At 38.0% G+C, this 144,179-nt stretch overlaps 2 protein-coding genes across 5 annotated transcripts; one reads left to right on the plus strand and one right to left on the minus strand.

Moving 5' to 3' along the window:
- The first annotated feature begins 10,088 nt into the window (after positions 1–10,088).
- Positions 10,089–28,896, plus strand: RNF146 (ring finger protein 146). 3 transcript variants are annotated; one of them, XM_044002647.1, is made up of 4 exons: positions 10,089–10,218; positions 13,686–13,773; positions 19,315–19,463; positions 27,044–28,896. In XM_044002647.1, exons 3-4 carry the CDS (start codon positions 19,453–19,455, stop codon positions 28,101–28,103), a joined length of 1,071 nt encoding a protein of 356 aa, XP_043858582.1. In that variant the 5' UTR covers positions 10,089–10,218; positions 13,686–13,773; positions 19,315–19,452; the 3' UTR covers positions 28,104–28,896. The 3 variants fall into 3 exon arrangements, with proteins under 3 accessions (XP_043858582.1, XP_043858585.1, XP_043858583.1); XM_044002650.1 differs by having other exon boundaries at positions 10,127–10,218; positions 13,707–13,773; XM_044002648.1 differs by lacking the exon at positions 10,089–10,218 and adding an exon at positions 11,231–11,401.
- Positions 28,897–32,080: 3,184 nt separating this feature from the next.
- On the minus strand, positions 32,081–91,582 carry ECHDC1 (ethylmalonyl-CoA decarboxylase 1). 2 transcript variants are annotated; one of them, XM_044002450.1, is made up of 6 exons: positions 91,349–91,582; positions 73,910–74,131; positions 71,255–71,397; positions 64,992–65,044; positions 63,556–63,636; positions 32,081–33,461 (listed from the first exon to the last, which is right to left on the minus strand). In XM_044002450.1, the coding sequence occupies exons 2-6, from the start codon at positions 74,127–74,129 to the stop codon at positions 33,053–33,055; spliced, it is 906 nt and encodes a 301-aa protein (XP_043858385.1). In that variant the 5' UTR covers positions 74,130–74,131; positions 91,349–91,582; the 3' UTR covers positions 32,081–33,052. The 2 variants fall into 2 exon arrangements, with proteins under 2 accessions (XP_043858385.1, XP_043858384.1); XM_044002449.1 differs by lacking the exon at positions 91,349–91,582 and adding an exon at positions 90,966–91,324.
- Between the last annotated feature and the right edge of the window lie 52,597 nt (positions 91,583–144,179).

Consider the following 144,179-nt stretch of genomic DNA (forward strand, 5'->3'; position numbering starts at 1 on the left):
ACAAGTAGTCTCAGAGGGAAGACACTAATATTCAGGAGGTCTGGTATCCTAAAGGGAAGTCATCTAACACTAATACACTATTAAAGAAGTTTTGAATTGGTCCAACTATTCTCAAAAACAATTTGGAATTATGTAAGAAAAGTTACTTAACTGCTCATTGTCTTTGACCCAACAATCCCTTTATATAGTAACTGGTCACTGACAGAGAGAAAAGTCCCTAATGTAACAAACTATTCATAGCATCACTGTGGGAGCAGAAAACTGGAACTAGGATGGGTAGATATTTCCTGGGAAATGGATGACAAAACAGAATCATATGAATCAAACAGACTATTATGACATAAAAAAACTATGAGTATGAGAAATTCAGATAAACATGGGGAAATTTCTATGATGAAGTGATATAAAGAAAAGAAAACGGGGCAGCTAGGTGGCATAGTGGATAAAGCACTGGCCCTGGATTCAGGAGGATCTGAGTTCAAATCCAGCCTCAGACACTTGACACTAGCTGTGTGAACCTGGGCAAGTCACTTAACCTTCATTCCCCGCAAAAGAAAGAAAGAAAGAAAGAAAGAAAGAAAGAAAGAAAGAAAGAAAGAAAGAAAGAAAGAAAGAAAGAAAGAGAAAGAGAGAAAGAGAGAAAGAAAGGAAGGAAGGAAGGAAGGAAGGAAGGAAGGAAGGAAGGAAGGAAGGAAGGAAGGAAGGAAGGAAGAAAGAAAGAAAAAAGGAACAATATGCATAATGACTACAAAAAAAGGAAATGAAAACGACTAAAAGGCAACTGAATTCAGATTACTTGCAATGAACAAATGATGAAACATTTCTCCTCTTAGTAGAGAGATAGTGGGGGACTATGGCTGTGGAATGTCATACACACTGTCAAATGAGGTTGTTTTTGTCAATTGGTTTTACTTAGTTTCTTTATCACAAGCTCAAAGGGAGATTGGAACATCAGTTGGGGGGAGGGTTGCATACCAAGAAATGATTGTTATTTTAAAAATAAAAGGTACCAATAAAACAAGCAATTACTTACCTCTATATTTAACTTAAGAAAATAAAAAGAGACAGCTTCCAACCTCTCTCTCTCTCTCTCTCTCTCTCTCTCTCTCTCTCTCTCTCGCTCTCGCTCTCGCTCTCGCTCTCGCTCTCTCTCCAATTACTCAGTTCCAATGACAGCACCCTGGAGAACTCAAGCCAAAGGGTCTGTCCACCCCCACCCCCTGGGACCAAACTCTGGTGGAAAAGGCTATTGTTTACATAATACAGGGCACATGTACTAGCCTTGTTGGGTCTTTGCCAATCTATGTTTTTGTTTTTGCTTTGTATCCTCCCTTGAACATAGGTGGGCAATACTGACTTCTAATGGCAGACTTGTGAATCCCAGACATCAAGAGCTTTTGAGTCTTCTCTCTGTTGGGAGCTGACATCAAGAGAAATTTTCTGTATCAAAAAGAATGACAACTGACAGGAAAAGACACCCGAGCTCTGGGGTTGTTCCCAGGGGCAATGATTCCCTGACCTGTGGCACCAGCAGTGTGTAGTATCGCTCAGGAAAAGTAGGGCAGCACAAAGCCCAGTAGAGGGGATTATCTCTAGGCTTTTGCATGGGGGATGAGAAGAAAACCCTGCATTGGAAATGCTGTATCAATGCTCATGCCCCTAAATTGGGGAGATTAATATTCATAGGGCAGCAGTTAGGCCCATAGCAACACTCCACACACCATGCTGAAGGGAATAATTTCAGGCCTCCACATAGTAGGAGATGGAGTGAAGCCTGGGGAGGGAGGGAGGAGATAACAAGGAGCCCAGCACGGAGGGGTAGAGTGAGGCCCCTGTATTGGCAATACTCAGCACAGGATGGGGCAGTGGCAGTACCTGAAATAACACTTAGGCTCAGGCACAGGGGGGACACAACACAACACAGCATTGTTAACACAGTCAACAATGATAAGAAGTATTTATTAAGCACTTACTATGTGCTGGGCACTGTGCAGGCCTCAGTGGTAGTAGCAGTGGGCAGTGGCTTAAGCCCCAGTGGAAATGGTATGGTTAGAAATACATTCTTCTAGTACATTGTGGGCTCTGGTACAAACAGTGACAAATGAAGGCCCTTTTGCTTACTGTAATCTAGAATGATTGCCTTTTGAACATTGCTACCAATATATATCTAGTAGTTACTGGACAATTTCTTCCCCAAAGAGGTTGGAGGACCAAGCAGTGGCTGTGTTGGGAGGTAGCTTGCTTTCTGGTGGCAGGGGAGAGGTAAGGCAGTCTTCTCAGCCCCTCACAGAGGAGGGACAGTAAAGAAGAGGTCTCTAATGGGACAAGACTCTAGTGTGACTCTTCCATGAGGTATCAGAGAAGCTGAGTTCTTAGCTGGTAGGCCACCAAGCAGATGATAGAACAAGGTGATTCTTCATGTTACCTCGGCACCAGGACAGGCTACAAGCAAGAGGATCTTTTAGCTACCTGACTCATATGATGAGGATAGATGACAACAGCAAGTGTCATCATTTGCTCTGTTACCCTGATATTCCTGCTGTTGATCCTACTCAGTCACCTCTTTTCAAAAGGAGTCTGATTGTAAACTACAAATATATGGCATCACCTCACCCAACACATGGATCATATCATTTAGACCTATCATTTGATCCTTTCCAAAGTGAGAGGTAAGGCCTGGGATTTTCAGTCTTTTTTTCTCCCATATTCAATCTTTTATTTAAGGAACCATTGCATTTTTTAAAATCATGTTTTGTGTCTTTAGTCTTTCTGCTTTTGCTTTTTCTTTAACTCTTTCAGTGCTGCTTACATTAGCAGATGCTTCAAATGTCAGGATTGTTTTGTAACATCCCTAAAGTCATTCAAGTGATGGAAAGTCTGCTAGAAGGCCATTAAAATCTTAGCACCAAGGGGTAAGATGTGGTAGGAGCAATACCCCAAGACCTTTAACCCTCTCCTCACTTTCTACTACCCTCCCATCATGCAGGTCAGGCTAGGTTTTGTATCTAAAGGCATTGACACTTTGAGACTTTAAGTCTTGGACAACTGGTTCTTGTCACCTTGATCTAAAACATCCAGGATGCCATGGACTGAGGCTACTCCCTCAGGTCTCTGACTATAGAACAGCAAGATAACCTGCTCTCTGAAAAATTAGACCTCTTTTGTTAGCTTTTAGATAGACTATAAGTATCTGATTTAATTATAGTTTCAGACCTAAAACCAAGATGCTCACCTGAATAAGGCCTTCTCCAGGATGCCCTGTTTATAGGCCAAGAAAAATCAGGCTAGTTTGGTCTGAGCAGGCTAGGAGAATTCCTCAGATTTACAGTCCAAGAGAGGAGCTCCAGCTTCTCATTTTTGGGTTGTTGTTGTTTTTAAAGTCAGGTGACCAAGAAGTTATACCAATAACCTGAGCCCTAATGCTCTGCACCAATTAAATCCTAAGGACAGCCTCAATGACTTTAAGGAAAACACTGATTTCTGAACAATTAATGAGGGGGTAGGCTTTCAAATAAGGAGGTGGGCTAAAAGCCTTCAGCTCTTCCTGCTGGGATTGTGGCTTCATCATGAGACTCAGCTGCCTCTAGCAATCTGGACAAAGGTATTCATCTCTACCCAGACTACTCAGGTTAGTTTTCTCTTTCATGAGCTGGGTTACCCTAAACTTCAATGGAGGGATGCAAGGATATGGGCTTAGTGCTTTTGGGCTGAAATTCATCTACATTAGATTCTGTTTACACTCTAAAGAAAAGTAAGGTCTTCTAGTTGGGTGGGGTCCTGCCCAAGATCCAGGAGCCTGTTCACAAAGGATCTGGGCAATATCATCTATTAGCAATGTCTTTCAGAGACTGATTGACTGACTCATAGTCCCTGAATGAGGGGGAAAAGAGAAAAAGCCTTAAATCTTAATGTAATTATTAGTTATTAATATAATAGAAAAACAATCACTTCTCTTATGGACTGTTTCTGGACAACCTTGACATCAAGGATGCAAGTACCCTGATTTAGGAGGCTGAAGGTGGGGAAAACCAAACCCAATAAGCTATCAAAAACAAAACATGAAAAAAAATTGTAATAGCCCCCTGAAGGAATGATTGAATTGGTGAAAACAAAGACTACTTACTTTCTACTTTCAAAAGGACAGAATAATAGATCTAAATGATACCATAGGTATGATTGGTAATGCCAACTAATTCCAGTTCACTAAAAAGGTTACTATGAGTAGGATCTACACCAAGTACATTAGGGTCATCTGTAACAAAATGACTAAAAGATCTTTTCCTTCCTACATGTAGCCTATTTAGTTGGTATTGGGAATCATCCTGTATCGACTAGGCCTTTCTACTTCCTTCCCAGGAACCTAGGGGTGGAGTGGATGGTTGGATACCAGATTTTAGCCCTATTAGATGCCACTTATAAAAGTCTTCCTCTTTTCTTCCAGTGGGGAGGAGCTGGGCAGTCTTTTTCACTTTCCCCATCACAAGAAGGCAAGGTGCTACCCTCTTGGAACTCTAAACTCTATGCAGAGGAGCTGTCCAAAAAATAGTGGCTACTGTACTGGTAGAGAAATGAAGGGGCTCTTTCAGTTCTAGATTACAATAAAATAAAAGGGAGAGGAATTACACTAGTATCCACTGTGAAGGCACTGACTCAAGTCAGGTTTTTCTAACAATATCCCCAAGGTATACCAGTTCTTCACTGTCATGAAATTCCATTTGATGAGCAGAATAGGAGGTCCAAGAAATGCCAGTTAATCAGTAACAAGCATTAATGTTAATCTTCTGTTTTATGTACTATGCTAGGTACTAAGGACAAAAAGACAAAATCTTAATCATTCCTACTCTCAAAGAGCTAAGTCTATAGAAAAAACAGTATATATATGTCTAAGTAACAGAAAGGGGTATGGATCCTAGGGGAGTTGCCTTGGAAAATAATTGTTTTATGTGGGAGGAGTCACTTAAACTGAGTTTTGGATTGAGGTAGGGATTCTAAGAGGGCAGGCAAAGAGGGAGTACTTTCCATGCATGAGGGACAGCATTGAAAAGATGGAAAATAGAATGTTGGATGTGGAAAGTGTCAAATAGGCCAGTTTGGCTAAAATGTAGAATTTGAGAAGGGGTTTTTAATGACCCTAGAAAGCCTGATTGTAAAAGGTTTTCAATGTTAAACAGCTTTTATTTTATCTTAGAGGAATTAGAAAAACAGCAAAACTTTCTGAGGAGTGGAGTGACACGATCTGTCAGATGATTCAGGAATATCACTTTGGTAGCTGTGTGGAAGATGGATTAGAGTGGAGAGAGACTGGGTGCAGGGATTCCAAATAGGAAGCTATTGTAGGCTGCTTGTCTCAATGAGCTGGTCTGGTGCTTCAAGCCTGAAATTGGAACAAAATGAGATACCCATAAGGTATCTAACAGTTAACAAAAGCAAGTTTACTTAGCTGTAGCATGAAAAGGATTCTCAGCTAGGCTATAGCTCTGAGTCAGGTAAATTTAGGCCTTTCTCATCTCCAAATGGAAACACCTCTGGTCAGTAAGGTATGTTGTATGTGGTAAATCTCATGACAGTGTCTAAAGGGCACTGACTACTCATGGACTGGTCTTTTTTATGCTTTTATGTGACCAGAAACTCATATTGACCACTGGAATTTTAGGCCCCTGGACTAATCAAGTTTCAAGGGTAGCTTCTATTTCTTTTAGGGGAAAAAATCCTAACAATTCACATGGCAGATACTAATCCTACCAAATAGGCTAGCTTAATGGTACAGACTAGGTAATGAAAACCTGAACTAGGATGATTGCAGTATGGATGGAGAGAAGGGAAGGAATGGATTGAGAAAAGCTGTGAAGGTAGAATCAGCAAGTCTTGACAACAGATTGGATGTGGGAGGCGGTAAGGGAGAGTGAAAAATTGATGACTGAGGAGAAGGGATGGTTGTATCTGCAGTAGAAACAATGAAGTTCATAAGAGGGGTGAATTAGAGGATAAAGAGAATGAGTTCTGTTTTGGACATGTTAAGTTTTAGGTGACTATTGGTCATCCAGGGGAAATGTCCAATAGGCAATTGTTAATACAGTATAGGAGTTCAGGAGAGAAGTCTAGCTGTATATCCTTGGATCTAAGTCATTTGCAAAAAAAAGACAGTAGTCAGAGCTTAAATACATTTTCACCCCTACTCACCCTCCTCCCACCCCAAGCAACTGGTTCATTTTTGTGCTGGTGTTAGAAAAAGTATTGGACTATATGAAGTAAGAGACTACTAGTGCTCCAGGCATATATAAGGAGGTACAGTGAAAAGACCATTGACTTGGGAGACAAACAACCTGGGTTTAAATCTTACCTCTGATGCTTACTGTTTGACCTTAAGCAAGTCATTTAACCTCCTTAGATAGACCAGTTTTCGTAACTGTAAAACAAGAAGTTTGGATTAGATGCCTTTCTTTCAGCTCTAGATCTCTGACTTTTTTATCCTCTATTTATTTATTTACAAAAAAAGAGTAGAACAGATGATTTCTGAGATCCCTTAAAGTTCTAACATCGTGATACAATTCTAGTCATAATGATGTAGTATGCACTTGGACAGAAGGCTAAAAAAATGGATCATAATAGTCTTCTCTATTCTCTTTGCAAACCAGGAAATGGTTAAAATCCATCCTTGGCAACATTTCCTTTTAAAAGAAATGTTGGCATATCCAATTCGTTGAAAAAGCTTATTTTTTTTATCTTCAGGAATAGGAGCTTCACTTTCCATAGTTGCCATTACTTAGAGTCACCCTGTCCCCTTCCACTGCTGTAAGAATTACAGACCCATCTCCCCCCTTGCCAAATCCTTGTTGGTAGTGCTTTGTTCCTTATGTTGTCTTAGAAGAGAGCTACTCCATTATCACAGACTCCATGCTAGTAGCCTACTTCTTACCTTCCTTATGGGTTAGAAGGAACTTGGGACTCAGAACTCAAAGCTACAATTAGTACTGTTTCAGCTGCATTATGAGTAAAAAGTTTTGTGGGTGGGCTTGGACTCTGAACAATGCTTTTATAAAATTGTTTCTATGGGAAAATCAAAGTTCAAATAACTGACTTGAAAACTGTATTTAATATCCATAAATAAAAGTTTTCTATCCACAATTTGGCTGTGTCAAAGTGGATTTGGGGGCTGGAATGTCTATATTGGCTATCTACACTTATCAAAAATGCATGCTTGCCATATTAAAAACCATCCAGATTTCTCAACTCACCTCTCCTTATGCTACAGACTATTCTACAGAATTTATTATTTAGGACCACCATTTATTACTGGAGTTTTGTTAAAAATAAAAACAGCTAGGGGCAGCTAGGTGGCACAGTGGATAAAGCACCGGCCCTGGATTCGGGAGTACCTAAGTTCAAATCCAAACTCAGACATTTGACACTTACTAGCTATGTGACCCTGGGCAAGTCACTTAACCCCCATTGCCTTACGGGGGAAAAAAAAAAAAGCTAAAAGGCAACATTATATTATGAATGCAATTATTTTAACAAGATGCACCACACAGGATATTTGGAAAATATTTAGAAACAAAATTTTTAAAAATCAAATGTAAAGGAAAATAAAAGTTTGGGAAATATATCTGGGGAAAATAAATTAAATGCAAAAGCAGAAATATTGCAAAGTTATCAAAGCTCAACCATATGATGTGCTTTATTTAATTTTTAAATTAAAAAAATTTTTTTCAATGCAACAAACATTTATTTTATTTTTTCCAGCTACATGTAAGGGTAGTTTTCAACATTCATTTTAATAAGATTTAGAGTTCCAAATTTTCCCCCCTCCCTTCTTTTCCTCCCCCCTCCACAAGACAGCAACCAGTCTGATATAGATATATATGTACAATCTACAAGTGCTCTTTTTATCACTTCTTTCTATGGGAGTGGATACTATGCTTCATCATTAATCCCTTGGGATAGTCTTGGATCATTGTATTGCTGAGAGTAGTTAAGTCATTCACAATTGCTCATCAAACAATATTGCTGTCACTATGCACAACGTCCTCCCAGTTCTGCTCACTTCGCTATACATCAGTTTATATGAGTCTTTCCAGCTTTGTTCTGGGATCATCCTGTTTGTCATTTCCTATAGCACAATACCATTCCACTACAATCATATACCACAACTTCTTCAGTCATTCCTCAGTTGATGGACATTCCCTTGATTCCCAATTCTTAGCCCCACAAAGAGTTGCTATAAATATTTTTTGTACAAATTTTCCACCTTTTTTCTTTTTCACAATTACTATTGTTTCCCTCCATCCTATTCCCTTCCCCATGATATTTACTCTATTATCTATCTTCTTTCACCCTTTCCCTCTTCAAAAGGGATTTGCTTCTGTCTGTCCCCTCCCTCAATCTGCCCTCCCTTGTTTTGATGTACTTTATTTCAAAGGCAATGCATATTCACCCAACTTTGAGAAATTATTTGAGAGCCAAATGAGAGTAAGGTTTCAAAATATTTGTTAAATTACCTTAAATCCGAATTACTGAATACCCTGATATAAAATTTCATATTTTTGAATGTCAGTAATTAGATGATCAGTTACTAAAGATGAGGATACATTAGTCCTTAAGTTGTATATGAGTGTATTTAAACGAATTTAACTTTTTTTTGGTAAATCTAACTTTGTGTAGTTAACTAGAATCAATAGGATTTTTTGAAAAAAAAAATAAAGGAACATTTCCAGAAGTTACTAAAGCAATGTGTCTAAATGCTAGCATTTTTAAAAATAGAAGTTTTGATTAAAAAAATTATTTGCCTTCAATAAAGCTTAAATATACTAACATTTTTATGAGGCAGAATGAGAAAAATTAGGTATGCCATCTGAAAATAGGGGAAACTTTTATGAGTATACAACTAGCATTTAAGACACAGGAAACTAAAAATATCCTATAGAATCGGTATCTTTACATATTTATTTGTAGTAAGAAACTGTGAATTTTGCCACTGATTAATTTAAAGAATTCAGGGTGGGAAAATAGAACCACTAACACAATCACAGTAAGCTTCAAAAGATTATTTATATAGTGATTAAACTTTCTCAAATGAGATAACTTGTGTAAGTGCTTTGCAAACCTTAAAAATGTAAATAAAAATGTTAGCTAGAAATGTAAGCGAATCACAGCCTGGGGGAAAATTGGCTTCAAAGACAGCCGATGAAATAATTGTATTAATGATATAATTGGGAAGAATCATTGAACGAAAATGTCAACAAAACCTTAAAATGAAAATAGCATTAACTGGAAATAAGCTGTTCTTGAATGGTGTATCGTTTTTGGTTTTGTTTTTTGTAGTGATTTGCTATTCTAAGACTCTGCTTCGAAGATACTAACCCAATTTCCCTCCCCTCCCCCTTTTTTAATATAAGGACTGCATATTTAAATTCAGTTAAAAAATTTTAAATGTCTACTAAAATGAGTGAAAAATAATGGAATGCCTTGGGTATTAAATAATTCTCTTTGGCGGATTTGCTTTTTGTCAGCAGCTTTGATACAAATGACAATTTTGTTCAGAAAATAAATGTTTTCTGTTATCGATAATCATTGCCAGGCCACGTTAATACGAAGGGGAACCAGCCACCCGGTCCCCCCTTTCCCGGGCCTGGTGTTTAACCACAAGACTCCAGGGCTACCCTGGAGCCGGGACCGGTTCTCTAGGCCTCGAGCCCCCTTGGTCCTCTAGGAGACGCAAGATGGCCTAGGGGGTGAACGTCTGGACGCCACACCATCGCTCTCGGCCTGTTGGAATGTAGGAGCTAAACATTCAAACATGGGGTTAGAAAAATTCAGGCAGCGAAACGATCGTCTGGCGGGGGTGGGGTGGGAGCGAGTTTCTTGGACTCGACACAGAACGAGAAAGTCACGCGGGGGCGGCGAAGCTGCAGGCCAACCGGCCCGCAGTCCGTTCCGGCCCAGCCGAAGTGTGGAATTAGAAAAACAAGAGAGGGAGAACCGAGACAGGGAGGTGAGGCAACCGGCGCGGGAGGCACGCGGGACTGCGCAACCGTCCCCCGGCTCTCGCGAGGTACCGCCTCCGACACGCCCTCTATCCCCTCCCCCCTCCACCTCTGCCCGGGCGCGCCGGCGCGCCGTGCCGTCACGTGACGTCTCCGCGCGTCCACGGGCTCCGCGCTGCGGGGTTGTTGGCCGGAGAGAAAAGACTGCGAAGTGGCCGCCGTGGTAGCCCAGAAGGTGGGGGCCGGGGAAAAGTCGGGGTGGCTCGCAGCGGGCGGGCGGTGGCGCGAGGGGTCGTCTAAGGAGTGTGGGAGGGAACTCTCAAGTGTCACCTCTTCCTTCCTTTCTCCCCCCCCACCCCCCCCTTTCCGCACCCTTCCTTGTCCCGTTCGCCTCCGTGACGTGCCGGGATTCGGGCGCTCGAGGCCGGAGGGGGTCGGGTGGCTGGGGGCAAGGGGTGCGGGTGCGTAAGCCCGACGTCCCTGCTGTGTCGGGGGCTTTGGACGGCCGACCGGCCGTGGGGAGGACGGGAATGGGGCTGGGCCATCCCCGATCCCCGGCTTCTTTTTTTCTTTCCTGTCTTAATCGGTTCCGAGGGCCAGAAGCTGGCGGCGACCGTGGCCGTGGCCTCTGTCTCGCCCATAGCCGCCTCTTTAGACGTGGGGAAGACGCCGGCAGTGGCTGTCCCCGGTGCGAGAGGCGGAGCAGCGGCCATACTGCCCCGCGGGGGGCACTGCAGCCGGGGCGGTGTCGGGCCTCGGCCTGGGAGGACTTCTTGGAGGGGGGTGGGAGGGGTACACTAACTCACCCCGTCCCTGGGCTACGGGTAGCCTTGGGGTTGGGGTAGGCGCGGTCCGAGTCTTTGGACAGATCACCCCCCTTCCCCCGGCTCCAGGCTCGTTTTAGTCCCGGCTGTGGGGGGGGGGGTCTGTGGTATTGTGACCCAGGCCCCTAATATGGTTCCATCCGCGATCTTGTTATTGGTTTGGAAAAACTAGTTCTAATTATCCCCGCCCCACTCTCTCCTAGCCCCTAGTCGTTAATGCCTCTGGTGCCTCCTTGCTCTGCATCCACCCCACGGGGGAGGACTGCTCACCCGCCCACTTCCCCTTCCCGGTGAAATCTGGCCTTGCGGACTTGCAGACCTTTGTTTTGGTGGGAGTTGTAGCAAGCCCCTGATCCATCTTGGAGAAAACTGCCCAAATTCAGAATTGATACGGTGTTTTTGAAGCATTGGCGTTCGCTAGGTGCTTTGGTTTGCCGGGTACCGAGTTCTCTCTCTGCACGTTTTTTACAAGAGTGTTTTTCTTCCATTGTTGTAGCTTATTTTGTTTTCTGAAGGCTTCTGGAGAAAGGCAGATGAGAGATTTAGAGGGTGCGGGGAATTGAAACAGTCTTCATGGGTAAAATCTGAAGATGTGTAAGTTTTTTCACGTACTGACAGAATTTGCAGACTAACGAAATGGATTTCGCTTTCACTCAATTTTGTGTGATGGTGCTTTTTTTCCCCACCAGGAGTCCTCTGGCTTTGTTAAAGTGGCCCATAAGTCTTCTATTTTATAAGTGCATACATGGTACTTTTTCTAGATCCTCACTTAAGCAGTATATAGAACATTGAGGTAAAAAGGAACTGAGTCAAAACGCTCCACAATCAATGCTTGAACAATGCTATTTTCCATATAGGATTGTTATTTCATGGGTCAGGCATTTTTCTTCTGCATTTGTGTATATCCTTCCCGTTAAAAAGAGAGCACTGAAATTGTTAGGAATTGGCCTCTATTTGGTCACTGAAATTAGCAGGCTTATGAAGATTGTTTTTAAATGGAATTGTTTTAGTAACAGCAGATAAATAATATTTGCATTTTTCTTTTCCAAGTGGTACAGGAAAAACTCGGAAAATAGCTGCTGTTGGGGCTTTAAAAATAGGTCAAGTAAATCATTTAAAAAATTAAAATTTGATGTCGATGCTACTTTTCAAAATTGAGTTTTAATTTGTCAATGCAAATATTCATTTTGTTCGTGTTGCTAGATCTAGTACATATTTTACTAGAGAATTTGGAATTGGCCAAAGTTAAATTGTAGACAAAATAAGAATACATGGAATTTAAAATAATTGAATTTTATCTCTTTATGGTTTTTATGTCTTTTGTTACCTCCAAGATACATGTTGGATGTTAATCATCTTAATAGGATTGTAGTGGTAATTCTTCTATATGTTGAACTCTGAGGTAAAAGGGAGAATAGGAATTTTTCCTTTTTTCCCGTTATGTGGGTCAACTAGTAGAATATAAAATTTTCCATTGAAGTCATCAGTTATAATTTTTTCTATGCACTCCAAAGTAATTACTTGAAATGATGGAAAAATAGTAGAATTTAGGGGGTTTTATTTTTGCAATTAATATAAATTCTACAGCTACAATATCTCTGTTTTCTTTGATATACCACGATGAAACTCCTCACCAATTCTAATAGGGAATTATGGTTTGAGTTTTTTTTTTTTCCCCAGTAATATTAAGAGATTTTGCTGAACTGTATTTCTCTTGCTTGTTCCTGTTTATGACCCTGATCACATTTTCCCAAAACAGCTGGTGGGTGAGTTAATAGTAGACACCAGCTCATTAACATAGCTCTAGCCAACTTAGCATATTTATCATAGAGTCATAGGCCAATTTAGATCTGGAAGGGACTTTAGATGTTATTTAATTCATCCCCATCATTTACAGAGGAGGAAACTGAGGCCCCAGGAGATTGAATCTATTTGGTTAATTCAAAGAAAAACTGTTAAATGTCTGTTCAATCTGGGCACTTAGAATTGTATAGCTGGTTTGGAGCTTAAAGACTGTCTTGTCAAGTTTCATCTGTTCTGAACCATTCATTTTATATTATGTGATTTATAGTTGTTCCTCATCTTAAAGGTGACAGGTCTTTAGAGGTTAATCAACTTGCCCAAGGTTGAACAGCTACTTTTTGGCAGAGCCTCTCATATTTATAAAAATACTTGCAGATCATCAAATTGATTTTTTGTTTGATTAAAATGAGGAATGTGAGGAGAGCTTAATATTTATGAAACAGGATATATCATTGACATTTTAAATAGAATGTAAACCCTTACTGTCCCCCTCATCAGAAAGATTAAAGTTATAGCATGTCAAAACTACAAAAGAAAAGTTTTTCTACTTGTTAAATAAAGTTGTGGCCTGTGGCCAGGAAGAGGTAAATGGTTTTAACTTCAAGACCTTTGCTGTAAAGCATAATTTGCACTTTAGCAAATGTTAGTAAGCAAGTATTTTACTAGACGATGATAGAAACTAAAAAGGGAAACATTAGGCCATTTGTTTCCATCTAATGAACAGAATGAGAGAGAGAGAGAGAGAATATTTTTCAGGTTTATTTGCTAAGCTAACACCAATTTTCTCTTTGCTTTTGCTTCTCACCCCCTCTCTAAAAAAAATAATCGGAAGTTGAGAGGTTAAATTTTTTCACATAATGTGCTTCAGTTTTAAAAAATTTAAATTTGCAGGGGATGGAATATTTTTAAAATTTGAAAAAATATCTTTTCCATTAGAGAAGTAAGGGGAAGTCCTAACAAAATTATATTTGTTCATTTGGAATATTAGATAGTTTTTTTTGTTTTAATTACTTCATTAATTTTAAAGGATAAAAAGTAATTGTTTCTCATAAATACATTTAATTTTTTCTGACAGAAATACGTTGAATTTTTTTAGAGCGTTGATGGAAACGACAGCATTGTCATCTTTAAGTTAACTGGTGATATAAAGTCAATAATGCTAGGTAAGTAATAGTGTGTGTGTGTGTGTGTGTGTGTGTGTGTGTGTGTGTGTGTGTGTGTGTGTGTGTGTGTGTGTGTGTGTGAGAGAGAGAGAGAGAGAGAGAGAGAGATTGATTGATTGATTGATTGATTTCCATTAGGTGAACTGCTTGTTTTACTAAAGGCAGAGTCCCTATATTCATTGTCTTTTTTCCTTTTTCTTTCCTTTTTTTTTTTTTTGGTAAAGACTCCATGTCAAGGAACAAAAGGATCTAATTTTAGTTTTCTCTCCTGTCAGCTTTCCTAATGATTCTATCTTTATGTACATGCAAACAGGCACTGAAAGAACAGAAAAGAGTGGAGGTGGAGGACATCATATATAACCTGTAGATTTCTAATTAGTCCTTAATATTATTATAATTACTGCTTTTGTAATTAAATCCAATTGATCATTTTGATTTATGAAATAGCATTAATGCACGAATGCATCTAATATAGATGATCCTTCAAGTTCAAAAATCCATTTGTCTTCTAAGATCACTTGCAGTGTATAAGGTTGCTAAGTTAATATCCATCCTGTATTTCCATTTGAACTCTTAATAGGTTTACTTTATAGATGAATCTATATATCACCTTTTGGTCAAAAGTAAAAGGCAATCTCCCCACCCAATCAATAAGGGTGGGGCTTCTTTAATATTGTATCTGGTTGTTTTGGTTTTTGGGTTTTTTTGCGGGGCCATGGGGGCTAAGTGACTTGCCCGGGGTCACACAGCTATTAAGTGTCAAGTGTCTGAGGCCGGATTTGAACTCAGGTACTCCTGAATCCAGGGCCAGTGCTTTATCCACTTCACCACCTAGCTGCCCCCTATTGTATCTGTTTTTAATGATAATGGTTATGCTATGTAGACTTCATTCTTGGTTCTACTAATTACTAATTTGTGACGTTCAGCAAGTAGCTTGATTTCTCTAGATTTTAGTTTTCTCATCTGTAATATGTTGGTTGGGCTAGATATCTCATTGACTTCTTGATATAGATTGCTCCCTTGATGCATATTTAATTGACCAGTGTGGCAGTTGAAGTTAGGCATGGCTAAATAAATCATTCAGTGCTTGGCATGTTGAACCCATTTTATAAATCAGTTGATTTTTAAGGAGGGGATATTTTAAAGTGGCTTCAGCTTTCTATTTTGAATAGTTTGTGCTATTGCTTGTATTGTTGCATTATGAAAAAAAAATATTTTATATTTGACCTACAGAGGTCCTCTTTTCCACTTGCTCTGCTTCACTGGAATCTTTATCCTGTACTCTGAATTATAACCAGGGATATGGATGTTGGAAGAACCACTGTGACTCCCAAGATTTGGTAATATATGGGGAGATTGAAATATTCTTGATAACACAGATTGTGAGCTCTTTTAGTTTGAGGGATTTGGCAGGGTCTTCACTCATTCATGGTTTGTTTTTTTAGATGATTTTATCTATATGGGGAAATTCGGGTTGAGAAAACTTCTACCAATACAAATTGGTAGTTTTTCTGCAACTTAAAGTTTTAGGGAATTCCCTTGAGTTTAGGTGATTTATCCAGGGTCACTCATCCAGTTTATGCCACAGATAGGACTTGAATCCAAGTCTTCCTGACACTGTACCTTTACTTTTAAGTATAGTCTGCAGATTTCTACAAGGTATCTTCAGATTGTTGAAGTTTTTTTGGAACAAAATCGAATAAACTCAAGCTATGATGCCCCCAGAAAGTGCCTTTGGAAAGTTAAATTAGATAGGAAATAATTTCAAGGATGTGCCCAATTCTCTGTGACTGTTGTAATTAAGGTAGGTCCTAAGTGATACAGCCGTATGAAAGAAGAAAACAACAGAAACATGAGGATTTTGAAAATCAGTGCATAGAAGTTGTAACATAAGGATAGAAATTACCTTACTTTCCCCACTGAAAGTGATACTGGGCAAGTTACTTAATTAGTTTCAGCCTCAGTTTCCTTTTTGGTAAAATGAGGATGGTAGTACCTGTCTCATGGGTTGTTGTGAAGACTAAATGTGATAACAAAAATGCTTTGCAAATCTTATATAAATGTTAGCTGCTGTTTCTGCTTCATAGCTCTTTGTTTTATAGATCTCAAAAAGAGTCAAGCAAAAAGGGATGCTACCTATTGAAATCTGAATTTTAATCCTCATTCTCATGTGCTGGATTATACCCATTTGTATTTAGTATTCGAGACAAAATATTAATATGACCTTTTAAGAAATACTCCATGATCACAATTCTCTGAGCTAAATTAAGAGCCCAAATTTGTGGGCCTCTTAAAGGACCCTCTAAAGAATCTTTAGAAATGTAAGAAAGCTACTTAATCCAGGGAGAGTTTATCAGATTAGAAAATCTCATTAAGTACCAACCATGTACTTGGTTTCAATTCTTAAAGAGCTTGTCTTCAGAAATGGTTAATTAAATTAATAGATGATTCTTAGAAATAGAGCAATTGAGTTAAGACTGGAAATGTAGAAGGAAGGCAAATTTTGAAATAAACCCAGTCTTTGAATATATATGTCACAAATTGTTGCTTTTTTGTATGATCAAAAATAGTCTGTGGTGAAAATTAAATGTCAAAGTTTTATCAGTAAAAATGTACTTCTTTAGGAGGAAATTTTTAAACCATACCTAATAAAAATTCCTGGTGATGTGAATAATGATTTCAACTAGTAAAAATGTGTGGTTTTTTTAAAGGTCACTATCGTGCTCTTAAGGTTAGAGAAATAGGGTTATCATTAATAATGAAAGCAATACCTGAAATGTTATGGTATTAATCTGATATCATGCAAGAACTAAGAGTTCACCTCTTCAAACATTTTCCCTATTTGGTACATATTTCCTCTGAGTGACCCAATGACCTTTAGCCATTTTATTAGTATACTAAACATAATTTAGCTTTTAACAATGAGTTCATCTTTGTGGACATCAGATATTCTGCTGTTCTGTAATTCAATAATGACCTTGAGGGGCATATTGACAGATTTGATAGAGTTGTTTGTCCATGAATGGTTCTGTACTGTCATACTCTTTTCGTTCTTGTCCTTTTAAAAATAGTTTGTCTCTGCCGTCATTACTATTACACACACACACACACCCACACACACACACACACACACCCACACACACACACACACACACACACACACAACTTTGAAGGTACTGTTGACTTCTTGCCTGCTGAGGAACCAGATGATTGTACTTTAGAATTTTGTGTAAAATAAGAGTAAATAGTGAGATATGGTCTGGGTAAGCTCTACTCCAAGTAAAGAGAATGAGTTTAGTTTGCATTGTGAAAGCTCCAGCTTACATGTTAGGTCTTTTTTGCTTCCAAGTTCTGTTGAAAGATGTGTAGATAAGTAACCTTTGATTAATTAAGGCATTGCTGTATTTCCATAGTACTATATAACCTAAGTGGAAATAAAAGGATGATGATTGTATTTTACAGATTTTGATGAATATATTTCTTATTTGATCTACTAAGTTGCAAACGTCTTCAGGACAGGGCTTTTTTTTTTTAATGTATCTATATCTGTCACTTCTAATTCTTAGCATAGTGCCTTGCACACAATTAAATTTTTTTTTAATCTAAGCAGATAAGACTAATTCTTTGCAAGTTTTAGTCTCAGCCAGAAAATATAAACATTTGTGAGACTTTTAAAAATTACTTTTTTTTTTCCTAAGCAAAAAACAGCTTTCCCTCTTCGTGGTCCCCATTTCCCTAATGGGGGGTGGGGAACCCTGTTACAAACATGAATAGTCAAGCAAAACCATTCACATTGGCCATGTTGAAAAGAGAAAAATGCATATAAATATTTGTATGTCTGTGTGTCTGTGTATATACATATACATATACATACACATGTCTCATTCTGTAGTTTTCTTCTCAGGAAGTCTGGCTTATTTCATCATTAGTTGTCTAGAAGTCTTTCACAGCTGTTTGTCTTAATACTGTCATTGTATAAATTATTCTTTTGATTCTGTATATTCTGAATGTGTTCTTACAATTCTCACATTTCTCTAAAACCATCATCAAAATAATTTCTTACAGGACAGTAGTAACCTATCACATTAAATCTCATTTATAACTTGTTTAGCCGTTCCCTTCAGATTCTAGTTCTTTAACACCTCACAAAGAGCTATAAATATTTTTGTACCTCCTTGCAGTTGGTTTTGCTTAGGACTAATGCCATTCAGGAGACTTTAAAAATTTATGTTTTATTAATGCTTTTTAATATGTCATTATTCCCTCTTAGCTTTGTGAAAGTTCCCAACCCCCACTCCCCTGAATTGTATTTTGTAACAAAAATATTTAAGCAGAACCAACAAACACAATGAAATCCCACATTCTAGTGGATGTCCCACATTCTTCATCTGTAGTCCTCCATCTCCTGAGACACATGAATTTTGTTTCATCATTTTTCCTGGACTGAAATTGGTCATTCCATTCAGAATTTTATCTCCTTTAATGGGTTTTTGTCTGTTTATACTATTATGTTAATTGCTTATGTTCTGGTTCTGCTTGCTTTGTAATCATTTCATTGGCATCTTCCCTTGTTTTTCTTAGTTCCTTATTTATAGTTTTTTTAAGCTTTTAAGAAAAATTTTTTTTTAATTCATATGGCACAGTTTTTCTGGCCATTCCCTTTTTATGGATGCACATTATGTTTCTAGTTTTTGCTGTCAACAAAAGTACTGCGACGGATATTCTTTTTTCCTTCAGCATCCTCAAATATTATGTACTCAGTAGTCAGATCCCTATGTGAAAGGCTAGGAACACTTGAGTCATACTTCTTACTTAATTTCAATTTCTTTTCCAAACCAGTTACACCATTTCACATGTCCATTAACAGTATATCAGTATGTCTTATCTTCCCATGTCTTCCAGTGGCTATACCATCTTTTTTTCCTCTTTGTCCATTTGTTAGGTGTGAAATGAAACCTCAAGAGTTTTAATTTAATTTTTATTTCCAATTATTAGTGATTTGGAGTAAACTTTTATTTTGGTTGGTTTTGATAGCTAACAATATTCTTGAAAACTATTCATAGCCTTTGACCAACTGACAGAGAATAGGTTGGTCTTTTGTGTCAGTTTCATATATAACTGATTTTTATCAAAGATAATTGATGCCAAAAATTTTTTTTCTCACTTGACATATTTACTTACTCTACTTGTAACTATTTTAATCATGCAAGAGATTGTTAATTTAACATATTGGAAATTGTCTACTTTGTATTTTATGGCTCCCTTTTATCCCTTATTTGCCTAAGAATTTTCACTCTAAATAGGGTTGTCTTGACCTTTTATATTTAGGTTACTTAGCCATTCAAAGGTTAGTTTTTCAAATGTTAACAGAATATTTACAGCCGATTTCAGAAAGGAATTACATTGTTTTTGTTGCCATTGCCAGTTTTTTAAAAAATTATGATTCTTTTCCGAGGGTTTTGTTGTTCTTGGGCTATGCCAATGTATTTTGTAAATTATCTCCTGACACATTTTACTAATTTTAATCTATATTTCCTTTAGTTTACAGAGAAATTAATGCAAGTAGGCTCTCCCTTTGTAACACAAAGAATGACCCAGTAGTGAGGAAACCGTACTTTAACTTGACTAACTGCCTGTGAAGAGGATGTTTTATTCTTATAACAGACATCAGTGGGATCTATGATAGAAATGTAAGTATAACATCTCTTTTTAATCTGAAACTGTTATTATTGAACTTATACAAATAACTGTAATGTGACATATGAACTGGATTATTTAATTTATATACAATGAGAAACAATAGAATAATTAACTGGTGCTTTATTTTTTTCTTTTCTTTTCTTTTCTTTTTGCAGGGCAATGAGGGTTAAGTAACTTGCAGGGTCACACAGCTAGTAAGTGTCAAGTGTCTGAGGCTGGATTTGAACTCAGGTCCTCCTGAATCCAGGGCCAGTGCTCTATCCACTGCACCACCTAGCTGCCCCTACTGGTGCTTTATTTTTATGATTTTTGTAGAGAAGATTAGAGATTTAAATATTTTACTAACATTAAATCTTGGAAATAGCCTCCTATGTAAGTGGTAGGTGGTAGTTTTATCATCTATTTATATAGATGATTTATATATATGATTGGGACTTAGAATTTTCCCGAGACTCTAGAACCCCAGAAGTAAAAGTAATCTCAAAGTCATCTAATTTGGTTAATGCTCAAGGCAGTAACATTCATTCAAATAGGAATAGGTTCTACAATTTCTCTTAATAGATCTTATTTAAATTACTGGTTTGGTTGGGTGAAAGTTGGGGGAATGTATTTTTTTGAGGGGAAGGTATTCGTTATCAGCCAGTTTGAATAAATTCAGCTTCCTACAGTACTATAACAGATCTTTGGGATTTGCTAATTTGTATATTGCTAGCTTGCCATGGCTTTTGGATTTCTTTCTGAATTTGTGCTGTGCTGTCAGTGATTTTCTATCTTCTACTCAGTTTTGGGTCATAAGTGTTCCTTTTGCCATTTGGAGGAGATATGTCACTGAGAGGCTTTTAGTATTTGAGATAACTGTTGTGACTTATTTATCTATACTCTTGTAGAAATTAAGTGAATTTGAGTTTTGCACAGATTTGACTGTTTTGTTATTTTGATCATTTATTAAGGAAGAAGTAATAGAGAAGTCTCAGGGTAGATCTTTGGGATATAACCATAGTTGGGATAGGATGTAGATAATGATCCAGTAAAGGAGGCTTTGGAGTAGTCAGATATATTAAAGTAGACCCAAATTAAAGCAGTATCATGAAGACCCAGAGAGAAGAGGAAGGTCAAGAAGAATGAGAACTGACAAAATTATCATTCGACTTGTCAAATAAGAGATGATGAGAAACTGGAGAGAAAGCAGTGGTTTTGAGCGAAGAGATTGGGAAGTTAGAGAAGAGCATGTGGTGATCTTTTTCTCAGAGTTTAGGTGTCAAAGATTTAGAGCTGGAAGGAAGCTTGGAGGTCATGTAGTCCAGCTCCCTCATTTTACAGACGAGGAAGCACAGGTAAAGTGACTTGGCTGAAGTAAGAACGGAGCTTTTTTTTGAGCTCAGTATTCTGATTCCAAATTCAGCACTCTTTTCTACTGTACCATGAGGTATATAGGAAGCCTGAAGGATAAATGTGAAGAGCAAGTGAAAGATTCTGAGGATGGAGGGAAACCTACATATTATTTGTAGACATCAGGAAAAGAGGGACCATTTTTCACATTATAATCATAGGAAGTATAATATAAGTATATTTTGCTATGATGATATGATAAACCAGTCTACATTCAGATGTCAAAAATTGTAAATTACCAAGCCATGAAACGTTTTGTAGGAATAATTATTGATAATGGAGTTAGACACAGATTTATTTTGTATCTGTTAATCTGAGCTTTGTTGTAAACATAAAAATAAATTGATACTTGCTGTAGTGAAAAGAACTATTTTGGGGAGATAATTTTTATTTTATGCTACCATGAAGTTATCTTCTCCTTCCCTCACCTCTTCTTGCATTACCTATTTAATTAAGTCATGAGGGGCAGCTAGATGGTTCAGTGGTCCTGGAGTCAGGAGTACCTGAGGCCTCAGACACTTAACACTTACTAGCTGTGTGACCCTGGGCAAGTCACTTAACCCCAATTGCCTCACTTAAAAAAAAAAAAGTCATGAGAGATTTACTTTGAAAATAATCAGTTTTTGCTTGTCTTCTCATTGAGTGGAGAGGGAAGGGAAAGTATTTGAAACTCAAAGGTTTAAGAAGCAAATGTTAAAAAATTGTTTTTATGTGTAATTGGGGAAAAACACAATATTAAATGAAAAAAGAAAAAATAATCAGTCGTTTTTTAAAATTAAACCTTAAAAATTGTTGAAAATAAATGATTAGACTGACTAGCCATACTATTGAGGGGAGAGCAGTATGATGGGTTATTCAAAATGACTAGTAACAAAAATATTTGACTTTAAAATGGTTTTGTTCATTATATCTGAAGGATTTCCTTACTATGGGAATTTGACACCATCAACTTTTCGTTATCTTTGCCAGTGGAAGAGGCATAGATAATATGCCAGAGTTATTTATATTTGACTTAGTTGTTTATTGCATCATAGGTAATACCAAAGTTATTTATATTTGACTTACTCTTTTATTGTAGTAAGTAGCCTTAATTTTAATTTCTGGTTGACATTGAGTGTGATACATAATTTAAAATTTGCTGTGGGTGATGGTTGTTTGTAAATTGTCATCCTTTTTTACCTCTGCAATTTTCTTTAGGATCACTGCTTTTTTCCTGTCCGACGACTTTTGAAGTTTCCTTTCCTGAATCATTATCTGTATCCTCTCCCCTAATTGTAGATGTACTCCCAATCCTCAGTCCTAAGCTGTCTTTGTGTACTCTCTCACTGGATCACATCATATGCCCCCATGCATTTAATTATGATTATGTAGATAACTCCCAAATCCACATAGTCCCTATTCTTCTTAACCTCAATCCATTGTAACCAGCTGCCTGTTAGATATTTTAAACTGAATGTCCCTTAGGAATCTAAAAATCAGCACATACAACACAGAACTCACTTTCTCTTGTACTCACCCATTGTTCAAACTACACCATTCGCTCAAAGGCATTACAATCTTTTTATTCTTTCAGATTTTTGTAGCCTCTCTTGTCATATTCAACTCTTCTACTTTGTATCACATACTTAATCTATTGTTAAATGTTGTTGATTCTACCTCGAACATTTCTCATATCCTTTCTCATCTCCCCACTCACATAACTACAACCCTAATTCAAGTTTTCTACACCTCTAGATAGGACCTTTGAAATAGCCTCCTTAAAGTTTCCCTTCTTCTATACCCTATCCAATTTATACTCCACGTGGCTTCCAAAGTAAGTTTTTTGATAAAAACACAGGTCTGACTATGTCAGTACCAAGGGTAAACTCAAAATAGCTTGTTATTTCCTCTATTATCAAATACAGACTTCCCTGTTTAGCATTTAAAACCCTTCATAAGCTAGTTTGAGACTGATTTTCAGGGCTTATTATGCATCACTCTGCTTCCTGCACTCTACACTTAAGCCAAACTGTCCTTGCTGTTCCTCATACAAGACACTCCATCTGTTGCCTCTACACTTTTGCATAGGCTGCTCCCCATGTTTGGAATGCACACCCTCTTCATTTCTGCCTATTTAAAATGTGGTTGTTTTTTTTCCAAAGCTCAATTTAAGTGCCACTTTCTAAGAGAGAATTTTTCCTTATGTCCTAAGCTATTAGTGCCTTCCCTCTCAATACTGTTTTTCTCAATAAACCATGAAGTCCTTAAGCATGAGGATTATTAACTTTTTCTTTGTATCCCCAGTAAATTCTCACATATGTTGGGAGATTGATATGAGAAACAAGGGAAACTAGAATTGAGTCTTAATTCTTTTTTCGTTCCTCTCTTGCCCAAGTCAATTCATTTTCCTACTCCAAGCTAGAGATAGACAGCATTCTCTATCAGATAGGCTATCTAAACAGAACTATCCTTAACTCACAGAGCTGCTTGTTTTTCTGGCTAGATCCATTTCTTGAGGTGAAGGTACAGAAAAAGAAGAATTATTAGAAATTTGAGAGTGTTGTTGAGAAGCATGCGTGAAAATATGCGATAAGGAAGTATGAAGCAGTTAGGTGGTACAGTGGATAGTGTTGGGCCTGGAGTCAGAAAGACCTGAGTTCAAATCCTACCTTAGATACCTAGTGGCTGTTTGACTTTGAGCACTTCACTTTGCCTTTGTTTGCTTCCTCAGGTGGTTGTGAGCTTCCAATGAGACACATAGCAGGTGCTATATAAATGCTAGTTACTGTTGTCATTGTTATTATCATGATGAGCCTGGCAGGATTGCTGGTTCTCTTTCAACACTGTCATATCAACAACTCAAATTAAAAACTTTAGAACAAGTTTTAAAGCATCATTTTTTTTCTTTCCTTGATCCATTAATTCTTTGCCTCATCTTGTATTTTTTTTAATGTTTTTACTGTTACTAACTTAAAGTAATTATATAGTTGCTAGCTCTTCTATCACCCACTTGAAGTAATCCTTAAATCAGAGAGGGTGTGTGTGTGTGTGTGTGTGTGTGTGTGAGTGAGGGGGGGGGGGCCGAGGGGGAGAGATGGAGATGGAGATGGAGATGGATGGATGGACCTCTTTGACAGTCTGATGAACCCTGTGAACCTCTTCTCAGGATAAAGATTTTAGATCCATGAAATAAATATGTGATATTAAGAAGGAAGTCAATTATATTGAAATACATTATCAATATTTTCAAATTTAAAAAATGCATCCCGACAAGTTCTGCTTTAGGGCCACTGACAAAAAAAAAATCACCTTTCTTTCAGACACTACCTGTGGCAGGTTAGACAAAAATTAATGCTTCAAAGGCATTATCACTTGGTATATAGTCATTGAAAAGGGGGGGGGGGCAGTGTTGTATTGTGCATACATAGTTGTCCTTTCAAGACCAGATTTAAGGTTCTTCCTTTGAAGCATACTGGTATTGTGGTCTTAGGCAAGGTAGTTTACTTCTCAGTGCTCCAGAAAAATCTAGGAGTATAAATTTCAGAGCTGGATCTTGAAGAATGGGTAAGATATAAAGGGTATTAAAAGGAAAAAAGGAAGCAAGAAAAGTCATTTAGTGTGTGGAGATTGATGTGTACAAAGGCATGAAAAATGGGAAAGTATGTGATAAATTTAACTTTTCTTTGGCCAAAATAAACCCAAGATGCTTGAAAGGGAATAGTAAAAAATAATAATAATAATAAAATTTTAAAAAAGAAAGGGAATAGTAAAAGATTAAACTACAAAGAGATTGTGGGCATATTTTATAGGACCTTTGAATGTCAGACTGAGGAGTATGGACTTCATTTAGTAGACCATAGAGAGCCATCAATTTTTTTTTTGGAGAGGTAAAATAACACAGATCTACGTTAAAAAGATTAATCTGGCAACAGTGTATTCAGAATACTTAACTTTGCTGATGTAGTTTAAATAAAATAATGTAAACATTGGTTGGTTTTTGTATGATTGTTTTTTTATCATGGCAGAAGTATCCCCTAAGTATCCATAGTCCAATAAGAAGTGGATGGCTTCCATGTAACTTTACAATTAAATGGTTTATTTCTCTCTGGTTTGAAAGGAACAATTCATCCTATAATTTTCTTAAAGAGCCACAAAATTAATCTGGGGGTGGAGGGATCACAACTCTGAAATGTATTGCATATTTTCTAAAAATAAAATATATACCTCACTTCTTGTAGCATATCTGAGTTCTTTGTTTAATATCATATGGTCTGTGGCTGGAACTAAGGCTGTTTCAAATAGTATCTGATCTGGACTTGCAATTTTTTCAGATAAGTATTGGGAGCTCCCAGTGAGGAAACTCCTTCTACCAATGTATCTTACAGTCTTAGAAAGTTGGGCAATGAGAGGTTGTGACTTTCCCAGGATTACATAGACATTGTGTCAGAGCTTGTATTTGAATCCTGACTGAGGTGAGCCTTTTCTATCCACTATGCCATGCCTGCCTCAAATATTTACAATTTTTTTTCATGGAAAAAAAAATGGAAAAAACACTTTCTGATAAGTGATTTAAAATCTAATTGGTTAAACTTAAAAATACACCACTCTTAAAGGTTTCTTCAAAGTCTTTTTTCAAAGTGGTACCTTGCCATGTTTATTTCCTTTTAATTCCTCCATCTCTTTCAGACATAATTTTCTCTGTATTGCCTTTAATCCAAAAATATCCCATATTATTCAGCTTGAACACTCCATATAACGAGTCCTCAAAATGTGCTTTGATTGATTGGGGAAAGCAACTAATTTCCCCATAACCGAGTTTAAATAGTAATGTGGAAGTTAAGCCCCCAGAGTCAAATCTGTTCCTTAGCCTATTTCATTTGCTACCACCTCCTTCAGGCTAACTACTTTCCACCCTCACACCCAGCCCCAGGACCTGCAGGTTCATTGACAGGCTTTTTCTGTTAAGGAAACTCCACTTACTGCCCAGGCAGGTCACCTCTTCAATTCTAGCCTTAGAGTTGCCTGGAGCATGAGAAATTAAATGACTTCTCCTAGGTCAAACTGCAGGATTTACCAGATAGGAATTAAAGCATATCTGATTCACTTGGTTTTGCTACCACTCACTTCTGTATGGGGGATTATTAACTGTGTGTGTGTGTGTGTGTGTGTGTGTGTGTTCGCGCAAGCGCGCTTGAGAGAGGGGGGGAGAGGGAGAGGGAGGGATGGACGGACCCTTTGGCAATCTGATAAAACTCATGAACTCCTCCTTAGAATGTTTTTAATATTTAAATATGTTTGATGTTTTAAAATAAATACCTAGGATTAAGAAAGCAATGTTGAAATACAGTTAGCAAAATACTTTTAAAAAACTACACATGGGGCAGCTAAGTGGCACAGTGGATAAAGCACTGGCCTTGGATTCAGGAGGACCTGAGTTCAGACCCAGCCTCAGACACTTGACACTTACTAGCTGTGTGACCCTGGGCAAGTCACTTAACCCCCATTGCCGGCCCCCCCCCCCCAAAAAAAGGACTTGCATACTTATAGTCCTTTTCCACCCTCACCTCACCCATTTCAACCCTCCACCATTTGCTTATAAATCCTTCAGGATGTAAGTCATAACTACTATGCTCAGTGCTTTGCACATCTTAGGTGTTTAATAAATATTTTTATAGAATTAATATAGCCTGAGATAATTACTGACACATATATATGTACACACACACACATATATAAAACACCAATAGTTAGATATAAAAGTGGCCTTATTTTCCATTATCCGTAGCTTCTAGTGCTTGCCTCTCTAAGGGGTTCCTTGTATCTCTCCCATAGGTATTTTGTATATACCTATTAATGTACTTCTGACTTCCCAACTTCCCTTTAGCCCATCGTCTATCACATAAGTATTTAATGCTTGGTGATTGATTTAAAAGGTCATAAGATTGAAGAACTGATTGGCAGCCTATATGTATTTCTGACTTTTGTTATTTTTGCTTCCCCTTCTCCCTTCTTCATTTCAAGTTACTTTATTTATATAGACTCTCAGTTTTTTATGTATTGTTTGAGCAGGGAATGGGAAAATTCCTTGATCCTCAGGATTATCTGTAATGCACACAGACTTTTTTTGGTAATTTTTGTGACTGGATGATTTTGAAAACAATTTTTATATACTGTGATAATGGATGCCCTCTCTCTTCTTTAGGATGGCTGGCTGTGGTGAAATTGATCACACAATAAACATGCTTCCCACGAACAGAAAGGCAAATGAGTCCTGTTCCAGTGCTGGACCTTCTCTTACTGTCCCTGAATGTGCCATCTGTCTGCAAACATGTGTTCACCCAGTCAGTCTTCCCTGTAAGCATGTATTCTGCTATTTGTGTGTAAAGGGAGCTTCATGGCTTGGAAAGCGATGTGCACTCTGTCGGCAAGAGATTCCTGAGGACTTTCTTGACAAACCAACTTTGTTATCACCAGAGGAACTAAAAGCAGCAAGTAGAGGCAATGGAGAATATGCCTGGTATTATGAAGGAAGAAATGGGTGGTGGCAGTATGATGAACGTACCAGTAGGGAGCTAGAAGATGCTTTCTCCAAAGGTAAAAAGAGCACTGAAATGTTAATTGCTGGGTTTCTGTATGTCGCTGATCTTGAAAACATGGTTCAATACAGGAGAAACGAACATGGACGGCGTAGGAAAATTAAACGGGATATAATAGATATACCAAAGAAGGGAGTGGCTGGACTTAGGCTGGACTGTGACTCTACTGCAGTTAATTTAGCAAGAGAGAGCTCTGCAGATGGAGCGGACAATATATCAGCCCAGGCTGGGGCTTCTGTGCTGCCTCTAGTGTCTACTTCTGTTAGACCCTTAACTTCACTAGATGGCCAATTAACAAGCCCTGCAACACCTTCACCTGATGCAAGCAATTCTCTAGAGGACTCTTTTGCTCACTTGCAAATCAGTGGAGACAGCATGGCTGAAAGGAGTCACAGGGGAGAGGGAGAGGAAGACCATGAATTACTATCTTCAGGCAGGGTACCAGCACCAGACGCCTCCGTTGAGGAAACGGAATCAGATGCTAGTAGTGATAGTGAGGATGTATCTGCTCACATTGCACGACACTTATCCTCAACTCAGCAGAGACATTTGGTTCCAAATGTAAATCAGATAGCAGCTGATAGACCTGCAGCAGGGGGTGGAGGAGTGAGTGCCAATGTCAGGTCTAGAAGACCTGATGGACAGTGCACGGTAACTGAAGTTTAAAGATGTCGTCAGCTACATGTTCCAGAATACAAGTACATCTGTAATGGTATCTGTAAATTTCTGCCCATGAGACATTACACTCATCCCCTAGTAGAGTATTTTGGGGTTAGGGGGTGGGAAAGGGGACTGGGAAGAATTGGCCTGTAACTAAAATGTCTAATATGTCTCTGGAAAATTTATTTAAAAGTCAGGAACTTGGGTGTTGATAGTTGAAAGCTACTTAGCAATACCCAGTTTTTCTTCTAGAAGTATTTTGTAGTGGGGTTTTTGGTTGTTTTTCTTGTCTTTCTTTTCTTTTCTTTCCTTTTCTTTTTTTTCCTCTCTTTTTTCTTTTCTTTTCTTTTTTTTTTTTTGAGATCCTCAATCCTTTTGGCCACTGTGTATTTCTCTGTGCACTAACTGTCTTCATTATCTGACTGTTGCATTGTGTCTTATTTCTCTGCACCGATCGACATATGGAAAGAACACTAAATTTGGGAGCAATATGAGATGCCGGTTATTGATAAGAGCAGGATGCTTAATTTAATGTGAAAATAGATTATGTTTGGAAGTTATGAGGGATATTTTAAATAAATAAGCAACCATTTTTATCTTCAAGTTCTCAAAATGAAAATGTAAACAGCTAAAATAACTTCTGTTCCATAATCCTGACTGTAACACTTTGTAGTGTTCCCATAAGCTTTGCTGTCTAGTCCTTGTAGTTTGAGGTTTCTCCTAATCTCTCATCTTTTTCTTTTCTTTGTTTTTGTTACAAAATTTATAATTTAATAAATACTACAATTTGTCAAAATAACCCATGCCTGCTTGTCCTTTGTTTGAATCTGAGGGGAAAGAAGGAATTTTTCCCCTAAAAATTGGTATATTTTGGAGCATTGGCACAATAATAATCGTTTTAAGATTTGTACAACAACAATGTGTGATTTCTCCTTGTACTATTTTGGAAAGTAGTAGAAAACATGAAAACAAAACCATTGCTTTTGGCAGCTTTGAGAAGACCACCAGAAATACTTTTATTAATTTGGTGAAGCTTCTTAATGTAGTGAAAGCACTGAAAGTGAAAGTTAAGGCAGCTTCATTCTACTATTTATTTGCGGTATAAACTTGAGCAAGTCACTGGGTTTCAGTTTTCTTATTTATAAAATGAGAATGATGATATTTATACAATCTCTCACAGGGTTATTATGATGAAGTTGTTTTATAAATTATTTTTATTTGTGGTTTCAACATACAGAGGACATATAGCAATCTCATAAGAAAATCCAAACCAGGACACTATTTGCCCAAAGTGTGGTCGGCAAACATGAACTCTAATTTTACTGGGTAAGCCTTATCTCAAATTTTTTTTCACCCCTTTGACCATAAATGGATGTATTTAATTAGGTTGATCATTTTGGATCTGGCATTGCAGAGCTAATCCCATAGCTTTTAAGTAGTTCTGAATTTATTGCTCTTACACGTAACTCATATATTTAGATTTTAGACATGACATTTTACAGAGATAAGAGATTCCCTTTTTTGTATAACAACTGGACCTTGTACATATGATCCTATAAATAGCTTTAAAGGTCATCTTACTGTCAATCATGGGTTTTTCTGAATATAATAGTTTTTTATTAGTACTGAAGCTTCATTATATTTGACCCAGATGTGGGAAAATAATACTCCAGCAACAATTGAACCAAACCACTGAGGAATCTCCTACCACCCTTTGGGGAAGCTTTTCATGGGATAGAGGCAAGCCTTCTTCAAGCAACAATTTCCAGAATTCTTTATGGACTACTAAATCCTGGTTCTGCTACTTAACTACTGTGACATTTTAACACTCTGGTCTTTAGTTTCTACACATTTTAAATGCAATTGGATTAGCTGATCTCAATTTGCTTCCAGTTCTATACCTATGATCCTGTGACCTTCATTCAGGATCTCTGCCCAGATAGGATAGGATGGTTTGTTGTATCTCATCTGACTTGCCCTATTTCCACTATTGAATGATACTGAATGATTTCATGCAAATGGAGACTTGATGATTTCTTGTGCTCTGAAATAGCATTTTACAGCATTTTCTGGGTCAGACATTCCATCTTCTTCAGGATTTGGTTTGGAATGAACTTACCTGCCTTGGTAGATCACTTTTTAGGTCTGATGGATGAATTGATGCTGGTGAAAGTAACTGCAGACCTGTCAGCTCTCCTGACAGTGCTACTAGAATGGGGTATATTGTTAACCTGATAGGTATGGAATATTTGGGTGCTAGCAAAACATTTGTCAGTGCTTCTCATAATAGCATTCTGAATAAGAAGGAGATGTGTAGGGTGGCTCATAGTACAAAATCCTGTCTGAAAAATTGTTCATTATTGGGTCCCATGTCAGCCTAGAAAGAGATTTTTTTACAGGCACAGTGCCTGCAACATAGTAATGCTTTTTCTTTACCTGAAGCACCACTGGTATCTTTCTGCCTTTGGCCATGTTCTGTTCAACATTTTTATAAATTATTTGGATAAAGCCACAGGTACTGCCTTTATATTGGAAGCAGTTGGTGGCACAGTAAAGAGAGCCCTGGCTGTGGAGTCAAGAAGACCTGAGTGTTGATCCTAACTCAGACACTTACTAGCTGTATGACTCTGGGCAAGTCACCTAACCTTATTTGCCTGAGTTTACTCAGCTATAAAATGGAGAAAATAATTGCACCCATCATAGCAGTTTTGAGAACCAAATGAAATATCTATAAACACAGTATAATCTTTCATAGAATTGACACTATAAATGCTTATTCCCTTCCTTTATTCCTTTTTTTTGTGAATAACTAAGGGAGATAGCTAAAATACTGAGTAACAAATTAGGACAATGAGCTCAAAACTAAACCAAAAAATTGAATAAGAATAATTGCTTAAATCTTAATATTCATTTAAAAACAACTGTTCAGTACAGGCTTAGAAAGATATGGCTAGTGTGGGAACCATTTTTTAATTGGGGAGTGTTAGCTAAGCGGCTCGCTGCAATATTGGGGCAAGGAAGGAGACCGGCAGCCTCCCTCAAAACACAACAGGATTTATTTTAACAAGAACGAACTTTAAAAAAACACAAACAGGATCAGTAGGATCAAGGGAAAGGAAATAAAATGGGGAAAGGGAAATTATAAAATACCACCACCCAGGAGTCAGCTGAGAATACACAGCAGAGCTCCTGTCACCTTCCAGCTTCCAGCTAGAATGGCGAATTCTCCTCCCCAATCCCAGAAAACCCACAGCCTCCAGCCAATTGGATGGCCGCTCTGACAGTCACACAACTGCCCTCACTAGGCTTCCAATCATTTTAACTTTGCCAGGCCCATGTAGGCGTCGGTGAGTGGTGGTGAGGTGAGGTGCCAGCACCATGGCAACGGTTACAACCAGTGGTTGGAGCACCATGCGGTTTGTGGAGCCCCAGGCCAGTGCGAGCCGAGGCATAAAAACCTCAAATAACAATTCTTTACACTAGGCAGGAGTTACAATTTAAGCAGTCGAGTTTGACATGACAGCCAAACTTGGCTTACATTACATTAATAGGAAACTAGATTTGAAATGAACAAGTTGTAGTCCTGTTGTAATCTATGCTGAATTGGCTAAATGGAGTTCATTTCTGGATGTCATATTTTAGGATGTATATTGACAACTGTGGAAGCATGTTCAGAGGATGATGAGGAAACTCATTAACAATATCCCCCTCTTTCATTTAACTATCCCTTGTAACAAAAACTAACAATTTCATTTGCCATTCCATGCAAATACTAGTTGAAGGATTTGGGGAATCTTTGGAGTAGGTAAAAAAAAGTGGGAATAAGAATGAGAATATCACTAAATTTTTGAAAGGCAGCCATATGGAGGTGAGATTAGTCTTGGTATATTTGGTTCTAGGGAGAGTATAACAAGGACTACTAGGTAGAAACTGCAGACAAGGGTAGGTCACAACTCACTTTAGCAAAAACATCCAAACTGCTGTAGAAATAAAATGGACTGCCAGAGTCCATTCTTTATTTTTGAGTGGATGAAAACTTGTTGAGACATAATGTAGCAGATAGATTCTATCCATTTATGGTTTGGGATAAATGATCCTGAGTTTCTTTCCAGAACAGTTTCTGTTAAAATTATTCCTTGATTCTCTTATATGAAGGCTAAAATTTTTAGTTCTAAATGTAGTGGGGAATAGTCTTAATCGAATAGATACTAATTAATACATCAACAAGCAAAAATGTTCCACCAGTGTAGAACTAACATTTTCTCTTTCAGTAGGCTGGAGTGAACTATATACTTGGAGAGAATTTTTTTTTGCTAATTAATCATTGGATCATATGATACAGAAATCAGAAGAGACCCCTAAAGGCCAGAATGTAGCCCTCTCATTTTAGAAAATGAAACTGAGGCACAAGTTGAGATTTACACAGGATTATCTAAATCATAGGTAGTTTCTAATGTATGATTTGAATTCTAATTCTGAAATCCAATTACACAATACTGTTCTTTTTGTACAGATTTCTAAAAAGCTTTATTAATGTCCCTTGTTATTAATAATATCCCCCTCTTTCATCTAACTATTCCTTGTAACAAAAACTAACAATTTCATTTGCCAGCATATGCATATAATATTTAGCACTTACAGCCCACCCTACCTTTCTTCTAAGAAATGTTACATTGAATGTCCATAATATTGGTAGATAAAAAAGAATGAAAAATGTCTTTAATCTTCTGACCTCAGTAAATGAAAAAGAAAACAATTTTCTGACAACTTTCAGGATAACAGCATAATTAATGAGTTAAAATATATTTTAATCAGATTAAGAGTAACAAATATATAATTTCCTCCCAATATAGAAACATTTCCATGCCTTATACGTAATACCACATTAATATTACATTTCTGTTTTTTAAACATTTCAGTAGGAAGTGTTTGCAAAATATTATGTTATTTACAAACTACTTGTTAAATTTTTTTTTTTTAGCAATAGCCTCCAAATTAGCAGGTCCACCCCAAAGTGTGCTCAAAACATCTCTTTCAGTCTCTAGTGCATCTTCTAAAGCAAGTTCTTTTCCTGAAGAAACCACAGTCTTCAAAGCTCTAATTACTTCTGGTGGACCACTGATAAATTGTTCTAGCCATCTTCGTGCTTCTTCTAAAGACTGACCTTCTTCAGAAGACTGTAGAATCCCATCAGCTATTCCTATTTTCAGAGCTGTTGTAGAATCCAGTTTGAGAGCTCCACCTAACACTTTTAGGGTTTGTCTGCTGCCAATTATGTCAATCAGTCGGGCAGTTCCACCCCAACTTGGTATTATGCCCATTTCTTTATGGACAAATCTGATCTCACTTGATGGAGTCATAAGCCTATAAAAGGGAGAGAAAAACGTGACTAGTTATATGTGTAACCTCCTCATACTGAGAAGTGAAAATCAAATTCTTTTTGCATTATAGATAAGTCAAGAAAAGAATCCTATTAAAACTATCTTTACATGTAACTGAACAAAAATACTATTAAGTCTGGGGGGAAAAATGTCTAATATTATGAAATCTGTCTTCATTATCTATGGATTCAGGAATATACACAGTACTTCAACTTAATAACAGTCCCTTTGAAAATAGTGCCATTTTAAAATAGCCAAATAGTTTTTTTTTAAATGACAGAACTTTTGTAATTGCTGCATTCTTTTCACTTAGTTTTAAGAGTGTAATAGAGAAATGTAGAATAATTTTATAAATTTTTTTTTAGTTAAGAAATGTTAAGTATATGATATATAAGAAGAGAAAACTAGCAGTGCTACTAGTTAGGACACAAAAAACTTAAGACAGAATAGACCTTCCCTCTTAATATTCACATGATTCCCTAGAACAGGTGCAAATCACATTTTGACAAGTAGCCATTTAAAACATTTCCAAAATTTGAAATCACTGAGGGAGAGGGAAAGATAAGAAGGGCGTGTCAAGAATTGTCTGAGGAGATTATTGAAAAGAAAACAGACTGATTATATGAGCCTGTGATGTTCCTTTTTCCTCTGTGGAGTTATTTCCATAAACAATTTTCTCTGGTATTGTTGACCCATCTTTATTGGACAGCTGATTCCCACCAGGAACCTCTACTTCATACCAGTCTGAGGAACATAAAACTGAATTAATTCACTCAAATAGACTACCTAAGCAAAATGGATTTAATAATAGGCCAAAATATGCACTTTCTATTCTCTTAGAGGCTGATCTAGAGTAACCATGAATCTCAAACCCTGTAGTGTCTTGGTTACACTAAATAGCGTTGCAATAAATAGGAATGTTGACCCTCATCTATAGGGAAGTCTGTCTTCAATTTTGATTCTGCACCCAGTACACCCTCCATTTCAGCAGCATACACTTAGATAAACCCACAGTTCTGATTTAGAGTAGCAATCATTGACTTTTATATGATTATACCATATTACAAAGAGACACTTTGTCAGAGGAAAGCCTAAGCATATGATTCAGTAAAGCAGTGCAATTTTAAAATCAAGTCAACAGGTGTCTGCCCTGTATCAGGAACTGCTAAGAGCTGTGGATACAAAGAAAGGGAAAAACCAGTCCCTGTTCTCAAGGATCTCAGAAGTCTAATAGGGGAGACAATATGTAAATAACTTTGCACTAACAAAGCCCAAGATAAACTGGAGATTATCTTGGAGGGAAGGCTTTTTGTGGAAGGTAGGGGATTTTAGCTAGGATTTGAAGGAAGCCAGGAAATTGGGACTCTTATTCATTTTTCAATATATTTTATGACTAAGAAAATGTGGTCTATAGAAAAACTGTGCAAAGGATTGCCTCTCCCTTTTTTAATTTTCAAAGAAACCCTTGAGACATGCATTTTGGCTATCAAAGTTTTTGCAGAAATGGGAAAGGCAGGCACATGGGCTGGTAGTGTCTTTTTGGTGGCCCTTTTGGGGGGAAATAATGCAGTTCTTGTTTTTCTTAAATTTTCTGGTAAGCAACTTTACATACTAAAATATTTTTAAATTCAATCTTAATGTAGTTTTGAAATTGTAGGGACTCTGGCACTGATTTCTTTGTGTATTTGTCCGGTCTGCTGTTCTGATTTTATCAATCTTATTTTCCATTTACTGAGGTGGCAGAATTCAGATATGATATTTCCACTGTTGATAATGAAAATAGATCACTAAAAATGTTGGCAAACATGTCCTATTTGGGGGGTTATTAGTTTTGTTATTCTCCCAGCTTAGTCATTAAGTATTTATCTAGCACCTGTTATAAATTGCTGGTGGTACATATGCAAAAATGAGATAGTTCCTACATTCAGGTAGTTCATATTCTATTGTAGTTATGGGAGTGTGGCTAAGAGAAGCAGTAGAACAAAATGTTCACAGATAAGTAAATAAAGGATACATTCAAATTAAATTACAAGTATTTGGGGAGGAGCATTCCTAAAAATCAGAGATATAAGGAAAGACCATTTGTAGTCAGTGCAAATGCAAAAGGCAGGGTAAAAGAATATTCAGGAAAGATCAAGCAGGCCAGGGGAAGTAGAGTATAATCATCCTGGAAAGACAGAATGCAGCAAGTTTGTAAAAGGTTTTAAATGCTAAAGAGAATTTTACATTTTATCCCAAAAGCAACTGAGGGACCCTGAAGTTTCTTGAACAGGGGAGTGATAATGAGACTTGTATCAACTTGGTAGCTGTATGGAAGATGACTTAGAGGAGGGGGAGACTTGAGGCAGGCAGACCAGTTAGGCAGCTATTGCAATAGTCTAGGTAAGAAATGATGAGTGTCGGGGGCAGCTGGGTGGCTCAGTGGATAAAGCACTGGCCCTGGATTCAGGAGGACCTGAGTTCAAATCCGGCTTCAGACATTTGATGTGTACTAGCTGTGTGACCCTGGGCAAGTCACTTAACCCCCATTGCCCTGCCCCCCCCCCAAAAAAAAAAGGGGAAAAAAGAAAAAAAAGAAATGATGAGTGCTGGGAAATAGGGTGGTGGTAGTCTGAGTCGTGATAATATGAGATATGATATGGAGACCAAACTGGGTAAGAGAAGGAGGAAGGGATCCTCAGATGTTTGTCACCATCATGATTAACCTATACCTCTATGGTTAATTGGTAAAGTGAATTCAGAAAGCAAAGGATGCTGGCTTTTATGAGACACCAAAGACATGATTCACTAAATTAGCAGTCCCTCAGAAGAACTGAGAAACAACTCTACACTTGGTAAATATATGAGGATTTCCTCCTGCTGTAAAAACACTCAAAACTGTCCAAAAAATCTTTTGAAATATATTTTCTTGTAGAAAAATATGAGATGGGGCAGCTAGGTGGTGCAGTGGATAGAGCACCGGCCCTGGAGTCAGGAGTACCTGAGGTCAAATCCAGCCTCAGACACTTAACACTTACTAGCTGTGTGACCCTGGGCAAGTCACTTAACCCCAATTGCCTCACTAAATAAATAAATAAATAAAATTTAAAAAAAGAAAAAATATGAGGAAATTGAAATGAGAATCTTTAAGGATAGAAAACCATTAGGTTTACTGAAATCAATTCAAGTTAGTTTTCCTAACTCCTAATCAACTGGTGCTTCAGTTCCATCACCACCAAAAACAAACAACCCTTTCTTCCTTAGTTCCCCATTTAATTAAATACAATCTTCCAACAGAGAACTTACAATAGTGTATTCAGCCACCCAGAGGGAATAGGAACTTTGTCTTAAACAGCTGTGAATGCCCAAAAGGGAGACCTCAGTGTTAGAAACTACTATTCAGAGAAAAATTGCTATGAAAACCACTTCAAAATTAATTTTTCCTTTTTTTTTGTCTCCTAAAACTTCCTATATCCAGAATGCTATCATCCTTCTTGTTCAAAAAGATGAAGTGAGACAATGCTTTTATGTAAAAGCAAATTATATATCCTAAATTAATAGTTGGCAAAAATCACATTAAGTAATAATGGAAATCAGAGAGGCCTAGGTAATAATACCTTTCCACCTCCCTCCCAGGATTCATGAGAGCATTTTAATTTTCTTAAATAATGAGATTACTGTTCTCAATCATTTGAGTAAAAGATTATCCTTAATATAATATGGCATCAGACAAATGTACAATAGTCTGGAACATGGTATCAAGTACATTAAATCTATTCTTGCAGCACTATATAGCATAGTCTACAATTGATGACTACGGACAGATGCAACAAAGAAATACATAGTGATAAATCAATTAGGAAAAGTTATGTGTGATTATGATTAGTACATAAGTGAAAGTTATATATTTTAAATTGTAGGGCAAGACATCATGACCATATGTAGTTCAAGGCTTTTACAGAGAGTCAGTATTCAGTGTTTTAACTATTTGCTAATAGTTGTGACAATTAAAAAGTTTGAGAGACATCATTTCTGGGTAATTTAATCATTTTTTAAAAGAGGCTTGCTGGTTATTAATAAAAGGATGGTCAGTGGCCATCTCTTTCAGAACAGAGACCCCTAATGGCAGTGGGATCTTATGTGCCCTTTGAAGAGGAGATGTTCCTGAGGAATGTCTAATCATGTTTCATTGGTCAATTTAATTTGGAGGCAGGCTATGTTAAAATGAAGGGCTAATACCAGACCACCCCCCAACCTTGAGCTAACTATTCAATGAGTGCATATCCTCTTTAAAAAGATAAGCTGAATATAGTCCCTCATTGGAAGCGAGGTCTTCCTATTGTCAGAGTATTATTATCAGGGGCCCCCTGCTGAGTGATTATGAGACCACTCTCAACCAATCAGCTTGAAGTAGTGTGTGAGGCAGTTGGTTTTGGGAGTTGGTGGTTGGAATCTCACGGGGTTGGCAGCTGAACCAGGAGTGGTTGAGGTAGTTAGGGTTTTCCTATTCTTTCAGAAACACTTGTTCTCTCTTTGTTAACCTCTGATATATTTTAATAAATGTTTAATACCTAAACTGTCAAACTGTTGTCCTAGTTAGCTTTCCCCACACAGGGGACAGATAAGGTGACCACACACATTTAGTTTTACCTGTCACACTATCTAAATAAAAGGTCTGTCTCCTTAAAAGGACACAATGGGAATCTTTACCCCAGACCACATTTTTATGGCCCTACTCAGAATTAAAAAGAATCAGTCTTATTTTATCAAGATTCCTAGAGGTTTATAGCCATAACCAAGACCAAGGAGAGTTGACTTTATCTTATCAAAGACTTTGGAGTGGGGGAAGTCAGGACTGAATCTCCAAGATACTGGTAACAAATAATCATTTCTCACATATTTAAGTTGAACTTCTTTGCCCTCTATCTAATGACCTGAATATTTTCCATTTTTGCAAGGTGGACTCCTTTTCTGAACTGAAACCTTAGTATAGAGATGAAATAAAATAAAATGTTTATCTGGACAACTTAAATATACGTCCACTAAAAACAACTGCTTAAAGCTTGACAAAGAACAAATCTGGCCTCAGACACTTACTAGTTGTGTCTGTTTGCCTCAGTTTCCTCATTCAAAAAATGAGCTGGAGAAGGAAACGGCAAACCACTTCATTATCTTTGCCGAGAAAACCCCAAAAGGGGTCAGAGTCAGACACAACTCAAAGAACTGAACAACAAAGTAAGTCTTTTAACAGAGCATAACTGCACTGATGTTATCTTTTTTTGAATAGCCTCATTCTAAAAACTGGGGTGGGGGGCAGCTAGGTGGCGCAATGGATAAAGCACCGGCCCTGGATTCAGGAGTACCTGAGTTCAAATCTGGCCTCAGACACTTGACAATTACTAGCTGTGTGACCCTGGGCAAGTCATTTAACCCCCATTGCCCCGCCAAAAAAAAAAACAATACTGGGGTGATGGTGTTCATTTTTTAAAACTGGCTATTAAATAAAAAAGAAAATGAAATTTTGATTTCAAAATATCTAGATTTTACATAAATAAATGTTTAAAGACATAATTAGAAAATAAAAATGGAACAAGAGGCCTTCCATTACAAAGCATTTCTTTGTCTTTTGTAAAACTCATTGAAAAAATTGGACTCTGCTATATGAAGTGTATTCTACATGGAATAACTGAATGGAAGAGCTGGGAGAAGCCATGTAAATCAACTAGCCCAATTCTCTTATTTTAGAGATGAAGAAGCTGAAGCCTAGAGAGGTAACATGCTTTCCCCAAAGTCATAGAATCTTGTAATTGTATGAGCTAGACTTGACCTGGTCCAGTCCTCTTTCCAATTTGCAGCATTTATAATAAATTACAACCATTTTGGGGAGGGCTGTGTATCAAATAGTGACTTTTTCCCTGCTTTTTTTTTGGGAGGGGAGCACCATTAGTTGCTAAAAAACAAAGCCAAACCCAGTGCCTGGCAATAGGAATGTTCACAATTGAGGTGTGTGGTAACAATTATTTCTTCTGCTCCTTTAAGAGTCTTTGTTCAGCTTTTATCCTTAATTGTCATATTTCAGTTACTTTTTATAAGCACCCTCAATGCCTTTTGGAACTAAATCCTATTTTAAAAAAAGCAACATATTTAAAGTCTTGATTTTCTGATATGGGGGAATGGAGAATTCTGCATTGTCTTACTATACTACCCAGGATGACTTAATTCTGATGCATTCATTCATTTTAACAAGCATTTATTACTATGTGCAGGCACTGTGTACTAGGTAATACAAAGACAAAAACAAAACAATCTGCCCTCAAAGTGCTTGCATTCAATTATAGAGAAAGAACATTGACATATTAAATACATACAAAATATAAAGAAAATAGAAGATAATTTTTGATGGGGAAAGAGTAGGACACTTAGCAATCAGGGTAGGTTTCCTGTAGGAGGTGGCCCTAGACCTGAGCACTGAATTGAAACTAGAGATTCTGTGGGGTGGAGATGAGACAGTACATCAACCTGTTCAGTGTCATGGGGGAACAGAATTAAGTCCATTTGAACTGCAGAGAGTATCAAGGAGATGAAAGTATAGTGAGCCTAGAAAAGTTCTAGTGGAGCCAGATTGTGAAGGGCCTTAAATGCCAAACTGGTGGATTTGTGTGTGATCTTAGAGGTAACTGGGAGTTATCTGGAGCTTGGGTAGGGAGTGGCATAGTTCTATCTGTGTTCTAGGAAAATCAAACCCAGCAGCTCTGAAGATTGTATGGTACTAAGGAACGACAGGAAGCAAGAAGACCAGGTAGGTAACTTATAGCTAGTTTGGGTCACAGGTGATTGAGGAACTCAAGCCAGTAGGTGCTTATGCAAGTGGAAAGGGGACAGATTAGAAGGATAGTGTGGAAGAAAAACTGAGGTTTGACAAGGGATTAGATGGGGAAGGGGGAGGGCTTAGAGGGAAGAGCTGAGGACAATAGGAAAGTCAGCAAAAGCTGAGGGTTTGGAAGGGGCAGCTAGGTGGCACAGTGGATAAAGCACTGGCCTTGGATTCAGGAGGACCTGAGTTCAAATCCAGCCTCAGACACTTGACACTTATTCGCTGTGTGACCTTGAGCAAGTCACTTAACCCCCATTGCCCTGAAAAAAAAAGAAAAGTAAAAGCAGAGGGTTTGGTGTGGGGAGGGAGATGATAATGAGTTCTGTTTTAAACAGCTTGAGTTTGAGATGCCTGTGGTATATCCAACTGAAAAGTCCAAAAGGTAGTGTGATACGGTCTACCCCAAATACTTAACTTTAACCTGAGGGTCATTTATGTACTATACTAAGACTATCTATCTAAATATTTCTATGACATATGTGCCTATAGGACCTACTACCTAATCTTTATTCTATAAAGCTATATGACAACTATAGTTATAACATATATATTTACATACAACTCTACTATCTATAATCCCTTATTTTAATAAGTGAAAAGAATGTTCCAGCTATAAGCTAGTTCTGGAATTAACAGTGGTTTAATGCTACTGTGCCATACTGTGGGGAGGAAATTTGTTGAAGATAGACAAGATTCACACCCTCCATTATGCCTGTACCACTAATTATGGGTAGGTAGAACCATCTACCTACCTATTGCTAAAATGGAAATCTCAGGTAATAACAGGAGAGTAGGATAGAGGAGGGAAGAAAGGAAGGTAAACACACACACACATATATATGTATATATATGTATATATATATATATGTATACACACACACTCACATATATATATATATACATTTGAAATCCTCTGATGAGAGGGAGGGGGAAGGAAGTATAGAGGACATGGAACAATTGGAGAATTGAGGGGAGGGAAAGGAAAGTGCTCAACAGCATACCATATACATAATGGTGTGCTAAATGCTGGGGGAGAGAGAAGTTTAAGATAACATTTATGCAAAATAAAGTGATTCTTTTTATAGGTTAATTGTAGGAGAACATTTCAACTATCTCTGGGGTAAAGGATGAGAAATTTGTACCTTATTGAAAATATAAATAAAGCCATGATGTCTGTACTTTGGGAGTAAGGGTATATTGTTTTTAGGCTTGAATTAAAGCCACTCAAAACCTAGGTGATGTTACGTGATGGAACTACATACACCCAGTAAATAATTCTAAAGCTTTGATAGTTACTATACTACCTCCTTGTCAAGATCTGTAAAATATCACAATAGACACTGCTTTAAAAAATCTTTTTTGGTATTTTATATTTTCACATTACCCTATGTATGCCCTTATATTTCTTTCTCTTAGTAGATTCAGACATAGTATCATCACTTACTGTTGCTCTAGGTTATTCCAATCTGTGATTCCTAACTTAGCTTTTTTATTTTCTTGGTAGTATTTTATTTTATTTTCCAATTACATGTAAAGATTGTTTTTAACAGTCATTTCTGTAAGATTCTGAGTTCCAAATATTTCTCCCTTCGCCCCTCCCCAAAATGGCAAGCAATCAGATATAGGAGATACACACACACATCAGGTTATACATATTTCCAAATTAGTCATAATATTTCCATATTAGTTATGTTGTAAAAGAAGAAAAAGAACAAAAGGGAAAAACCACAAGAACCTTAGTTTTAATGACAATCAAGAGTATCTTTATTTTCAAGGGAATTATACAATATGAAAATTCTAAAAATGAAATTAGCTTTGATCTACTCAAATATAAATGTGTACACAAGTATAACATTGACTACAGTAATTTCTTGTCCTTGGCTTCAAGCCTTTCTAGCTAACTGCTGAACCACAAAAGATGAGAAATGATTTTAGTAAATGTTAAGTACATTCTGCTTAGTGCCAGGGATACACATGAACACACAGTTCCTGCCCTTAAGGAGTTTACAACTTAATGAGAAGAAAGAGATTTTGTCCGACATGTCCAACTTTTCTTCAAAGTATGAGGAAACTGAAACAGAAAAATTAAGTCATCTTCCTAATCTTATACAGAGCCTATAGTCTTCCTCTTTCCTTCTTCATAGTAGACTCTTAATTCTACACTATGATGGGTAGTGCAGAAAAGGATTTGGGGAGATTTGCAGGGAGGAAATTTAATCACATTGATTTCATAAGCATTTCATAATTATGTTGGTATTGTATATTGGTCTTCTTGATTTCTACACAGCCTTCCTGGGGCGAAAGGCTATATTTACCAAATGACATTCGAATAACTAAAGAAGAGATGAGGACAAAGGCAAGACAAAGTAGCTGTTGCTTCCCAGATGGGTGTTGCCATTTTAGATTCAACAAAGTATCTGTTTCCCATGGATACTCCAAATAGAGGCCCATGGAATGGAATAAAGGCCCAGTCCAGCTAAATGGCCCATCACCAAACTCATTACTGGTTCTACTAATATAGGGGAAACCTTATAAATTGAATCAAACCTGACCACAAGTGACCCAAAACTTAAATACTGAAATCAAGCCCCTACTTGGATATTCAAGAAATTGGGGATGTTCTACCTGGTGAAGAGAAAACTTAGGGGAGGCATTTTAAGTCTTCAAAAATTTAAAGGGCTATTACATGAAAGAGGGTTTAGGATTAATTTTTCTTGGTTCCAAAAGGTAAAATTATGAGCAATGGGCAGAAGTTTTAAGAAGAATTCAACTAAATAAAAGGAAACACTTCCTAGCAATTAGAGGTGTTCAGAAGTGGAATGAGCTGCCTTGGAAGGAACAAACATTTATTAAGTGCTTACAATAGGCAAGGCACTGTGCTACGTAGCTAACAAATTTCTCATTTGAGCCTTACAACAACCCTGTGGGGTAGGTGCTATCATTATCATCCCCATTTTATAGTTGAGGAAACTGAGGCAGAAGCTGACTTGTCCACAATTACATAGCTATTAAGTGCCTTAAGACTCCAGGCCAAGGGCTCTATCCATTGTACTACCTAGTTTAATTCTCATTTACTGAAGGACAAAGAAGCTGAACCTAGCTGATTCCTATGTTGCAGAGGGCCCTAGCTGTGGCTTTGACTAAAAGACCTCTGAGTTGCCATTCAAACCTGAGATTCTCTGAGCTTTAGTAATAAGCAGGTGATTTCCTGGTTCCTTTTCTCTCTAAATGTTCCTGTGTAGCACTACACTCCCTACAGAAGAGATTACTGAAATAAAGGTCTAATGCATCTCCAAAAACAACTTTTCTACAAAATTCCCTACTCCTTGATAAGGTTTCCATATCTTTCACAAGATTCCATCTCATCCTAGCAGAAGAGTTGATTAATTATTAGTTATGGTAGGTGAAGATTTATGAAACATTTTTAGTTTTTGTTTGGGTAGTTGTAGTGGTGAAGGGCTGTTGAAAGTTTGCTTGTTTTCAAGCCTAATTTAATGCATTTTTTGCAACCATAGCATGACCTCAGTATTTCACACCAAGTCCTCAGGGTGAGATTTCCCAAATAGCAGGAAAGTAACTGAAGCATAAACAAAGCAGTACCTTCTGCTTCCCATTAAACAGCCTGAACTCCCAGTTCATCAACCTCTTCAGTGCTCATAACTTTCACTTTCATTCTACCTCAACCATATGTTCATACTAGCCTATCATAAACTTCTATACATCCATGATCCTAGAACTCTGAAATTTCTCTAACCAAACACTCCTATCTTTCCATCTCTCCTTACATATCCTTCCTCTTAAACCTATTCTAAATACTTATCTTACCTCGGCCTTTGCCCTCACTTTCTTCTCTTTGTCATCTTGACCCTATAGTTAACCAGTTTATACACTGTCCTCTATTCCTAAATTGCTTGTTCTTGTGTTCTATTATTGCTCATGCCTTGCTAAATCCTACCCTGGGTTACTCCCACCATCTGCCTTCTATGTTCTTACTCATGTGCTGAATGCCACTGACTAAAAATCTATGTTATCTAATTTCACAACTGGACCCCCAAATGCTGCAAAGCAATCCTTTTATTTTCTTAATTGATTATTACACTTCACTGTGGCTGCTCTAAGCCTCAAGTTACCCATCTCTTTCCTTCTCCCTATGAGCTGGGAAGGTATACCCCCTACTTTGCTGAGAAAAGGTACTATCCACTGTATACTTCCTCCTCTCCACATTCCTCATCACAAGCCCCCATATTTCTTCTCTTCTATCTCCTATTTTGCTCTAGATTCTAACAAAAAGGTTCCCCTTCTTGCCAAGGCCAACTCCTTTACTTGTGTCCTTGATACTTTTTTCTCCAAGAGCCTGTTCCTTCCATTACTACTTAAGCTTCAATCTCTATACTGACTTCTTCCTTGTTTATGAATACACCCAGGTCTGTTACATTGTTAACTTAAAAAAATTTACTTGACCCTATTATCCTCTCAAGCTGCCCTATCATCCTGTAGCTCTCATCCTTTTTACAACAAAAATCCCAGAAAAAGTTATCTTTGCATGATGCCCTCACTTCCTTTCTTCCCAATCAATTTTCAGTTCCTTGGAGCTGCTTCTGATCTCATCACACAATTAAAACCAGTTTACCATCTATCACTTATAATGCCAAATCCAATGGCATTTTCCCACTCATTATTTCCAACCTCTATGCAGCATCTGATACTTTGGATTACCCTATCTTCCTGGATAGTTTTTCCTATCTGGGCTTTCCCCTTTTCTTTTCCTACCTGATCAATCCTTTTCAGTCACCTTTGCTGGATCATCATCTATGTTCTACCTCCTAAACATGGGTGTTTCCCAATGCTGTCTTAGGCCTCCTCTTTCTTTTTTCTCCCATGGGTTAAATGATCACAATGCAGATGATTCCCAGATTTTATATACCTAGCCCTAATCTCTTTCTTGAACTCTAGCCCCATATTATCAACTGCTTAATAGAAATCTCAAAGCTAGTTGTCTCTTAGGTATCTATGACTTAAAATGTCCACAACAGAATTCTACCACCACTCCCCGCCCCAACCCCCCAACTCCACCTACCTTTCCTCCACACTTTCCTCCACACTGTTTCCACTGAGGGCATTTCCCACTCTCTATGGATTTACCACAAATGTTCAATCTTAACATCAGCCTTGGCTTTTAGCTTCACCCCCCTTATCCAACCATTTCACAAGTCTTGTCTGTTTACAATCCCAACATATTTCCTATCTAAATGGCCACTACTCTAGTTCAGACCTTCATTACTGCTCGCCTTAACTAACATTATAACCTCTCATTTTTGAGTCCCAGCTTCCGGTCTCTATTCTTTCAATCTATTCTGTACTCAAGCACCCACACTAATCTTCCTGACCACAAGGCTGGCCATGTCATTCCTCTGCTCAAAAAATTCAATGACTCCTTATTGCCTTTAGGATAAAATATAAATTCCAAGTTCTTCACAAGCCAATTGCAAATTACTTACTTTTCTAGTATTATTTCACCTTTTTCTACACACTATTTCCAGTCAAACTGGTCTACCAAAAATCACAAAATATTTCAATCTAGAAGGCATCTCAGAAGTCACATGGCCCAACACTTTCTTTTTACAGATGAGGAAACTAAGACCCATAGATGTTACATTATTTACCCCAGGTCATTTGAACTCTGGCTTCTTACACCAACTGTAGCCCTCTTTTCACCGTACCTTGCTGTCTCCAACCTGCCTTTCTATCTCCCAATTCTATGCCTTAAAAGGGCTATATTCTGTGTCTGGAATGCATTCTACATCTCAGCCTCCTGGGATGCCTGGTTTCATTCAAGGCTTAGCTCATGTACCATCTCCTACACAAAGTCGTCCTTGATCTCTCTTCCTTTCTCCCTCTTCAAATAATTGCATATATATATTTACCTACTTTTCTGTTTATTCCTTTACATCTCCCCCACCACCCCAGAACACACATGACTATAAGTTTGAGGGCAGGGACTTTTTTCCTTTGCATCCCTAGCATTTATCACAGTGCCTTACACATAGTATGCATTAATAATGTTTACTTAGTTGAATTGGAGACAGACATTTCCTCTAAAATTCAGCCATTTTTTTCTTTCTGTATGTTTAGAATGCAAAATGGAATAAATGTAATTGGCCAATTAAAAATATTTTGTTTAAATTGAATATAACATCGTCACCATCTCATCATCTTCAGGAGGTAAGAGTAACAGAGAATGAAGGGGCCAGAATATCTTGGGGGGGGGGGCGCGGTGAGGCAATGAGGGTTAAGTGACTTGCCCAGGATCACACAGCTAGTAAGTGTCAAGAGTGTCTGAGGCCAGATTTGAATTCAGATGCTCTTGAATATTCAGGGCCAGTGCTTTATCCACTGTGCCACCTAGCTGCCCCCAGAATTTCTTCTAATTGAAAACTAATCATTTAAATGAAAACATTTAATAACTAGATTGGCACCAGCTTAGAAAATTAAATTTATCAGAAAGTCATATATGTTTCTGGGATTTAGAAAGCCATAGTCCTGGAACTCTCTCCTCCTATAAAAAAGGTTAGTGCCACACCAGCCTAAGTGGGAAAATGTTAATAAGAAACTTGAAACTTACTTCTTGAAAAAGAGCTGTAATCTTTGACATATCTGATGGAGGAAAATGCAAAGCATCTCAATTCTTATTTACTGGCAATCCCTAAAGTGTTAACTATAAATATTACTTCATTTTTAAGTTGCACCTGCTTTTTAACCTCTATCAAGGCTAAATTTTGGAGCCGCAAAATTGTATTTTTATTCAGCAGAATTGGACATACTTAGGAGACTTCATCATGGTCATAAAGAGGCTAAACCAAAGAGTCAAAGAAAAAGTTTACTGGAGAGCCACAATTTTATTGATATTCAAACAAAAGTCAAGATAACAAGCTCTGATCTATGGAACTATGAGCACTAAAATGGTCTAAGTACCTTCTAAGGCTTCTGGGGTGGATGCCAGCCTCAGAAATCACATCCTAAAAAAAGCTTAAAATGTCTATAATAGGTGAGCCTTTGACTCCTACCAGGAACTGAGTATTTGAGAAACTAGCTAATATTTTTAATGAATCTTATTTAAAGTTGAAAATTTTAAAATACTGATTAGATAATTTAAATTTAAGTAATTTCAACACTACAAATGAAACTTTACATTTTCCATTGCTAATTAACTTAGAATATACAAATCAAATTACAGACACAAACTATATTTCTACCACAAAGGCTAACTTTGTCATCAGTTGCATGATATTCTGAATATGCTAAAGTAAGTATGACTGAAAAAATGGGAAACAAATTACTACAAATTAGTTGCATTTTTCTGTTTCTTTAGGTCACTTAAATTTTTCCAGATAAAAATGAAGTCTGTTGCCTATATTGGACAGGATTCTGAGCAGCTAGGGGACACTCATTCGTAATTCCTAGAAATCATCTGAGTTTAAAAAGTATTTGCACCAACTTTTCTTCCTAAAAGCTAATTTTTTTTCAAGGAATATTTTACGTTGAAGACACTAACTCAGCATAACCCAATTCAATAGGGATACTGACATGGCAGGTCTGATCTTCCTGAATATGATAACATCTCTCCAGTAAGTTATCATCGACTGATGTTTTTATGTATCTGGGAAAATATAAAATATTCTAAGTCCCTGTTCTTTTTGGCTTGTGACATTAGTTATATCTCACATATAATGAGTTTATCTCACAACTCTGTTACTAATGAAACAGGATGGCACAGAATTGATGAGTGTGCCAATCAAGTAAGTGTTTTTCAGCATTAATTCAAGGCTGTACTCCAAGGAAGACATGTTAAACACTAAAAAAGGGTCCAGCACATATGCTTGAAAAAGATGCCAAAATGCTACAGATGAATACCTTTTTGGTGTTCTTTTGCCGCAGATATAGCTTTATATAGACATATACAGTATACAGATATACACATAAATATATGAATGAATAAATTAAACATTTTTGAGTGCTTTATTATATATGTAACCAGGCACTGTCCTAACCACTGGGAATACAATATAAGCAAGGCAACTCCTGTCCTCAAGTAGCTTACATTTGTGTGTGTGTGTGTGTGTGTGTGTGTGTGGCAACTGGGGGTAAGTGATTTGCCCAGGGTCACACAGCTAGTAAGTGTTAAGTGTCTGAGGCTGGATTTGAACTCAGGTACTCCTGACTCCAGGACCAGTGCTCTATCCACTGCGCCACCTAGCTTCCCCAAGAAGCTTACATTCTAATGGGGGAGACTGAACACATAAAAGGTAGAGGATGAGGGGAACACATATGGCAGCATAATTTAGAAATGGCCAGAAAGTGATGTGGGAGTCTGGTTTCATGCAAGATAAAGCTAACATCTCACTTGTCAGAACCCAGGGTCCAAGGGACAGAGCCATGTTCCCATGAAAGAGAAATGAGGAAGATGATCAGTGTGTAGCTAGGCATGGTTTGCAGACAGCCAGTAAAACTGTGTATTCTGTACATTTATGTATATGTGTGTGTGCTACCATGCATGCATTTGGGAGTCAGCCTTAAAGACTGATTCAATATCAGAGTTAGAAAGAAGATCAAGAGGAGATGGGCTATTTATAAACCCTACAATAAAAATAACGGCTGTTGCTGAGGATAACAGAAGCAGAGAACATCTTCAGAGAATTCAGTAAGTCCTTATGAATGAAAATCCACCCAAACTTTTAAAAGGTTTAATATTTTTTAATGAGAGATAAAATGGCACAGCAGATGTAGGGATAGCCTTGGGACAAGAAGACCTCAATTCAACCCCTTCCTCTGGCACAAATTAGCTATGTTACCCTGGATGAGTCATTTTATCATATATGGTTACCAGAGAAGACTGAAAGTATAAATGCAGAACAGTTTCCTTTCTGGGGAGTTCTCTACACTAGATTAAAAAAAAAAAACTTCAATCTATCTTTATCATGTTTTGGAATGTGTAAATGCTATGCTTCACATTAATCAGAAGCATACATATACACATACTTCTAGAATATAACTATGCAGTCTGTAATAGGACCTAATTAATATATATTAAGGAGAAAAAAATTTAAAAGTATTTTAATAGTTTTGCACTCATAGTTTGTAGTCCTCTATTATAATTACTGTAACATAATTAATGGAGGGTGAGTCCAATAATCATAAAACTACATTAGTAAGTATGGTATAGGTACAATGTCCCCTCCAAGTAGGAATATTTGAAGAACCTGCTATTAATGGGGAATCTCTCATTGAATTTTATATAGGACATCTTCCATGATAATGGTCAACACATCTCCCTATTTCAAATTTCAATTGATGTCAATACAAAGTTGGCCTTGTACTACTAGACATTTTTACCAACAATCTAGATGACTATATTGAAGACATGTCACTGTGCCTTAATCAGATTTGCAGTTGACACAGAACTTGGCAGAAAAGAAAAATATGCTAAAGACAGAATCATGTTCCAGGAATATTTCAAACAGATTGGACTACTAGATTAAAATCAACAAGATGAAACTGCACAGGTATTCATTCAAATAAGCATTTATTAAGCACTGGTACTTAATATCAATGCACTGTACTAGGAATTGGAAATAAAATAGAATAGAATGGTACACATCTTTATGTTTTATAATTTAAAAAACACATAATGCTTCATAAGATCAAAACCCTGAAAGATAACTAGGCATAGTGTTATCACCTTCATTTTACAGAGAAGGAATCAAAGCTTAACAAGGTTAATACATTGAGTTATAACATAGCTGACAGCCAGGATTGATCCTAGTTAGGGCTTCTAAAGTCTAATTTAAACTAGTTTCAACATTCTTTTACTACACCATGTTACTTTTCAGATTAACGCAGAGTATTGCATTTAGGCAAAAAAAACTGTCTACAGAACATCTGTTATAGGACTGAAAACTAAAATGTGAGAATAGATTTATAAAACAATTTTAGAATTCATGTTAAAATAATACATTTTCTCAGAATATCTATCTTATATCATTGAATGTACTTCTAGCCTATGTCATTAAATAAGCCTTCCCAAGGAGCTCTGCTTTAGGCCACCTGCCTCTTACATCTTCACTACAGAGCCTTCCCAAGGGAGATGTATGTCATCCCTGGATGCAGGCCATTTGGATCTTGGCCTCAGTAAACACTGCAGGGACATCTTCCTCCCATGGACCAGACCCACTTCAAACTACCAGCTCCTGATTCCTGTTTAGACTTCCTCAGGACATACCTTCACCTGCCTTGCTTGCTGTGAGGTATGCCTTCTGAGCCTCCACCACCTGATACAAGATTGGGCCTGGGAGGAAGGACCTTGAACTGTTTAATTACCTGCCTCCCTCAACAGACCTCCCTCCAGGCACCAACCCTGTGTCTCAAATCATTTTGTAATAGTTAGTATACATTCATCCCCAAATTCTCTCCAGTCTAGTGATTCCAAACCCCTGGATGTCAAACAAAAACCATCTACCATGGCTAATTTCCCCCATCCTGCAAATGTCCCACTCCAAATCTATGTGACCCTTTCACTATGCTCTCTGCAGTGACTGCTCTATAATTAACAAACTTGCCTTCCTATTAAACCTTTTATTTCCTGTTGATACTGCATCTCTGGCCACCCTTTCCATACTGCTTGCACTTTCCCTCATAACTCCCAATTTATGAGTTGTGGTGGGAAGAGTTGGATTACCTCTCCTCCCCTGGGATTCATTCAATCCAAACATAACACCCACTCAAAATTCTGGAGGCTGTTATCTAGAACTCCCCCAGGATATTCTCCCTCCTTCCTTAATGAGTTAAGTGCCTGACTCATGGTATCTCCACCCCAACTCCTGCCCTCATACTATCGAACTTTAACACACATTCTGATACTCCCTCAACCTAACTCGCCAGTTCCTCAAATCTACTCAATTCCTATGACTATACTTCCACTCTACCTCAGCTATACACAGAAATGGTCATATCTTGAAACTGCGATTGTCACAAGTATTCCTTCACCATGTTCATTAACTTTGAAATTCTTTTATCTGATCCTTTATCATTCCATCTTTCCTTCTATCTTGAAACCTCTAACTTTGTTCTTTGTCCTCACCATTGGAGAGAGAGAGAGAGAGAGAGAGAGAGAGAGAGAGAGAGAGAGAGAGAGAGAGAGAGGTGCAGAAAGGGGTTAGGTGGGAAGGGGGCCAATCTTCTGGAGAAGGCAGAGGCAGAAGAGAATGGGCTGAAGGGTGCAAGTTGAGTTGTTCTTAGTGAGAAAGCAATCTCTTCATCAAAGCCTGAAGAAGGAAATTGTGGGAGAATATTATCACAGAGCTCTGAGATGAGGAAGGACAGTCAGATAACAAAGAAGGGAGAACAGGGAGATTCTGGCAAAGAACCTTGATATTTTAGGTAAAATATGAACTGAGAAAAGTAGAGGAATGGAGTAGTTGGGGGTTTAGGTTGGAACAGACTCTGTGGGAAGTGGGTTAGAGAATTAAAAAGGAGTAAAAGTTTTGCCTTGCTGCAGGAAGGGTCCAGCTGAGATCAGATAACAAATGTATAGTGCAAGCAGTCAGCACAGTTGTGAGACTTCTAGCTCCATTCAATAGCATGTGAGTAGAAGCAAAGGAGGTGAATGAGAGAGTTACAATCGAGGACTGGCATTTAGCAAAGTGTGAATAACTGATAAGACAAGGGAACAAGGGAATCAAGTTGAACCCCTTTACTAAGGTGTTGATACCAGGAAGGCAGGAGAATGTAGTCAGAGCTGTGGGTGATGGCCTGGAAAAATACAATGAGGCTAGAAAGGGATAGGTGGAGAGATTGCACACCATGGTGAAGAGGAATACTAAGTCTGCACTGGTTTATTAGTTAACACTCTTTAGGTTGAAATTTTTGATCAGTTAAAAATTTAATTAATTATGTTGTCATCTAGCTCTTAAATCTGAGGACCATAAAATTGTATTATGGGGGCAGCTAGGTGGCGCAGTGGATAGAGCACCGGCCCTGGAGTCAGGAGTACCTGAGTTCAAATCCGGCCTCAGACACTTAACACTTACTAGCTGTGTGACCCTGGGCAAATCACTTAACCCCAATTGCCTCACTAAAAAAAAAAAAATAGTATTATGACTTGTCAAATGCTTTCATGAAGTTCTGATTTACCGTACATTCAGCATTACCCTGAACTATCAATCTAGTATTCCCAACAAAAAGAAATGAGGTTAGTAGTTTTCTTAGGGAATATGCTGGCTTGTAATAGTCTTCACTTTCCTTTCCAAATGCTCACAAGTCATCTGTTTTTCATGCTACTTCTTGAAATTTTTATAGAACTCAATATCAAGTTTCTCATGCTCTGGGTTTCCAGAATTCACCTTATTCCCTTTCTTTGAAATGCTACACGCTGACCCATGACCCTGCACTTTCCCTCCTAATATTTTTACCTCCTATACAGTTTTTAAAATGGTAGCAAATAGAACTTTCTATTTTTGTTCTAACAGCTAATCTTTTATCATCAAAATCAGTTATCATATTCCATTTGTGGGAAATGGACAGAGTTTCAACAAAGAATTTGTAAGCATCTTATCTGAATCACTTAAAGTCAGTAACATAAACTTTAAACACAAAGAAAATGATATATTATTAAGTACTATATTGTTAACATATCTGTTTTGAAAGGATCAATTAATCTACAAATTTAATGGTGGAACTACTGTGGAAAAACAGCTGTCTTGTAGGTAATTGTGGCAACTTTAAAAAATAAATTATTAAAAGAGATCTTAGATAATTAAAACATTTAAAGGCTTAAATGACAAAACACTGCTATCCATATATCAATTTAAATACTTAAATTCCTCATAAAACTGTTAATGTACCCTCAAAATTTGGGAGTCCATCTTAAGTTGGTGACTACAGTATTAGACTTAGAAATTAACTCACAATTTTAAGACTCCAGACTATATCTTGACTATAGATGTCAAGATATGTCCTATCAGTTCAACCTGAGGACCATCTTTATCTGCTCATTTTCCCATGTCTTCCACACCTGGGCTCAATCTGTAATCATCAGGAAAGATTGCTAGAGGTGGGCCTCTTATTTAACAAAGACCTCACACCCTAGGCTAGTTACCGTGGAAAGGGTACAGGTGACTGTGATGGTTCCTTTCACATCTCCCATAGAAGCATCTTCCCTGACTACAAGAGCTCAAATTCTCCAACCACTTTTCAGAAATAGAGAGCAGGGATTATTTTCTTTGGTTTCTTGGTCAAGGAAAATGGCTTTTCTCAGCCATTATGAATTGGCCTTTAAGACACAGTCTTTGCAAATGAACAAATCTTTTTTGCCAGAAAACTAGGTAGAGCTTCCCTTGACTATACAGGATCACTAATTGTGGAGAAAATTACCTTACTAGAGAACTATCTATGGTTCAAGGCTCAGTACTTTGTAATGTTTGGGTACATGTAAGAAAAAAGAGGGATCCCGCAACTTTGATACTAGCATTAAAGCAAGGTAATAAACTATTAATTGATTGTATTCATGGGTTGCATCTTCTGGGGGCTATTAAGAAACACTGCTGATCCAGGATTTCAGGAGGGCTTTAAGTGCTATCTCACACATCTACTAGCTCAGCATGTGGGATCACAGTATTTATCTGGGCCTAAAAGTACAACTAAATGATTGACTGGAGAAATGCAAAAGGGGTAGGATCTTTGTCAAAAAAGCCAGAAGTCAGTCAGGGAAAAGTGAGAAAGACTGGCACCTAGCAAATGGCCTCAGTCACTCAGTTTGCTGGACAAGAGAGCACAGCACAGATTTTGAAATCGCTCACTTATCTTGGCACTTCAGGTAAAAGAGACATAGGTGGAAAACACCAATACAAAGAGAAGAAAATAGATCTGGCTGAGGAGCTAGGAATTCTTAACTGGGGGAAAGGATGGGGAGGACCAGAGGTAACCAGAAATTGAAAGAGAAACTTGGGAGTGGGGCAGACAGAAGAACCACCCTACCATAGTTACTCAGGAGAAATGCTTTGGAACCTCAGCTAGAGGCCAACTAGAACAAGTAAAGTTCTGAAAGCCTCTGAGGCATCAGGGAGGTGGAGAACCCATTATGAAAACAGTAATGGGAAATATAAGAGCATCACCTTTAAAAGAGTTACATTGCCAGCATTTATTTATCCTTTAAGGTTTGCAAGTTGTTTACTGTCCAGGATTATCACTGGGTAGTGAACTAGAGGCGTCTAGTTGGTTCGTTGCATAGAGCACTGGACTTGGAGACAGGAAAACCTCAGTTCACATCCTGTCTCAAACAATGTCTGTGACATTGGGCAAATCACTTAATCTCTCTGTGTGCCTCTGCTACCTCATGTGTAAAATAGGGATCACAGTAGCACTTGCCTCTTAGGGTTGTTGTGAAGATCAAACAATATTTGGAGCAATTTCCAGGTTTTAAAGAAGCATCTATCCTGAGTGCCATGTATGGTAGTCGTTTCTTTTCTCGAGGGAAACCTTTGGACGATGCAAACACAAATGATATTTGTATTGCTGTTTGTGCAGGCATGCAGTCAAGTTTCACAGTCAGGTGACTGGAATGCTATACAAAGGAAAGACACTCATTGCTGTGGAAGAAGCTGGGAAGTGGCCAGAGAAGGGTATGAGTGATTACAGCTCTGAAGTGCTGAGAAACAGGTTGCTGATATATAGTACAATGAGGTAGACATGGAGTCTGGCCTTGGTTTGGGAAACAGTATAATATTGACAGAGTGAGTAGGTGGTGTAGTACAAAGCTTTGTGCTATACTATTTGAGGGCAGATTGAGTGAGTGCAGTGACAGAGATGGGGAGGCTAGGAGGAAGTGTTAATGCTGGAGTATAGGCCATGGATCTTCTTTCCCTATTTCTCAACATTATGTTGTTATGGGGTCCAAGATATGTTTGCTTCTGTTTTTTATTTTTTGGATTGATTAAGGCCTATTATTTTAGTTGTTCTCAGTGAGTACATTCTAGTGCAAAAGCAAGAGATGGTGGCAGTTATAAGATCAATCCAGGTTAATATTACTTATGTCAGGGGTGCTTGTTTCTAATTCCTATTCATAAACAAGGGGGAGGCTGGTGGAAAAGGATGTGCCAGTCATTCTAACAGAGGCAAGCTGAGCCTGTTGTTTCAATAGATGAATGATTCTGCCCTGATAATGCAAAGGAGTCACGTAGGTATATTGAGATAGTGAACAAACAGGGAGAAGGAGAGGAAACAATCTATTTTTACAAGGGCTGACTGGACTGGCCACATCACAGCCATCTGACACTTTGTGAACAGGTTTTGGGGCTTTCTGAGTTTCAGTCATGGCCATTTGTTTCTAAAGTTCCAGAAAGGTCTTCTGGAGTTGTCTTTTTGTTTGTTTTCTTTGGGGATTGGGGGGGAGAGACAAAGGGTTCCTGATGCATGGCCGTGTTTCCATAAGTTTAGAAGCAAGCTGCTTCAGGTCTTCTTTGAGTTGCTGCATCCAGCTGAGCTTCTCTTTACTCTGTCTTTGGTGATTCTTCAGCTTCATCTCTGGCAGGCTGATATTGTCAAGGTGAGTGAGGGGCTGTGCCTTGACCTTAGGCATCTCTTCTTTTGGTGCTATTTTGTCTTCTTTTTCTTCTGCAATTTCTACTCTTTGTCACACGAATCAAAGGAGAAGAGACACATCTCCATGGTGCTTTGCTCTGGAATTTGGGGTTTAAAAATCACTACATAGTGTGGGATGGGTCAAGTTCTGATTGCTGCTGGCTCCTCTTTGTTTTCTCTGATGAATATTTGAACTTTATTCTTTAAAGCAGGAAAGAGATCTTTGGATGATGGTAAAGAACTTCTTCTCTAGAATACCCATAAAATCTTCTAAGATCCCAGTAAAACAAAGCCTGGAATAAAACTCAAAGTGATGTTCTGATAACTGTTTTACCTCATACTCCTGTAATCCTTTTCTTCAGTCTCTAAACCACAGAGTAACTTTGCTGAAGGAGGTTTCGTGGACAAGACAGATCCACCCTCAAAGATTCTAGAATTACATTCCTATGCTTTGAATTTGAGTTGTGTTTTCTCAAGTTCCTCTGCTTCTAACTCAGTTCTACTCTTGCATATTACAGGACTTGAGCATGGTTTGGTCTTAAATATAGACTTCTGCGGGTTTGTTAACTTGGGCATCAAAAGTTTGTTAACTTGGACAACAAACTTTCATTATCCTTCTTGCTCATCAAGTGGTATCTTCTTAGGGTGCCTTTATGGATAGCTTTGATTTGGTGTACAAAAAGGACACAAGTAAAGAAATAGAGGCTGTTTCTTCAAAAGGCTTTTTGTTTCATGGAACAAATAGAAAGGCTTGGCAGTGGTGGGACCTTTGCCCACTTAGGCTGGAGATAAAAGGTACTTCCGGGGGCAGCTAGGTGGCACAGTGGATAGAGCACTGGCCCTGGAGTCAGGAGTACCTGAGTTCAAATCTGGCCTCAGACCCTTGACACTTATGGCTGTGTGACCCTGGGCAAACCACTTAACCCCAATTGCCTCACCCAAAATAATTAATTAAATAAATAAAATAAATAAAAGGTACTTTCAAAATTCACCTCTTTGTATTCTTCTTGGCTCTTTTGGTGCTGTTTGATCCTATCATCTGTGCAGGAAGTAGAGGTCAACTGATTTTGTTATTTGGCTAATTGTTTTCTTCAGAGGTTATTCTATCCCTGTTAGTTATTTTCAGTGACTTCATTCTTTTAAAGCATCTTTTACCGTGTTCTTTTTTTTTTTTTTTTGTGGGGCAATGGGGGTTAAGTGGATTTGCCCAGGGTCACACAGCTGGTAAGTGTCAAGTGTCTGAGGCCGGATTTTAACTCAGGTCCTCCTGAATCCAGGGCCGGTGCTCTATCCACTGCACCACCTAGCCGCCCCTCTTTTACCATATTCTATCTCTTCTCTAACTAGTTTTTTCCAAATATTTTCACAACCTTCCCCTTATAGGTGTTGTGCTAGATATAACAGAACTACCTGTGTAGATCATGTGAAGTAATGTGTATAAATAATTTCGAAATGATTTAAGAGCTACACAAATGTCATTTAAGGAAGCACTTTTTACACTGAAATTCTTCAGTGGCCTCTAGAAGAATTTAGGAATTCAATTGTCCATTATAAGAGCATACTACATTGTGAGCTAATCACAACAAAGCAGAAAAGCTTGACCAAGAAATAACAGTTCCTTATGCTACAATGTCACACATCAGTAGGATTGGACACAGTATTTTCCCATGGTCAAATCTATACACAACAATATGAAACACTCAGATGATCTCTATTCCAGCTCACATATAAGTTATACCTTGAGTCTCTGCCTTCTACATATGGCACAACAAAAACAATAATACAAACCCAATATTAGAGTAATTGATTCCTACATTGGAACTAGGAGACGAGTTCTGGCTAAACCAAATGTACCAATAAACACAAAAGACTACATATGTCCCTTAACAAGGGTTACTTTGAACTCTTTACTATCAGTCAGCATTTAATCCTATCATATATGAAATTGCTGTAGCAATTTCCAGGTAGAGCCTGGAAAATTTATTCATTATTCCATATCTTTCCTAAAGCTTGCATGTCCTTCAGAATTCTTGCAACAATTTCAGTAAAAAGCCCTAATTCATATCAGGTTATAGGGAGAACATGAAAAAAGGGAGATTTGAGATTCTAAATGACAGCTAAGATACTTGTACAACCAAGTAGCATGACCCATGGACCAGACATGAAGATAGGTAGAGGATGTACTTTCCGCAGCACTATTAAGCATCTGTTGACTTAATTACTATTACTAATACTTCTAAGGTGTTTTCATCAAGAACACATGAAAATGCCATTATATATGTGATCAAAGGCTACAAGTAGGCAATTTTCAAGGGAAGAAATCCAAGGTATCAAAAATCACTAATAACAAGAGAAATGCAAGTCAGAACTACTCTAATGTCCTAGGTCACACCCATGGGACTGGCAAACAGGGAAAAAGGGAAATGACAGTTGTTGGAGGGGCTGTGGGATGACCTGCACACCAATGCATAGTTAGTTGATGGAGCAGTGAATTGGTACAACTAAAGATAACTTAGAAATACATCCCCTACACCACTCCACCACTCAAGTGAGCAAATTCTTTGAACCAGTGATACCACAACTAGATAGATACTGTAAAGAGATCAAAGAAAGAGGAAAAAGTTCCATATGTATAGCATTTATAGCAGCACTTTTTTTGTAGCAAAGAACTGGAAACTAAATGAGGTACCCATCAACCCAGAAAATGTTGAATTACTGAACAAAATACAGCAAATGTATTGGCAGCTTGGTGGTGTAGGAGAGAGACTACTGGACCTGGAGTCAAGAAGAATCAAGTTCAAAATCTGTCTCAGACACTTACTTAGGTATGTTGTGTGACCCTGAACAAATCACTTAAAACTCTCTTATCTCTAGTTTCTTCATCTTTAAAAAAGGGGCACAGGGCATAATAGTAATAAGCTGTTATAAGGCTCAATTGAGTTAACATATGTAATTCACTGAGCAAACCTTAAAGCCATGTTAACCATTATTACTATGTAATATAATACTATTATATATATGAAAAGACAACAGAGAATTCAGAAGTCTAGGAAGACTTATAAACGGATGCAAACTGAAGGTGAAGGGGGGAGAAACAGGCCAATTGTGTGTACAAAACCAACAATACTGTAATGGAAATCAACTGAAAAACCTAAGACCTCTCTGATCAATGTAATGATCAAGCATGACTCTAGGAGACTGAAGATGAAAATTTGCCTCCCACTTGGTGGAAAGGTGATGTATAGAATTAAATATATTTTTTTCAGGCACAAATATGACACAACACAGATTCATATTGCTTGACTATTTTTGGTACAAGGGGGTGCTATTATTATTACCATTTCACTATTATTTGTGAGATGGTAGTGTGAAGAAAAAGTATTAATGAAACATTTTAAAAAACACATAGAAGAGAAAATTAGGAAGCTCAAAAGGGGACACAGATAAGTAAGGGAATGTTGGTACTATCATGTTAAATTTAATAGTAGGAATGGGACCTGTAATTTCATTGGTATAAGGTGCACCTCAGTTATGGTGGTATAGTATTCTGCACCCCCTCCCCATTTTCCTGTGTTTGTTTTGTAGCCCTGGCTGCTGAACCTCTGAAGAATGGAGTAAGCCATTCGTGTGGTACATCTGTATTCCACTGAGAATGAGCATGTGACCCACAGTTAATCTCTAGACTGCTCTTGTCAATACAGGGAATACATAAGAGATGTCTGAACACTGATGATATGTCCTGCAGGTTTGGTTTATTAGGCACCTGATCCTCTGCAACTAAGCTCTTTCCCCCATCAATGGGCAAGGCTGCCAAGCAGTGAGTGTGTACTTCATGTGATAAGAAGTACCATATTACACACACAGCCTTCTCTTATTAAAAGGAGAAAAAAATGCTTAGATCCTTATGTAAAATAAGTGCCTCTAAAAAGGGAATTGGTATATTTTTTAAAATGTATAATATAATACTCTATTTTGTAATAGTCATGTGATTTACATTCAAAATAAAGTATTACAGATAATTTTGATTATATAAAATTAAAAAACATTTGCACAAACAAAACTTATGTAACCAAGATTATAAAGAAAGCAGAAAACTGGGAAAGATTTTTGAAACTAGTATCTCTGATAAAGGCCTCATTTCTCAAATATCTAGAGAACTGAGTCAAATTTCTAAAAATACATGTCATTCCCCAATTGATAAATATGGCCAAAGGATATGAACAGGCAGTTTTCAGAGAAAGAAATCAAAGCTGGGGCAGCTAGGTGGAGCAGTGGATAAAGCGCCAGCCCTGGATTCAGGAGTACCTGAGTTCAAATCCGGCCTCAGACACTTGACACTAGCTGTGTGACCCTGGGCAAGTCACTTAACCCCCATTGTCCCACCAAAAAAAAAAAATCAAAGCTATCTATAGTCATATGAAAACATATGCTAAACCACTACTGATCAGAGAAATGCAAGTTAAAACGACTCTGAAGTATCACCTCACACCTATCAGAGTGGAAAATATTGGATGTTGAAGGAGATGTGGGAAAACTGGGACACTAATCCACTGTTTGTGGAGTTGTGAACAGATGCTCATTCTGGAGAGCAATTTGGAACTAGGACCAAAGGGCTATAAAACTGTGCATACCTTTTGATCCAGCAATACCACTGCTAGGTTTATATCCCAAAGATATCCCAAAAAAGAGAAAAATACCTATTTGTACAAAAATATTTATAGCAACTCTTTTTGTGGTGGCTAAGAATTGGATATCAAAGGAATGACCCCATCAATTGGGGAATGGCTAAACAAATTGTGGTATATGATTGTGATGGAATAGTATTGTGCTATAAGAAATGACAAACAGGACGATTTTAGACTTATATGAACTGATGTATAGTGAAGTGAGCAAAACCAGGAGAACGTTGTGCAGTGACAACAATATTGTTTGATGAAGAACTGTAAATAATTTAACTATTCTCAGCAATGCAGTGATCCAAGTCAATTCCAAAGGACTAATACTATCCACTTCCAAAGAACAAACTGATATTGATTGAACACAGACTGAAGCATGCTATTTTTCACTTTCTTTCATTTTTTTCTTTTATTTGAGTTTTCTTATACAAAATTATCAATATGGTAATGTTTTACATAACTGCACATGTATAACCTATATCTAATTGCTTAGGACCTCAGGGAGTTGGAGGGAGGGGAGGGAAGGAGGGATAGAACTTGGAACTCAAAACTTTAATTTTTTTTTTTGGGTGGGGCAATGAGGGTTAAGCAACTTGTCCAAGGTCACACAGCTAGTAAGTGTCAAGTATCTGAGACCAGACCTGAACTCAGGTCCTCCTGAATCCAGGGCCAGTACCTTATCAACTACACCACCTAGCTACCCTGGAAATCAAAACTTTAAATAAAAATGTTTACTATAATTAAAATTAATTAACTGAGAAACAAGGTAATATATCTGAATATGCACAAAAGCTAAAATACTAAAAATTTTTGTTAAAATGAAAGTTTTAAGCCAGAAGACAGGTCTTTGGTTAAAATAATATAACATTATTTTGAATATATACAATACTTTCCTCTGTCTCTCACCTCCCTCCACAAACTGCCACCCCCGCCATGTTTTACATTATTTCAAGTGACACTTCAGGAGATAAAACTTTAGTTTTATAGAGCAAAGTATTTTCTCATACCAATTCTGTGCACTAGCTATAGCGAGTATTATTATTATTCCAATTTTATAGATAAAGAAACTGAATCCCAAAGACTAGGCCACAGTTAAAATTAAAAGATATTACAGTCAGGGCTCAAACAAGGCCTTTGGATTCCAAGACCCATGACTCTTACCACCAAACCATTCTGCCTCTAAGTTCTTAGAAGATGTGTTACCTTTCTGATTGGGAAAACTGAGGCACAACAGGGTCATACACCTGGGAAAGGTTCCTGCCTAAATAGTTTAAATATTACTCCTCATCTGAAATATTACTGTTTACCTCCTTGTAACTTCTACAAATTGGCCCTGCTTCCCTAAAATCTTTGAGTCCATAATAGCATGGCTGTGAAGTGTGACTTGGGTGTGAATCTAGCACAGTCAGAATTTGATAGTTACAGATGCTAAAGATGAGATTATGGATTAGGTAGAACCACAAGGGGTATTAACTATTATCTGAATGGTCCTTTCAACATGGAGTTAGTAAATTTCTGCTTTAGGCCTAATGTGAAATTTACTGGGTAGCCACTGTTTTGGTGGCTGGCTTACAAATAGTATAGATTTGTAAAACTCAATGCCATTCATTGAGTTTTCTTAGCCAATCTGAGCCTAAATGAGGCTTCCTCTAACAATAAATTCTGGATGTTTCTCACTGAGCTGGTCCGTGGGGCCAAGGATATAAACACCAGTGTTTGACCCCCAGTCAGGATATCAGCTAAAATTACACAAATCTTGTTTCAAATACCTACCCCAAACCACATTTCTTTGAGATGAGCTCACTGCTTTCCTACCTTTCCTACAGGAAGAAAACAGAATCCTACAGACATAAGCACAGGAACTCAAAGATGAATAATAGTATTAGCTCGCATGTGTATTATGCTTTATAATTTACTAAAACACTTATGTCATAATAACCCTAAAGATTAGGCAGTACAAGTATTTTTGTCCCAGTTTTACAGATAAGGAAAATGAGGTTAAGAGAAGTTATTTGAGCTAGAGTCAGAACTAATTACCCATAAGTCCACTATTCTTTCCAAGAAACCATAAACAGCCATGAAGTAGAGAAGAACCAACAGCTTTGTGTCTAAGCCACTGAATAAGCTTCCTCAGCTTCCCAGAGTCTGGGGGCTGGGGTGGGGGTAAGGGGGGGGGCAGTAGCTTCTGCCTAGGTCATAGTTGTGACTGTTTCTGGAGCTTCAGTCCAGCAGCTGCCCCCAAAAACTAACTGCCACAAGGTGATATAATTTTGGTCCTCTTTGAGTTTGAAAAACAACAATTATGCAGCCTTTATAGACCCTTATATATAGTTTAGTGGCTTGATTTTTATTTGAGTTTGATGAGACTGTTTTATATCTATATCTCCCATCTCTGAAAAGATAGCACATTCTTACTAACCTCTTTGTCCCCCTAAAATGAACTCTGAAGTATTTACCATGAGATATAACAGCACTGAGAAAACCCAGAAGTCCCAGCACCCATTTTTCTTGTTAGTGATATGGTTGTTTCTGCTCATTTTTATCTCATTTTGCTTTCCTTTGAGTAACTGGTATATATCTTATTTGTGCAATATAATGGGCCAGAAAGTTGAGTTTTCACATCTTTATTCATCATCCTTTCCCATGGGCTACTTGCTTTTGTGCTGAGATGGATCTGAATTCATTCAATATAATTTTGTTTTTGTTAAAATTTTACAAAGGCATTCAAATAATAAAAGTGACTATTAAAGATGTATGATTAATAAAGTACATAAAAATAGTCTTCAAATAATATCTGACAAAATAAAATTATTCCCTGAAACATAATCCTTAGTAACATGTAAGACACTGCCAGTCATCTCAAAGTGAATAGTGGATGTATATTTGTGTAAGAGCTAACAACACAGTTTTCATTATACCTGAAATCACATGCTGTGGTAAATTCTGCTCCTCCTCCCATTGCTCTTCCTTGAACCAAAGCAACACTTATTAAAGGCAGCCTACATAATAAAGAAAAACAGAGTATTATTAACTTGTTTTATACTTTTGAATGTCAATTTACAGGTCCTGCATTAATATCTGAGAAGATTCAATGAGGGAGCTTAAATTATTACAGTATGTTATAATCAGAAACAAGCTCCAAAAGACAATGAAACACTGGGCTTTCATTCTGGATTGGGGGGGGGGGAGTAAGAGAAAAGAGGAGGAAGGGAGAAAGTTCAATTTATAATTCGTACCACAGTTACTATAATCATTCTTCCTAAATAGATTGATACTCTGTAACTGGGCATATGGAGAAACACTGAAACTTAGTTCCAGAGATATTTGAGTTTTGGAATATCAAACTGGAAGAAGTCACACTAGGAACTCAGAAAGAAGAATTCATTGTACAAATAGAAATTAATTATTTTACAAAATGCTCATCTTTTTAAAAGGACCACTTCCCAATATTAGTTATCATTCAACTCAGCACTCAAGTGAATAGCACTTTCGAACTTAGCAACTAAGAGTGAACGAAAATGAGGACTTTGTCTCAGCTGTCCCTAAGGCTTCTCTTCAACCATGGGGAGCAATTCCATATAGCTATGAAGAAGTCCCACTGTCCCTATGCACATTCTGTAATCTCAAAGCAAGGCCAGGAAAAATGAAACAGTATTCAAGAACCTGAATAGGATTGTGCAAGTGTGACTGATACAGACACATGTGTATGTGTGTGTACACATGTCACATATATACATGTATGTAAATGTGTACACGTATGTACAGATATAAGTGTGTGTGTGTGTGTGTGTGTGTGTGTGTGCTAGGTTACAATACCACCCCCACCCCCACTCCCACCCCCTAAGCCCATCCCCGCACTTGCCTTTTAACTGATGAAAGTCCTAGCCAAGGCTTGGCTCAAAAGTCCTTTCCCTTTGCGAAGCACTTTCAATCCATCACAGTCTCCAGTCATTATTCCCTCCATTCTCACAGCATTCACTACAACTCATGCTAATTAATTCTGGAATTGCCTTGTTATAACTCTGGTGTAAATATTTCCTTATCTTTACCTAGTTCATCCTCCTGTAATCCCTATTCTATAAAGTGCCTGAGGTTCAGAGTAACTATTCCTTACACCTTATATTCCTCATTTGCTAAGTCCCTTGTTTGTACACAACAGGTGTGTAAATGTTTGCTGATGTACTGTTTGCTTGCTCATCACTCAGTCATTTTAAATGATAGTTAAGTCTGCTTAAGAGAAAATGCCTTAGTATTTTCAATAACTGATCTGTTTTTAATCTTAATACTAACAGTGGAGTTACAGACTTCTTTCTAGTAACCTGGAGCAATCCCACAACAAGGGAAGGGATACTACCTCATAAATCTTGTTAAGGTGTTTTGCATAAACATGCACAATTCGACTCCATCCTACAAATAAAAACAAAAATAAAGATAATATGTAACTAATGTAATTACATTACAGAGGGAAACTTATTTTTCTGAATTTGAGAATGCCAAAGTTATAGCATTCAAAATCAAAAGTGAACCTGGCTTTCCTCCATTTTGCAAACTTTGTGTAGCTCACAAAACAAACTGCATTTTCCCAAAATAATTGCTTTCATTTTTTCTGAAGCAGAATTACAGCTAAAAACTGAAAACTAAAGTAATAAATATATGTAAAATAGCTGAGGATGATAGGGGATAGAAAATATGTTGATCCTTATTAATAATAAAATCAATTATTCTGATCTACATATAGAATAGATTCCTCTTAATCATTCAATTAATAAGCATTTCTCAAGTATCTAATAGGCAATGGAGATACAAAGACAAAAGCAAAATAGTCCCTTCCCTCAAGACCTTAAATTCTAATGGGGGAGACAACAAAGAAAGGAAATAAGCCTACTTAGTGGCATATTTATTATTTATTATTATTATTTATTAGTGGCACATGCCACTAATTTCTGGTCTGACTGCATATAGGCAACTAATTCTGAAACAAGTCCCACATCTATTAACAACTATTATTTATATGTTGATTATAGTCAATTTCAGTTTTTATGATGGGGGGAGGGGGAGTTCTTGCCATAGCAAACACCTTTTGACTCTGTTCTTGAAGAAAGATCTCCTGAACTATAGATATGAAGTTTCTGAGTTGTCAAAAAATGTTAAACCTCTTTGGTCTCAGCTTTGAATCAAAATTTGAGACATACGTCATGGTAGTATTTTTGCTTATGCCTATCATGAGTATTTCAAGATAAGATGACTGTGTTACATAAAGTGATACTGTTCCTTTCTAAGTCCAAACTTAAAAAAAAAAAAAAAAAGGAAGCAGCAGCAAGGAGACAGAGAAGAGCACTGGAATAAGAATAACTACTAAATGTATAAAAGACCAAGGTGTCATAGGCAAGGAGAAAGTTAATCAAGAAGGTAAAGAAAAAAGTTATCCTCCAGGTAGCCATAGGTACATTTCAGAGTTTACAGATTCACTTCTAAGTCACAGAAAACTCTGCAAAAATGTATATTCTTCATCATGTCTCCAAACTACTCAATCCACCAAAAAACTGTACATCTTGATGGCCTATATGACATCTCTAATATCAAAACAGAACAATCAATACTTTTTCTAGTTCTTTCCCTACTTTTTTCTATGCCCTGTCCTAAAACTTTTCAAGATTAATCCTTACATTACATTGAATATTCTGCCTTCTCAATTGAGGATTATCTACCTTCTTGAACACTATCAGATATCATTCCACTCTTTGAACAAATGGTGTCAGAACTAATTCAACTCTTTCTTAAATTTAATTTTTTAAAGCTTCTCTGAAAAAATAAATTTATATACTGCTCTTCAAACAAATGGTATTAGAACTGAACCAATTTTTTCTTAAACCTAAATAATCCGGATTGGGGAGGGGCCCTTGTAAAATAAAGTAAGTTATAAGCTTAAAAATTATATTAGAGATCCAACAACTTCTCTCCCCAAAACTTTAAAACACAATGGGAAAAAAGGCAGCATGATCAACAATCACAATTAAAAGTATTTAATAAGGACAGTAGAACATTTTATCAGAATTGACTTGGGCAGTCTATCTGAATGATAATCTATCCCAGCCATTTCATCATCTTCAGCACAGGGAATCTAAGGCAATTTCACCAAATAAGCAGATATTTCAGTGATGCATTTGTGACTATAAAGGGCAGAGTGTTTGCTACAGAAAGAAAAGCCTCTTTTACAGAGAGACTATTATAAGGCCATGTTAACAATTTCAGAGCCTCTTAGTTGGGGTAGAACAGCCTCATTCAGACGTTACAGCTGCAATGTGTAAACATTTCTGAATCTCAGAATCATGAAGCTATTTTAAACTAGTTAAGTATTCCATACATTTATACTCATCACTCTGACACACTCGTACAGGGAAAATGACATAAGCATTAATACTTTAACACATACTGTTTTGTATGATTTCCAATATACTTTAAATTCCTTCCAATGGATTCCCTATCTCATCCTCCAAAGAATCTCTTTCTTCCTCAAGCCTCTCACGTTGCCACCCACCCACCTCTTAAGCTGAGGACCCTGCCTCTTATTTTACTGAAAAAACCAAGGCCATTCAATAGGAACTCCCTCTTTTTCCATTCTCTTCATTGCAAAACCCCTTGATATCATCATCCTCCACTCTTTCTTCATTTCCCCCAGTCTTTGACAAAGATGTACTCCTTTCCCTTGCAAAGGCCAGCCCCTCTATATTTGTACTTGATTTCATTCCATCCTTCCATCCAAACTTCTGCAGTAGACTGCATCTTTAATCATCCCCATTTCCCCAGATTCCCTAAAATTTTCAACCATTCCCTATCTAGTTTCCTACCTACTGCTTTCAAACATGCTCAAGTCTCCCTCTATCCTTAAAAAACACCTTTACTACACCTCACCATCCCCTCAATCTATCACCATATATGATATATACATATACAAATCTATATACATTATGTATCTAGATCTTTTTCCTTTCTCAGCCAAACTCCTTGAAAAAAACCCACAGCAGCCTCCACTTCCTTACCTCTCACTCATTCAACCTATTGCAATTTGCTTTCCAGCCTCATCACTCAACCGAAATTGTTCTTTCCCAAGTTACTGACCTTCGCTTAATTGCCAAATCTGTTGGCCTTTTCTCCATCCTCACCCTACCTACTATACTTGATGCTGCTGACCACCTGCTCCTGGATACTCTCATTTCTCAGTTTGGGGGACACCACTCTTTCTTGTTCTCCTCCTACTCATCTGACCATTAGCTTTCTGTCTCCTTTGCTGGATCATCTTCAAATCATGCCCCTAAATGTGGAACCCCTAAGGTTCTGTTAGACATCTCCCCTTCTCCTATAATCACTCTGTGTGTGACCTCATCAGTTCCCATGGATTTACCTTCTTTATGCAGAAAACCCACATAATCTACATATTCAGCCTCAGTTTTGTCCTTGAGCATCAGCCCTGTATCTCCAATTGTTTCTTAGAAGCAATTCTCCCTCTGACTGGATAGCTCCTCCCAGAACCTCAATTGTAGGAGGGTACCCAGGTCAGCCAAGTCTTATTCTTCTTCAGGCTGCACTCCAGACTTTTTCTACCATGCTTTAGCCCTACCCTCACCCTCTTTCAACTTTATTTTAGCTGCCTTTCCCATTAGAATGAAATCCCCTTGAGGGCAAAGGCTGTCCTCCTTTCTTCTTCTTTTTTTTAAGTGCGGCAATTGGGGTTAAGTGACTTGCCCAGGGTCACACAGCTAGTAAGTGTTAAGTGTCTGAGGACAGACAGATTTGAACTCAGGTACTCCTGACTCCAGGGCCAGTGCTCTATCCACTGCGCCACCTAGCCGCCCCTCCTTTCTTCTTGTATTTGTATTTCCATCTTAGCAGGTGGCTAGCACATAGTAAGAGCTTAATAAATGATTACTGACTATAGTTGCCACTGCTACCAATGTTATTTTCCTTAAGTGGAAAATCTAACCATGTCACTCCCTACTCAATAAATTCCATCCAGTGCCTCTAGGATAAAATATAAACTCTGTTTAACTTCTAAAGTCTTTCACAACCTGGTCCCAATCTATCTTTCTAGTCTCTCTCGCACACTCTGGAACAAAACAAAACTGGCCTCTCTGCTTCTTACATATGATCCTCCAACTCCTATCTCCACGCCTTTGAACTGGCTGTTCTCCACACTTGGAGGTTCTGTCTCTCACAAAATCCCTCTCTTCTTACAAGACACAGCTCAAGTATCATCTTTTGCAAGAAGACTTTACCGAGTCTTTCTTTTCTGATTTCCTCCCTACCAAAATATCTTATATTTAACAACCTTGTATTTACTTGTATTTATTCCGTATATTTATTGGTTACATACATTCTGTACATATCATATCATATAAGTTATCATATATATATATATATATATATATATATATATGCATACATATATTTGTTGTCTCCCCCATTATAGTGTTAAATTCCTTCTAAGTAGGTATTATTTCATTTATTGTATCCAGAGCCTAGCACAGTGTCTGGCACATAGTAGGCACTTAATAAATACTTATTGATTGAAATAATAATCAAGTCTTGGAAAGTTTTACACAAAGGGAATCTTGCAAAATCACATTTTTCCCATTAACTTACATTATAATCAAAACTTAAATTTATAATATGTAGATTAAAAGAGGCAGCGTGACAGAGTGGAAAGCTTGCCAAATTTGTAGTTAGAAGTACCATGGACCAAATAACAGGTCTGTTTCTTACTACCTATGTGACCTTGGGCAAGTCACAAACTCTCTGGGGCTTAGTTTTTACATCTATAAAATCAGAATATTGCTCTACATGATCACTGAAGTGCCTTCAAGCTCTAAATCCTTGATCCTATAATACCTTATCCTAAGACAAACTCGGCAGATGCCAGAAACTTAGCCTCATTCCAAGAGTTTATATTCCCTGGAAAAGACTTTTATTAAAAAATACATTGAAAGCTCTATTTCAGAGATTGATAAAATGTATTTTATTTATTTCTTCCTGGGGTGAGGCAAACGGAATTAAGTGACTTGCCCAGGGTCAAACAGCTAGTAAGTGTTCGAAGCTAGATTTGAACTCAGGTCCTCCTGACTTCAGGGCCAGTGCTCTTTCCACTGCAACATCTAGCTACCCCAATAAAAAGTATTATACTGATACCTCATTTTAGACATAAGCAAACAGACAGGTGACTTGCCTAACGTCACAAAGCTAACTGTAGTAGAGACAGAATGGAAACCATAGTCCACCTCTCCATTCACTTAAACATAAAGACATGCCACACAAAATGAGTGGTATTGAGAGACATTAATGACAATGACACTTTATATTTCTATGGCACTTTAGGTTGGCAGAATGTTATATCCGTGTTGCCAGACAGGACAAACCACTACCATGACCTTCATCCTTTGACCCTGGTGGATGCAACTTGAGAGCCCAAGAAATAAGAACTTTTTTGAAGGTTTCAATTCTTTTTGTACTACTGCACTAAACTGCTTTTCCAACCTAAGGCACTTCTGATAGTCTTCATGAACAAGAAGTCAAAAAGAAACTTCTATAGTCTACAGGCAGATCCACTGATCGGCATAAGGATGATGGTGGCACTCGCATCCTCACTCTGAACAAGCCAAGTAAAATGAATACATTCTCAGATACTAGTGACTCCCTCGCTAGTTGAAGGTTAATGGAGGAACATGAGGCATCATGGTAGAGTAGAAAGAAAAAGACTGGCTCCTGCTTCATATGTGAAGCATTTATGTATATGACAGACAAATGTCTACTTCTGCTCACTGCTGCTTTAGGTGAAAGAGAGTAAATGCAAAGGAAGTGGGAGGCTAGGAGGACTAAAGAGGGGAGATGATGAAGGCAGCAGTTCTCCTTGAAGAACTAAGGAAAGAAATAACCCCTTGTCAGTAGTTACTGAGGGTCTATCTCCTGAATGGCTCACACTTCATGCTGCCTTTTTAAAGGCTAGCTATCCTCCTTTTCAGTACTCCCCACTACTTATTAAAAAATAAATAAATAAAACAAATACTTTAGTTCAAAAGGTTTCTAAGGGAATATATAAGAACAAATAAACCTAGAAACCTAATGATCATATGTTTGAATATTATTCTGATATAAGCAAGGACAGGCTAAAGCCAATTGAAGAATGTGTTATATTACTGAACCCCAAAGCTTTTGATGATCTCTCTAAAAAGCTGTTTACTTCTCTTACATTAGTCTCCATGTCATCCAAGGTAAAAATACAGATTTCTGGAAGGAAATTAATCAGAAATTGCTTCCTTAAGGGCCACAGAATTATACCATTACCATAAAGAACAATACTAGTTCTCTCCTTTACAACAGAAAATTTAAGCCAAGAATGGGGAGAATGCTGGTCCTGACATCTGAGGATCTGGGTTCAGTTTTTACCTCTACACTTGCTACTTTGTTGACTTTGGATAAGTCACTTAATTCTGTAAGTCAGTTTCCTCATCTGTGAAATGAGTGGGTTTGACTAGATTATCCATTTCACTTCCAAATCAATGATCTTATGATTCAACAGGTATATCAGGAGCTAAACATGCAATTTACATGACTATGACCACCAACCTGTGAAGTTCCCAGACCTTTCACAGCATTCAAATCAGATCCTGAGCAGAAAGTGTTTTTTGCTCCACAGACAATTAGGCCTTTCCCTTCTTTCCAGTTCTCTAATTCAATCACCCTCTCCAGAAGCTGTAGCATCATAACTCCTGTTATTGAAAGGAAACAAAAAAACTAGGAAAATAGAAATAAATACTCCACGGTTAGCAAATACATTCCAGGTCTCTATTGTCTATGCCCATAGCACTGTACTGGATTGTGGGGAGATACAAAGATACAAACGCCTTAATGGGATTTATATACCACATAAAACAGTTACAAAACAATGCAAGGCAGCATATGATTAAGTGTTAAAATGAGCATTAACACAGTGTTCATTCAGAAAAGGGAAAGATTATGCTTACAGGAGTGGTTAAAAAAAGAAACTAGGCCAAAGGGATGATTCAATTAGACCAATACTTCTTCCTTGGTCTCTAAAGGAATGTAAAGGGAATTGTAGAATGAGGAAAAAATTAAAACTCAAGTTCCTAGCAAGATCTTCCTTCTAATGGTTATCTTTTGGATATGCTTATGCTAACAGTCTTTGGTAATTTTCCAAGTTCACAGTGTTCTCAGTGTGACAAATTCTAATTTTTCCTTTACCCAAGAAATTGCCTTGGGAGCAAATAAAGGACTAACAAAGTGATTAAATTAAAACAACGATTTGGACTAATAGATACCAAAGTTTACCCCAGCCACTGCTTAATCCATTAAACTATAAACTCTTCCATTAGAATGTAAATGACCTCTCAAGGTCAGAATATGTTCCGATTACTTTCTCTATTACTTTTCACATCACCACCAACAAATCTCTGCCTGATTAGTCCACTTCACTTAAGAAATTGAAATTTTATAAGTTTTCTTTTTGTTGACTATGATTTTTATCTCGCAGTTAAAAGTCAGTCAGAACAGATATTCACTGAACTTTTCCTAAGGATGTACAGTTCTGTACTAGGTGCTTAGCATGATAGAGTACTGGACATGGAGTCCAGAAGACTTGTGTTTAAAATCCCTTCTCTGACATTTATTAGATTTATGACCATTAGGAAGTCAATTAACCTTTCTGAGCCTCAGTTTCTTTCCTCATAGATAAAAAGGGGAAGTGGGATTAGATGGCCTCTAAGGTCCCTATATAAGTTCCACTATCCCCTGTTCTTTCCAAAGGATGAAGGAATTTTAAAAATTAGAGTGAGAAATAAAAGATGGACAGCCCAAGTGCTACATTGGATCTGTCATTACCTTTGTGATCTTGGGCAATTCACTTAACCTCTCTGAGCCTTGATTGCCTCATCTGTAAAATGAGAGGGTTGAGTCTAAGAACCTATAAACCCAATCTCTGCTCTCAAAGATTCTTATATTCTAATAGTTGAAATGAAACAGATAAACATTTGATCAAAATAAATATGACTAAATCAACCAACAGATACAAAGAAGCAGGAAAATATAAAATTCAGAACAGGCTTCCCTTTGAAAAGTATAATGTGGTTTCTCTCTTGTAGACTCACTTTTCTAATTAAAATTTTGTTAGTCTATTAACATTACTTTTCATTCCCTGAATATATACAAACTTGAAGCGTGGAAAGTCAGCTCTGAATGTACTCTGTAATAGAAGCCAATCTAAGTTTTTTAAAACATCATCATTTAGGGGGCAGTTAGGTGGTGCAGTGGATAAACCACCGGCCCTGGATTCAGGAGGATCTGAATTCAAATCCAGCCTCAGACACTTAACACTTACTGTGTGACCCTGAGCAAGTCACTTAACCCTCATTGCCCTGACAAAAAAAAAAAGTCATCATTTAAAAAAAGCACAGGGGCAGCTAGATGGCGCAGTGGATAGAGCATGGGTCTTGAAGTCAGGAGGACCTGAGTTCAAATCTGGCCTCAGACACTTGACACTTACTAGCTGTGTGACCCTGGGCAAGTCACTTGGCCCCAATTGCCTCACTAAAAAAAAAAAAAAAAAAGGCACAAAATGTATATCCATTTGTATATCATTTATCAGAACCAAAGCAAGAGAAGCTCAAAGAATATGGATCATTAAATCAAATGATAAGCACTTATTTATTAGATCATAAGACTGTAAAGGTAGAGCTTATGAAAAGGACCTTGGAAGCCATTTAATATATCTTTCTCATTTTACATGTTGTTATTGCTTGTCCTTCCTTCTTGAAGGGGGCCATGACATAGGGACGTGATATCATGATTTGCAGTGAACTGGATTTAAATGAGGCAGGGCTGTGCAAAGTCACCAGTCCCACTCTCTCCTCCAGAGCCATCTGGGTCCAGTAGCAAGACATATCAGGATGTCTGGAGATGGGCCTGGATGTTTAAGATAATTGGGGTTAAGTGATTTGCCCAGGGTCATGTAGCTAGTAATTATCTGAGGTAAAATTTGAACTCAGGTCCTCCCAACTTCAGGGTCAGTGCTCTACCTGCCCTTTTTTACATATGAAGAAACTGAGGCCTAGAGAGGATTTGCTTAAAGTCACACCAGGTGGTGACAGAGGTAGCACCATGGTCCATTGACTCTAAAACCAGTACTGCTCTTTCCATTTTACTGTGGGGCCTCATATTCTTCCATTAACCTTCAACATGAGGGGAAGAGGAGGGAATCACTAGTACCTGAGAACGCATTCTTTTTATCTGGGTTGTTAAGAGTGAGGATGCCAATGCCACCATCTTCTTTATGAAGGTCAACAGATCCACCAATAAACTGCTTAAGTTTCTTTTTGACGTCTTCCTCATGGAAACCATGAGAAGTGCTGTACAGTGGAAAGCCAGGTTGTTGTAATAATTTTTTCCTTACAGAAAGAGATGAAGTCTTCAAAAAAGAAGAAGCCATTTCTGGGGTGGGGGGAGAAAAGAAAGAAATATGGTACAACACCCAATTATATGATTTGAATGTTAAATATCACAATGTCCTGGTAAGGGAATTTTGTCTTTTTTCTGGGACACATCCCCATACCTGTATACACTCTTCTTGGTAGCAGTAACAGCTACCTGGCCTTCCCAAGAAAGAATTTCCTCTTCTCTTCTCCCACCCATACCCACAATCTGATAACTCAAAACAGGCATAATCCATTTGTCTATGAAAAGGTGACTATATAGTATTTTAATTACAGTGCACTTATTATTAGGCTATAAGAAGCATGACAAAAGAAAGGAATATTACTCCTGACATCACACAACCTTTATCCCCATTGGATCAGAAATCCCCTTCAATCTAGGAACAAACTTCTAGGCTGAGTAGACTTGTTGATACACAATCTTCAAGTAATAATGCTTTCTGTAATGACTTAATTCTCTTTCTCTGAGCCACCAGCTAACAGCTATTGGTTGAAGGGATGAATGGATGGAAAAAGACATGTGTGTGGCATTTATTGGTGGAGGAAGAATTCCAGAATGATCAAGTGAATTTTCAATATAATTTTCTATAAGCTTAAAAGAAATCTCTACTATATAAGTTCCCGGAAAGAATTAAGAAGAGATGGAAAATAGGAGATTACAAAGGTCACAACACAAACGTAATTCCTCCCATCAAAAAGGGTATGCTTGTTAAAGTACAGCAGTGAAGCAATTAATGGTATATATTTTATAAATACCTACACAAAAAGGAATAGGTATTTATGCATGGGACAGCTAGGTATCACAGTGGATCGAGTGCCAGGCCTGGAGTCAGGAGGACCAGAGCTCAAATCCAGCCTCAGACATTTACTAGCTATGTGATCCAGTTCTCTTGCTAATCACTGTTCCATTCTTGCTTCAAGGAAATCTGCTATCCTTGGGGGACAAGGGTGGATACCAGAGAGTCTGGTCTATTATCTTTACACCACCAAGCTATCCTTCAAGGATATCTGGTTTGTTATCCAAAGATGTCTGGCTCACTATCGTTTAACCTTGCAGGTCGAATCTGTTCTGTTATTTGTTCTAACCTTATAAAACTTAGTTAAGTCTTCATCTTGGGGTATTTGGATTAAACTGAGGCAAAGCCATTGACACATTCTTATTGGTAGGTTTATACCCTATTAATAAAATGTTATCTTGCTCAAATAGTATATGCCTCAGTCTACCTTTGTTGAATTTTCCTTGAGACATGACCCAAGTGAAAGGAATGGATCCTCCACAGCCCAGTGAGTTTCAAAAGGTTGGGGGCCACTTTCGTATCCTAGTGTTCCAGGATCCAAGAGCTTAGTTTTGGAGGCAGTGAAGCATTGCCATCCCAAGGAGTAAAGAGGAACCTTCAGGAATGAACTTCAGCACTCCAGCCCAGTAGTAGCTGAGTCAAGGCCTCAACTGACAGGGCCCTAATTCATACCACATGTGGATGTGAACTTGGTGTGACCGAAGCAAGAGAGGAACTGAATTAAGAAGAGCTAAGAGAGAATATGCCCCCAGGTGAAGTGGTTAAAAGGAACTAGGACCTAGTCACAGGCCTTAACAATGGGGCAAAGAGAGCTAGGAGCCTTGAATCAAAGCAAAGAAAATGCAAAATGTACCCTAACTCCTCACGGTATGATAGAATCCTGGGACAAATGGAGCTACCTGGGCCTAAGAGGAAGCCAGAGCATACACACTATAGGAGAAAATATGTGTTCTGACTTTATTTTTTCCTTATATAGTTATCCCTTCCACATCAAGGGGGTTAGGAGGTGCAGCACCCTCATGATCAGGAAAACCTGAGAAAATTTTTTTTGGCCCAGAGAAGTTGTCTAATTTTTTCTTATTCTCTTATGGGGTGTTTACAAGTACCTTATTGTAAAATTTGGGTTAATATTATACAATACTATAGATGTTTTACACATGTCTCAGTTTCTAAACTTTTTCTATGTCATCTGCGGGCCTTCTCAGGTCATCTACAGCTTCTGCAAAACATCCAAAAAATTCCCATTTAATTTTTTATGCTGACCTGCAATGTATCAAAACTGTGATGGGGAAAGTTTCAATGTGGAAAAAAACCTATTATGTTATTATCATATTTCCTTATAAATCATTATCTTTCCCCCTAAACCTTTCTATCCCCCAACTTCTCTTGCATACACCTCCTTCTCTCCTCTGATATTGTCATCACTCTGTTGCTGGACCTCATCATCTCATGTTTTGACCACTGCAATAAAATGATGGGGGGTCTGCCTACCTCAGGTCTCTACCCATTCCAATCCACTCTCCATTGAGCACCCAAAGTGATTTTCCTAAAGTGAAGGTATGACTGTCACTTCCTTACTCAATAAACTTCAGTGGTTCCCTATCATCTTCAAGATCAAATACAAAATCCTGTTTGGCATTCAAAGCCCTTCATAATCTACCCTCCCACCCACCCACACCTACTTTTTCAGTCTTACATTGTTCTCTTCAGTCTAGTGACACGGGCCTCCTTTGCTGTTCGGAGAACAAGACATTCCACCTCTACACTCCGGGTATTTTCTCTGGCTGTCTCCCATGTCCTCCTCATCATTGCCTACTCATTTCCCCACCTTCCTTCAAGTCCCAACTAAAAGCAATCTTCTATAGGAAGCCTTTCTCAACTCCTCTTAATTTTAGCTCCCTCCCTCTTTTAATTATTTCCAAATTATCCTGCATATACGTTATTTATGCAGATCTGTCTTCTTCTTGTCTTTTCCATTAGACTGAGAGCTCCTGGCAGGCAGAATTTATCTCTTGCTTCTTTTTCTTTTTGTATCCCCAGTGCTCAGAACACTGCCTAGCACATAGCAGATACTTAAACATTTACTGACTGACTGCTGCACTTGGCAGTGCTCTGCTCTGATGGTAAATGTTTACAGACTGCCCCCTTTCCTATTTATTCCTATTGTTATCTAAAGATATTAATGACCCTTAACTGTTCTATAGTTAATGTTGCCAGTACTAAGGAAAATTTGTAGGAAAGAGCAGTTTGAGAAAAGCAGAAGACATACCCGGGTAGATAGGAATTATGGGGGAGAGAAGGAGTCAGGAATGATTTCTCCCCTGGGAAATCATAAACATGTGGTGTAACCTTGGGTATCACTTAGCCAACTTGAAGTTTATTTCTAGGACAGAGTCTAAGCAGAAAAATTCATATCCTGAAGTGAATAAATATAGGAAAGACAATCTCCTTGGATTCAAGCCAGCCTAGGCCAAGGGAAAGAACACCACTTTTCTGTTTTCCATGAGCACCATATGGTTCCCTTTAAGGAATCCTTTCCCAATATAGTCACTGTTCCTCCTACATTAACCTACTTCCCTCTCCCCCCTAGCAACTTATCAGTCTATGAAGATTTCTTAGGGCAAGGGATTCTCTTCAGTCCCACCTCACTCACCACCTCTCTACCAATATATGTATATTATACTAAGGAATGGAATCATTATTCAATAAAAACTTCTGGGAAAATAACTATGGAAGAAAATTGTTTGGGATCAATATTTCATATAATATACCAAAGTAAATTCTACCTGGACCAATGATCTAAATATTTTTGTTAATCATTAAAAATTAATTTTAAAAGCTTAAATTAAAAGGAATATTTGTCTTAGTTACAGAGAAGGGCATTTTTATTAAACAAATATAAGACATTATTAGAAACAAAACTGATGGATTTGGTTATACAAAGGTAAGTGATTTTGAAAAACAAAAGGCAATATATCTAAAGATTAATAGACAAAGAACAGACTGGAAAAAATTGCAATAAATATAGCCAAAAAAGGTCTGACATCCAGAATCTATATATAACTGACACACTTCTATAAGACTCATAATATAGTCAAAGGACACGAACAGATATTGTTGAAGGGATAAATACAAACTTTTAAAAAGCACAAGAAAAAGTGCTTAAATTTTCTAATCACAGAATTGCAAATCAAAACAACTTTAAGATCTCACGTTACATCCACTAATTTGGCAAAAAGTACTAATAATTATTCAGTGGCAGCAGGACTGTGAGGAAACAAACATTCCCAAGAGCCATAATTTGCCTAGGCCACCTTCCCTTTCCTTGATAGGATTCCTGAGGCCACAGGGCCACAACATAGCCAGACTTGCCTTAAATAAGGCTTGGGATATTAACACCTTCAGGTTGGGAACACACCATGTCCTGTTTATGCCTGCCACAAGATGGGTTTCCTGGCAATTCCTAGAACACACCTTCTGATGGATCAAGGAGCTGAGGGTTATGTAGAAACTTAGAAGGTTGATTTTGAACTTTTTAATTAACTTGATTTCATTAGTAGATCTCACTGACACTTTGCCAGAACTCATTACTCAATAATTAACACACGCCTAGCCCTCCCAACTCAGTGATACTGAAACTCTAACAGTCAATGAACAACACTCCTCAACCTCAGCTGTTTGTTCTCTTTCCCATCCACCTCAAATAACCCACCCCATCTGCCTTCCCAAATGTCCCACTCCAGATTTGCCCACCCTTTCACTATTCTATTGGGAACACCTGCTCCATAATTAACAAAATACCTTTCATCTTAAACCATTTTTTTCACTTTATCTTTCCATCTTCTGGAATACATTAAGATGTGGCTCCCTCCTGATGACACTGCATTCCTGGCTACCCTTTCCAATTCTATAAGTTCCACTTTCATTCATAGCCCTGACTCACTGGCCGTTGTGGGGGAGTTGGAATACTCCTCACTCCTCATTGACACTTCAAGACTCTTCCTTTAAGGTAATTATTCTTCAACCTATCCTACTTTGAGGTTGATGCCCTTCAAATTTATCACCCAACCAAGATTCTGTTGTTGTTCAGTCATTTTTTTCAATCATGTCTGACTCTTCATGACCCCATTTGGGGTTTTCTTGGCAGATATACTGGAGTGGTTTGCCATTTCCTTCTCCAGCTTATTTTACAGATGAAGAACTAAGGCCAATAGGATTACATGACTTGTCCAGGAACATACAGCTAGTAAGTGTCTGAGGCCAGATTTGAACTCAGGAAGACAAGTCTTCCTGATTCCAGGCTCAGCACTCTATCTACTGTACCACCTAACTTCCCCAATCAAGATTCAGGTGGCTATTATCTATCAAGCTTAAGGGCATTCTCTTTCTTCTCTTCTTAAAAAGTTCAATGCCTTGATCACAGTCTTTCTCCATCCCAACTCATGCTTCCATTCTAAAAGATTTCAACACACATGCTGATATTCCTTCACATACCCTAATTTGCCAGTTCCTCAATTTATTCAACTCTTATGACCTACTCCTCCACTCCACTTCTGCTACATAAAGGGATAGTCATTCCCTTAATTCCCCAAAACTGTTCCACTTCTACATTCAGAAACTATAAATGGCCTTTTATCTGATCGGGCAGCCAGGTGGTACAGTGTATAGAGTGTAGTGCTTGGAGTCAGGAAGACCTAAATTCAAATCTGACTTTAGAGACTTATTAGCTGTGTGCCTCTGGGCAAGTCATTTAACCTCCACTTGCCTCAATTTCCTCAACCAAATAATGAGAAGAAAAATAATAACACCTTTCTTCTGGGGTTGTTGTGACAACCAAATGAGATGAGTGTAAATACTTAGGGCACATAGTAAGCATTATATAAATGTTAGCTCTTTTGATGTGGATAATGATCACATATTTTATCGTTCTCTCCCTAAGCCTTCCCCTTGAATTCATAAAATCGAAGACACTCTCTCCAATGTCATGAGTTACCTCTTAATAACCAAATCGAATGGTCTTTCTTTAATCCTCAGACTCTTTGACCTCTTTATGGAATTTGACACTCCTGACTCCCTTCTCCTGGACACTTTTCTTGTTTCTGTGATTGCTCTTGGTTCTTTTCCTACATGTTTGAAAACCTGTCAGTCTCCTCTACAGTATCTTTCATCCATGACATGCCCACTAACTATGCATCACCTTCAATGCTGTGCTAAGGCCCTCTCTTTTTCCTCTATATTTTTTTACCATGGTGATTTCATCAGTTCCCATGGGTTTAACTATCATCTCTATGTAGATAACTCTGGTTATCCAACCCTAGTCTCTCTCCTGATCACCAGCTACCTTTTAGACATTTTGAACCTGTAGGATTCTCAAACTCAGTATGTAAAAACAACAACAAATCCCACCTTATTAATCTTCCCTCCCAAATCCTTCCCTCTTCTCAACTGTTTTATTACTGTCAATGGCACAGACCTCCAGTCAGGCTTGCAAATTTGGTGTCATCCTCAACTTTTTCTCATTTATCTCATAGATCCAATAAATTAACAAATCTCATTTTTTCTTCCTTTACAATATCCCTCACTTATGCCCCACCTTCTGTTGATTCACATTGCCACTACCCTACCTAGTTCAGGCCCTCATCACCTCTCACCTAGACTATTAGAATAAACCTTGCAATTAAGTACTTCCTCTCAGTCCAAATAGCTTCCAATATGATTTTCCTAAAGTATAGGTCTAATCAGGATACCCAACCCCCCCCATTCAATAAACTCCAATGGTTCCCTATTACCTCTAAGATAAAATAAAAGCTCTTCTGTTTGTCATTTAAAGCTCTTAATAGACTTGGCTCCTTCATTATCTTTTTAGACTTTTAATTCATTACTCTTCTTCATACATTAAGATTATCTATTTTGTACCTACTATATATTTTTTTAAAAAGATAATCTCCACTCTCAAAGAGCTTACATTCTAATGGGGGAAGACAACACATAAAAGGGATCTGGGAAGCATCAAGGTGGAAAAGTCCAGAGAGTTACTTAGAAGAGAGCTGAGGATGGATGTTCTGGGAACTTCTTATAATGGCAGCCTTGGATAGGAACTCACCAAGAGGGAAAAGGGCTTGGGAGAAAGGGAATGGGAGTTGGGGGAAGGGGGGGAGAGATCGGGAAGAGGCATCTAAAGGGTGAGGAGGATGTAGGCTCCAAAAGGGAAAGGTGTTTTGTAAGACTGAAAAGATGTTGAATAGTTCCTTCCTAGGAGAGTGCTTAAGTACTGTGAATAAGCACTTAAGTACTGTGAATATGAAGTCTTTTTGTCCAAGGGATATTTAGAAATAGCAAAATACAAAACTTTTTTTTGCCAAGATTCCTATTAAAGTCTCACTGAAGAGTAACAATTTTCCCAAAATAAACATCTCACAGAAACACAAAGTCACTCATTTTTCAAGTTTTTTTTTTAAACTAGGTAAAATAATATATCATAGGGCAGCTAGGTGGCACAGTATGGATAGAGGGCCTAAAGTCAGGAAGACTCCTCTTCTTAAGTTCAAATCAGCCTTCAGATACTTAGTAGCTATGTGATCCTGGGCAAGTCATTTAACCCTGTTGGTCTCAGTTTCCTCATCTGTAAAAGGGAAAGGAAATGGCAAACTATAGTATCTGTGCCAAGAAAACCCCAAATTGGGTCATGAAGAGTCAGACATGACTGAAATAACTGAGAAAAATCATATAATGAGCCCTTTAAAGTTTGCAAAGTGCTTTTGAAACACATAATCCCATTTAACCTTCCAGACAATGAGAAAAGTACTATCATTATTTTTATTCCCATTTAACATATAAGGAAACAAAAGCTCAAGAGAGATTTTTATGACTTATCTATCCATTGTCAGAAATCTAGTATCTGACATAGAATTTGAACCCATGTCTTTCCAACTTCAAGTCCAGCACTCTATCCACTACAGTAGCTTTGAAGCCATAAGACATTCACACATCAAAAAACAAAACAAAGGGGCAGCTAGGTGGCACAGTGGATAGCTGCCCCAAGAGTGTAATTCTTTACAGAGGAATACCTAAGGATCCCTACCACTATTTCCCTGTGGAGTCAGCTTTTCCATTCAATGCGCTGCAGTGTCTCCCTCCCTCACAAAAAGCTCAGCCTAATGTCTGAACCACATATGGACCCTCCCATGAGGTAGATAGAGAATATCTAAGGGAATATATATATTCCCTTTGGAATATATATAGGATTTGAACCCATGTCTTTCTGACTTCAAGTCCAGCACTCTATCCATTACAGTAGCTTTGAAGCCATAAGACATTCACACATTAAAAAACAAAAGAAAAGGGCAGCTAGGTGGCACAGTGGATAGAGCACCCGCCCTGGATTCAGGAGTACCTGAATGAGTTCAAATCCAGCCTCGGACACTTGATACCTACTAGCTGTGTGACCCTGGGCAAGTCACTTAACCCCAATTGCCTCACCAAAAACGAAACAAAACAAAGTAACATGATTACATGCCAAAGTAAGTTATACAGCACATTTATCATTTCATTATGATTATTGTTTTTCAATTCTATTCAATAAAAATTTGAAACAGTCCCAGCTCTTTTAGGGAGAAAAAAGCCCATTTATCAGAAAGTTATGCTATTGTCCATATGTCATAATATAGAAAATTAAGCCATCCAGCAAAAAAAAAGTTTGGAAAATAAACTAAAAAATCTGTCCCAGAATTTGGGAGTTGCATTTCATCAGATTCTACCTTTTTGTACAGAGAATATGTTCCTCTAAGAGTAGAATCAGGGAGAGCAGTGTTCTAAGTAAACTAGTACATGCTTCAGTGTATGTAGTGCCATTGAGTTATATAAACTTGTAGACATTAACCACCAGATAAAAAATGTAAGCCACCCCTTCAGGTTACTACATCATCAGATGAAATTACAAAAGTATCTTGTTAAGTCAATGTCTTATGTAAATAAGATAATTTTATGATATGGTTAAAACCATAGGCCATTCCAATCTGTGGATTCATTTTGCTTTACTGCTTGTTAAAAGCACCCTCTTTCCCCCTTTCAGTTTTTTCATTAGGAGTGGGGGTAGGACAGTGAAGGGAGAAGTAACTTGGCAATAGTAATGCCAAAAAGGAAGGGGGGGGGGAGGGCGGAGCACTGTAACATGTAAAACATTTTAACATTCATTTTTTAAAAATTTCATTTTCAAATTCTCTCCCTCCAGTCTCTCCCCTATCCAGTGAAAAGGCAAGTAATAGGATGCTCATTATGTGTGTGAACATATTTCCATATTAGCCACGTGTAATGTTTTTTTAAAATGCATAGAAGAGAGCAGAAGGAAGTTCAGAAGGAAGCACAGACAAACAGGACAGGTTTGAAAGTAAGGCAGCATTTATTATACATTTTGAAAAAATTAGAAAGTGGTATGAAGTAGAGATTCACAGTTTCATACAAAATCTTTGTATTTTGTTGCATGTATAGACATGTTCTTTGGGGAGATAAGTTCAGAATAATACGAAAAATAATAAACCTATGAAAACCCCATAATTTACATTCTTGTTGAATCTGAGTCAATTAGATAAACATTTATTAAGTGCCCACTCTGTGCAAGACACTGTGTCAAGATAATGGAATGTGGTAGATGAGGAGATTTAGCAGATACTCAGGGGCCCACCTGGAGATTGATTTAAACTGATTGAATTGGATAAGGTGACTGACTGCTGACTGGCTTACTTCCAGTTAAATAGATTGTAAGCACATCTGGCTGGTACTTGAGGATACTTAAGAGGGTATTGTTCTCAGAAACTAAAAACTTTGAACTTTACATCAAGACCACCTTCAGGTCCAGTGAACCAATGAATTTGAATGACGCCAGCCAATCGGCTTGAAGAACCTCCCATTTCTGGGAGGGGAACATGAAGGAGGAAGCAGACGCTGGCGAGAGTTCTTCCTCTTTTGGTTCGAGAGATTGGCTTGGTGGGAGAGGCCTTCAGAAATGGGAGATTTAGGAAGGTGAGGATTTCCAGGCTATAAGAAATCTGTTCTCAATCTCTCCTTCTTTTACTATCTTTTACTATCTTTCAATAAACCCTTAAAAAACCTAAACCCATTTATCAGTGATTTTAGTCAGTTTCCCCCAAAAACTGGGGGGACAGGTTAGAACCCACATTTAAAATTTTAAATTACACAGCACTGTGAGTACAAAGACAAAAACAAACTGTCCCTTCCCTTGAGGAACTTACATTCCATAAGTATAATACAGGGAGTAAGTGAAGGTAGGAAAGAAAAGATGGGAGAGCTGTAGGAAACTCTGAGGTGGGAGAGAGCAGTGACAGCCAGGATAAATGAAGAGGCTTCAAGGAGGAGCTAAGTTCAGACAATCACAGATTCAGAGGTAAAAAGGTCCTCAGCCACTAGGTTTGGCCATCCCACTCATTTTACCAATGATTAGGAATCTAAACCCAGAGAAGTGATTTACCAAAATATCACACAGGTAGTTAATTTCAAGAAATCCGATTTGAACCCCAAGTCTTCCAAATGTAGAGTCAATGCTCCTTCTACTCCACCACAGGAGTCTTAAATCTTTCAGACAACTCTGGTTTTCTAATTTGTAAACATTGTTTGTCTAAACATATTTCTGAGATGTATCATATCCCATCATCTGTGCTAAAGGGTAGCATGGGAAAATAATTATTAATAATGGATTTCTTGGGGAGACCCAGAGATTAGTTTCTCACTCCTTTCTCTCCCCCACTCTGGAAAGTCCAGTTCTCTTTCTGGGACAAACCCAAGGGAACAAAAGAAATGGAGATGGATTCTTTTGCCTGGCTCAGCAAAGGAATAAAGGGATCTTACCACATCTAGATAAGGGATTTTGTCTTAAGAACTCAAGGGTCTTTAGCATTCTTTTCCCTGATGTTATCTGTAGAGTTCATTTTAATTTAGACCACCTTCAAATCATGTCAACCAGTGGAATTGAATGATGCTAACTGATATGGGCCTGGGAAGTAAGGGGAAGATAAATTCATTAGGCATGGCTACTACTTAAACAGCCTACTTTCTCTAGAATCAAAGACCATTTTAATCCTAATTGGACTGAGTGCAAGAGTGTAATTCTTTTTTTTTTGCTGGGCAATGAGGGTTAAGTGACTTGCCCAAGGTCACACAGCTAGTAAGTGTCAAGTGTCTGAGGCTGGATTTGAACTCAGGTCCTCCAGAATCCAGAGCTGGTGCTTTATCCACTACACCACCTAGTTTCCCCTCTACTTGTTCAAATTCCTTTCCTTTATTAGAAAGTCTTTCTCCTGGGTCACTATCACTTTATTTCATTAGAATCATTCAATTTAACCGCTGTGTCTTGTAATTTGAAGAGTAGGTTGCCTCTAAAACCTCCTAATGTCTCTCCCCCTTCTCTCCCCATCTGTGAATTACTTCAATTGGTGCTTTATTTACTGCTCTTCTTAGATACTCTGGGCAGTTTTACTGCATTATTTATTGGATTTTGGTGTTCAGGTTTTTTCGTTTTTGTTTTTTAAAACCTATAATACTCTTCTGGGAGGCCTAGGATTTTTTGTGTGTGTGAGGCAATTGGGGTTAAGTGACTTGCCCAGGGTCACACAGCTAGTAAGTGTCAAGTGTCTGAGGCTGGATTTGAACTCAAGTCTTCCTGACTCCAGGGCCCATGCTCTATCCACTGTGCCACCTAGCTGCCCCAAGGCCTATGATTTTTAAAAAATTAACTTTAAAGGTTTTTTTAAAAAATACATATTTTATTTTTCCCCAATTACATGTTAAAACAACTTTAAATACTTTTTTAAAGTTCTGAGTTCCAAATTCAATCCCTCCCTCCTTGAGACAGTAAGGTATCAGAACTTCTGTTTATTTCTCTTTCAATAAAGCTACTGATATCAATTATAATGGATTATATATATTTACAAATAGGATTTTTATGTTATGTTCTACATCTAAGTTTTAGTTTTTAAAAAGACTATCTTTTGTAGTACAATGGAGACTATTATACCTGGAGTCTGGATAACCTGAGTTCAAATCCTCTCAGACACTTAGTAGATGTTTGATCATAGATGAGTCACTTAACCTCATTCAGCCTCAATTTCCTCATCTGCAAAATGGGGACAATATTAGCACCTATCTCACAAGGTTGTTATGAACATCAAATGAGATATTATGGCTTTGTAATCCTTAAAGTAATATATTAGTTATAACTATTATTCAGAAATAAAATTTTTAAGCAAAAAAATATAAAATCACCCCAACTAAAAACAGACATACTTAGGAATTATATATGCATATATATTTTACATTTATATTACATATTTTTACATTTATCTGTCATTAGCACACCACATATCTTATAGGTATTTATTTGTTCTTATTCTCTCATGAGATAATAAACTCCTTAGAGTAGTACAGTGGATAGAGCCCTTAAGTCAAGAAGACCTGAGTTCAAATCCAGTACCCAATACTTACGAGCTATTCAATCTTGGGCAAATTATTTAACTTCATTTTGCCGCAGTTTCTCATCTGTAACATAAGGATACCTACCTCCCAAGGTTTTTGTGAGTTAACAATTGTAAAGTACTTAGCACAGTGCCAGGCACATAGTATGCACTATATAACTGTTAACTATTGTTAGGGGAACAAGGTCTAATATTTTTTTTTACCATATACCATAGCATGTGGTATTGTGCTCTGAGGTTACTCAATAAGTGTTTATGACACAATGGTTTTTAAAAATTAATCATGTTCAGAAAATTGTTAGAAACTTGGGTTGGTTTAAAAATAAAAACACTATGTATTTTTACCTAACAATTTAATGTGCATGTGGGAACAGAAATCAAGAAAGTCTACCATTACTAATAATTTCTATCTAACAATGAGCACAGAATACCAAAAACAAGGAGGTCTCTGGATTTCTCCCCCTCTGTGTTCATTGAATGATACTGCAGTTGGTACCAATAATAATGGCTGACATTTATCGACTACTTTTAGATTACAAAGAACTTTACATGCTGGTGTTACTTAATTTTCACAACCATCTAATATGTAGTACAAATATTATTTTCCTTTTATAGATGTAGAATTGGAGGCTCAGACAAGTTAAGTTATTGGTCCCATACCACCCAAATAATGATAGAACTGGGACTCAAATCGAGTCCCTGGACTTCAAGCCTAGTGCCCTTTCCATTCTTTCCACCATGTTTAAACATTCATTAAACAATAAATATTCTCATTGCTAAATATGAAGACTTGGGACCACAAATCCACCTGTGTATTATATCTCTTGCCTAGGATTGGGGCTGGATGAGCTCTTGACAGACTGTTATTCCACACCTCCCTATTTGCATCTTTTTCTTAATTAAATTTTTTCCTTCCCCTTCTATTTGACTCCCTTTTGCCCCACAGGCATGGGGTTGAACTTAATCCTGCTCTAACCCACAGAGCACCAAATTCTTCAATAATAACCTACTTTATGCTCCTTTACCTAATCCAGAAGCCAAACCCTTGTAATCTAGGAAATTTGAGAGAAAAAATGGGGCTTTGAGTTCCTCTGATTTTACTGAAGAAGCCTTGAAGGATTAAGTAATTTACCCTAAGGTTATACAACTACTTGGTAGCAGCCAAATCAGATCATCTATTAGGATTAACTGGATTTAAAGTACCTAGTATGATTCACACACTCAACTAGTATTATCTGTAGGTTATTTTAGTGAGAAAAATTGATATTCATATAATGCTTTATGGTTGGCAAAGTGCTTTAAATATATTATCTCAATGGAACCTCACAAGAACCCAGTTTTTCTTATTCCCATTTTGCAATTGAGAAAATTGAGGATTAGAGAGATTAAATGAATTTCATTGGGTTACAAAGCTATTAACTGTCAGAGGCCAAAGCACAAGAGTATGTATGGTCAAGCTTTATGAAAATACTCTTAAAAGTAAATGTAACTAAATAAACTGCTAATAGTTTTGTTTTGTTCAAAGTAATATTAAATATATCCAAAGGAGTGACAATTGGATAGACAGTGAAGGAACTGGAACTGGAAAACAGAAGGATTCAGTGAAAAATATTTAGCCTGAAAAAGAGACATAAAAGCAGTCTTAAGGATTTAAAGGACTATCATATGGAAGAGAAACTAACAGAACTATAACTACCAATTTCTGGGCTTGGGACAATCAGCACAAATATCCTGAAATCTATCCTTGGAGGTAAAGATGGCAGTTGGTAGAGACCTCCATCTTGATCCCCTGAAGGTTGTTGCCGAGACTGCCAGACAGGGTAGGCTAACCCTAGATGAACTCATTAAAAATAGGACTCACAAAGGGACAACAATTACAGCTTTGATTGATCATTTTTGATAAAGTCAGTTGTTTCCATTCTGCTGAAGGAACAGTAAAGGCTGTCAAGGCCCTAGAATAAAGCTTCATCCCAAACTCTTTGTCATGTATTCCTCATCCCCCCCCAACCCACCCTACTCCCCTACCACCCCATGACATAAGAAAACAGATGTGTTCTGCTTGGCCCTAGAAGTAACTAGGAGCAATAGGTGGAAGTTATATCACATCACACATCAGCTGGATTTAAAGAAAAATTTTTTTGACAATTAGAATACAGGATCACAGACGAAGAGCTAGAAGGAACCTTTGAAAGCATCTAGTTCAACTCCCTCATTTTACTGCTGAAGAAACTTAAGCTAAGAGAGAGGATTTGAACCCAGGCCTTCCAAACTCCAAGTCCAGTTCCATAGCCACTATATCATGCAGCCAATATATATAATTATAAATGTATATATAAAGGCAAAGTGTAATGGTAGAGTGGTATAGTAAATATGTATGTATTTACATATGTATATGTGTGTATGCATACACATATATCGGTATACACAGAGAGAGCATTTTGTAGTGGCTACCAAGCTAAACTTGGAGGCTGGAAAACCCAACCCTGGAGGAGGTAACTAGGAGGAATGGGCAGAAGAAAGTCAGACAGTAGTAAATCTTAGTAGGATGTAAAGAAAAACTCTCACAATTAGATCAAAGGATCATAAACTTAGAGCTGGAAGGTATCCTAGGGAGTATATAGTTCAAATGCCTCATTTTCCAGATAAAGAAACTGAGGCCAAGGAGAGGTTACGTAACTTGCTGCTCTTAGTCACACTGCCACTGTCAGAGGAAGGACTTGAACCTAGGTCTTCCCAACTCCATGTTAAACAACCTCAACTAGCCCCTCACTGTTGGTAGGCAATCCTTCTATACCTGCCTTATTAATTCACTATCCCACTCTTCTAAACCTTTTTAATCCTTCATCAAACCTCCCGTGGCTCCTCTTCCCCAACTCTCTCAGCTGAGAAACTTGCTTTACATATTACAGGAAAAAATTAAAGCCATTCACCATGAGTGCTCTCTTCCTCATCTCATGTCTCTCATATACCTTCTGTCACTATCTCTTCTTTCACTCCTGTCTCAAAGAAAGAGGTAGTCCTACTCCTTAAAAAGGCTAACCTCTCTACCTGCTGGAGAGAGCCTGTTCCATCCTGTCTCCTCCAACACACTGTCCCCTCTATTATCCCCAATGTATCACTTATCTTCAATCTCTCCCTCTCTCTCAACTCCTTCCCTACTGCCTAGATATATGCTCATTTCTCCCCCAGCCTCAAAAATCCCTCATTTGATCCTTCTATCACTGTCATGTCTCTTCTGCCCTTTTGGCTAAACCCCTTAGAAAAGCTATCTACAATAGGTGTCTCCCACTTTCTCTTTTCTCACTTTCTTCTTAACTCCTTACAACCCTACTTCCAACCTCATCATTCCACCAAAACTGCTCTCTCCAAAGCTACAAATGATCTCTTAATTGCCAAATCCAGTGGCTTGAAGAACACTGTTGCTCACCCTCTCTTCTCTCTAGTTTTTGAGACATCATTCTCTCGGTTCTCCTTTGACCTATATGACCACTCTTTGTCTCTCTTGCTGGCTCTCTATCCAGGCGACACATTTTAACCGTGTGGCTCTGTCCTAGACTTCTTATCTTCTACCTCTATATTACTTCACTTGGTGATCTTATATCAGCTCCCATGGATTTAATTATGCCTATGTCAATGATTCTCAAATCTACCCATTCTGCCTTAACCTAACTTCCAATATCACATTTCTAAATGTCTTTCAGACATCTCAAACTGGATGTCTGGTAGACACTTTAAACTCAACATGTCCAAAACTGAACTCATTCTTGCCCCACCAATCTCCCTATCAGTGTAAAGGGCAATAACATCTTCCCAGTGCCCATGGCTTTTAATCTAGGTGTCATTCTTGACTCCTCAATATCTCTCAGCCACTCATATTCAATCTGTTGCCAAGACTTGTACATTTCATCTTTGCAAAACCTCTCCCATAGGTTTCCTTCTCTCCTCTGATACTGCCACCACTCTTGCGCAAGCCTGTATCACCTCATGCCTGAAATATTTTGCAATATAACCTACTTCTGGGTGTGACTGCCTCCTTTCTTCCCACTCCAATCTACATTCCACTCAGTAGCCAGTAATTTCACTAAAGTGCAGATCTGACCATATCATCTTTCATACACAAATGTGATGTAGAGCCTCACTCAGTTCATCTGTCAACCCCTTTTTTCCTCCTCCATCAAATGTGTAATTATGTATACACACTATAATTATATAACAAATTATATATACACATATGCATACTTACACTACTCATACATACAGGGTTGTTGTGAGGATCAAATAAAATAACATTTGTAAAGCGCTTAGCACAGTGCCTGGCACATAGTAAGTGCTTAAAAATGTTAGCTATCACAGAGAGTGGGGCATGCTGTGGAGACTAGAGCTGGGCACAGAGTTCCGTTTGAATCCTCCGTTTTACACTTAAAAGATCTGTGATCCGGGACAAGTTACTTAACCTCTCTCAGCCTCAATGTCCTCATCTGTAAAATGAAGGGTTTGCACTAGATGCTCTTCCAGCTCTCAATTCAGGACCCTGCTTTTCATTCTGGGTTACCTTGGGAAGTAACGGGGTTCCCCTCGTTTTGGAGGCCAGGCTGCATGCCCCCCTGCTGGGAAGGCAGTAGAGGGGGCTGTTTTTCACTTATGGCAGCGGACGCTCTGTCCATCTGTAGCCGGGGAAGGGGCGCGAGCCAGTCAGAGGACACTCTCGGAGGGAGGGACGCAAAGACCGAGGATCGCACGTTCTGTCTTCTCAGGGCCGGTTCCTTGGCCGCCGCCGCTCCTTTGCCTTCCCCGCAGTGACTCAATGCTTGGGGACCCAACACATCCCTTCCAGCAGCAAGGAGCTCTTTTGTGGGGGACCGCGGGGCGGGTTCCTCCAACCAGCATCCAGGAAGCCCCGCCCCCGCCCCCCAGCCGCTAGCCTTCGGGGCTTACCTTCTGGTTTGGACCCGCCCTCCCAGCGTCTTCTCTCAGTAACCCTTCAAGTCCGGCTTCCGCCGACCCCCGGGACAGGAAGTCCCGCCTTTCCGGTGTAATTAACCAGCTCTCTGAGTGATTCGAGGCAAACAGAGTCAGCTGTCGATCATCTGCCTTCTCATACATAGCCCCAGCCCCATTTGTCCTTTTGTCCCTTCTTTCCGGCCTCTTCGCGCCACCCCTTCCCCTCTGCAGACACCACCGCCCACCTCCTCCAGAGGAACTTTAGAGACCCTCCATTGTCATCACTCTTCTGTTTACAAACACCAACTGGTACCAGAATGCCCTTAGGTGCAAACTGCCCCGGGGGAAAAATACCTACTACCTTCTCCCGCCCCCCCCCAGCCCCCCTCCACGTGTTACTCTAGTTCTTGGATGTGACAAGTGACTGGATGAGCCACCTTGACTGCATTTTTTTCAGTCCTTTTAGAATGGGCTTATTTTTAAAATTAAAGATAAAACATTTACTCAGATGAAAGAGCATTCACCCTGGAGCCAGAAAAAGTGTGATTTCATTGGCTTACGGAGCTCGGATGAAGAAACTCCCTCTACTAACATAGGTCAACTTGTGGTTTTAGTTGCATGGATCACTGAAAGATTAAGCAACCTGCCCCGGATCATGCTGCCAGCGTGTGTTCGAGGTGATGCCTTAACTTAGGTCTACTTTGGCTCTTAGGCGAAAGTGGTGCTTTTAACACCATGCTTCCCAGTGTAAGGTCTTCCTTACTCTATGACAGCTGCTGAAAACTTTGAAAGACTGGACCTGCCATTTTAGCGCTATAGGGAACTTCTGGCAATGGAAACTAGCAACCTAGGTTGACACCTTTGCAACTTAAAGTATTAAAGAACTACCTAGAGTACTAAGAATTTAAGTGCTCTACTCAGTGTCACACAGCCAATGTCTCATAGGTAGGACTTGAACCAAGGTCTTTTTGGCTCAGAGTGCTACCTGCTATGAGTCACTCTCTTGTAGCTTCAAACCCCATCTCTTACTGTTAGTACCTATATCTTTTAGGTAACTCACTTACTTGTAGGAGTTCTAAGTATCCTCTTCTGGGAAATGAGGACTGGACTAAATAGCTTCTGAGGTTCCTTCTAGATTTAAAGCTATTTTCGAATTCATTCTACATACTCTCTTCTAGGCAGCTTCCAAACTAACCTGCCCCAGGAAGTCTTGGATGTGCTAGGAAGGTTCTAACAGCTAGTCACTGAGCAGTTGTAAATGTAATAGCAATAGGACAAAACCATACATACCCAAGTTATTCCCTCCTTTGAAGCAGGCCTAGGTTGGGTTAAGCTTAACCTGCTATTTATCCCTAATTCCCTCAACCATCCTTACATATATATATATATATTACACATTCCTTATCCTGATTTGGCTTATAAAATCTGGTTATCTGGGGATAAAAATTGGAAAAGTGTTTGAGGAAGCTATAAAATAGTGGAAGAAGCATGGTACAGTGATAAGAAAAAATGGACTTGTGGTCAGAAGACCTGGGTGCAGCTGTGGCTGTGTTACGAAGATAAGCCAACTCTGTTTTGTGGGGATTTAAAACTTAAGCCTCAGGGCAGCTGGGTGGCACAGCGGATAAAGCACTGGCCCTGGATTCAGGAGGACCTGAGTTCAAATCCAGCCTCACACACTTGATACTTACTAGTTGTGTGACCCTGGGCAAGTCACTTAACCCTCATTGCCCTGCAAAAAAACAAAAAAACAATCCTCAACTTGTATATCACAGTGGAAAACCCCCTAGTTTTCAAGAGAGAAAATGTGATAAATGATAAACCGCAAGTTAAGTGTGATGTGGAGGGCCAGTGGCACAGCCTAAGTAACCAGGTAGTTCTTCATTGAATGGATGACTGAGGCCCCAGTGTAAAAAAAAAGTTACATGAAAAAGAACTGCCTCTGAAGGTTCTGTTAATAACGGACCATGCTCCTGCTCACTCTCCAGGCTTGGAGGCCAACTTGCTGGAGGAGTTTAATTTTATAACTGTGAAGTTCTTGCACTGTAACAACTCCTCTGCTCCAGCCCATGGACCAGCTGGTCATTTCAAACTTTAAAAACCTATATACCAAGGCCTTCTTCCAGAGGTGCTTTGAGGTGACCTCAGATACTGAGGTGACACTGAGAAAGTTCTGGAAGGACCATTTCAATATCCTCCACAGTGTCACTCTGATAGGTAAGGCCTGGAGGGCAGTCTCTTATAAGACCATGAACCCTGCCTGGAGGAAATTGTACCCAGAAGCTGTAACTCTGAGGAACCTTCAAGGATTTGAGGCTAAACCCAGCCCAAGAGTGGAGGACATTGTGTCCCTGAGCAAATCCATGGACCTGGTGGTAAATTATGAAGACACCAAAAATTAGTGGAGGACAACAGAGAAGAGCTCAGCACTGAGTAGCTGCAGGAACTTCAAAAGCATCAGCAACAGATGGTAGCTGAGGAACTTTCTTCAGGTGAGGAGGGAAGGGAGGAAGCACCTACTGCACTGCTAAAAGAAATGTGTTCTAAATGGGTTGAATTATGAAATTTTGTTGAAAAGTATCACCCTGACAAGCCGAAATGTGAATTTGTTTAATAATCAAACAATGTCTCACTTCAGAAACATTTTGAAATGTAAGCAGAAGCAAGTTTCTCTTGGTAGGTTTCTTTTTTTATATATTATATTTTTCTAGTTACATGTTGACATGGGGCTTAGGACATTACAGACAAATCAAGGAATCAAGGGATATTAAAGTTTAAACTGGTCAAATATAGGCAAAGGATATGAATAGGCAGTTTTCAGATGAAATCAAAGCTATCTATTGCCATATGAAAAAATACTCTAAATAACTATTGATTAGAGAAATGCAAATTAAAACAACTCTGAGGCACCACCTCACACCTATCAGATTGGCTAATATGACAAAAAAGGAAAATAATAAATGTTGGAGAAGCTGTGGGAAAATTGAAACACTAATGCATTGTTAGTGAAATTGTGAGCTGATCCAACAATTCTGGTGAGCAATTTGGAACTATGCCCAAAGGACCATGGGACTGTGCATACCCTTTGACCCAGTAATACCACTACTAGGTCTGAGATCATAGAAAAGGGAAAAGGAACCACATGTAAAAAATATTTATAGCAGCTTTCTTTGTGGTGGCAAAGACTTGGAAATCAAGGGAATGCCCATCAATTGGGGAATGACTGAACAAGTTGTGGTATATGAATGTAATGGAATGCTATTTTGCTATAAGAAATAATGAGCAGGAAGATTTAAGAAAAACCTGGAAAGACTTAAGTGGATTGATGCTGAGTGAAGTAAGCAGAACCAGGAGAACATGGTACACAGTAACAGCAACATTGTATGATGATCAACTGTGATAGACTTGGCTCTTCTCAGTGGTGCGATGATCCAAGACAATTCCAAAGAACTCATGATGGCAAATGTTCTCCACATCCAGAAAAAAGGAACTGTGCATTCTGAATGTAGGTTGAACCATATTGTTTCTATTTTTTGGTTTCGTTTTTTTTTTTCTTTATTTATGTTTACCCCTTGAGTTCTGATTCTTCTTTCACAACATGACTAATATAGATATATGTTTAATGTGATTGTACATATATAACCTCTATCCGATTGCTTTCTGTCTTGGGGAGTGGGGAGGAAAGGGAGGGAGGGAGAAAAAAATTTGGGACTAAAAATCTTATGAAAATAAATGTTGAAAACTATCTTTAAATGTAACTAGAAAATAATAAAATACTTTTATGATTAAAAATAAATAAATAAATTAGTCAACTAGATATTAGATATCAGGAAGGACACACCTAAGAAGTAAGAGGAGATAAAATTGAATAGCAGGAAAATTAATTAGGCTTGGCTACTACCAGAGCTAGGAGACAGAGATAACTCCAGAGGTCAGGACTATCATTCCAAAAAAAGAAAATCCCCCTGACTCTCAGGAATCTTTCTCCACCACAAAAGTTCCAAAAGGAACTTTCCATTGTCAGGAAGTCACCTGACACCTATCCTCTATAAAAACCTTGGCCTTTCTTCTGTTCGAGGTGGAAGATGTCTCTAAGCCATCTCCTTCGCTTGAGGTGAAGTCTTCAACTTTCCTCTTGGTCACTTTCTCTAGAGCCCAAATTTAAAAAAAATAAAAGAAAGAAAACATTTTAATTCTAATTGGACTGTGTGCAAGAGTGTATTTTTTTTGGGGGGGTGAGGCAATTGGGGTTAAGTGACTTGCCCAGGGTCATACAGCCAGTAAGTGTTAAATGTCTGAGGCCAGATTTGAACTCAGGTACTCCTGACTCCAGGGCCGGTGCTCTATCCATTGTCCCATCTAGCTGCCCCACCCTTTTTTTTTAAGAGTATAATTTTTTACAGAGGAATACCTAAGGATCCCCACCACCTATTTCCCCCATGACATATCTCCTGAGCCCAATGTGAAGCACAGGATCTTCTTTTCTTCTCACCATAGCACTCTGAGGTAAGAACATCTTTTCCTTTATTCTGTTTCTCAAGCACTGACTCTATGCCTTGTCAGTGCTCTGAGGGGTAGAAATGGGGTCAGCTTTGCCATTCAACAGGCTGCAGTGTCTCCCTCCCTCACGAAAATCTCAGCCTAATGTTCAAAACACGTTCAGCCCCTCCCATGAGGCAGAGAGAGAATATTCTGAGGGATTCCCCTTTGGGTGCATTCTGAACAATTAGACTCATTCTGAACTAGAGAAAGCCCTCGTGGCCAGCCTTAAGCCTGAAATATGTCATAGGAAAATGGATGGTAGGGCTCCTTAGGTATTTCTACTGTAAAGAATTATACTCTCACACACAGTCCAATTAGAATTAAAATGGCCTTTTATTTGGGCTCTAGAGAAAGTGACCAAGAGGGAAGTTGAAGACTTCACCTCAAGGGAAGGAGATGACTTAGAGACATCTTCCACCTCAAACAATGAACCTGACAATGGAAAGTTCTTTTTGGAACTTTTGTGGTGGAGAAAGATTCCTGAGAGTCAGGGGAATTTTCTTCTTTTGGAATGATAGTTCTGACCTCTGGAGTTCTGTCTCCCAGTTCAGGTAGTAGTAGCCAAGCCTAACTAACTTTCCTGCTATACAATTTTATCTCCTCTTACTTCTTAGGTCGTGTTTGTCCTGATATCTAGTTGGCCTATTTAAACTTTAATAGTCCCTTGATTCCTTGATATGTCTGTCCTGTCCTAAGCACCATGTCACATGTGAAGATAGTTTTCAACATTCATTTTTGTAACATCTTGAATTCAAAATTTTTCTCCCCCATTCTCTTCTTTTCCTCTTCTTGAAGTCTGCAAGCAATCTGATAGAGGTTATACATTACAATCATGTTAAACATATTTCTACATTAGTCATTTTGTGAGAGAAGAATCAGAACAAAGGGAAAAACCACAAGAAAGAAGAAACAAAGCAAAAAAAAGTGAAAATAGTATGCTTTGATTTGCATCCAGACTCCATAGTTCTTTTTCTGGATGTAGAGAGCATTTCCATCTTGAGTCTTTTGGAATTGTCTTGGATCGTTGTATTGCTGAGAAGAGCTAAGTCTGTCACAGTTGATCATCACACAATGTTACTGTTACTGTGTGCAATGTTCTCTTGGTTCTGCTCACTTCACTCAGCATCAGTTCATGTAAGTCTTTCCAGGTTTTTCTGAAATCTGCCTGCTCATCATTTCTTATAGCATAATAGTATTCCATTACATTCATATACCACAACTTGTTCAGCCATTTCCAATTTGATGGGCATCCTCTCAATTTCTAATCCTTTGCCACCATAAAAAGAGCAACTATAAATATTTTTGTACATGTGGGTCCTTTTCCCTTTTTTATTTCTTTTGGATATAGGCCTAATCAGTGGTATTGCTGGGTCAAAGGGTGTGCACAATTTTATAGCCTTTTGAAGTTATCTTCTTTCTCCATGTTATTCATGTAGGCATTTAGAGATATAAAATTTCCCCTCAGAACTGCTTTGGCTGCATCCTGTAAGTTTTGGTATGTTGTTTCATTCTTGTTATTCTCTTTGATGAAATGATTGTTTCTATGATTTGTTGTTTGACCACTCATTCTTTAGGATGAGATTATTTAGTTTCCAATTAATTTTTCAACTATCTTTCTGTGGTCCTTTATTACACGTAATTTTTATTTCCTCATGATCTGAAAAGTATTTACTATTTCTGTCTTTCTGCATTTAACAGTGAGATTTTTAATGCCCTAACACATGGTCAGTTTTTGTGTAGGTGCCATGTACTGTTGAGAAAAAAGTACATTCCTTTCTATCCCCATTTAGTTTTCTCCAGAGGTCTATCATATTTAATTTTTCTAAAATTCTATTCACCTCCTTAACTTCCTTCTTATTTATTTTGTGTTAGATTTATCTAGTTCTGAAAATGGGAGGTTGTGGTCCCCCACTAGTATAGTTTTGCTATCTATTTCTTCCTGTAACTAATTTAACTTCTCTAAGAATTTGGATGCTATACCATTTGGTGCATATGTTTAATATTGATGTTACTTTTTTGTCTGTGGTATCTTTTAGCAAGATGTAGTTTTCTTCCTTATCTCTTTTAATTAGAACTATTTTTGCTTGTGCTTTGTCTGAGATAAGTATTTCCACCCTGGCTTATTTTTACTTCAGCTGAAGCATAATATATTATACTCTAGCCTTTTTCCTTTATTCTGTGTGTATCTCTCTGCTTCAAATGTGTTTCTTGTAAACAACATATTGTAGGTTTCTGGTTTTTAATCCATGCTACTATCTGCTTCCCTTTTATGGAAGTGTTCATCCCATTCACACTCACAGTTATGATTACTACGTATTTCCCTACATCCTATTTTTCCACTTGTTTATACTTTTCTTTCTCCTTTCACCTTTTCCCTACTCATCACCTCCCTCAATTTGCCCTTCCTTCTATCAGCCCCACCTCCCTTTTCTTTCTCCTTTTCCCTCCCTTTTGCTTTGTTTTCTATCTGTACCCCCCCTTTTCTTTCCCCTTTTCCTTCTTACTTCCCTATAGGGTAAGATATATTTCTATATTCAACTGAGTGTGTGTTTTTCCTCTTTGAGACAAATCCTATGAGAGTAAGGTTGAAATAATAGTCACTCCTCTCTCCTTTCCCTCTATTATAATAGGCCTTTTTGTGTCTCTTTATGTGAAGTGATTTATCCCATTCTGTCTCCCTTTTCTTCTTTTCTCAGTATAATCCTTTTTTGTTACCCCTTAAGTTTCTTTTTATATCATCACATCAAAATCAACTCATACCCATACCCCCGTCTATGTATATTCCTTCTATCTGCCCTAATAGAGATACAGTTCTTGAGAGTCATAAGTATCTTCTTCCCTTGTAGAAATGTAAACATTCTAACCTTATTGAATAATATGCTTTGTTTTGTTTTTCCCTGTTTTACCTTTTTATGCTTCTCTTGAGTACTGTATTTAAAGATTGAATTTTCTGTTCAGTTCTGGACTTTTCATCAAGAAATTTTTACGTTCTATATTTTATTGAATGTCCACCTTTTCTTCTGAAATATTATGCTTAATTTTGCTGGGTAATAGAGTCTTGATTGCAATTCAAGCTCCTTCACCCTCCAGAATATCATATCAATCTTTTAATATCAAAGAATCCAGGTCCTGTTTAATCCTGATTGTGGCTCCTTGGTATTTAAATTGTTTCTTTCTGGCTGCTTGTACTATTTTCTTCTTCATTTTATAATTTTGGAATTTGGCTACAATATTCTTTGGAATTTTCCTTGTGGGGTCTCTTTCAGGAAGTGATTGATGGATTCTTTCAATGAATATTTTTTCCTCTGGTTCTAAGACATTGGGGCAGTTCTTAATAATCTCATAAAATATGCTGTCCAGACTCCTTTTTAAAAATTTTATCATGACCCTCAGGTAGTCCAATTATTCTTAAATTGTCCCTCCTGGATCTATTTTCCAAATCTAGGGTTTTTTTGTTTTGTTTTGTTTTTTTGCGGAGCAATGAGGATTAAGTGACTTGCCCAGGGTCACACAGCTAGTAAGTGTCAAGTGTCCGAGGATGGACTTGAACTCAGGTCCTTCTGAACCCAGGGCTAGTGCTCTATCCACTGCACCACCTAGCTGTCCCCATTGGAGTTTTTTATGAGGTAGTTTATGTGTTCTTCTACTTTTACATTCTTTTCATTCTCTTTTACTGCTTCCTGACATCTCATTGAGTCATTAGCTTCCATCTACCCAATTCAGATTCTTAGGGAATTGTTTTTTCCAGTTAGCTTTTGCACCTCCTTTTCCCTTTGGCCAATTGTATTTTAAGGAGATGTTTTCTTTTTCCTAACTATTGACTCTTTCTTGCATAACTCTCATTTCTTTTCCTAATTTTTTATCTACCTCTCTTATTTGATGAATAATTTTTTTTGGAGCTTTTCCAAGAGGAATTTTGGTCTTGAGACCAATTTATCTTCCCCTTTGAGACTTTGCATATAGGCATTTTGACGTTGTTGTCCTCTTCTGAGTTTGTGTTTTGGTCTTCCCTGCCACCATAGTAGCTTTTTTATGGTGAAGCTTCTTTTATGTTTATTATTCATATTTTAGCCTATTTCATGCCTTTTAAAGTTGAACTCTGCTCCTGGGGCACAAGGGACACTTTAACAAACTTCTTTTGCTGGGGCTGGGGACCTAATCATTGGCTTTTTGCTCTGAGGCCTCAGCAACTTGAGGCTTGATAATTGCAGTGAGGTAGCCCAGCCTAGTTGTGTTTGTTGTGTAGCACATATCCCAGATGGCAAATTTCCTCATGTGTTGGTGCTGGAGCCCTCACAACTGTCCTGCTGTACCACTAGCCTACTGAACCATGACCAAGGTTCCTCAGCTGCTGATCTATACTGTAGCTAAGAGCCTTCTGTGCTGAACTATTCTCCCCTTTTACGCAGGTGAAATAGACCTTTTCTGAAGTCCTTCTAGGTTATCTTAAGCCAGAAGATTATTTCACTCCATCTTTTTGTAGGTTCTGTAGCTCCAGAATCCATTTAGAGTCTTAATTTAACATGGTTTCCAAAGGAAATTTGGAAGAACTCAGGCAATTTCCTGGCTTTTCTCTGCTATCTTGGCACCACCCCTGGAACTCCCCTCTTGATAGGTTTCTAGTGAAACTCCCTAAACCTGAATCTCCAGCAGGGTTCAGTGGTGTTGAGCCAGAAAAGAAAAAGAACCCCTGTGCAAGTGCCTGATGTTTTATTGGAAAGGGATTTCCCTTCCCCCTCCTCCTCTACCTCATTACCTTCCCATTATATCACCAACTCCTCTCAACACAGGTAAAGTGAATTTAAATTTTATTTTATTTTATTTTATCTAATTATTGTTTTTTATTTATGTTATCTAGGTTTAAGGTTTTGTATCAAAAAACAACACCATCAATTTATAAATTGCCAAGTAAAATGTGAAATTTCTGGGGTTCAGAAACAGATTATTTCAATTTATATTACTATTTGTGGGAAATATTCATTTAGTACTCATCATTTTTATCACTTGTGCCTTCTGGAAGCAATTAAGGATGTACCACTGTACGTGCCAGATGAATAGGCAATAATTTAGAATGGGAAGGTATTAGAATTAAGTGGGGCCAAGAAAGGCTTCCTGTGGATGATAGGCACTTAAAAGAAACTGGAAAAGCCAGGAAGCTGAAACGAGAAGGGGGTGTATCCTAGGTCTGGGAGACAGCCAGAAAAATGCCTGGAGTCAAGAGATGAAATGTCTTGTTTCTAGAACTACAAAGAAGACATACTGGGGAGTAAGGTATAAGAAGACTGCTAAGGTTGGAAGGGGATAGGTTATGAATGGCCAAGCAGAGAATTTTGAATTTGACATTGGGTTCAATAAGGAGCCACTGGACTTTATTGAGGGGAAGAGAGGAGTTGACAAGGTCAAACCTGCCCTTTTGGACAATCACTTTAGTGGCTGAATGGAGGATGGATTAGAGTGATGAGAGACTTGAAGCAGCCTATTGTAATAGTCCAGTCATGAAGTGATGAGGGCAAGAGTGGTGATAATATCAGAGAAGAGGAAGAGGGGATATCCAAGAAATATTGCAAAGGTGAATAAGACAGGTCTTGGCAATACATTGGATATGAGGGGTGAAAGGGAGTGAGAGGAGCCAAAGATCACACTTAAGTTTTGAACCTGAAGGATTAGGAGGATGGTGTTGCCCTCTACAATGATAGGAGGGTGAGAAGAATTAGGGGTGATAATAATGAGTTCAGTTTTGGACCTGCTGAGTTTAAGATGTCTACTGGGCATCCAGTTTGAAATGTCTTGAAAGGCAGTGGGAGATATAAAATTAGAAGTCAGCAGAAAGGTTGGGACAGGATAGTGAATCCTTAACATAGAAATAGCAATGAAATCCAGGAAATAGCAATGAAATCCATGGAAGCTGATTAGATCATCAAGTCAATTACTATAAAGGGAGAACAGAGGACCCAGGACAGAACCCTATGGGACACCTATACTTAGTGCATGTGACCTGGATGTAGATCCAAGAAAAGAGATTTAGGAGTGGATCATGAAGATCAAAGGAGAGAATGGTTTCCCACAAACCTAGAGGGAAGAGAGTATTAAGGAGTAGAGGGTGGTCAATAATTTCAAAGACTGCAGAGAGGTTAAGGAGAATGAGGACTGAGATAAGGTCATTGGATTTGGCAACTATGAGGTCGTTGGCTGTGTGGTGTTAGCCAAACTGTTCGAAATATTTAAGACTTTAATTTCCTCATCTATAAAAGGTCAAAGTTAAAAGATCTCTAAAGTCTCTTGCAACTCCGAAGTGTTGCAGTTCTATCCTAAGGGAGTAGGAAAGGGGAATAGATTAAAAAGGTACACATTGACCTCTCTTGGCACTTAGGAATTCCTTCTTTTAAACATTTAATCAACAAACATTTTTAAAAAGTTAACTTCAAAAACAAAAATGAAACAGTCCTTGACCTCAAGGATCTTACCTTCAATGGGCTGGACAACATATACAAAATAAATAAAAAGCAAATACAATGTAATGAAGGTAGGGGTAGAGGTGAGAATAGGTAGGAAATTGAGAGTAAGGGGTGCTGGGGGAGTTCAGGAAAGGCCTCATGCAATTGCCATTTGAGCTAAGCTCAAATAGATAGGTAGGTAGATACAAGATAATAGGGTAGATACAAAATAAGAGTGTTATATATGAGAAAAAGGAAGGAAGCCAGTTTTACTACACCATAAAATGTGTGGAGAGTAATATGAGGTAAGTCTGGAAAGCTAGGTTAGAATCAAGTTGTAAAGGGCTTTAAATTCCAGAGAGGGTTGTATTTAATTCAGAGGTAACCAAGAACCATGGGATTTTTTTGAGTAGGGGAGTGAAAGTGATCAGAAATGTGACTTAGAAATATCATTTTGGCAATTAAGTAGAGGATAGATTGGAGAGGAGATCAAGAAGCAGGGAAACCAATTAGGAAGATATTGCAATAGTGCAGATGATAAGTGCTCAAGGGAATTAAATAGAAAAATTGGGATGAATAAGACAGATGTTATAGAAGTAGAATTGACAAGATTTAGCAACTGATTGAATATGGGCCAGGGAGGGAGGCAATAATGGAGAGTGAGGAGTTGAGACTGATTCCAAAGTTTCAAACCTGGGTGTTTAAATAGATAGTGGTGTGCTCAACAGAAATAGGGAAGTTCAGGAAAAGAGTGGATTTTGGGGAAAAGATGATGAGTGCTTTTTTTGCACATGCAGAGTTTGAGATTACTATGGGGCAACCAGTTTAACATATCCAATAGGCAATTACATGTTTATCCTTTCTTCATATCAGATCTGAGGATTTCTTTGGACAACAAATATTCATTGATATCCATGGCAAATGACAGATTTTTTTTTCACTTCCATCATCCTTGACAAATTCAACATTTATTTGGATGATGCTTCTAAAATCTTGGCCTGTGAATTCCTTAATTTCTGTGAGTTCCAGACTACTTCACCCATTGAAGGAAGGGTGGGAAGGCTCTCCTCAACCTTGAATACCTTACCCATTTTTATTCAACAGTTCAGCCCAGATAATTCTACATGTATCAACAGGCATCTCTAAGTACCGACTGTGTATGAGGCACTGTGATACAAAGAAAGGTAAAAAAAAAAAGTCCTTACTCTCAAGGAGCTCACATCCTTATGAGATAACAACATATAAACAACTATGGATAAACAGCATATATACAAGATAAACTGAAGATAATCAAGGGAAGACACATGCTTTCCACATTTTCCATTAGGTATTCTCTTCAAGCAATACATTTACAATTCTTTCATCTGATCCTCATATGGAATATTCAGTATCCTCAATGTCCTGGTCCCCTTCTAGATTCAACTCAGCTTGTCACTTTCTTTCCTACAATGCCTAACATGTGGTAGGCATTGTGTTAAATGCCTTTTCTTTCATCCTTCTTCTTCTTCTTCTTCTCCTTTATTTTACAAATACCTCACTTGATCCTCATGACAACCCTTTAGAGGTATGTATTATTAATATCCCCATTTTACAGTTGAGGAAACTGAGGCAAATGAGGTTAAATGACTTGCTCAGGGTCACACAGCTAACAAATGTCTATGGCTAGATTCTTATTTCCCACTAATGCTTTCACTCTCTGTATGTTCTAGCCAACCTATCTTTCTCACTGTTCACCATAAAGGACTCTTCATCTTCTGCCTTTGTACAAGTAGGCCTTCCATATCCATAACACATAACTACTATCTCTCAGAATCCTCAGCCTGATTCAAAGTACAGTTCAGGTAATACATACACTTATATGTAGCTTTATATATATATTTATGTATGTACATGTACATATATATACATACAAGTTGCCTTTCCTGATCCCATCAGGTGTTAGCATTCTATCTTTCATAAAACTAGTTTGTGTTATTTGTACATACTTTTCATTTACTTATCTGGGTATATGTTGTGTTCTCCCCAGGAGAATATAAGCTCTTTGAGGGCAGGGGAATCTTCTACCCTGGCACTTGGGGATCTATATCATCATTCCTTGAAGCATAAGAAGCTAATCTACTGATTCAATGTCATCTCAAATTACTAAAAAATTCTTTTGCTGAGTTAGAAAAAAATAAGAATAAAGTTCATTTGGAAGAACAAAAGGTCAGGAACTTCAAAGAAATGAAGGGAAAAGTTGTAAAGGAAATAGATTTAGCAGTATCAGACCTTAAACTATATTATAAGGCATGAGCATTGTTGAAGTGCAAAAAGGATAATTTCAATTATTTCTAAATAAAAATTTCTGGTAAAAATAAAGTCTATGTAGCCAAGAATAGAAGGAATGAAGAAAATTTTGTGTGTGTGTGTGTGTGTGTGTGTGTGTGTGTGTGTGTTCTGGGGGGAGACTTTCACAAACAATCTCTCAGATAAGATGTGATTTGGTTGAGATATTGCTGTGGTGAAGGAAATGATGAGCTGGTTGACTTGGAAAAACATGAAAAGACTTGGATTTATGTTGGAAGATGCTATCCACCCTCAAAGAAGCAGATGACAGGTAGATATAAGTATGGTATGGTATTACATATATATGTATGAGTGTTTATGTGTATTTTTATAGATACCTATGTGTGTGTGTGTGTGTGTGTGTGTGTGTGTGTGTGTATATATATATATGTGTGTGTGTGTGTGTGTGTGTGTGTGTGTGTGTGTGTGTGTGTGTATCTCCACATTAATTGTGCTCCTCTTTGGTGGAGAGTAGGGGGAGAGGGGAAAAATATGAAGTAAAAAATACACAGCAGAAAACAAAAGAAAATCAACAAGGAAGCAAAGAAAAGATGGGCAGCTTTGAAAACAACGTTCAGGATTTGTTATATAGGTTTTCTTGAAATGGAAATGTATTGTGTTATATTCAGTCATCTTTTATTTTCTGCTATGTACATGGAAATGTTTTTTTTCTTCTTACATTTTATATTTAAGTCTAAAATAAATTTTAAAATTTATTGAAAAAGAAGAAGAAGCAGCAGCAGCTTTCTTCTCATAGGATCCACTTCTACCTTCTAGGAAAACAATTTCATGTTTAATGGCCCTCCTTTTTTCCATCCTTTCTTTAGATCACAGTCCTCTATTCTAATTTCCATAAATAGATTAGGATTTATTTTCATTTGAGATTCCTTTTTTCTTCATTTGAAATGCTTCTTGCATTTTTGTCAGAGAACAAAATTTTTCTTGATAGGCTAGAGAATAAATTAAAGGGCTGGGGGAAAGCTTCACTTTTTGTCAATTCCTGCTATGTCCAACACCCTCTGACTCTTTTCCTAAAGAAATTATTTACAGTATGCAAACATGAGGTTTCTCAGTAGCTTACAACCTCTTTAATTTCTTAATCTATAATAATATTTTCCAACATATTTTCTCCAATTTCCCATGTGTCCACCTTCATATTGATGTCACCAATTATTATACTGACTTGATTTGTAGGCTCTTTATAGAATTTATATACTTCTTCCATGACAAATTTTGGATATAAGCTCTAAGTGTGTCCATGCTGGTCCCCTGGCCTATACTCATCATAAGAACTATAATATGTTAAATCCCATTTATTGACATTTGTTATTACCTTTGAGGATATGATTTAGCCAGCTACCCTAACTTTTAAAAAATTTTACCTATATAAGAATTAATAAACCATTCTTCCATGTAACTATAACTTTTATGTCTTTAGGTTTCATTTATACTGAGAAAGTCAGTGTTGATATGGGTTTAGTTCCTTAACTAACTTATCAGTTCACTGGTTCTTAGACAAGGATATCATATTATGAGTGCCATTAGTTACTTTGATATCCTGTCCAGGACTGAAAACACACCCAGTTCCTTAATTTGATCCTCCTATGGTATGAATTTAAAGCCCTTTGACATCCAAAATTTTCATCAGTTCCATAGTCTCATACTGTTGACTCATATTTAGATTGTAAATCAGTAAATCTCTCTTTCCTCTTTTTGAAGATAAACTACTGTCAAGCTATGTGTTCCCTCATTTTGTACTTATGAAATTAATTTTTTGAAACCCAAGTTTGACCTCACATTTTTAAGATTTGCATTTATCATTATGATGTGAGTGCAAATAAGGTGATGAATGTGAAAGATGCCATGGAAATAGAATGGACAAGACGTAGCAATTGATTAGTTATAAGGGAGTAAAGGACAGTGAGAAGGTAAGCAAGACTGAGATTTTGTGAACCTGACTGTTTAGAAGGATGGCGGTACTATTTTTGTGTGTGTGAGGCAATTTGTGACTTGCCCAGGATCACACACAGCTAGTAAGTGTTAAGTGTCTGAGGCCGGATTTGAACTCTGGTACTCTAGCCACTGCACCAAGATGGTAGTAGTTTTGACAAAAAATAGAGAAGTCTGAAGAGAAGTTGGGTTATAGGGAAAAGATAATGCATTCTATGTTGGACTTGCTGAGGGATATCCAACTCAAAATGTCCAGTGGATAATTAATAATGTGGGGCTAGAATTTGTAATAAAGACTGATGTTGGAGATATATGCATATATATTTATATTTGTACATATATTCATATATGTGTACATATACATACATACACACATATACACAGGGATATGGATACAACTGAGAACTTCTATTTCTTTTAGCATTCATCACAATAGATATTGTTGCCTAATTTTTCCTATAGGCAGGTAGTCATCTTTCTTTTAACCATATTCTTAATTTGGGGGCTCTCTCCCAATAGAACCACCTTTTCTAGAAAAAAAAGACAAAGTAATTAGTTAGTAGAGTAAATAGTATGAGTACAATTATTAGTTAGTATTGAGTACACAGAACTCATACTTCAAACATAAATCTTTGTAGGTCACTTTAACTTTGAATTCCACACCGACAACTTTGTAATGGAAAGTTCACAGTTTAGGTTAACACATGTCATTGGCTCCTTGCCTAGTAAGGTGATATTTGCTTGAGTAGTGTTGGTTGACATGTGTAGCAGGTGCTTTGTCTGTGTACGTAGTCTTGTGCTAATATTTTCAGCTAGGAAAAAACTCAAACTGTCTGGAAGCTTAAGTTCATCTAGGATCAGAGCTGGCCTAAATGGAATGAGCAGTACAACTTAGGAGTATCCTGTAATGCATGTTTTAGATAGCTAACTGGTCTGATTTGTATGACCAGCTAGTCTGAACCAAACAATGAAGAATGGGTCCTCACATGGTAGGTCCTATTTAATTTGGTGTTGTTCACCTTACTTCTATGACAGTGGTATCCTCAATTGGATACCTGAATTTCTCTCTTTTTAAAAAAATTTTTTGCGGGGCAACGAGGGTTAAGTGACTTGCCCAAGGTCACACAGCTAGTAAGTGTCAAGTGTCTGAGGTCAGATTTGAACTCAGATCCTCCTGAACCCAGGGCCGGTGCTCTATCCACTGTGCCACCTAGCTGCCCCACCAGAATTTCTCAACACTACACCCCAGGCAATCTAGGTGATAGTTGCTTGATTCTAAGAACATCATTGGCTCAAGGAAGAAAGGAAGGAAACGATTCTATTAAGTACCTACTATGTGCCTGGCACTGTGATAGGGACTTCAACCTTTAGGTCACTCCTCTTCTATCCTTAATGAGTTTGAAACATGGCTCACAATTTTTCTCTCCTCCGCAACTCTTAGACTCATACTAGGGGTTGTCAATTTACTTATAGACTCTCCCTCAAACACTATAATTACTCAGTTCCTTATCCTATTCATTTCCCATGACCTAGTCACCCACCTCACCTCAGCCACACACAAAGATGGCCATAGTCTTTATCTTGCCATCACCCACAAATGTTTTACCTCCATGTTTAAGAATTCCAAAGTACCCTCATGTGACCATAATCTACTCTTCTTTTACACTGTGACTTCTAATCCCTTAACCCCTCAGTGATCTCCCATGTCATCTCCCCTGCCTTCCTCTTTTCTCCATCTTGAGCCCTTGGTGAGACAATTCAACTGTATGCTGTGTCCTTCCCCAGGCCTTTTGTAATTTTACTAATTGTGCCCTACAAAGACTCAGCTTTGCATAATTCCCAATATTCACCACATTCACTCCTCCACACATGCAGCTTAAAGAAATGGAGAAAAATCACACAACCATTCTTACTGGGGCCACTAAAATTTATGTTATATAACCTCAGCTGGGCCCTCACTGCTGCTAGGCAATCCTACTATATCCCCCTTATGAATTTACTATTCCTCTCTTCACAGTGGCTCTTTTTTTTTTTTGTTTGAGGGTCAAATGAGGGTTAAGTGACTTGCCCAGAGTCACGCAGCTCATAAGTGTCAAGTGTCTGAGGTCGGATTTGAACTCAGGTCCTCCTGAATCCAGGGCCGGTGTTTTATCCACTGTGCCCCCTAGCTGCCCCCAACAGTGGCTCTTTTAAACCTTTTACTTTCTTGTCTGATTTTCCATGGCTCCTCCTCCCCAACTCTCTAAGCTGAGAAACTTGATTCATATTTTACGGAAAAAAATGAAGCCATTCACCGTGAGTGTCCTCTTTCCTCATCCCTTGTGTGTTCAAATCCACCCTCAGACATTTGCTAGCTATGTGATTGTGAGCAAGTCACTTAACCCTGTTTGCCTCAATTTCTCATCTGTAAAATAAGCTGGAGAATGCCAAACCACTTCAGAATGTTTGACAAGAAAACTCCTGGGGCAGATAGGTGGCACAGTGGATAAAAGCAACAGCCCTAGATTCAGAAGGACCTGAGTTCAAATTTTACCTCAGACACTTGACACTTACTAGCTGCGTGACCCTGGACAAGTCATTTAACCCTCATTGCCCTGTAAAAACAAAAACAAGCTATCTCAAAGATACCAAGAAAATTCCAACAAAAATGCCTTGGTCAGTTACTGTTGTTTCAAAGCATTCTCAATGCTGGCTCAACAGCCATTTGAAAGGCTTTTCTTCTGCATTCAACAAGGGGCTTGGAAACAATCCCCAAAACTGAGTATACCCTGAATTGGGGAACAGGGCCTTATTGTTAAATGTTATTATATCTTTCTGGAAGCAGGCTCTCCAATCTCTTCCAAGTGTGGGAACAGCAGGAAGAGTGTGTTGTACATGCACTGAGGATGGAAGTTCATTGGCCAGAGACTTGTTACACATATAAAACAAGCCATTAGGTTTCAAACCATAAATACTCAAAGAGTGCTGCTACTCAGAAATACAAGGATCCAAGACAATTCCAAAGGACCCATGATGAAAAATGCTATCCACTTCCAGAGAAAGAACTGATTTCTGAATGCAAATTGAATCCTACTATTTCTACTTTATTTTTTCATGTTTTTTTCCTTTTGTTCTCTTTCTTCTTTTACAACTTAACTAATATGGAAATGTTTTACCTGATTGCATGTATATATATATATATATATATATATATATATATATATATATACACACACACATATATCCTATATAAGATTGCTTACCATTTTGGCGGGGGGAAGGGAGAAATTTTGGAACTCAATGTTTTAAAAAAAGTGAATGTTAAAAATTGTCTTTACATGTAATTGGAAAAAATGCTATAACTATTTAAAAAACAATTTATCTAGCATGCTAGGCCTTTTTAAGTTTTGTGAGAAGAAGAGTTCATGACACTAAGGGTCTAGGTACACTTGGGGGTATTTTCTCACTTTCTTGTTGGCAGTTCCCAGTACACAGAGGCTTATTCCTCACTTGCAAATATGCAGTTCACAATATTGCAGGATAAAGTTTTATTAGAAGAAGGAAGGAAACACGTAGAAATACTTAACAGCTACTATTAGCCCAAAGGGATATGTGATTCCTACATTCACTTTTATCACTGATCTTACAGAACCCCTTCGCATAGTTTCTCTCTTGATCTGCTACTCTCAGTCTCCCCAAAGCATTGAGTTTTGGGTAAGCAAGGCAGAATGGGGGAGGAGAAATCTCTTTTTGTACTCCCTGCCACTCATGGTTCTGCATCATGGACATCATCTCTAACAATTTCTTGGGCTGGACTAGGCTGCAATGAGTATCTAGAGTCCAATCTTCAAACACTAAATCCTTGGTGCAAAATGTAGATAAAACGTGGCACAATCCTATTCTCTTCTGGCTGCCTTCTTCCTGAAGTCCCTCCCCCCCCCACCCCAGTATCTCAAATAACTATCTCAATGCATGCATACCTCTTGGGATACATAAACTTTATGTTCTGAGTTAGATGGGAAAAGAAGAGAGAAGAGGTAAATAGCTCTATATTCATTATACTTTCTTTTAGTTCTTTTAATGTTTTGAGGAAGAGAGGGCAACACTTGTAACAATCCTTCAGTTTTCCCTTTTGCCATGTTTCTGGTTTAAATAATTTACTAGTTTTCAATCTTATGTTTCATGCTATGTCCTAAGTTCAAGCTATTATTGTTAATTTAATATGCTGCAGATTCAATAGTACCACTGAAGAATGCCAGGATTGACTTTAGCTCTCTTTACTCTTCAGCGGGACTCTGGTCTGCTCTCTGCTGGAGCTGGTGTCTGTTTTGAGAGCTGCTCCACTATGCTCAGCTTTACAACTTTGCTTTTTAAAGGTCACTAGGGTATGGCTGATTCTTCAGCTAGCCAGTGGTTAACTGCCCTATAATTCTATCATTTGATTGAAGAACTTCTTAACATGTCCTAAAGGATAGTCAGTTGGTCCATAAGCATTTGTTAAGCACCTATTAAGTGCCAGGCACTGTGCTTAAACCCTGGGGATTAAAAAAGAGGCCAAGTTAGTCCCTGCCTAAAGGAGCTCTTCTATTGAAGGAGACAACATGGAAGTAACTGGTCAGCCATTTGTGGTCTCTTGGAATCTTGTCAGTTGTCAGCAGTCAATAAGGATTTATTAAACACCTACTATGTGCCAGGCATTGTGGCAAGAGGTAGAGATACAAAAAGAGGCAAAACGTCTCTTGCTCTCAAGAAGCTAAGAGCTTAATGAAGGCATCAACAAGCAAGTAAATATGTACAAAAAAGCGCTCTCTCTCTCTCTCTCTCTCTCCATATATATATATATATGTATGTATGTATTTATATATATATATGTGTGTATGTATTTATATATATATATATGTATACACATACATGCAGGAAAAATTGGAAATAAGAGGAATGCACTAGAATTAAGAGGAATTGGGAAAGACTTTCTGTAGAATATGAGATTCTAGTTGGGACGTCAAGAGATGGAGATGAGGAAAAAGAGCATTCCAGGCATGGGGAACAGCCAAAGAAAATGCCTGGAGCCAAGAGAGATGAAGTATCTTATTCCTGGAACAGCAAGAAGGTCAGTGTCACTGTCTGGAAAAGTAAGGGACTGGAAAGGGCCTGGGGGTGGGGGAGTGGCAATTTATAAAGGACTTTGAACACCAGAAGTTTTTGTATTTGAAGGAGTGGAGAAGTAGAAACTTTTCTTTGTATAGTATTTCCTCTGCACCTTAAAAAATGTCCTATAACTCATCTGTACTGGAAACTGGTACCTTTTTATCTCTCTTTAGGATTGGGTTTTTAATGTCTAAAACAATTAGATTTATAGTTATGCCCTAGATGGAGGATAAGTTAGAGGAAGCTATGTGGTACATTGTATAGAGCCCTGAGCCTGAAATCAGGAATATCTGAAGCTCCAAGTGTCCTTTAGACACTTACTTGCTGTATGATTCTGGGCAAGTCACTTAACCTCTGTCTGCCTCAGTTTTCTTATCTGTAAAATGGAGAGCATAATAGAATCAACCTCCTAGGATTGTTTATGAGAATCAAATGAGATAATATTTGTAAAGTGCTTAGTAAAACATCTGGCACCTAGCATGTACTTAATACATGCTCATTCCCTCTAGTACCAGTAAGAATTTTAATTTCCTCTTAACTTTTCTATTTTCATTGAGGGTACTACTGTAATGCAGGTTTTGAACCTTGGAATTTTCCTTAATTCTTTTATCTTTATCCCCATATCAAATCAGTTGCTAAGTCTTTTCAGTTCTGTATTCACCGCACTTATCACATCCATCCCCTTTTCTTTTTTAACAGAAAGGAACCACCAACTTTATGTCCTTATGGTCCCTCATCTGGGAATATTTCAGTGATTTACTAATTGGTATCCTTGATTCCAGACTTCCTCTAATCCATCCTTTACATAGCTATCAAAATAATCTTCCTAAAGTTGTTGGAATTCTCTCTCTCTCTCTCTCTCTCTCTCTCTCTCTCTCTCTCTCATCTATCTCTCTATTTTTATCTGTCTCTATGTCTGTGTCTATTTATCTCTCTATATAACTACCCTGTTCAAGAATCTTCAGTGGCTTCATAATGCCTCTAAGATAAAATACAAATTCCTCAGCTTGACATTTGTTTGCAATCTGGCCCCAGTCTACCTTTTCAGACTTGGTTCACATGATTCTCCTTCGTGTACTCTATTTTCTAGCTCAACTGGCTTGATTGTTAAACCTTGAATTCAGTATTGCACAGCTTGTACCCCTTGCCTGTGTGAGAATGATTACCTGATTACCCTTACCCCAAATGTCTGAAGACAAGGTCTGTTACATTTCACCCCATTCCCAAAGTTCTCTACTACCATAAAAGTGAGGGGTGTTTAAGCTCTCTGTCATTGACTCCAGGTCAGAGATCATATTTTCCTTCAATTGTAAGTCCCATTTAAACACTGAACAGTCAGATTAACTTTTACAAAGGAATGTTTACTTCAAAGGCATAATAAGAACACGTATATAAACATATACAACCCACCCACCCATCCACCCAATACTTAGGGTCAGAATTCCCCTTTACTGTGCCATATTCTAGAGAGGGGAAGGGATTCAGTTTACAGCTTAACTCAGTTCCTTTATAGTACAGTCCCACCAAGGCCCAAGTCTAGCTCCATCCCCAACCCTTAGTTGGTCTTATGTCACTGGTACCCTGGCTTCTCCTGGCTTCTCTTCTGGCCTGACCCTGGCTGCATATCTGGCCTTGAATCCTGCCTCCAGGTTTGCCATGGCTCAAGTGAGTCCAGTGGGGATTCCATTGCCTATGCCTAGAACTAAAAAAGAACAAATAAAACAGGACAAACTAAAACAAAATTCCAACCCCAAGCCCCTTTTCTGGGGCCTTGTGGTAAAAGGTAGGGAGGAAGGGAAGGTAGTCCTTCCTATACCCATTCAGTTCATGTCATCCAAACTGTGGGTGAATGTAAGAAAAATTATCCCATTCTCCTCATTTTAAAAGAGACAACCTGCTATGAAGCCAATTGAAAAAGACTGTTTCTGCCCATGTGGTAGGAGAATACAGAATGACTAGAAACAGATTCTTGGCATTTCCCATGTGAGTACTTGCAGTTTTGGTGATTTGGGTATGTGCAAAGCAAATTGACAGCTGTATCTGGAAGATACTCCTTGTAGGTGGCTTCCTAGGTTTATATTCTATGATCCAAATTTACAGGGGTCCTAACAGCCAGTTGTGGTTTTCCACTGCAAAGATAAGTAGTTCTCTGTCTAGCTCAACTTCAGACTTCCAGGGCTGGTGCTCTCAACTTTCCAGCTAGACATTCTGGGCCTGTTCTCTTCTTAGAGGAGAATTCTTTGCTTCCTTTAAAGCTTACCTAAAATACTTCCTTTTCTGAACCCCTAGATGTTAGTGCTCTCCCTCTCCTCCAGTTATGTTCTGTTTATCTATTCATTATATCTCCTCAGGAGAGTGTAAGCTCCTTGAGGACAGGGACTCTTTAAAAAATTTTTTTTTCTTTGTATCCTTAGTGGCTAGCACAGTCCTCGAACATGGTTGGTGTTTAATGAGTGCTTGATTATATTTCAGTGTTCCATGTTATATTTTTGCTTAATTTTCCCTGCTTTGTAGCAGGGCTATAGGAATGAATAAAATAGAACCACCTGTGTATTATGGCTAGAAAGATACTTACATTAATATTCATGCATGGGGCAGCTAGGTGGCACAGTGGATGGAGCACTGGCCCTGGATGACCTGAGTTCAAATCCCACTTCATACATTTGGCACTGACTAGCTGTGTGACCCTGGGCAAGTCACTTAACCCCAATTGCCTCATCAACATACACACACACACACACACACATATATATATATATGCATGAAAAAATCCTTTTAAGTAGATTATTTCAGGAGAAGTCTTAGCCTAGAATTGATTTGCTAAGGGAGAATGTTACCTCCTTTAAACTTTCCCTCTAGGAACTAGGAAAAATGAAGTTTGGGGCATTAAAAAATCCATTTTTGCCACTTAATTAATACAGGGTGTTTTGCATTTGTAAGTCACTAATTTATTTCCAATTACTTTCTTGAAGCTAATTTAAAAATAGAAGGCAATTAAAAATTCATTAGCTGGAAAAATTTCTAAAACTAGACAATATTTAACCATCTCAAGGCAACACAAATAAAACTTTTTTCACTGAGGGGTAAGAATAGCTGAATGAAACCAAAAATATAAACTGTCTGGCATGGAAAACCCTCCATAGTCTGGCTTCTGTTAACTTTTCCAGACTTATTTCATATTATTCCACTTTGTGCACTCAAGTTGTTCCTTGACAAGAACATGCCATCATCTATCTTTGTGCCTTTGCACAGGTTGTCCCTCAGTGCTAAGAAGCCAATTCTTCCTCACTTCTACTTCTTAGACTCCTTAACTTCTTTCAAGGTTCAGCTCAATTGCCATTGACAAAGTAAAATTTAATCCCCTGTTTCTCAAAGCTAAGGCCAGAAAGCAAGCTGTACCCTGAGTTTGGCAGGACAACAATCCTTTGCGGATCACCCTCTGGATGATCTCACTCTATGGGCTAGTCACACAATTCACCAGGTGTTCTCTGATCAAAGACAAACACTGGACAAAGTCAGAATGTCTTATAGTTAATCAAATTTGTCACATGCTCATTGCCCCCTCATTGATAGGGCTACAACTCAATGAACAATCACTATAAGTATTGAAATCTCCCCACACTGCCTTGGGCACTCCCCCCCCCCACTAGGGGTGGGGGCCCCGCACATGTGTCTATAGCTCCTCCTTGCTTGCAAGTTTTTTTCCTCATTTAGAAAATAAACTGATCCACCTGTCTCTGGGCTATTCTGTTCAGCTTTGGCCATACATAGGCTAGAGACTGGTTCTGATTGGGTTGGCACCATTTTCCTTGTAAATCCCTTCTTGGTCTCCATCCCCACTCCTTTTTTGAGGGAGGGGGTTGTTTCATCCCAAACTAGTTATGAATCTCCTTCTTGGTCTTTGAACAAGACAATCCATCTCCCCAGCATATTTACTGACTGTCCCAAATGCCTGGAATGTTTTCTTTCCTCATTTAATTCCTCCTGGCTTCCTTCAAATCTCAGCTAAAATCCATCCTTCTTTGAGAAATCTATCCTAGCCTCCTTTAATGTTCATGCTTTCTCTCCATGATTATCTTTAATTTATCCTGTATATCTTGAACAGACATCAAAGAAGTCCAGCCATTGGACTTCTATGACCCAGGAAGAGAGTGAGGCTGATGACTATGCAACTCTGCCTCACTTAAATTGAATTCTCACACAAGTAATTATATCATCCATGATGTCAGTCATTGTTCCTCTTCAAAAATGGAGGACAAACAATAACAATTTTTAAAAATCAAGAATTTCAAGAGTCAGGAAATTCTCTCTCTCTCTCTCTCTCTCTCTCACACACACACACACACACACACACACACACACACACACACACACACACACACACACACACCACTTGTGCACCCAAACATTGTTCAGACCTGAGGATTTTGCAGTAATAAATGAATGCTAATGACTAATAATAATGACTAAATAAATGGGTCATTTAGGTGGTGCAGTAGATAAATCACTAGACATGGAGTCAGGAAGATCTGAATTCAAATGTGACCTCAGAGACTTACTAGCTGTGTGATCCTTGGCAAGTCATTTAACCCCTATTTGCCCTAGTTCCTCATCTGTAAAATTGGGTTACACTGGAGAAGGAAATGGCAAACCCCTCCAGTATCTTTACCAAGAAAATCCCATGGATTATGTCCATGGGCTTACATAAAAATGAATGACTTAACAACCAAAACAATGACTAATAAATAGGAGTGGCGGCAACTGTAGTAGATAGAAAACTGGCCTTGGAATCAGGTATATTGGTTCTGTGGCACTGGGCAAATCATTTAACCTTTCAGATCTCTGAAGCACTGAATTAGTTTTGTTTTGTTTTTTTTTTTTTTGGTGAGGCAATCGGGGTTAAGTGACTTGCCTAGGGTCACACAGCTAGTAAGTGTTAAGTGTCTGAGGCCAGATTTGAACTCAGGTCCTCCTGAATCCAGGGCTGGTGCTCTATCTACTGCTCCACTTAGCTGCCCCTGAATTACTTTTTAACACTATAAACTTTCTAAGACTATAAATTACATGGAAGGGACTGATCTGCATTGCGTAAGGAAGTTCTTTTACTAGCTCTCTACACTGATGAAATCATAGGTCAGGTTAAAAAATGTTAACCTACTCTTTCCTATCAAAGGACAAAGCTTTAGAAAATGAACTAAAATTTCAACCAGAGTTATTTAATTAAAACATCCCAAGGGCAAGGAGCATTAGAAAGTGAAATAGCCTATCATGGAAGGCCATAGACTTTCCATTTACACAATTTAAAATGTGACCTGAAACTCTGAAGGTATAATTTATTCTATGTAATAGTCAATAATCTCCATGGCATTATTATTTTATACATAACACAACATTTTTATCCTCTTACTTTTTTTTTCTTTATGTTTTATAGAAATGGTGACCCCAGATTCTCAAAAGCTATGCAGACTTTGGCAATACCAAACTGAAAAGGTTTTGATTAAGAGCCCAGGATCAGAGTGTATGTCTGTTTTCCAAGGACCAGAGCAGCCTAGCTAAATTCAGGGAGGCCTATCACTTAGCTGGTTTTCAGGGTAATAATTTTTTTTCCATCATAGTAACTTTTTTTTTCAGGGCAATGAGGGTTAAGAGACTTGCCCAGAATTGCACAGCTAGTAAGTGTAAAGTGTCTGAGGCTAGATTTGAACTCAGGTCCTCCTGAATCCAGGGCTGGTGCTTTATCGACTGTGCCACCTAGCTGCCCCCTATCATAGTAACTTTTGAAGATGGTCTACTAAATCATGGATGACTTCCTGTATGTTAAGGGGAGTGAATACCTATGTAACCCTAGGCATCACTATATTAGGCTTATGTCTGATAAGGTTGATTTTAAAAGCCCCAAGTTTGCAGTAATTAAAACCTTGTAAGTACAGTTATCCGTCATAGGAATGGCTTATGATAATGCCACTAGTTAGCAAAATCTTTCTAAAAATAGGCTGGGATGAGGGAACGGGTGTAAGATCCCAGCCCTGCTCTGGGTAAGGTCATTCTCTCCTATATGGCTTCCAGAGCTGTCCCATGAACAAGGAAATTCAAGGACTGACAATTCTTCTCGTCTTTTTTTTCTCAGTTCTCCATCCACCTGAGCAAGTGCCTGTGATAAACACACACACACACACACACACACACACACACACACACATACACACACACACACACATGCACACACACACACATATACACATACACACACATACGCCCCTCTACTTATTCATTTATTGTTCACCCCCTGTGGCCTTGTTTGGGGGCTTTGCTTTGAAGAAGAGAACTGGGTATGTCCCAGTCATGAGACCCCACAACTCGCTCCTGTCTCTCTCTCTCTTTCTCCCTCTTTCTCCCCCTCTCTCCCCCTTTCTCTTCTCTTTCTTTCTTCTCCTTTTCTCTCCCTTTCTCTTTCTCTTTCCCTCTCTTTCTTTCTTCCTCCTTTTCTTTTTCTTCCTTTCCCTATACCTCTCTTTTTCACTCTCCATCTCCAGAGATCCTCAAAACCTCCTTCAATGGGGGAAATTCTCATTTTTCAATATACTGTTATCTTATCTTTCTAAGCTGGGAAGAAATCCAACTCCCAGGGTCTTTAGCCATTTAGGTCACCTTGCAAGAGGCCAACCAAAGCCTTAATCCAAAAGCTCTTACATCTGCTCTGAAAAAAGTCATAAATCCCTGGAGGAATAAAGGAGAAATAGTGATATGGTGGAAAGGGCATTGATTAAGAGCTAAAACAATGTGTTATTGTTTCTTCCTCCTCCACCACTTCTATATAATTTGATACAAATCACTTTTCCTTTCAAGATATTCATTGCTTCATCTGTTAAATGAGGATAATAAAAATTTCTATGCTTAAAGGTAAGAGTTGAATTAGATGATTTCTTTCTCTTTCTAGCTAAAGTCTATGATTCTATGATTCATTAAAGTGATTACAGATTAGGGTCCTTTAGATTTAATCCATTCTGCTCTAATTTCCAAATCATCCTAAACCCTAAAGTAAATGCATTTCCAACAAATCACAAGTCAGCCAACAGGGATTTATTAAATGTTTAATATTTTGGGGCAGTTAGGTGGTGCAATGAATAGAACACCGGCCCTGGGTTCAGGAGAACCTGAGTTCAAATCTGGTCTTAGATACTTGACACTTACTAGCTGTGTGACCTTGGGCAAGTCACTTAACCCTCATTGCCCCACCCCCCAAAAATGTTTACTATGTGCTAGGCACAGTGCTAAGTATTGAGGATAAAAAGAAAAACAAAAACAGCCCCTGCCCTCCAGGAGGACATGAGACAACATGCAAATAATTATGTACATACAAAATATATGCAGTGTAAACAGGAAGTCATCTCAAAGGAAAGACCCTAGGAAGTGGTTGAGGGTGGGGAGGAATCCTTGGGAAAGGCCTCTTTCATAAGGTGGAATTCATACTAAATCTTTTTTTTTTTTTTTTGGTTAGGCAATTGCGGTTAAGTGACTTGCTAGTAAGTGTTAAATGTCTGAGGCCGGATTTGAACTCAGGTACTCCTGACTCCAGGGCTGGTGCTCTATCCACTGCACCATCTAGCTGCCCCCCATACTAAATCTTAAAAGAAGTTAAGGAATCCAGAAGGTAGAGATGAGGAGGGAGAGGATTTCAGGCATGGGAGATAGCCATTGAAAAGGCACAGAGTTGGGATGTATTGGGAATGGTATGTACAGGAACAATAATATGGGCAGTGTCAATGGATTGTAGTTTCTCAGTAGTAAGAAGGTGTGTAGTGTGAGAAAATGATTAATAATAGGGGTTTGGGGCTGACCTTTCTCAAGGCCAGCTCAGAGTCAGAAAGTTACCTCACTCAAAACCACACCCACCTGAAAGCCTTGTTCCCACCGGAGCATCTGTTCTCTGGGCTCTGACATCAGCATGCTGGACCACCTTCAAATCCAGTAAATCAATAGATTTTAATGATGCTAGCCAATTAGCTTTGAGCAATGTGTAAAGGTGGGCTCTCCTCCTGCCCACAGCAAACTTACACAGATACTGGGTCTTGTCCCTGGAACTTGGTGAGAGCAGACATGGCCCATTTTCTCTCTCCTCCCCTAGATCCTAGCTATGCTTTCCTATCTTTCAGAGCCATGTGTAGTCTCTTTATTAATATTTAATATGCTTTAATAAATCCTTAATGCCCCCAAACTGGTGCCTCTAATTTCTAAGTAACATATTTAATAAACTCTAGCTAATTTTCCCTAAACTTGGGACAGAAATAGGGCAATCCACATATAATTTTATTCACCACAGGGGCTTGTTTTGTTGTTTTTTTAAGAAGGAAGTTGACGTGTGGAAAAATTGGAACACTAGTGCATTGTTGGTGGAGCTGTGAACTAATCCAACCATTCTGGAGAGCAATTTGGAACAGAACTATGCCCAAAAGGCTTCGTATCCTTTGACCCAGTGGTACCACTGCTAGGTCTGTATCCCAAAGAGACCATAGAAAAGGGAAAAAGACCCACATGTTCAAAAATATTTATAGCAGCTCTCTTTGTGGTGGCAGGGAACTGGAAATTGAGGGGATGCCCATCAATTAGGGAGTGGCTGAACAAATTGTGGTATATGAATGTAATGGAATACTATTGTGCTGTAAGAAATGATAAGCAGGCAGATTTCAGAGAAACCTTGAAGGTCTTACATGAACTGATGCTGAGTGAGATGAGCAGAACCAGAAGAACACTGTACACAGTATCAGCAACATTGTGTTTTGATCATCTGTGATGGACTTGACTCTTCTCAGCAATACAGTGGTCCAAGATAGTTCCAAAGGACTCATGATGGAAAATGCTCTCCAAATCCAGAAAAAATCAACTGTTGAACCTGGAAGGAAGGAAGGGACTAGTATTAAGGGGAATCAGGAAAACCTCCTTGTAGAAGGTAGAATTTTTGCTGGGACTTGAAAGAAACTAAGGAAGCCAAGAAGGAGAGAGAAGGAGGGAGAGAATTTCAGGCATGCGGGGCAGTCAGTGAAAATACTGAGAATCAGAAAATGCAATGTCTCGTGCCAGAAAACAGTAAGTGGGCCAGTGTCACTGTATTGCAGAAAGTGTGTGAGAGAGTAAGGTGTAAATAGCCTAGAGGGATAGGAGGGGCCCAGGTTATGAAGGGCTTTGAACATTAAACAACAGATTTTATATTTTATCTTAGAGGTAAGAGGGAGACATTGGAGTTTAATTGAAGTAGTTCAAAAGAAACATGAGATGTGCAAATTTAGAGAATCCACCCCAAATTTTCACACGGACTATTTGTGCCTGACCTGGGGTAGAGCATTGTGAGCTTGTATTGGTCTTAGCTGTAACAGTGAGACATGCTGTAACTTGCGGTGTCATTTTAGTTTTCTTCGAGAATGAAGGACAACAATCAATGAAGATCAATTTGACAGCTGAATGGAAAATGGTCCGAAAATGGGAAGACAGTTGAGCTACGGAGACCAGATAGAAGGCTATTCTATAGTATTATATATTCAGAATTGGAATGAACCTTGGAGGTCCCTTAGCCAAACTTCTTAATTTTCAGGTGAAGAAACAGGCCCATAGAAAATGAGATAACCTCCTTCCACACTCTTTTCCCCTGCATCTACTTGCACAATATAAGTACTTTAAGTCTTCACATTCATTTATCATTTTAGAGACACTTTCCTTTCAACTCCCAAGTGCTAAGTTGAGCCTTTTCTTTAGGAATATCTGGAAAACTCCTGGTGTGCTGAAAAACAAACATTTTTTCACATTAAAAATATATGTTTTGTTTTTTATGCATAGGCAATTTGGGGGCATAGTTCATTTTCCCTTGATTTAAAAAAATTAAATTATATATTTTCAATGAACAAAAGTCTATTTTCCCCTCTCACCTCCCTCACATTGAAAAATCAAAATTAAAAATACCACTATAGTAACAAATATGCATACTTAGGAAAAAGAAATTCCCACATTAGCTGTGGCCCCCAAAATGTATCCCAATCAGTGCCATGAATTTATTACCTATCTTGTCAAGAGCTGGATAGAATGTTTCATCAAGGGTCATCTGGGATTGTGGTTGGTCATTGTTATGATCAGAGTTCTTAAGTCTGTCAAAGTTGTTCATCTTGAAAATCTTATTAGAAATAGTTTTCCTAGTTCTGCTCCCTAATATATGATCTTTTTGTTTCTTGTTTAGTAATAGAATGCCTATGTAATTTAAATGGTTTTTAAAAAGATATAAGATTTACATCTTTTTGCCTGTTTTGCCTTTTTTTGCCTGTTACTTTGTCTAAAAACTCCAGAATTTAATGACTATTTCTAGAAGAGCTGAATTTGTAGTTTTCTCCACTGGCCGCCTATATATTCTGAATTTTTACTCTCTCCTCCAATTTTAGCACCTCTGAGAAAGTTTCTTGTACAGTTTCCTGCCATAATTTTTAGGCTCTATGTACTCATATATTTTCCAGGAAATCAATAATTCTCAGGTTGTGTCACATATCTCTGTTTTCTAGTTTTATTGCTTTCATTTGTTTTTCTCTCAAATTTTCACTCAATTTTTTTTTGTTCTTTGATTTTGTTTAGCTCATTTTTTCTTCCAGCTTTGTCATTTTTCTTCTACCAGTATCTTCCTCATAGTTTCTGCCATTTTATAAAAACTTTCTACCAAATTTGCAAAACTCTTAAGTCTCTTATTTACCTGACTTTTCTCTTTGGTTTTTTTATTCTGTCTTTATAGATGCCAGATTTCCCTTGATTTCCCATATTGAACTTATTAGCTATTCTGAAGAGTTTTGTTATAGATCCATTTTTCCTTCTAGGATTCCTCTCCCCACCTTTTGATATTTATTCTTCAGTTTCTTTTATTTCAAATATTCATTATGATGGAAACTTTTGGAAGAGGTATTTATCTATCTCTTTAGTTTTTCTTTTAGTTGAGACTTCTTTCCTAGTAAGAATATTTTTGATGGAGGTTATTCTTGTATTATTGCTATTTTTGATGTGACTTAGGAGAACAAGGCTCTGACATAAGCACTTATTTCATGATTTTTCTTTACAGAATTTATCCTGATTTTAGAAACTTCATCAGGCTCATCTCATCATTTTGGGCTATACTGTTGACTTGGAAGAGGGAATTAGCTTTGGATTTGTCAGTGGCTATTAGCCTAATATGAATTAAAAACTAGGACCAAAAAAGTTCCAAAGTTACTTATATTGTCAGATAAAACAAAAACTTTGAAGGGAGGCCAGTTAATATAATACCTTTTAGAAGGACAAAAAGGATCCATTAATGAAAGGAAGTTGTTATTATAGAACAGAATTCTATCACTAGAGTTACTGTTTTTGCTTAGTATATAAATTTGAATAAGGAGATTAATTTGGAAAAAGGAAATCTAATAGAGAGATTGTTGTATTGAGAATATTTCATCCAGATGTAATATTTGGTAATGATCATGAAATTGTGAGTACACATTTAAATACAGTAAAATGGTTTCATGAAATATAATGGAACATGACATATATGTATATATATATATATGTGTATATATATATATATATATATATATAATTTCCCAATTAGACATTAATAGGGAATATATTGTCAGATGCTTGACCCCCTATAAAGACAGGGCTGACAGCTGCTGCTGATTAGGTACATTAATAGGCCTTATGTGAAAGAGAACACTATTGGATGAGGAAGATACCTAGTCCGACTCATGATCTGAGTAGGTAAGCAGAATGTTATGTTAGGTCTGGCCAGTGTTTACAGGGTTACTAATCCCAAGGCAGGAGTTGTTTTATGTGTGTTGTGAGGAGTAGGCTGACATTTGGCATAATATTGTTTTAATGAACTTATGGGTACAGCAGGCTGTGATCCCAATGTGCAAAGCTGAACAATTGAACACCCTACTTTAGCTGGTAATCAATGGAAGTAAAGTTGAGGAACTTTTCAATTCAATTCAATTATAAAACTAACTTTGACAGGGTTGCAGATTAATTGGCCAAATGAATACAGCAAGAGGTTGAAAAGTTGAACTAATTCTATGGTGTGACAGAGGGCAGACTTGAAACAACTGATTAGGGTGTCCCAGATGACTGAGGTGGGAAGTAAAATCAGAAATGGATGGACTGGGAGAATAGGAAGAAACCATAAGAATAGATTCAATAGGCAAGATAGAATGTGTTTGTGATATAGTCCTAGTTGGAGACATTGGATGTGGAGGATTTCTAAGCCATTAGGAAGTCTGAACTAATATAGTTACATCCTTGTAGGTAGAGGCAATAGCATCATAGATTTTGAGCTGGAAGGCACTTCAAAGGTTATCTAGTTCAACCCCATCTTTTTTTTTTTTTTTTTGCGGGGCAATGGGCAAACTTACCCAAGGTCACACAGCTAGTAAGTGTTCAGGTACTCCTGAATCCAGGGCCAGTGCTTTATCCACTGCACCACCTAGCTGCCCCCCCCCATCTTTTTTTTTGTTTTTGTTTGTTTGTTTGTTTTGTTAGTATTTTTGTTGTTGTTGTTGTTGTTGTTGTTAGTTTTTTGTTTTGTTCTGTTTTGGCAGGGCAGTGAGGATTAAATGACCTGCCCAGGGTCACACAGCTAGTAAGTGTCAACTGTCTGAGGCCGGATTTAAACTCAGGTCCTCCTGAATCCAGGGCTGGTGTTTTATCCACTGTGCCACCTAGCTGCCGGGCCCCCCCCCCCTCCCCATCCCCTCTTTTAAAGAAGATACTAAATCCCAAAAATGTTAAGTTACCTTGCTCAAGATCAGATAGAGCTTGCTGGAGTTGAACAAAATCAAGGAACTGTAATTTCAAGCTATCAAATATAAGTTTTAATAACATAGGGTGAAATTATAGAGGAGGACTTTGGCAGGATAAAAGAAAAATTGCAACAGATGCTGAAGGCTAGAAAGAAAGTGGTGTCAATAGATGATGGGAACAAGGATACAGAAAGGGGGCACTATGGTCTATATATTTCTAAGATACATGGATCACTTATAAAAGTTGAATTTTATATCTAAAATATAAACATCCAATTTTTCCATGACCACTACCAGTTTTTAATATATAGTATTGAATCTTGCAAATTATTAATTTTTCAGTTTCTTTTTGTACTCAAAGAATATGCTAAAGTTTTGTCCATTGTTTAGAGAGTTTGTTTTCGTTAAAATGGAATGAGAAAAATGTTCCATTCCATTCTATCAAGTTCTTATTTAGTAATGCTAGATAGAAAACTTGGAAAATTCAAACTGGCTTCTCTTACTTGCACAGTGGGCCTTCTGTCATTATAAAACCTTTTCTGGATATTTCTTTATCTTGGAAACAATTTAGATTGTGTTTTATTTGGAGAGGTACATCTGGACGCTATCTTCTCCCTAAATTCACTTGGTTTTAAATTATTTTTAGCATCTAATTATTGAAGTAGAGCTAGGATAAAGCACACTATTAAAAAAATTTAAATAACATTAAATAAGAGTCAGTGTTGCATAGTTGATGGAGATCTGTCCTTGAATACAGGAAGAGTTGGGTTCAAGTAGAGATTCTAATGCATACTGACCGTGTGACCCTGGGCAAGTCAATTCTTAGGGAACTAGAAGTTAGAGAGCAAGTATTGACCTATATTGGTAGAGAGAGTTTCCTTACTCGGTCACCTGTACCAATGACTTCACCAATCCAGTCTTTATCCTTATTCCTAACAGTACATAAATTAATATCGAGTCCTCCAATTATAGAATTTAGAATTTGGAGATCACCCAATCCAGAGTTCCTAACCTGAGGTTCATAAACTTATTTTTAAAAGCATGTTGATAGCTGTATTTCAATATAATTGGTTTCTTTTGTAATCCTATGTATCTTATTTTATGCATTTAAACACATTATTCTGAGAAGAGGTTTATAGATTTCACCAGTATGTTGAAGGGAACCATGACATATGAAAATGTTAAGAATTCCTGATCCATTCCAACCCTCTCATTTTAATAGATGGAGAAACTGAAATCCAGGGAGGGGAAGTAACCTGTTTAAGGCAATTCAATTAGTAAATGATAGATCCATCAGGGGGTCTCAGGTCTTCAGGTTTCAAATGAAGTGTTCCTTCCTCAGAGTTACAGAAATAATTATAGTATATTAATGACCCCCCCTATTTTCAGTAAGTAAAATGTTCATGAAGTTATATATCTAATATGTCAATGTAACAGGGGAAATTCTTTTATGCTACTATGATCACAGAAACTTTGAGTTGAAAGAGATTTCATATCATCAATTGGTTTAACCCATATCAAATCCAAAGAGGTGATGGTCACACAACTAGTAAGTATAGTTAAGTCAAGAGTCACAAGGCCTTCTTATTCCAAACTCAGGTTTATTTCCTCTGCACTGTGCTGCCTTGATATGATAGCTGTCTAAACAATCACATTAAGAATGAATTATTTTGGGCAGCTAGGTGGCGCAGTGGATAGAGCACTGGCCCTGAATTCAGGAGAACCTGAGTTCAAATCCAGCCTCAGACACTTCACACTTACTAGCTGTGTGACCCTGGGCAAGTCACTTAACCCTCATTGCCCCGAAAAAAGAAGAATGAATTATTTTAAATAAACCAAAAGGAAAAAAATAACCTTCTATTAATTAATTTAGAATTCTTAACATTATGGAAAACAAACTGCATGATTTTGTAGACCCCAGTGAGTTGTGGGATATATTTACATACACACACACACACACACACACATATATGTGTATGTGTGTGTATGTATGTATATATATGTGTGTATATATATTTTCTGTTTCAAAATTGTTCTCTCTCTTTAAGCTTTTAAAACTATGTCATATGTTTTGGATTGGATTGAATCATATTAGTGACTCGAGTCAATTTGGAAGTGCATTCCTATTTATTTTCAGTAGGAATTGGGGAATGATTTACTTTGAAAATTTAGAAACAACTCAGAATACGTGGAGTTGAAACTTTCAAAATGGTTCTTTTGAAAGTTGTTGACAAGCTGGAGGAGGTAAAAAAATGACTGTTTGAGCACAGCCCTTCTGATAGGGCTAGCCCTGGATCACCTTGCCATTTCAAAGGATTTTTTTATCCATAACCTAGGAATAGAAGGGAAGGGAGTCCCTTGAAGAAGCAATGGATTCAGTCCATAGTTGGCCATAGTTGGAGGATGAGGGAGAAAACTCATTGATATGGAGTAGTATCAAGCAGGTCAAAAGAAAGTGGGGAAAAATGAAACATTCTCCAAAAGTTGGGAAAAAATTACTTAATTAGCAGAAAAAGTCAATGAAATGAAAATGTTTTGTCCATAAAGACAAGTGTGGCAAAAACTCATTCTATCCCCTTCCAACTCAATGCAAATACGGCATTCATATTTATGAAGTACACTTGGAATCTCAATTCTTTCATCAGTTACAAACATTGAGATGATACTCCAGGACTTATCACTAATGTTCTTTTTGAGTGGAATTGGGGAAATTCTAATCATTGGCTTAATTTCATCTCTCAGTGGCATGTAAAGGTAGTTGACCAGGAAATGTTTCCCAGGTTGTTGCAGTTGTCTAATATAGAGTAGAACGTCTGAAGGCTTGATAAAGCAATGTAAAAGTTATGAATATTGGTCAACCTCTACTTCTGAAGGTATTATTCAGTGATTGTTTTCTTGGTTCCAACTATATACTTTCTTTACTAGAACCCAGTGAAATTAATAATGGAAACCTGCTGATTTCAGCATAACTCTAAGGACATTCAGACACCTTTGGAGGAACTCAACAGAACATCTTGTAATGGTGTGTGCATGAGTCCACACATACATACAATGGACTTTAAAAAAACAACATATAGTAGGAGAAAAGTTGCACAATATATTATCATCACCTGCTTTCACAATAAAACCACAGTCAAATTTCACGATAGCGTGAGTTGCCATTTGCCCATTTGGGCATATACGGGCATAGCCAGCAAAATTCTCACAGGCGCTGTGGTTCAGCTATATTTTCATATAATTCCTGTGAGTAAGAGATGTATAGCCAAATAAGGAGATGGATCAGTCATGGGGGAGAGTTGAGCAGAACAAAGAGCCCTGACTTAGAGTAAGAAAACCTTTCTCAAATTTTAGTTCTAATGCTCTCTCTGTGACCTTGGACAAGTCAATGAAACATTCTTATCAATAAAATGAGAGGGTTGGATTCTATGACTTCTACATGTTATTGCCTTTACTCTGTGGATATCTCTAATTTATCCTTTATATATCTTGTTTGTACATAGTTGTCTGCTGGGAGCTCCTCATTTTCCCCTCCTTTCCTTCTATTTCTAGTGCATAGCACTATGCCTGACAGATTGTAGTCACTTAATAAATGCTTGTTGGTTGACAGACCTGACTTCTAAGATCCCTTGAATTCTCAAGCCATGCACAATATATTGGGGATAACTGATGGGCATTTTCATGCTGTATTTATACCCACAAAATAGCAAGATATCTTAAGGAAGCCCCAGCTAATGTGTTTCCAGGATTTCCTGGTGGACATGGACAACAGTGGCACAGAATAAGAAAAAGTGACTGGTACTTATGGGGAGGAGGAGGTACCCACATCAACAGGATAGCTATTTCCATTCAAGAATTGAAGTATCCCATACTGAGGGGTTTTCTATCTCTTTTCCTGCTGTCTAATTCCTTTCTTCTCCTGCACATATGAGAATCTGAGAGAAGGTGGGAATTAATTTCTCCTTTCCCTTCCCCAATAATCCAGCCTAAGCAGACTGTTATTTGAAGGATAAATAATAACTTACAGTTATGTAACACTTTAAGGTTTTTAAAAATGTGCTTTTCCCCTATCAATCTTGAGAGATAAGTAGCACAAGCATTCTCCCTGTTTTGCAAGAAGGTTAAGGAATTTGTCCATGGTCACAGAGCTAATAAGTTAAATGGATGAGGTGGGATTAACTGCAAAGTGTAAGCACAGCCTAATAAACCTCCCTTGTGTCCCCTCTTTCTTTCTTTTTGTGTTTTTTGTTGTTGTTGTTGTTGTTTGTTTGTGGTTTTTTGCAGGGCAATGAGGGTTAAGTGACTTGCCCAGGCTCGAACAGCTAGTAAGTGTCAAGTGTCTGAGGCCAGATTGGAACTCAGGTACTCCTGAATCCAGGACCGGCACTTTATCCACTGTACTACCTAGTTGCCCCCACGTCCCCTCTTTCTTGATTGTTATATCTTTCTTTTTTGTGTTTCTGTCTAGCTTTCCCTTTCTCTGTTTTTGTCTTTCTCTCTGTGACTTTGTTTCTTCTTTTTCCCCTTTGTCTTTCTCTTTTCCTTCTCAAATAGCCTTAATATAGAACTGAAGTATTTATGTTATTTTTGTCCTATTCGGGATTTATTTGTTTGTTTTTGTTTTTGTTTTTTAGTGAGGCTATTGGGGTTAAGTGACTTGCCCAGGCTCGCACAGCTAGTAAGTGTTAAGTGTCTGAGGCCGGATTTGAACTCAGGTACTCCTGACTCCAGGGCTGGTGCTCTATCCACTGCAACACCTAGCTGCCCCCTAATTTGCAATTTAAAGCCAATGCATAGAACATTGTTTTCTTTAGCTAAAAAACAAACAAAACAAAAAACGAAACTAAATCAAATAGCTTTTGATTTGTGTGACTCAATTAACCTCCTCTTCCCCTTTTGTTGTCCCCCTCCTTGTTGTCTGATAGAAAACAAGTTCCTTAAGCCCTGACCTAGAGTGTTTGCATTGATTTTGTCACATAACAACAACAACAACAACAACACAGCAGTAATAGCTAGCTTTTATATGGCACCTAAGAGTGCCAGGCACTGTGCTAAGCACTTTTTCATTTGATCATCACAACAACAATCCTGGGAGGTAGGTGCTATTATTATCTCCATTTTACAAATTAGGAAAATGGGGCAAACAAAGGTTAAATGACTTGCCCAAGATCACATAGCTAGTATATGTCTGAGGCTGAATTTGAACACAGGTCAACCTGATTTCAAGCCCAGCAGTCTCTCCACTGTGTCCCATACCTGCCCCAATGATTCTGTTACCTGTGATTGTAACAGTGTTGATTCTCACTCCATAAATATAGACCTTAAACTGTATGCATGCACCTTCTTATCCTTTGATATTTTTGTTCACTTCTTTTCAAAATCCTCATCAAATAATTTGTCCTTTGTCTTAAAGTTGTTAATTTGATTGTTTTCATATTTCAGGCTACTAGTGCTACATTTGGATTTTCAGTGAATGACTAGCCCATTCAGGTCATATATATTCTTGATAATTTTTGTATGTATGCCACTTTCACTAAGTAAATGAGTATGGATAATATGTTACAATCTCTTCACACCCATCCACTCAGCATCTTTTTATTGCCTCTTGGGTCAGCTGCAATATGAATATTGCTGAGGGCATGGTATTGTGTGACTGGCAGCTACATAGTATTCCTGAGAGAATATTAGTATTAAATAAATAGTCTTTTGTGGTAATGAGCAGCTTGAGACTGTCCGACGTGATATGCCATTTCCTAAATATAATCCAACCCACTCTCCTCCTGTTACATTCTGGGCCCAGATCATTATTTATCAGTAACTCCTGTCCGAGACATGTCCTACTAGATGGATTCCTGTGGGCTTTTGGTGTTTCTTGTCATAATCATACGTATACCTACATAGAGCATGGGCCAGCACATCCAATTCTATGCCAACCTCAGATCATAATCTGTGCAATATTCATTCTCTATCTAGTTCCTTTCTCAGGTCTTTTAGACTAGGCTTCTCCTTTGAAAATGTAACATCAACAGAATGTATGATCTTGCAGAGGCAACTAGGTAGCTCAGTGGATAGAATGCTAGGCCTGGAGTCAGGAAAACCTGAGCTCAAAACTGGCCTCAGACAGTTACTAGCTGTGTGCCCTTGGGCAAGTAATTTAACCTCTGTTTGCCTTAAACCACTGGAGAAGGAAATGGCAAATCACTCCAGTATCTTTGTCAAGAATATCCCATGGACAGTATTGGTATGCTATGGTCCAAGGAATCATGAAGAGTCATACACTGATTGAACAACAACAACCCTGAGTAAAGGGTGGAAGTAATTTACAAGGCCACACAATGGATAGAGGGCTTGGCTTGGAATCAGGAAGACTCATCTTCATGAGTTCAAATCTGGCCTCAGACACTTACTAGCTATGTTACTAGCTGTGTAACCCTGGGCAAGTCACTTAACCCTGTTTATCTTAGTTTCCTCATCTGTAAAATGAGCTGGAGAAGGAAATGGCAAACCACTCCAGTATCTCTGACAAGAAAACCCAAATGTGGTCACAAAGAGTCAGACACAACTGAAATAACTGAACAACATGAATTTCTCCAGAATGTAGGTGAAAGGTGAAGTTTACAAGAGTAAGGAAGGAGTTTAGACTCGCATGGAGTAGGCAAGTAGTAAACCTATGCCAGCTTGATTAAGTCTTAAAAATAGAATTAAAATCAACCGACTATTTTATAATATACTGAGCCAAGAGCCTATGTCATAGGTTCCACTGATATCCAGTGGGCATGGCAGTCCACAAGATATCACTTTGTTTACCCAGCTAGCCTCAAGTCCCTTTCAAAGCTGAGGTTTTCAGTTGCCAAATGAGCACTGGTTACAAAATAAGCACAATGCTGTTGTGACTTTTCTCCTGGATTAGTCTTATGCAAGAACCTCAGGGGTTGAGGAGAGACTCGGGACATGAGAGATGAGAAGTCTTCCATGGACAAATTGTACAGGTCTGCCAATACTGAGGAATGATGGATTCAGATATTCCAAGTCAGTCCATGAATTACTTGTCATCTGCAGTCCTCTGTAGGGAAGAGTTAGGTCATATTTGGCTAGAATCTTAAAGGATGCATTTTGATCTATCAAATTGAATATTTTTCTGGAATCAACAAACAAGATTTAAACATATTTTATTTTTCCCATGCACTAAAATTTATTATGTAACCATGAAGATGTTGTCAGCCTAGTAGACCCTTGATGTATGTATGACCATTCTCATAAAGATTTTATAATTAAGAAAATGGGCATATAGGGCAGTATTTCTTGAAATCTTTCCAATTGCCCTTTTTGGGGTAGTATTGTAATGGGGAAAATATAGGACGAACAGTTACTGGAAGGCATGTACAAGCTCTCATATGGAAAGAGAATGTGAAACTGGGTTTGGGAACCAAAGATTAAAAGAAAATGATAGAGTAAGAAAGATGTGGAGAAAAGGCCTAAATTCCTCTTTTTAGGTTTCCATGTTGAGTATATCCATCTCTAGTCACTCCCCTTCAGTAATGTGAATGGACTTTTGGACAGCGAAGCTGTAACTTTTCAGACTTTACTACTTTCACTCCAGAAGAAATGCTAATGACATTTAGCCCAGGCTGTAGATGTGGATTCCCAGGGCAGAGAAGCAAATGACATTGGCATAGCCCTTGCTAAACAGTGATATTCAAGCTGCTGGGATAAGACAAAGCTGATCCAGCTTATTAACAGACCAATGTATGAGTGGAACAGATGTCATTTTCCTGTTGGGTTGGGGAGATAATGTCAAACAGGGAGTTGGTTACTGCTCTCAATAGACACAAGGGAAGAGACAGTCATTTGAGGAATAGGCACTAAAACAATTGTGCTTAGTGTAATCTTTGTTGTTCACCCTACCTTTTATGTTAAGTTAATTGACTTTTGCTTCATAAATATCAGGAGGCTAGTCACAGAGAGGAAATGGGATTTGGAGCAATAATTTGAATAGATAGTGAGCTTGAAGTTTGACTTAAACCAACAGTTGCTTTCAAGGGACACATACTTGAGGATAGCCTGGGCTGTAATTATAGCATCCATTATCTTTTTCATTTTTTGAGGATCTTAATCTTTTTTCAGTCTTAATAGTATTTTATTTTTCCAGTTACATGTAAAGATAGTTTTCAACATTTGTTTTCATAGGATTTTTAGTTTCAAATTTTTCTCCCTGCCTTCCTTCCCTCCTCCCTCCCCAAGACAGAAAGCAATCTGATATAGGTTATATATGTACAATCGCATTAAACATATTTATGCATTGTCTTTTTCATCTTTCTGAAATTTTTTTCCTAGCTCAGAGAGCTTAGAAATAAGTCCCTGAGTGTCTTTAAAACTGTGATGTTTCCAGAATGGATTTCTTCATGATCTTTTCTGTGAGGTCTAGTCATTCTTTTGAAATGGATCTTTGTAGGTGTCATTGCTACTTCCTCATATAATGTACTGCATAATGAGGTAGGTAGAGAAGCAGAGAAGAAGGCAGATAGGGAGTCAGAGTCCAGAAGCTGTGCCTTTTCCATTGTCATTGAGTAACTGAGGAGAATAGATTGCCATAGAAACATTAGCAGGTTTGTTCCATTTTGTATCTATTTGTTGTCCTTTTTATTTTTATCCACAAAAGGCTTAGCTGAGTCTTATGCCAGATTTGCTGCAGGCTTCCCCCCCTCCCCTTCAACTGCTCTTTGTTATTGTTATTTTAGGTGGTGACATGCCTGTGATCTTTTCTCTTCCTCCTTTATAATATTTTTTGAATTAACTTGGGCTTTGAACTAGTGTTGTTGTTAGATGCTATGTCTTTCCAGTTGACAAGCTCGAGTATTTGTTGATTAATTTGACTTCTGAGATCTTTCACTATTCTCATCATGGTGACATTTTGATTAACCTTCTTAGTTGGAAACTAGAAAAGATGGTAAAGTGAAAGGAAGCAGAACAGTGCAGTTTCCTCCCACAATTGTCTTGGGCCCTCTTCTCTTCTACCTCTTTACTACTTCATTTGGTGATCTCTTCAGCTCCCATGGATTTAATTACCATTTCTATGCTGATAATTCTACAATTTACATACTGGAATTTAACACCTCTGCTGACTTCCAATCTTGCATCTCCAACTGCTTTTCAGGCATCTTCAAATGGATGTCCAAAAACCATTTTAAATTCAACAAATCCAAAATTGAACTCATTGTCTTTTCCCCTGAGCCCTGCCCCTACCTCTTATCTTTTCTATTACTATAGAGGGTACCACTTCCCTGTCCCTCAAGCTTGCAACCAAGGTGTCATCTGGTATTCCTCATTTTCTCTCACCCCCATATCCAATCTGTTACCAATGCCTGTTGATTTCATTTTTGCAACATCTCTTGAATATGCCCCCTTCTCTTCTTTGATGCTGCCAACACTCTAGTGCAGGTCCTTATCACCTCACGCCTGGACTATTGTAGTAGCTGCTGGTGGGTCGGCCTCGCTCAAATCTCTCCACTTCAATTCATTCTCCATTCAGCCACTAAAGTGATTTTTCTAAAATGTAGGTCCTAACATATCACCCCACTACTTAAAATGTCTAGTGGCTACCTATCACTTCCAGGATCAAATATGAAATTCTCTGTTTGGCACCCCAAGTTCTACATAACCTAGCCCCCTTCTACCTTTTTAGACTTCTTCTACCTTACTCCCCACTATTCTTTGATCCAGAGGCACTGACCACCTTGCTTTTCCAAGAACAAGATACTTCATCTCTTAGCCCCAGGTGTTTTTCCCATTCAATGGCTTTTCTAACAGATTGGTTTAGGGTTGAAATGATTATACATGGTGAATTCCTATCTTTACCCTCCTAGCTTGACATTGATTTTGATCTCGGCTTTAACTGGCAAAAAATGTTCTATCTATACACAAGATAGCTGATTCTTAAATGGCTTCCGTTTTAAAAAACTATTGAATTACTTGCTATCTACCAAGAGTTTTGTTTTTTTTTTTTTAGTGATGGCTACACCTAGTTCTTTATTACTTTCTTATTGAAAAAAAATATCATGATCAGTTATGAAGTTTTTGAGTTGTCTACAAATTTTTGTCCTCTTTTATTATTTGATCTTGAAGCATATTTTCAACAACTTTTTTCTATCCTTCCCCATTCTTGTCTTCACTTTGAAATCACTGAGTATCAAATTATATAGGGTGTTCTAAAAGTCTTCAGGTAGTTTTAAGCTATTAAAGTTTAAAACTCTATCAAGACCTTGAGACTCAATATTTTTCCTTGCTCTGGAAGATCTCATCAAGGTCCTTTTTAGGCTTTCTCTGCTTTGCCCTTTATGACAGTTGTTGACACATAAGCTGTAAATATTTTCCTGTTGAACTGCTTATTTATACTTGTAAGCACAATAAGACAAGATAAGCAAGTAATCCATGAAACTGTTTCTTGAAGGCTTTGGCTCATGATCAAGCCAATTTTACCAACCCCTTTATTTGCCTTTCTGAGAAGAATTTGTGAGCCAACCTTCCATTTTGGTTTGATTTATGGCAAGAATATAAATATGGAGATGACTTACTTGGTACATAATAGTACTTCCAGTGATTGGTCATTGAAATCTTACACATTTAGAGTGCCAGTCATTAAATTGATAATTGTAGAAATGATGTAAAAACTGTGCTTTTAGGTCCTTCTCCCTTCTTCTCTACCATTCTGTTACATCATGGCAGAGACAGGACTGGGCCACACAGAACTAGGGTTTTTTGTTTGTTTTGTTATTTTTGTGTTTTTATCTGTTTCATGAGTCATTAAGAGGACGAGCATAGTATCAGAGGATCATCATGAATCACCTATAAACTCTGTTTCTCAGTTTACAATGTTTGTCTATCTCATGGAGATATGAAGATTTCTAAATGGATGGATACAAGAGGGCAATGGATCATAACTAAATGCTCAAGTCTCTGGTAGAGTGAATGTCTATAAAACAAGATCCTGGGGGCAGCTAGGTGGCACAATAGATAAAGCACTAGCCCTGGATTCAGGAGGACCTGAGTTCAAATCTGGCCTCAAACATTTGACACTTGCTAGCTGTGTGACCCTTGGTAAGTCACTTAACCCTCATTGCCCCACAAAAAATCCCCAAAGAAAACAAAAAACAAAAAAAAATTAGATTCCTCCCTAAAATATTTATTGTCCATCATTTCATATTATGGTTTGTTGATATATTGTGTTATATGCTCCATTGATCTGTATGCTCCATAAGGATAGGAAGGTCATCTTTTTAAAATTTTGTATTCCTTCCTTCTCATCCTTTGACACCAAATTTAGCATTTGGCACAAAGCTTTGCATACAGTAGGTATAATACTCATGTTTTGTTAAGTTGAATTAAAAGGTATATAAAATTATTTTATAAAACGAGAAGCATAATTTTCATAGGATATTAAAGCATAATGTTTAGACCATCATTACTAGAGGATTATGGGAAACAATGAGGGGAGATACAGTACATCAACCTGGCATGGAACTATTAGAAGTATATGGAGATTCAAGAGGTAGAGTCACCAATAGAAATGAGTCCTATATTTAACATCTGGGGCAGCAAATAGTAGACAGTCTGTGGGTGAGCACCCTACATTCCCTTTGGGCCTTCCACCCTCACTCCCCATCCACACATGGCTCAATCACCATTGCTTCTGAAATGAAGAGAAATGAGGAACAAGTAAATACTTTAAAATATTTTTATGGTGCTTTCTGAAATACCTGGGTTTTATGGACAATTTTACCTATCATCTAGTATATGCCTACTGTAGGTTTTTATTTTGGCAATATGTTACCTTTCTCCAGGACTTTGGGAAAACACCCGTGTCTGACTGAAGTTAATTTGATATACAAATTGCTCCCATAACAAATGTAATTGGTTTTCTTCTCATGCACAGAGATGCTATGGGTAACAACACTGTAAGTGTTAGAAGAGGGACAGACTCAGCCCTTAATAGTAGTAACATTGCCTTCTTTTAAGAGCTCTTCTTTGCTTTCCCCATATTTGGTAAAGTCAAAGAAAAGGAATGAGAAACATTAATAATGATGGCAGGTTTATACAGTAAAGATTGAAGGTGAAAGAAAAAAGAGAGAAATAATGCGTGCACTGTGCATTTTAGTCAGACTAAAGGAAGCATTTGAATGTATTCATCTGAAACTTCTAGGCAGACTTGGAAATCCACCCCTGACAATGATAATGGTAACTCTGTTCATGAGGCTTTTGACTCAGGGAGTCTCCTGACCTCTCTGCTATGTTTTTCGAGGAAGGTCCTGCATTTAAGGGCCAAGGGGAGGGATGGGTGGTCTCTGCTTTGTTTCAATGGTACTCAGTTATTTGGTTCTACTTACTTAGCCACGACAGCTGTAGCTCTGACACAATCCAGGTGTAGTTTAGAAGGGAAACTGAATGGGCCTTGCATTATCATAGAGAATACTTTGCGTGCATTGGCTTCAAAATGCCTATGATTCATTGACTCTTTTTTTTTTTAGTGAGGCAATTGGGGTTAAGTGACTTGCCCAGGGTCACACAGCTAGTAAGTGTTAAGTGTCTGAGGCCGGATTTGAACTCAGGTACTCCTGACTCCAGGGCCGGTGCTCTATCCACTGCGCCACCTAGCTGCCCCCCAGATTCATTGAATTTTTTTTTGTTTTGTTTTGTTTTTGTTTTTTTTAGTTAGGCAATTGGGGTTAAGTGACTTGCCCAGGGTCACACAGCTAGTAAGTGTTAAGTGTCTGAGGCCGGATTTGAACTCAGGTACTCCTGACTCCAGGGCCGGTGCTCTATCCACTGCACCACCTAGCTGCCCCTTTTGTGTGTGTGTGTGTGTGTGTGTGTGTGTGTGTGTGTGTGTGTTTTGGGGGGGGTGGCAATGAGGGTTAAGTGACTTGCCCAGGGTCCCACAGCTAGTAAGTGTCAAGTGTCTGAGGCTGGATTTGAACTCAGGTACTCCTGAATCCAGGGCCAGTGCTTTATCCACTGCGCCACCTAGCCGCCCTCGATTCATTGACTCTTAAGTACAGAAAGAAGGTCTTAGATTCTGGAGTTCCTGCAAATAAGAATTTAATAGGAATTGGTATTCCATTAATTTTTTTAAAGGGTGGATGTTGTCTGGATACTCAACTCAATTGTTATTTTATTATAATATGTAGATTCATGGTACCATGAAGATTTAGTTATGGTCTGAAGAAAAGGAGGAGCTCTGAACTGTAAGCTTAAAGCTTTTCAGAGTAGAAAATGTGCCTCTCACAAACACTAGTATTCTTTCCTTACTTTATCAAATGAATAATAATGGGGGCAGCTAGGTGGCACAGTGGATAAAGCACCAGCCCTGGATTCAGGAGGACCTGAGTTCAAATCTCACCTCAAACACTTGACACTTATTAGCTGTGTGACCCTGGGCACGTCACAACCCTTGTTGACCTCAAACAATCCTGTGAGATAGGTGCTATTATTATCCCCATTTTACAGACTAAGATACTGAGGCAGACAGAAGTTAAGTGACTTCCCCAAGGTCACATAGCTAGTAAGTGTCTGAGGTCAAATTGGAACTCAAGTCTTCCTGACCCTAGGCCCAGTGTTCTTTTCACTGTCACCCTCATATACAAAATATATCTTTTTTTTTAGTGAGGCAGTTGGGGTTAAGTGACTTGCCCAGGGTCACACGGCTAGTAAGTGTTAAGTGTCTGAGGCTGGATTTGAACTCAGGTACTCCTGACTCCAAGGCCAGTGCTCTATCCACTGCGCCATCTAGCTGCCCCTACAAAATATATCTTAAGCAAATACAAGGTAATTTCTGGAGAGAGTCACTGGCAGCTATGGAATCAGCAAAGGCATCAATAGAGCTGGAAGGTGAGCCTGAGTTTTGAGGGAAGCTTAGGATTCTTAGAGACAGAAGTGACTATATTCTTTGGGGGCAGCTAGGTAGCACAGTGGATAGAGCACTGGCCCTGGATTCAGGAGGACCTGAGTTCAAATCCGGCCTCAGACACTTAATACTTACTAGCTGTGTGACCCTGAGCAAGTCACTTAACCCCAATTGCCTCACTAAAAAAAATATTCTTTGTTATATGTGATGTATCTCTGAGAAGGAAAAGGAGGAGGAATACTGAGAAAAATTCTTAGAATGTTAAAAACAAAAGGTATCAATAAAACGTTTTTTAGAAAACAACAAAATAAGAAAAGCTTTAAAAACTTAAAACTGAACTAAGACTTTTGGGACAGCGTGTACCTTGTGACTATTAATAAAGCTAACTAAGTAGCTGGTGCATGGTAGAGTCTTCTTTTTTTTTTCATGGTGTGGTGATAGTCTGTATTATCCCAGCTAGATGTCTGAAATGTTAAAATATACTAAATAATCATGGTGTCTTCCACTTTGTCCCTATTTTATGGTATAATTCTTTACCATCTAAACTAGTGATAGTAATAATGCATTTACATACAGCTTGAAGTTTTGCAAAACTTTATATAAGAAATATAGAGGAACTGAGCATTGAGAGGAAGTTTGCTATTTACATTTAATACTAAAACTGACATGGATATAAAAAACTAAATGCCCCAAGATTTGTTCTTAGTTTACTGGGCCAGGAAGCTGTATAATGTCATCACAATCAAAATAACCCCCAAACCAGTTTTAGCTAGCAAAGGGCAAAAGAAGCAGTTTTATGTCCGGCCTAACAGATAAATAGTAAGGCTGCCAAATTGTCTGGTTCTTTGGCTGAGCTCCCATTCCAATTCCATCAGCTCTTTTTAGAGGAGGTCTATTTTTATAGTTTCGTCCATTAGAACACACAGTTCACTATCATCTTACCCCCTCCACTGTCTGTTCTTTCTCAAGGTTATTTTGTTTAAGCAATTTAAAGACACATTCTAAGCAAAAAACAAAAAACAAAAACAAAAACAAAACCAAAAAAAACCCCAACACCAAAAAAACCCCTAAAAAACAAAAAAACAAAAACCCAAGCTAAAAAACTCCTAATAATTAATGGAGTTAGGATAGAGAAAGTAAGAGAAAGACAGAGAGAAAGAGAAACACACAGAGTGAGAAAGAGAGAGGGAGAGTCTAGAAAGACTTTTGAACGCCCACATGCCATTCTCAGAGGGAAAGATATGTATCTAACAGTATGTAACTTCCATTTTCTTCATTGATGATGATGGTGATGATGGAGGTTTCTGTGTGTGATTTTTTTTTTAATTATGGGGGGACTTCCAGTGTGAAAACTGATACAGATTAGCAACTTATTTTCAGAGTCTCTCAGGGACCACTGAGAAGTTAAGAGACTTTCCTATGGTCCCACAGCTAGTATGAGTCAAAGAAAGGACTTGAATTCAGGTCCACTTGATTCTAAAGGGGGTCCACTATCTACTACACAGCACTGACTTTCTTCTAGTGATAATTGTTTATGTATGTCTCTGTGTATGTGTGTCTACATGTATGCAATTATTTAAAGATCACATTCAATATTTATACTTGTTTTTATAAGGCTCTTTTTATGTCTATAGAACAATTTTGTAAAATTCCCAAATATGATAGCATCATAGATTGTGAGATTTAAAATTGGATATTAGATCATAAATCTCCCCTACTTAACCCTTCCCTTAATTTATCTCCCAGACTAGTAAATGGAAGAAGCTTCTGGTTTTCTAGATAGAGCCTTTATTGTATATAAGGTGTTGTTGATTAGAAGGATAGGAAAATAGAAATACAGTACAAATCGTCTTAAATCTAGGCTTAGTCTATATTCCTTATAAAAACTCACCAAACCGATTTAGGCCACCTTTGGAGTGAGTCAGACCGTCTGTGCCGCGCCGCCAGGAGTCCCGCCAAGCCGGCAAAAAGGCTACTCCCGTTCTCTCCACCCCGGAAGTCAAAAAACCCGGCAGGCAGTCTGACATGCGCAGCAGGCGGACTGTTCATCTCCTCCCCAAAAGGGTGGTCCTTGAAAAACTGGCATCTTTCAGTTATCCTAACCGACTGTTAAAAACTTTCATATTTTACCACAAGATGAAGCACTAGAAGAGACCTGCCAAGCCATCTAATCCAAGTTCCTCATTTTACAGATGAGAAAACTGAGGCTCAGAGTTTTGTCTAAGACCCTATAGCTTATCCTGGTGAGAGGTGGAATCTGACCCCAAGTTTTTCTGACTCTAGGACTAACACTCTATCCATTATTTCTTGAATCTAGACCATCTTATTTTTTAAAGCCTTAACTGAGAATATTGTTTGGAGTCATCAGTAGTTCATGAAAAAATTCCTCTTGAATCACTTGAATCTCCCTATGTCATACATACATAGTAAATACTCAGTGAATTACTTATATAAAGCAGAGAATGGTGAGAGGATTTCTTACTCCAGAAAAGCAAAGTTCCTTTCAAAAACAACTGAAGAAAGTACATAATGATACCAGATATCAGTACCATGAGACACTGGGTAAACTCAGCTAAAAGTACTAGAAAGGAAAGAAGTAACCTACCCTCTTTTTTTTTTTTTTTTTAGATATCACTGGGGTACACCCTGGCATACCTGGAAAGATTAGTTCTTTATAATTTGGATGAGGACTTCTATCTAGATGATTACATTATCATTCACATTTCAACAATATTTTAAGGTTTACAAAAGCTTTCTTTACAAAAACACTGGGATGAAATGTGAGGGTGTTTTATATAGTATTTTATACATAAGTATCTATCTATCCATCCACATACCTTCATTGTATAGAGGAGGAAATTGAGACTCAGAAAGTTTATGTGACCAGTCCTGGATCCCATAGCCAGTCAGAATCAGGATTTCAATCCAGGTCTCTTTAACTCCTGAGATCCTGCTAAAAGGCATAAAATTCTAAGAAAATCAAATAGACTTATGATACAGTAGATATTCTAAAGTCTTTCACTTCAGAAAACTGTCGTATCAGCTGCCCCCAAATGGGGCATAAAAGAGATCTCCATCTTTACTCAAACAGGCTCTAGATTACCAGTAGTTAAGGCTGGGGATTGAATTAGATGACTGCTAAATTCTCTTCTGACTATAGGATTCCATGGTCCTATATATTTTAGATGAGGAAATTTCTAACATAAAATAAGCCTTCATTTGCCCATGAAATGAAAGTTTTATATCCTTTGAGAATATGTCCATAATGTTTTGACTGTTCCTGAAATGTTTAAATTCGAAGCTATTCAAATTTGAAATGTTCACATTACTTCAGAAGCTATTTTCTGAACTTATACTATAGCTGTGACAGGTCCCTTGAAAGAGGGATAGTCAACTGAAATTTCCTCAGAGCTGAGCAATAAGTATGGTTTCAGACCAATGTGTGAATGCTTTATTACCAGAGCTTTGTATCTATATCTATAAATCCAGTTAATTTCTTTTGGAACATGTTCACCTCAGTATTTTCATTATTGTCACAAGTAGTAAATTAGATAGTTTTTTGATACAATTGCACTTTTTATATATTTCTTTTGAACCACCATTTTGTTTCTCCTAAGAGAGAGAGTATAACAGTGTTTAGTCTAATATCCATTCTTCAACAATGCCTTTATCAAAAATTCAGTACAGGAATCAATAAATCTAAGTAATAAAGTAAGCTTTCCTTATACTCTCATCTTAGCTAATTCCAGATTCATAGCTTGAAAATAATACCACAGACTTGGCAAGATGGCTGCTTTTTTTTTTTTAAACAGTGATGCAAACCTTCTCAACCCTTCCCCTCCCCCCCCCCCTTTTTAGGCAGGATGTTACATCAGTCTCTCACTGAGCTCATGACTAATTAGAGAAAGCTGTCCTGGATGCAGTCAGACCACCTCTAAATAGTGTGTTCCCTTCAGTGTCTCCTGCTTAATTACTCCTTGACTGACCCTCTTCTGGTTCTATTCCAGCATTCCCTGAGAAGAAGACACTATTATCACATTCTTGTTAGTATTTGTTTTTAATTTTTGTTCTACTATGCTTTTGTATTTTAGGGACAATGCAAAGGCCAGAAAAACAACCTATGGGGGAGAGCTCTAAAGTTTTTTGTTTGTTTGTTTGTTTGTTTGTTTTTGGTTTTTTTTGAAGGGCAATGAGGGTTAAGTGACTTGCCCAGGGTCACACAGCTAGTAAGTGTCAAGTGTCTGAGGCCGGATTTGAACTCAGATCTTCCTGAATCCAGGGCCTGTGCTTTATCCACTGTGCCACCTAGCTATCCCCCCTAAAGTTTTAATAAACTTAGCTAAAGGAGGAGGATTCAAGGGGAGAGCTGGGAATAATTAATTTTATACCTCTAATTGCACTTAGCACAATATAGTATACATACCAATTTATAATTGCCTGCTAAATTTACTAAGGCTTTTAGAAACTGAATCTTCCTCTGCCTCAACACATACATTCATTCTACAGCAGCCAAACCAAAAGGCCCAAAGGGATGCTTTTGATCAACATGTGGTGTAAGTCAGCTGACTAGACCATCTGTTGACTTCATTCATTCTTGGCATTGTGAACAGCTTACAGTCAAAGGTTATAAAATATGATTGGTAATACTAGTGGTATACCCATTTGGAGCCATATGGGAAAATACAAAACAATTGTTAATGGCTCCCAACCAAGATACAGTACTAGTGTGTAAAATGCTGAAAAGATAGGGCATTATGCTGTGTTCAGATATTTTCAATTTTAACATGTTTTTCTTTATTAAATAAAGCTTTCTAAGAGGAATAATGCTGAATGGAGTGGTAACAGTTTATAGCACATTTCCACAGGATGGAGCCAATTTATGCTACTGAAGTTATGCAATGGAAACTCAAGGAAATGCCATTAGAAACCCCTTTGCACTCGCATGTGACAAACGCGTGTGATCTTTCTTTTTCATTTATTGAAAGATAAAGCTTAAGTTATGCAGGATCTTAGAGGATCTCAAAGAGAGCATCATTTCAGGCAAGCCAGTAGAAAAGGGTTTGAGAAATGTGCATTACCAGGCACTACAGTGGCATTCTTTCGAGGGACAATTAAGCAGTGTTATTACCTTATGAATTGTAAGGTAATGGATCATTTCCTAAGGTTTTTCTTCCGACAGGGAAATTTTTAGTGTAATAATTATATACATAGCCCACTTTGTAAAGAAAGGCACTCTATAACTACAAGATGCTCTGTAGCTTGTTCTAAACGTTTATCTTCCACATAAATACCAGTTATGAATGTCGTTGTTGTTGTTAGTCTTCCTATTAAATCATGCTGGTTGTGTCCCAAGAAAAAAAAAAACAGAGGGGGAAAAAACTTGTGAGTATTAAAAACAATTGGTATATTTTGTTCTTTCCATGAGGAAGACAGAAAACATTTTGTACTGAGTAGCATGTGGCTGACTCTGCCAGGAGAACCAGGACAAAATGAGCCAGTAGCATTTGGTGATTTTGTTTTCTATCGTTATACAACAAATTTCATCATGGTAATCTTACCATTTTGTTCTTGTTCGTGTAAATGTCCACCTCGAGGATATATGCTATGTCTCAGATCAAAGCATGGCTTTGCTATTGAGGAAATGAGGTTGAATGGACATGAAGGGCACCAGGTGAAAGCATCTTGGCTCGTTTCTTCTGCCGAGCTTTCACAAAATTCTTGCCTTAGAGTTCCAAGGAGATAGTTACTGGAATCCAATAAAA

This window comes from Dromiciops gliroides, chromosome 4 (assembly GCF_019393635.1).
Source record: "Dromiciops gliroides isolate mDroGli1 chromosome 4, mDroGli1.pri, whole genome shotgun sequence".
NCBI lineage: Eukaryota > Metazoa > Chordata > Mammalia > Microbiotheria > Microbiotheriidae > Dromiciops > Dromiciops gliroides.

Excerpts from the sequence above, each read along its gene's own strand:
- ECHDC1 (XM_044002449.1), bottom strand. The coding sequence starts at position 91,077 with ATGGACAGAGCGTCCGCTGCCATAAGTGAAAAACAGCCCCCTCTACTG. Across the intron at positions 71,398-73,909 it reads TAAAAAGAATGCGTTCTCAG|GAGTTATGATGCTACAGCTT; the intron begins GTACTAGTGATT and ends TTTCAATAACAG. Across the intron at positions 63,637-64,991 it reads ACCTTAACAAGATTTATGAG|GCTGCCTTTAATAAGTGTTG; the intron begins GTAGTATCCCTT and ends TTTATTATGTAG.